Consider the following 144,179-nt stretch of genomic DNA (forward strand, 5'->3'; position numbering starts at 1 on the left):
GGAGGTCAAAGAGGCAAGATGTACCTCAGTCATAAAGAATGTAATTTGTGATTTTGATTAGGATATTGTCAGTGTTAATTGCAGTTCAGATGTGGAGTTGGGGAAAGATGGGCAGGGATTTGAAAGGTGCCAAACTTTTGAGAGGAACAAGGGGTTGAAGATGGGGTGGCAATTTACAAGGACCAAGATGTCAAGGGTGGGATTTTGCAGGGGCGGGGAGGCAAGAAACTATTATAATGCTACCACTCGACTCGCTCCACCGTTCAATAAGTTCATGGCTGAACTGATTACTCCACATTTCCACCTACCCCCGATAACCTTCCACCCCTTGCTAATCGACAATCTATCTACCTCTGCCTTAAGAATATTCAAAGACTCTGCTTCCACTGCCTTTTGAGGAAGAAAATTCCAAAGACTCATGAACCTCAGAGGAAAAAATTTCTTCTCATCTTAAATGGGCGGCCCATTATTTTTAAACAGTGAACTTGAGTTCTAGATTCTCCCACAAAGGGATAACATCCTTTCCACATCCACCCTGTCAAGACCCCTCAGGATCTTATATGTTTCAATCATGTCAGCTGTTACTCTTCTAAATTACAGCGGATACAAGCCTAGCCTGTGCAATCTTTCCTCGTAAGACAGGCCACCCATTCCAGGTTTTAGTCTAGTAAACCTTCTCTGTACTGCCTCCAACGTATTTACAACTTTCCTTAAATAAGGAGACACAGTACTCCAGATGTGGTCTCACCAATGCCCTGTGTGGCTGAAGCATAACCTCCTTACTTTTGTATTCAATTCCCCTCGCAATAAACTATAACATTCTATTAGCTTTCCTAATTACGTGCTGTACCTGCATACTAAACTTTTGCAATTCATGCACTAGGACACCCAGATCCCTCTGCATCTTAGAGCTCCGCAATCACTCACCATTTAGATAATATGCTTTTTTTATTCTTCCTGCCAAAGTGGACAATTTCACACTTTCCCACATTATACTCCATTTGCCAGGTCTTTGCCCACTCACAACCCATCTATATTCCTTTGTAGCCCCCTTATATCCTCTTCACAAGTTACTTTCCTACCTATCTTTGTGTCATCAGCAAATTTAGCAACCATACCTTCAGTCCCTTCATCTCAGTTATTTATGTAAATTGTAAAAAGTTGAGGCCCCAGCAGAGATCCCTGTGGCACACCATTCTTTCTATCTTGCCAATCAGAAAATTACCCATTTATGCCTACTGTTTCCTGTTAGCTAATCAATCTTCTATCCATGCCAATATGTTACCCCCTACACCATGAGCTTTTATTTTCTGCAATAACCTTTGATGTGGTACCTTATCAAATGCCTTCTGAAAATCTAATTACAATACATCCACCAGTTCCCCTTTATCCACAGCACATGTAACTCCCTCAAAGAATTCCAATAAATTTGTTAAACATGATTTCCTTTCACAAAACCATGTTGACTCTGTCTGATTTACCTTGATTTTTTTCTAAATGCCCTGCTATAACATCTTTAATAATAGCTTCTAACATTTTTCCTAAGACAGATGTTAAGCTAACTGGCCTGTAGTTTCCTGCTTTCTGTCTCCCTCCCTCCCTTTTTGAATAAAGGAGTTACATTCGCTATTTTCCAATCTAAAGGAACCTTCCCCGAATCTAGGGAATTTTGGAAAATTAAAACTAACGCATTAACTATCTCACTAGCCACTTCTTTTAATACCCTAGGATGAAGTCCATCAGGGTTTGGGGACTTGTCAGCCCACAGCTCCAACAATTTGTTCTGTCCACTTCCCTGGTGATTGTAATTTTCTTGAGTTCCTCCCTCTCTTCCATTTCTTGACTTACAGCTAACACTAGGATGTTACTTGGATCCTCAGTAGTGACCTAGCATGGGGGCCAGGAAGGAGGTTCAGGGCTCAGCATCAATGAAAATAAGGAAATGGCAGACACACTGAATAATTACTTTGCATAAGTATTTACAGTAGAGGAAGAGGTAAGCATGCCGGAAGGAAACTAATGTTGAATCAGGAATAGGACCTTACCAAAATTAAAGTAAACAAAATTACAGTAATTAAGAAAATAATGGCACTAAAGTGTGACAAATCCCCAGAACCAGATGCTTTCTATCCTCGGGTTTTTGAAGAGGTATGTGAGAACATTGCAGATGTCCAAACACTAATCTACTGAAGTTCTCTCAACTTGGGAACCAGTCCTTCTAGATTCGAAAACTGCACCTGTCACTCCACTATTTAAGAAAGGTGACACAGGGAAAGCAGGGAATTATAGACCAGTTAGCCTAACATCTGTTGTCAGGAAATTGCTGGTCTATAATTAAGGACAGGGTGACTAAACACCTTGAAAATTTTCAGCTGATCAGAGACCAAGCATGAACTTATAAAGAGTAGGTGTTGCCTGACAAATCTGATTACTTTAGTCATCTCATCAAAACATTTAGTGGACAGAGGAATGGCTATCATTGAATTATATGGACTTCCAGAAAGCATTTGATAAAGTCCCTTATAAAGAAACTGTTAGCTGAAGTTGAAGCTAATGGAATTTAAGGCAAATTATTGTCCTGGTTAGGAAATTGGCTGAGGGCAGGAGACAGAGTAGACATTGTAAGTAGTGTAGATGAAAACATAAAATTAGAGATATTGATAGGTTGTGAATAGGCAAAACTGTGGCAAATGGATTTCAAATGTAGGAAAATGTGAAGTCATCCACTTTTGGATCTGTAAAGAACAGGGTACTTTCTAAATGATGAAAAGCTAGAAACATTGGAAGTCCAAAGAGACTTGTGGGGTCCAGATATATAGATCATTAAAATACCATGAACAGGTGCAGAAAATAATCAAAAAGTCTAATAGAATATACTGGCCTTTATATCTAGAGACCTGGCATACTATGGGGTGGAAGTAATGCTTCAGTTATACAAAGCCCTGGTTAAACAGCACCTGGAGTACTGTGAGCAATTCTGGGCATCACACCTTCGGAAGGATATATTGGCCTTAGAGAGAGTCCAGTGTAGGTTTACCAGAATGATACCTGAACTCCAAGGGTTTAAATTACAGGGAGAGATTACATAAACTAGGGTTGTGCTCCATGGAATTTAGAAGGTTAAGGGGTGATTTGATTGAAGTTTAATATAATAAAGGGAACAGATAGTTTCTTCCAATCTAACCTATTACCACTGGTTGGGGAATCTAGAGTGGGTACATGGATTTAAGTCACAGATCAACCATGATTTCAATGAACAGAACAAGCTTGAGGGACTAAATGGCCTATTCCTGTTCCTAGTAGTTTAGTGGGAATGCAGTCAAGGGAGCAAGAGATGGGCCTCATTTACAAGATGAACTCGGGAGGGTATGAAAGGAGCCAGGAAAGACATTAAAGGCTAGGAATGTAGAGAACCTTCAGGGAGGTTTGGTTTAGTGGGGAAGAGAAGGGGGCATGCAGTACAGGCAGCTGAACAAATAGTATCAATGTTAGTGACTGCGAAAGTCCATGAATTCGCACCATGTTGGAGTTGAGGATGGAGGGGGTGGGGAAGAAGGGTTTAAGGAGAGAATTGGTAGTGGACAAAAAAGGCAGGGGTAATCCTTGCTTTCAAAGGTAGTGAGTAGTTTTTGCAGAGTTTGGGTCCAATAGTGTTTGTGATCTAACTAGATCTCCGACAACTAAACCAGTTGTAAACTGGATATGTTCAAGTCTGCGTCCCTTGGACTTGAGAGCGCAATGATGAAACCATACCAGAGGGAATGATTAAGCTAGGAAAAAAGAATGATTCTATGGGGGACAAGGGCTTCAAAGGTGGAAGTAAGTAATGGAGCGGGTAGACAATGGCTGAAGTATTATGGAAAATGGAGGTACAAGGGCTAGATAGTTGGGAGTTGTGGGAGTGCTTATGCTAGGGGGCTGATGTAGAAGCAAATGGGACTGCAAGGAAGGAGCAGGATGTGGGTAGTGAAGAATCTAGGGAAAATGGTCAGAGATGGCCTTGATTGAGAAGATGGGAATAGAGAGGCACGTGAGATGGCAAGATTGAGGGGGCAACTGTGTGTGAGGGAACATCAGTAAAAATGAGAGATGAGTCAAATGATCTCCCATTTTATCTTGTGATCTCATCTTTTTTTTCAGTTTAACCCATATTAATTTATTATAAATTAACTACATTAACATTTTACTCAAACCTACCCAGATGCCACTTAATTATGTTGAAACCATGTTAATCTTAAAGAGCATTGCACTCCTTTTCACCAAGTCTCCATTTTCCATTTCTAGGTAATTTTTATGAAGGACGGATGACTTTTTTTTTTGAATACTCAAATCCTCCCTTGAGCTTTGAAAGTTTTTAATGCACCATAATGAAATCCAGCACATTTGGTAAGTGTTCCTGAGTTTCAGAATGACAGTGCCAGGTAAACAAACATTTTCTACTTTAAATATAGTTAAGCACTCCTGTGCTTTAAAAAATCTTGTATTTATATAACGCTATTATAAATTTTGGATATGTCTTGAATATTCTCTTAGGTTCAGCAGTGTTCACTGAGAATCTTTTGGTCAGGAGTGTCCCTCTATTGTCCAATATCTAAATATTATATTGCAAGGGTCGAATAGTATTCCCTTGTGATCTGAACTGAATACGATCATTCACAAATTCAGTTTGTAAGATTAGAGAAGCACACTTAAGTTGCTTCATTTTATAGACAGATGAATGTACAAAACTGTAATCACAGGAAGTGAAAAGGTTATGTCTCCAACTTATTCCTGTTCAGGGATTTGCCAACAGACCTGTCAACCAAATTCACACCATCTGCCAACAATATATTTCCAGCAAACACCTCGTTAGGCTGACAGGAATAGTCCATTCCTCCCCCAATAGATACGGATTTGTTAAAGCACCTGAGCCAAGTTAACATTGTTTAATGCCCCCTTAGTCTTGGCACCTGTTCAGTGCCTATTTTCGTGTCAAACCTTCCCTGCAAATTTGTTTTAAATAGCAACATTTAACTTAAACATAAATCCTTATCCCAGAATGCTTTATTAGTAATGAATCACTTTTGAAGTATACTTATTATTGTAGACAGATGTGAACAATGATCAAATGTTATTATTGTTTGTGTTGGATAATGGAAGAGTGTTGGCTCTCCTTCAAATGCCATGGAATATCTAGCTCAGGCAGAGCCTCAGTTCATTTACATGGCTATTGTCAAGTCCATGGGAACATTTCCAGACAAACAGGAAATGCTGAAAATACTCAGCAGGTCAGGTAACATCTGTGGAGAAAGAGAGGGCTGAATTTTCCTGGGATGGCAGAAGTCACCCGGCCAGGGACACATTTTGCTGGCAGCAACCCCGCTTTAGCGGTTGGCAGGACAACGGGCCACATTTTGTTGGCAGCAGCCAATTAAGTGGCTGTTACTGGGGCTGGTCGACAGCTCAGCAGTGCCACCACTAGCAGTGGTCATTGCTTAAGCTGCAGGGAGAGGGTGCCTCAATGGCCAAGCACCCTCAGAGCCTAGCATGTTGGTTGGAGGTAGCGGGGACATGGCTGGCAGGCCCTGGTAACCAGGGAAGGAGTTGCTGAGTGCTGCTGCAGGGGCAGCCATTGCTGCCAGGGGTCCTCCATGGGTCATGGAGCACCCCTAAAGGAGGGGCCCCCCCCCACCCTGGAGCCCACTGGGAAACCTAGCAGTCTCCCCACAGCAGCAGGCCCCCCCAACACTGGCAAAATGCCCGCAGAGGAGGGAATTGGCCCTTAATTGACCACCTAGCAGGCAGTCACTCTACTAACTTGCCTGCTGCTGGTAAAATGGAATATCTTCCCACCACTCCCCACCAACTTCCTGTGCCATTTTGCCAGCCTTCCCACTTCTCAACTTGTCCCCAGCGGGCCCAGAATATTCTGACCAGAGTTAATGTTTCAGGTCAATAACCTTTTTGCCGGGTTATTTTCCTGAAACATTAATTCTGTTTCTCTCCACAGATGCTGCCTGACCTGAGTATTTGCAGTATTTTGCTTTTGTACTAGTAGCTGGTAGCTGACGCAATACAGCTTTTACTTCCTTAGGTATCCCATGTTGGATACCATCTGGATCAACAGCCTAATCTCTTAAATACAAAGTCTCAGCAAGGCCTACTTTTGACATTACATCAAGTTCTCAGCTCTGGCAACCCCACCCCCTTCAGTCACGAAAACAGCTGCAGAGTCAAAAGACCTGATCTGGTCTTTGCTATGAGACGTTTTTCTATGTTAAAGGTGCTATATAAATGCAAGTTGTTGCTTTTCTCTGACCCCCCACCTCCCAATTTTTAAAAAATGGCCTCGTTACTGCACACCTATCCAGAATCTATATTTGTTATTTTCCTTGGATCTGGTAAAATACTTCCCTTTTACTTCAATTTGTCTCTGGCTGTCTCCATTAAACTATTTTGGTTTAATTTTGCTATATACAAAGAACAGTACAGCACAGGAACAGGTCATTTGGCCCCCCAAGCCTGCACCGATCTTGATGCCTGCCTAAACTAAAACCTTCTTCCGGGGACCGTATCCCTCTATTCCCATCCTATTCATGTATTTGTCAAGATGCCTCTTAAACGTCTCTATGGTACCTACTTCCACCACCTCCCCCAGCAACAAGTTCCAGGCACTCACCACCCTCTGTGTAAAGAACTTGCCTCGCACATCTCCTCTAAACTTTGCCCCTCTCACCTTAAACTTATGTCCCCTAGTAACTGACTCTTCCACCCTGGGAAAAAGCTTCTGACTATCCACTCTGTCCATGCCGCTCATAACTTTGTAAACCTGTATCATGTCGCCCCTCCACCTCCGTCATTCCAGTGAAAACAATCCGAGTTTATCCAACCTCTCCTCATAGCTAATGCCCTCCAGACCAGGCAACATCCTGGTAAACCTCTTCTGTACCCTCTCCAAAGCCTCCACATCCTTCTGGTAGTGTGGCGACCAGAATAGCACGCAATATTCTAAGTGTGGCCTAACTAAAGTTCTTTACAGCTGCAGCATGACTTGCCAATTTTTATACTCTATGCCCCGACCGATGAAGGCAAGCATGCCTTATGCCTTCTTGACTACCTTATCCACCTGCGTTGCCACTTTCAGTGACCTGTGGACCTGTACGCCCAGATCTCTCTGCCTGTCAATACTCCTAAGGGTTCTGCCATTTACTGTATACTTCCCACCTGCATTAGATCTTCCAAAATTTATTACCTCACATACCCATCTTTATATCTTAGTTACATACTTAATGGACAACAAAACATTCTAAAAGCCCTCCATTTGTCGTCTTTGCTAAAGTTATTATAATGCAGCAGGATTTCTTCCCCCCCCCCCCCCCCCCATGTAACCTGCTAAAGTCCTTGGAAATTTTAGCTCTCCTGAAATTTGGCACCAAATTACCTGCACTGGCAACTTGTCTAATCAACTATCTGATATGATTAATATTGCCTGGATATTCCCCCTGTGGAGGCCCAGTTCCATCTATGAATCACTGCTGAACGATTGTTAGTAAATGATTTTCCATATCTAAAGATTCTGCATTCTAACCCCATAAATCTGTTCACCTATTGCTCCTGCCCTTGCAGAATTCTTATAACTCTCCATCCCTTAACTGTAATTTTGCATTTACATATCACTCCATGACTTGGCCCACCCACCAACCTTCTTCAGCTTTGTATTGTTAACTCTGCCATGGGGGTGGGGGGTGACAAGCAGTAAAGGGTGCTACAATTGGTCTCAAGAGTATGGGGAAAGGGAATCTGCTAGTGTAAGTGTCCCTGAATGCTACCTAGTAACAGCCTGAGAAAAATGCTGAGAGTTAATCAATTGAGGACTGGATCCAGTTTAGTTATAAGATTATTTTTAACTTGGCACACCTGTAGTAAACCACTTTGCCCTGTTACTCCTCTGCTTGCCTTCAAAAGCCTTAATTTACTAATCAGCTGCCTTCCAACATGCTGAGATATTTTAGTTTATTGACTGGGTGTAGCACTGAGTAAATGTCCTAATTCGTATGTTTGTATGTCCTGGCCTAAAGCTATTTTGTTTAAGGTATATAGAGTTTCAATTTGGGGAGAAAATGTCTTGAGTTTTTTTTCAGGCCTCGTCTATTCCTTGGCAGCTGAGATAACAGCATATAGGTACTGCCACTACCTGCTGTAGACAGCCAGAAGGAAGCACCAAGGATTACAAATGCTTTGATATTCCTTCTCTTTTTGTCTTTTCCCTCCCCTGGCTCTCCTTTTCCTAGAGATTAGTTTCCAATTCATGTCTTATCACAAGAAATAAACTTTTCCTCAATAAAAACAAATGGCTACATTTAATGTTTGGGATAAATGTATTCCTGCTCTATGTACTTTATCTGCTACATGATTTCCCATTTTTTCAATTAGTTTAAAACTTAATGTCTAAATCTCCTCCCAATATAATGTAAATGTTTCATGAAGTTATGTAAATACAGTGATTGAAATTTCTAATAAACTTTTACTTTAAAAAAAATCGGAGCAATATTTTGGGAAAAGTTGCAATAAGGTCCTACTTCCAAAAATTCAGAAGCAGTGGGAAGATCAATTTGCTATGGAAAAAATTAGTCTTCAGGAACATTTTGCTTCGTGGAGAATTATCACAGTTTAGAGCCGCACAATAATGAGTGGCAATGGTCCTTTTATATTTTACTGAAGGAATACAAGATGTCTTGGTACAATGCTTTGCTTGGAGTAAGGGTCAGGTTGTTAATCATTGTCATTTCCCCTTTTCTTTCAAGAAATGTGGATTTTTTTTGTATTCAACAGATTAATACCAAAGTTCATTCTTAAACATTAGAAATTATATTATACATGAAATTTACAAAAGCTCAATAAAGAATTTGAGTTTTACATGGGATAGAACAAAACTTTCATAACAATCACATTCCTCAAGTCAGCATTTTTGGTAGTATTTGCTATAGTTTAGGCACATACTGGTAGTTCACATAACATAACCAGCAAGAGAACAGTAAGGCACATTATAGAGTTGTGTATGTAGTGTCAAATATTCATTTCTTTGAAAGCATGCAATTTATTTACTGTAATTACTATACCATACACCACTTCTTGCCTCAAAAGAAAACAAAAAACTAAGAACCTTAATAATAACTTTTATCAAAGGTCATTCTAATAATGCCAATATGGGTTCGACAAGACTTAAGAGTATAAACAGAAGTAGTAGATAATGGCTCCTAACTGATAATTCAACAGAATGCAAGTAAATTCACATTTCAAAAAAGAAACATCAGTTCAGTGTGTCTGTATTTGCACGTCAAACAAGAGATGAGAAATATGTTGTCAATCATTTATGTTAAGGCCTATACAATGACTTCTAAAAGGAATGCCAGAATATTCAAAGTTTAAAATGCAGCTCTGCACCATGATATACTATACATTCATAAATACAAAAAAAAAAATGCATAAGAAATGTTAATAAAACAACAAACTAGTAAAGGTGGAACACCAGTGAAGAAATGTGCTATGGTAATGAAGTGATAGTCGTGGGCTCACACTTGTGATTCTCAAAGGTGAAAATGATCCTGGCCTTACATTGGTGGTTCTACTGTACTTCAGAGTAACAGCAGTGGAGGCTTCAAAGCAGATTATCTACTCACCCTCCATCCCACAATGCCAAGTGGCATGAGCCAAGTAAAATAATTAACCAGTCTCAGATCTGTTTCAGTACCTAGTCAGTCAGGAAAGAAGTGTAGTAGCCTGACAGAGAAATAAAGGTATCAACTTGTTCAGACATACCTTTCATAAATATTCAAAATCTGGAGCATATTACCACTCCATTCCACATTGTGGAAAGTCTGTATATACAGTCAGGATTTACACAGACAAATGGGCACTGCACCAGCTCTCTTCACAATATTGATTGCCATCTACAAAAAGACAACTTTAAAAACAATACAGTAACTACAGTTTGTAAAACTTGTTTTTCAAAGAAGGCGTTCATAACTTCCAGACAGACACTTCGGCATAAAATCCCACCTGTCCAGGCGGAGCCGTACGTAAAAACAATGCTCACATCTGTCCATAATTACGATTAACCCACAGATAGAAAAACTGCATTGTGGGCACACATTCACTGGAGTTGGACTCTATATGCACAAATAAGCAGCTTTACCTGAAACAAAAGCAGTGTTCCATTAGAAATTGGTATCAGACCAACATATTTCAGCATCCTTTTTCATGCATATTTTAATGGTCTGAAGTAATGTTCCATGCTTAACTGCCATGGTGTTGAGTTAGATTGGACTGTGGGTCTGAGGCAAGGACACTATTAAAAATAATTGTATTTCCACCTATGGTTGAATACTTTGCCAAAGTACTGATTCTCAAAGCCAGGCATCTGCAGATCAAATCAGCAAGGGTCCTATGCCTGATCACTACCTATGTGACCCTTGTCCCTGATCAACAGTTGAATACCACACCAACACAGTACCTACATCCATGCATGAAGACCATTCAACTGGTAGAGGTTACCACCAGCCACAGAACTATACAAGTGACCACTTTTGGACAAAGGAAGGAAAATTAATCACCCTCTGCTGCAATTTCAAACAGTAATATCACAACAGGTAGGTTAAATTAATTTAAGTACTCTTATATTAAGATTTGAAAATAGTTTTGTGCAAGGAATAAACATTCTCACCGATTAAAAATGGAGTCACCTGCTCCACTGCTGGTCTGTAATTGCGATTAGAGCATTTCACTATTTCAAAATGTTATATATCTGAAGTATTTCCAGAGTTTACAATCTGTCAAAGTGTGCCTACCTTGGCAGTAGGTGCTTCAGCAAGTCTAATAAATAACTTATTAGTGCCAGGCAGTGGACTGAAGGAATAAATAAAATGACTATCCTGCAAAAACAAAAACAATTGGTCACAAACAAAATTTCAATGTTTCTTCAGAACATTGAGTCTAAAAGAAACTGGTATTATAATCTAAATGCTGAAAAAAAAATCCATTCAAACTCATTTGACTTATTAAATTTAAACAAGCAGAACACTATCACAACCACCAACAGTGGTGAAATATTGCCTTTATAAGTACATCAAGATCCAAAAAGGTGTGTAGGTGAAATGAAACTGAAGAGATCAGTTGGTCCTTTCCACCATGGACATCTAGTTCCTCGATATCTTCAGACACCACCAGTCTGCTCACCTTCCACTTCTTTCTTGAACAGAGGCCCAATCAGTCCCAATTCACCACCATCCTCCTCTGCCTGGCTAAACTCATTCTTACACTGAACAACTTCTCTTTTGACTCTTCTCAATTCCTCCAAATAAAAGACATCAGTATGGAAATCCATACAGGTCCTGCAAAGCCTATCTTTTTGTGAGTTACATGGAAGATTCTTGTTCCAGTTCTACTCGGATCCTGTCCCTCACTTTCTTCCCCCAGGAAATTGATGGCCATCAGTGCTGCTTCCTTCCTTTGCCCCAAATGGAAAATGTTGGCAACTTTGCTTCACATTTTCCATACCTCCTTTGCCTTCACTTTGTCCGTTTCCAACACTTGCCTTCCCTGTCTCTGTCTCCATGTTGGAGATAGGTTGTTAACCAATATCTACTGCAAGCCCAAGAACTCCCACAACTGCTCAATGTTTCCTGTAAACTGCGCAGCATCCCGCAAGTTCCCACGTACAAGTTGGTGCCTTTAAATTACTGCACCTCAAACAGTGTTCTGCTGGTACCTCTTTCAATTTAGTAAACTATATTTGCTGCTCACAATGCAGTTTCCTGTACAGTGGGGAGACCAAACAGAAATTGAGTAACTGCCCACAAGCATGACCCTGAACTTCCAGTCACTTGCCATTTTAAATCACTGCTCCACTCCCACACTGTTGCCTTGGTCTCAGCCTCTGACTGTTCCAATGAAGCTTAAAGAATAGCACCTCATCTTTCAATTAGACACTTAACGGCCTCCGGCCCAAAAATTGATTTCAACAATTTCACATCATAATCACTGCTTTTTTCTCCCCCAGACAGGTGCTGGTAATTATTCTGCTGTTGTCATTTACAGTTCCTCTTGACCAGGGGTCAGCAAACTTAATAATGAAAAGCCTTTTTTTAAAATAATTTAGTCAAAAACACCATATCTTAAGAGCTGAAATGCCAATATGAAAAACAAGGCAGACATACATTTCAATAATATTTAAGGTATTTAGAAAAAAGCTGTTAATTGAATGATAATTTCTCACTAGTACAATGTTGGTATAAAAAGCAAAACAAACTATTTAATTACCATCAACATGGGTTCGATCGATCAATGTCATGAGGAGAACAAGTCTTCAATGAGCCACATGTGGCTGCAGACCCATGTTCTTGACCCTTTTTTTTCCCTCTTTTCTTGTCCCATTACTAACTCATTTTGCCTTGCACGACCATGTCTTGTCAGTTGAAATCACTCCTGCCTTCCACCTGATCACATACCTTCCATTTTGTTCTTGCTTCCCGTCCCCCATCTCTCTGCTTGCTTAAAAGCCGTTAGATCTGTAACATTTTGCAGCTCTAACAAAACATCGACCTGAAATGTTAATTGTTTCTCTCTCTACAGATGCTGCCTTACCTGCTGAATATTTCCAGCATTTTGTTTAGATTTCAGATTTCCAATTGTGTACTGTTTTGTCTTTAGTAATTTTTCAATTTCACAAGGAATACACCAATCAAATCACTAAAGTGCAGAAGCTGTGTGTGAATGTATTTCCACATGTTGTGATATTGACAGTGTTGTGCATTAAAGCACATCACTTCAAATTTATGTATATCAGACAATACCACAAATGTGCTGAGAGATTAAAACTGTGGTTTTGGTGAGAAGGTTGGGAAAGAGGGCACAAAAGTAAGTTAAATAAAATCCACATGAGCATAAACCTGCATCAGTCAGGAAGAATTTGTGAATCCAACTTGGATCTATTAGTTGGGATGTGGAACTCAGACATCTGTGCTGTTAGGGAACATATTTGTAAAGCTGTGGATGCTGAAAATCTTAAACAAAAACAAACAGCTGGAAATACTCAGCAGGTCTGGCAGCATCTGCCAAGACAGAAACAGTTAACGTTTCAGTGTTGCGATGGAGTCTTCATTTGTAGACTGCATTCTATACAGCTACCCTGTTGAATGGAGTGTTAGGTGCTATGACTTCGGATTCAAAGCTTGTGTTTTTCTTCCGAGACAGTCATTTACTGGAAATGAAACCAAACGCACCAGAGTATCCTGGAAAGACAAAACTGGCCCCAACTTGTTTGAAACACAAGTTATGATCAGAGATGTGACTGGAGCTCAGACTGCAGTTTAGAAGAATACTCTGCAGTGGGTGGAAGCAAAAACAACCAGTTGTTGTTTTAGAGCTGTTGGCAGTTGTTTTGAAAAGACAGACTGCAGGCTGAAAAAAATTGGACTCCGCTAACCATTGGCAAATACAACTTACGGTAACTGTCTTCGGTGACAGTGTCATCAGTGGAACCACGGCATCAGGACGGTCGTGGGCAAGGCTGAGGTTGTTCGAGAGGCAATGAGACCAAGACATTAAAAGGAACATTAAAATGTACTCAACTATTAAGCTAAATTCTGCTCAGACAATGGTTTTCCTTGGTCCTTACAACACAGGAAACAAATCACTGTAGAAACTGCTTTAAATGTCTCTCTTCAACAGAACAATTTAAGAGTGGAAACTACATTCCAGGTCTGATTTCTGTACTAACAGGATTGATTCATTATTTTTATGTAAGGCAATTTCTTCTCTTTTTCCTAAGAACAGTTGAGCTTAAATATCAGATCAAATATGACTGAGCTACAAAAAAGGGTTTGCAGTTAACTAACACTGTGACCATAAGCTAATCCTAAAAAAATGTAGCTTTCCACGTGAAACAAATTCATAGATTCAAAGAGAAACTGGAATAGACAATACATCAACTTGTGGCAAGTAAAAGGCCCAACTGGGAAATTAAGATGGACGACTTCTAAACAGTTTGCACAAGGCAGGATACCAGGAAGGAGGTCAGGAAAGAAATAGTTGCAACATAAACTCAAATAACAGAACCAGGTGTTAAATCAACATTGAACAGATACTAGTGTCATGCTCATGAGGAGTATAGCGATGGAAATATAGAAACAAACTGGAATGTTAAAAAACTTCGAACAACTTTAAAAGATTGGGGCATTGGCTGTCAACTAAATGGAGGACACGTCATGACTCATACCATCTCCAGCACTGTAATCCACATCCATGGTCTACTAAGACTGAAAAATCAATCAACTCCATCTGCATGGAAGACAAATAACCACACATGGATGTGAGCTCTACTCAAACAAACTAAGACGAAGGCCTTCCCAGACTTTTCATCATCAACTAACCTTCCTTACAATGGGGTGTGAAATGCCCTCAAAATGGGGCCATCAAAAGGCCACTGTGCAGTCCAGCAAGAACTGAAACCTAAAGTCACATAGGCAGAACTAATACTTGTTCTCATGCAAGGTCACAGACCTGAAACATTAACTCTGTTTCTCGCTACACAGATGCTGCCAGACCAGAGTATTTCCGGTACTTTCTGTTCTCATTTCAGAGTTCCAGCATCCGTATATTTTGCTCTTACGAACACTTGTAAGTTCACCTTAAAAGGTGAACATTTTTAGGAACAAAGAACCACTATAGAAGTACAGCTGGTCCCGCCTCAGCAAGACAGAAAACATCTAAAGCCATCTTGAATTCCAACATGGCTGAAAAAGAGACGGAGTGATCACAACAACATCAGAGAAGGCAGTCGAGCTGGGGGCTGTGGAAAGATCCAGTCTAAACAAGCAGCCCTGCTGCTAACTCCACACTTCAACTTGGTGCAGCAGAGAACTGAAAGTGATCGTCACCTCCAGTCTGAGATCTTAACCAGAAATCTACAACACCTCAACAAGTTCAAGACTACAAATACCAGGCCTGCACCTTTAAAAGACTGTCCTACTTAGAAGATTCAACAGGTTTACCATAAACCACAAACATCTACCACACTTTGAACTCTTACCCTTTACCTTCTCTTTTTTTCTTGAGGGTGCATGTGAGAGAGTGGTGTTGGGAACATTTCAGGGAATGAATATTCAATAAATAGTTAATCTTAGATTTTCTTGTAGGTTTAAAACAGGTCACTGTCTGTTTATTTGGCAAGTTAAACACTCAGGGGTTAACCCATCATTTTAAACAAAACACAATTGCAGTCAATCGGGAGGTGAACAATGGGGACCACCCACACCCCTTACCACATGTCCGTAACACTAGCAATGCTGAAGGGGCATTGTGGAATAAAAAGGACATCACATCAGATGGTACTTATCAATCTCGTAAAATACCACTGCACAAACTATACATTTGTATTATAAGCATTAAATGCATTTGTGGCAAGAACTGAAATACCTAGCACTGGAAACAGGAAATCTGATTTAACAGCTGCCATTCAATAGCCAGGCTGCTGACTGGATACAATACTTCACCACACCAAATTGAGAAAACCCTCCCTGTGAGTTAGAAGTACTTATCTCTGCTCATCGTCTTGATTTCTCAGAACCATGGCCCACACAACCTCTAAAGGTTACCAGTATAACTCACTTTATTTACTCATATCTTTTGAGCCATTCTTGGGATCAGTAGCAGAGGAAACATACAGAAACTTTCACATTCAGGAAAAGAACTGTCAAGCCTCCAGACTGAGGGGGAAGGGTGAAAAGCCAGCAGTCGTGCTACCAACATGGGTAGGAAGAGGAATGTGGTCCTGCGGAAAGAGTTCAGTGAGCTAGGTAAGAAATTAGAAAGCAGAACCTCAAAAGTAGTAAACTCCGGATTACTCCCAGTACTACGCGCAAGTGAGGATAGAAATAGGAGGATAGTGCAGATGAATGCATAGCTGGAAAGATGGTGCAGGAGGGAAAGATTTAGATTCCTGGGGCACCAGTTCTAGAGGTGGCACCCGTACGGACCGGACCTGAACAGAGCTGGGACAAATTTCCTTACGGGGAGATTTGCTAGTGCTAGTGGGGAGGGTTTATACTAACTTGGCAGGGATGTAGGAAAGAGGATATAATACAAGAGAGGAACACCCAGGTGCACAGAGAATTGGAAGAGATAGCACTAGTGTAGGAAATAGCAAAGTATTAGGTGGGGGTCAGAGTGAGAGTGTTAGACAGTCCTAGAGAAGGGAGTAGTTCCGTATTAGATGGGAGTGGACGGAGAAGGACCATGAGGAATGCAAAGATAGGATTACAATGATTGTGTGTAAACACACAAAAATGTCAGTGAGCTACAAGCACAAATTGCAGTATGGGACTAGTGGCAATAACAGAAACATGGCTTAAAAATGACGATGACTGGGCACTTAATATAGAGGGACATAAAGTGTTCAGAAAAAAATGAGAGAAAGAAAAAGGGAGGTGGGGTGGCAGTGCTGATTAGGGAAGACATTGCAGTGTTGGAAAGAGAGAATGTCCTTGAAGGGACAATGACAGAATCCATTTGGTTAGAGCCGAGGAGCAAAAAGGGCACGAGCACGCTACTACGGGTATTCTATAGGCTTCTAAATAGTTGGAGAAGCAAATCTGCAGGAAAATCAGATATGCAAGAACTATAGAGTGGTGATACTGGGGGACTTTAATTACTCAAATATCAAGTGGGGTAACTTTACAGTAAAGGGTAAGGAGGGGGAGGAATTTCTAAAATGTTCAAGAGAACTTCCTTGATCAGTATGTTCTCAGCCCAATTAGAAAAGAGGCATTGCTGGATCTGGTGCTAGGAAATAAGGTGGGCCAAGTGGACCAAATATCTGCCAGAGAGCACTTGGGTTAGAGTGATCATCGTATCATAAGGTTTAGACTAGTAATGCATAATAGCCAGGAACAAAATAAGGTAGAGTGTCTAGATTGAAAGAGGGCTAATTTCAATGTGATGAAGAGGGTAGAATGAAGCCAAAGACTGGCAGGAAGAGCAAGGGCTTGCCATAATCTGTCAATCTTCCCTGGATACGAGAGATACACCAGAGGACTGGTGTGGGGCAAATGTGACACCCTTATTCAAGAAAGGGTGTAAGGACAGTCCTAGAAACTACAGGCCAGTTAGATTAACATTAGTGATGTGCAAAGTTTTTAGAAACAGCAGTCAGGGAAAATATCAGACACTTAGAGAGGTTCGAATTCATTAATAGCAGCATGGATTTGTAAAAGGCACATCATGCTTGACTAATCTAATTGAATTTTTTGATAAAGTAGCAGAGAAGGTTGATAAAGGGAATGCAGCGGATGTTATATGGATTTTAAGAAAGCATTTGATAAGGTACCACATAAAAGGCTGGTTAGCAAAATTGAGGTTCATGGAATAGGAGGGTCAGTGTCCAATTGGATAAAAAAAATTGGCTTAAGGACAGAAAACAGCAAGTCATAGTAAATGGTTACTTTTTAGACTGGAGGATGGTAGATAGTAATGTTCACTAAGGGTCAGTGATGGGATCACTGCTTTTTTTGCTATATATAAATGACTTGGATCTTGGAATAAACAGCAGAATCTCAAATTTGCTGATGACAGCAAACCGTGAGAATGATATGAACTACCTGCAACAGGACATAGATAGGTTAGCAGAATGGGCAGTCAGGTGGCAGATGGAATTTAATACTGACAAGTCTGAGATGATGCATTTTAGCAGAAGGCATAGCGAGAGGCGATATATACTTAATGGCACAGTTCTGAAGTGTGTACAGGAACAGAGGGACCTGGGGGTGCATGTGTATCAATCTTTGAAGGTGGCAGGACCTCAAGAGAGTGGTTAGTAAAGCATATGGCATCTTGGGCTTCATAAATAGAGGCATGGAGTACAAAAGCAGGGAAGTTATGCTGAACCCTTTATAATGCTCTGTTTAGGCCACAACTAGAGTATTGCATCCCGTTCTTGTCACCACACTTCAGGAAGGATGAGCGGGCCCTTCAAAAGGGTGCAGAGGAGATTTACCAGAATGGAGGATTTTAGTCACAATGTGAGGATGCAAAAGCTGGGTTTGTTCTCCTTAGGCTGGTCAGTGGCTGAGTAAGTACAGCTGAAGTGGTCACATAAAACCTACAAAGATCTCATCAGACCCAATGGGATCTAGGACCCTTTGGCAAAAGGGGCTATCAGATCCTCAAGTAGTTAGAAGGCAGGTAAACTTGGTTGGAACAATGTTCCAGAGACTACAGGCTTCTTCTTGGGTTGTAGGTAACACTTCTTATAATTGACCATTAATCCCAGCTTTTGGGACTGTGTTGAACATCTTCCACAATGCTGTGTTGGCAGACCTGAAGTATGCAGGTCCGAAGAGCCAATCGTTTAGGCACAGAAATGCATGCAGATGATATACCTCAGCTGATGTGTAACTCGTGACACATTGTGTAAATCCTGAGTGCAGACGAATGGCCAAAAGCTGACAATTTTGCTACTTAAAATTGAACCTGACAAACTTAGTGACATTTACACAGTGATATGCAAGTACACGTTTACATTTATGGCAGCTAACCAGCCCCCCTGGGAACACTTCCTGGATAATCTGTGGTAGTATCAAAATTGTGATATGATTTTCAACACTGTTTTTAAAAGCTTTCAGCAGATATTGATGCAGACCTTATACTTGTTTCTGCTTCTAATGCAGTTGTTGCATTGCATGAGTCAGTGTTGAAGGATGGAACCTAGAGTGAAGGCATATCTGAGTGAAAAATTTCAATTTGTATCTTAGCCCTGTATGCAAATGCTCATCTGTCTATTGTTGTCCAAGTTATTTACTCCAGAGTTATTGGTGGCAAAAGGAGCCTTTAATCATACAAGTCCTGTGGCTTCATATACCACTTATGTACAACAACATAACATTTGAAATTCATGCTCAGCATAGATTTTCAACTTGCTGCCCAAACATAAAATTGAAATCAATGGAAACGCCGGTTTTATGCTAGGGCGGTAAGTTGAAAACTTTTGCACAGTCCATCAAGTTGGGCTATATATCTATCGTGAGAAAAACACAAAATGAACAAGATAAACAAGTACTTACCAAAAATACAGGAAGTTGAAACTTATCATTTAGAATAACAGCCTGAACACTGCAAGATCCACAGAGTTTAGCCACTATATGGTCATGGCTATAAAAGTTTGCATGAAAGATAAAGAGAAGAATCCCAGTTCCTAGAGAAAAATAATCCTGGATTAGTTGAATCTTTACAATACAAATACAGTCTCCACCTCATAGTGGATGCGCCCTCACAAATACGATTTACCCAATGTACAAGATAGCCAGCATAATGGCTGAAGTGCAGTCAGAACTGCCATCCCAACATCAAAATTAAATTTAACAGCAAGGGTAACATCATCAACATAGGAACAGGAGTGGGCCATTTAGTCCCTTGAGCATGTTCTACCAGAGATCATGGCTAATCTGCGATCCAACTTTGCCCCACATGCCTTTGCACCTTTGATAGATTTTTGTTAACCTATCTCAGATTTAAAATTAACAATTAATCTAGCATCAACTGCCTTGTATGGAAGAGAGTTCCAAACTTCTGCCACCTTTTTTGGGTAGGTGTTTTCTAATTTCACTCCTGAAAAGGTCTAACTAATTTCTAGACTAAAAATAAAAGCAAAATACAGCGGATGCTGGGAATCTGAAATAAAAACAGAAAATGCTAGCAATATACAGTAGGTCTGGCAGCATCTGTGCAGAGAGAAACAGTTAACATTTCAAGTCTGTGACCTTTCATCAGAACTGGCAACGGTTAGAAATCAAATAGGTTTTGAGCAACTGAAAGGGGTGGTGAACAACAAGAAAAGGAAAGGTGTGAGATAGGGTGGAGGGCAGGAGAAATTAAATACAGAGATGTCAAGGAAGATAAGGCAGAGAGTGCTAATAGTTGTAGTAAAAGACCAGAGAATGTGTTACTGTCTTTTACTACAACTATTAACACTCTCTTTGCCTTTTTTTCCCCGTGACATCTGTCATTTAATCTTTCCTGCCCCATCACAGTGTTGTTCAGCCCCCCTCCCCCTTCACTTCCTCAAAGCCTATTACATTTCTAACCTTTGCCAGTTCTGATGAAAGGTCACAGACCTGAAACGTTAACTCGGTTTCTCTCTCTCCACAGATGCTGCCAGACCTCAGTATTTCCAGCACTTTGCTTTTATTTCTAATTTATAGTTTCTAGTCCTAGACACTTCAACCAGCAGAAATAGTTTCTCGCTATCGACCCTATCTGTTCCCCTTTAACACCTTGAAAGCTTCAATCAATTAACCCTTGAACCTACTAAATTCCAGGGAATATAACCAGAGTTTGTGTAATCTCTCCTTGTAATTTAACTCTAAATTCGAGGTATCCTTTAGGTAAATCTATGCTTTACTCCCTCCAAGCCCAAATTATCTTTCCTAAGGTGTGGTGCCCAGAACTACTCGAACTACGCCAGGTGTGGTCTAACCAGGGCTTTGTATAGCTGAAGCAGAACTTCTTTCCGTTTGTATTCCAGTCCTCTAGAATATAAAGGCCAGCATTCCATTAGCCTTTTTGATTATTTTTTGTACCTGTTCATGACATTTTAAATGATCAATATACTTGGACCCCCAAGTCTCTTTGGACTTCCACTGTTTCTAGCTCTTCACCATTGAGAAAGTACTCTGTTCTATCCTCTTTAGGTCCAAAGTGGTTGATCTCACATTTGCCAACATTGAAATTCATTTGCCAGTTTTAATCATTCACTTAAATCCATCAACATTTCTTTGCACTTTCATCTACTCTGCTTACCATGCCACCTATTTTTGTGCAAATTTCAATATGTAGCTTTCTATTCCTTTATCTACGGCATTAATAAATATGAAGAATAGTTGAAGCCTCAACACAGATCCTTGTGGGACACCACAACTCACATCCTGCCAATTAGAGGACCTGCCCATTATCCCTTTTGTCTCCTACGGCTCAGCCAATTTCCTAACTAGGTTGATAATTTTCCTTCAAAACCATTAATTTCAACTTTAGCCAATGGTGTCTTCATAGGACTTTAACAAATACCTTCTGGAAGTTCACATAAATAACATTACTCTGCAGACCAGTCACACCAACCCCATTCTGAATCTGCACCTCTATCTGGGGCGGCGCAGTGGCTAGCACCACAGCCTCACAGCTCCAGCGACCCTGGTTCGGTTCTGGGTGCTGCCTGTACGGAGTTTGCAAGTTCTCCCTGTGACCGTGTGGGTTTCTGCTGGGTGCTCAGGTTTCCTCCCACAGCCAAAGACTTGCAGGTTGATAGATAAATTGGCCATGGTAAATTGCCCCTAGTGTAGTTAGGTGGTAGGAGAATTGAGGGAAGGTGGGGATATGGGATTAATGTAGGATTAGTATAAATGGGTGGTTGATGGTCGGCACAGACTCGGTGGGCCGAAGGGCCTGTTTCAGTGCTGTATCGCTTTATGATTACAAGGTGTGACCATAGTCTGGAGCAAACTATTCAGATATCGCTCCCGTATGCATGGGAGTGCCTCCAACTCGCACTCTAGCTCAATGACTGAACCAGAGATATCAGTAGATGCGTTCCCTCGCAACAGTCCCACTATCCACAAACTCCCACATATTGCAGTCCAGACACACAACCTGCTCTGCCATAGCTTAGCCTAAATTATTTACAATATTTGTATCCACTACTTAGCTTGTTGCATGTTATTTTTCTTTTTATATGCATTAAGTACTAAACACTGGAAATATTCTAAAAGCCTCTATTTATTAGACGACTTTCAAAACTTACCAGAAATAAACTTGAGACTTGTTCCTGATTTGATCTGCAAAAGGAACTCACCGATCAGCTCCTTCCCTTCTACTGATATCACTTTAGAGGATTTTTTTTTTTTTAAAAACTCCTCTCCTTGACATTTGCTCTCCCTTACCTCTGGGCTCTCCGATTGAAGTTCAGAATTTTCAAACATGCCCTCAGTATTCAATATTTAATTTTAAAACAGTAGGAAGGTGTCAGAAACCGACAAGTAGGTGACTTTTAAAAATCATTTCCTCTCGTTAAACTTCAGCTAACAGTGTTTTCATTGCAGGAAAGTTAGTTGAGGAATGCTTAAAACACAAGTCCTGCTCACAAGCAACTAATTGAAATGCATGATATAGGCAGCTGGCTAGGATAAGTGAAGACAGTGCAAGTGGTGGGGACTGTACTTAATATAACTGAAGCAGAAGCAAATTAGCAGTTTATTAATATCAAATGCACAGTTGCACACATGGTTCTTCTGGTTTAAATTGTTTGTGTCCTAAAGGGCTTCAGTTTTTCTAGATGCTTTAAAAAGTTACCCTTTCTTATTGAATTTGTGCAAAGATGTTTCTACAAGAATGAGAAACAGAACAACATACATCTCTGGTGCTTATGATGTGCAAAAATATTTAAGTACTTTACAGCATTGTGCAATGTGTGCGTGTGTTATTGGGGGCAGGAAAGAGATGGAAAGAGGGGATGAGGGGGCGGGGGATTAAACCTGCATTTACACAACCTGCATCTCCTCAGGAGATGTCAACGTGCTTCACAGCCAAATGGCCAATGAACTACTTTAAGTGTTCTGATGAAGGGTCACTGACCCGAAACGTTAACTCTGCTTCTCTCTCCACAGATGCTGCCAGACCTGCTGAGTATTTCCAGCATTTCTTGTTTTTAATATGCTCAATTCCTGGAGTCAGCCTGTGCTAGCTAGCATCTGAGACAACTTATGCCTGAATGATTCAAAATGTAGATCGAGACTGCAACAGCTTGGCAAAGTGGTATCAAGGGTTCAGGCTCCACTATGTAACTTGAACATATAATCTAGATGGATGCTTCATGCAGTACTGAGGGAATGCAACATTGTCAGAGATGTTGGTTTCAGATTATCAAAAAAAATCAAAAAGGAAATTAGGAAGGAGAGGGCATGAAAGAATAATGGCAAGCAAAATCAAGGTGAACCCAAAGATGTTTTATCAATACATTAAGAGTAAGAGGATAACGAAGGAGAGAGTAGGGCCCATAAAAAACCAAAAAGGTAACCTATATGTAGGGGCGGAAGATGTTGGTATGGTTCTTAATGAATACTTTGCATCTGTCTTCACAAAAGAAGGGGACGATGCAAATATTGTAGTTAAGGAGGAGTGTGAAGTATTGGATGTGATAAACATAGGCAGAGAGGATGTTTTAATGGGATTAGCATCCTTGAAAGTTGATAAATCACCAGGGCCAGATAAAATGTACCCCAAGCTGTTAAAAGAAGCAAGAGAGGAAATAGGAGAAGGTCTATTTTCCAGTCCTCTCTGGATACAGGTGTGGTGCCAGAGGATTGTCGAACTCCTAACATTGTACTGCTGTTTAAAAAGGGAGCAAGGGGGAGACCGAATAATTACAGGCCAGTCAGTCTAACCTCAGTAGTGGGCAAATTATTGGAATCTATTCTGAGAGACAGGGCAAACTGTCACTTGGAAAGGCACAGGTTAATCAAGGATAGTCAACATGGATTTGTTAAGGGAAGATCTTGTTTGACCAACTTGATCGAATATTTTGAAGTAGTAACAAGGAAGATAGATGAGGATAGTGCAGTTGATGTGGTCCACATGGATTTTAGCAAGGCTTTTGACAAGGTCCCACATGGCAGACTGGTTAAAAAAATAAAATCCTATGGGATCCAAGGAAATGCAGCAAAGTGGATACAAAATCGGCTCAGTGGCAGGAAACAAAGGGTAATTGTTGACTGCTGTTTTAGCGACTGGAGGGCTGTTTCCAGTGGCGTTGCGCAGGGCTCAGTACTGGGTCCCCTGCTTTTTGTGGTATATATTAACAATTTGGGCGTAAATGTAGGGGGCATGAGCAAGAAGTTTGCAGACGACATAAAGATTGGCCGTGTGGTAGATAGCGAGGAGGATAGCTGTAGACTGCAGGAAGATATTGATGGTCTGGGCAGATGGGCAGAAAAGTGGCAAATGGAATTCAATCTGGAGAAGTGTGAGTTGATGCATTTGGGGAGATCAAACAAGGCAAAGGAATACACGATAAATGGGAAAATACTGAGAAATGTAGAGGAAGTGAGGGACTTTGGAGTGAATGTCCACAGATCCCTGAAAGTAGCAGGACAGGTCAATAAGGTGTTTAAGGCGGCATATGGAATTCTTTCCTTTATTAGCCGAGGTGTAGATTAAAGCAGGGAGGTTATGCTGGAACTGTATAACTCATTGGCTCGGCTACAACTTGAGTACTGTATGCAGTTCTGGTCACCTCATTACAGAAAGGATGTTATTGCACTAGAGAGGGTACAGAAGAGATTTACGAGGATGTTGTCAGGACTGAAAAATGCATCTATGAGGAAAGATTAGATAGGCTGGGATTGTTCTCCTTGGAACAGAGATGGCTGAGGGAAGATCTGATTGAAATGTACAATATTTTGAGGGGCCCAGATAGAGTGGAGGTGAAGAGTCTATTCATCTTGGCAGAGGTCAGTGACGAGGGGGCATAGATTTAAAGTGATTGGTAGAAAAATTAAAGGGGAGATGAGGAAAAACTTTTTCACCCAGAAGGTGGTGGGGGTCTGGAACTCACTGCCTGAAAGGGTAGTTGAGGCAGAGACCCTCAACTCATTCAAAACTGGACATGCACCTCAAGTGCTGTAATATGCAGGGCAACGGACCAAATGCTGGAAGGTAGGATTAGAATAGGTGGTTCGTTTTTCGGCCAGCACAGACACGATGGACCAAGTGGCCTCTTTCTGTGCCTTAAACTTTCTAGGATTCTATGAATAGAATGAATTGGACCTAAAATTTCCCAAGGTGCTATGCAGAGAGGAGGGGAGTTCTTTTGGTCTCCTAGCCAACATACCTCCCTCACCACCAAAAACAGATGACTGATTATTCAAATACTCTTTGTGGGATATCGCCTTGTGCAAATTAGCTGCCGCATTTGCCTACAAAAATAATTAATTTCCTGTGATTGAGATGCTCCAAGGACACAAAATGTGCTACATTAATGCATGTTTGTTCTTACTTTTCTCTAAGTGAACTTACACCCCTAAAGGAATGTTGAATCAATTAAATTTATATTAATTCAAACTGCAGCTGCGACACATACACTGCATATTTTTAGTCCAGTATATGCGCTTCTGACAACCTCGCTGAACAAATTTAACAGACTGGAATCAAAGAGTGCTCCAGTTTAAGGTAACAGAAGGGAGAAAGAAAAAGCTGGAAATTCAGAACGGAGGAGTTAATGTTTTTGAACTTTTTTTTTTAAATTTGATATTCTCCCTTACACTCTGCTTTGATCAGTTGCATCAAAGAGCTCTAAACCAGACCAGACCAGACCAGTTCTGAAGAATCACCACACTCAAGATGTTAACCCATACTGCTAGTTTTGCATTCTCAACATTTTGCATTTTATTTCTGATTTACAACAACCTTTTTCTCAAATAAAAACTGGCTTTCTTAGTATGTGCTTTAGGTCATAGAAAAACAAAAAGCTAGAATCAAAAGTGAAATCTCTTGCTGATAATTTACTCAATCATTCCACAGCCCACAAAAAGATGCCCCCTAATGTTTTGAGAACAGACCAATGAAGCCTGTCCTACCCAGTATTAGATTTTATGTTTATACTGCAATATACTCACGTACCTTCAGCTGAACTGTGCTGAGGTTTGTAGTTGAAGTCCAAAGCAAAGTCTGGTCCTTCACAAAGTCGGTGACAAGCTACAGGAAACACAGGCTCCAGCAATGACAGGCGTGCTTCAAAGTAATCCCTGATTGTCTCATCTGTTACTCTGGATATACTGGTTAGAAAAATAAATTGTACATCTTTTAAGTCCTTAAATCCAAATAGCTTAGAAATTTGCCAGAACAAATCCTGCATTCCTGAGTCTCTTCCAAACGTGTCACAGTGAAAAATACAAGGTCAAATAAGTTAAGAATTACATTTAACTCTGGACAGCATGGTGTGAGTTTGTTCCTGTGGTCTCCAACATAACTAAATTGCTGATCTCAGCCACACTGACAGGCAATTACCCACAGGACAGAAACAGGCAAGAAAAAAAAACTGAAGGAAAACTAAGCACCCGACTGCTGATGGCACCTATCAAAACAATTGTGATAAGAGTCCTGAATGTATGGCGCTGGGGAAAGGAGAGGGAAAGAAAGTACAAGACCAAGGCTGGAAAAGGTCACACTCCTATGAAAATACTTTCTGTTTTAATTTTCTTCCCTCTTAATTGCATTAACTCTTTGGCATGGTATGCATCCACAGGCCCCAGTAACCCTCAGGTCCAGGCACCATATTTTTAGTCAGTGTGTTCTCATTACATGATTTGCCTGCTATATGCGGTGGCTAGTGTATTTGTGTTTAATTTCTAGCAGAGTTTTGACAACTTCAGAAATTAAAAGTTAAATTGTTGATTAAGCACGATCAACTCTGGGATTTTGGTTCAGATCTCCACTTCTTCCCTCTTCTTACTGGAGGTGATCCTCCAAAGTCAGGGTCAAGAAGTGGGTCCTCACAGGCAGTCCCTCCATTTCTCTCCCACTCCCTGACACAATTTACTGTCATTAATCTGAATAGGAATTCTGGGCTTCTCAATTGTTAATATTTCTTTATAATTAAATTGTGGAAAATACTCCTGACTACAGACAAGTTCTGCAAGATGAAATTTTTGTGCCTTCTTAAGCTAAGAAGATCTGAATAAGGCTAAAGTACGCAGCGATTTGGGCAGTTTCACCGCTACAGCAAGTACTACAAATGCAGCTAGAGTTTCAGCAGGTTTTGCCATTTAGGGCTGAGTGGAAGCACTTAACAGCCTAAAAACAACCTTTGTAACTGACGCACCAGATGCCAAAAATAAGTGGCTGTCCAGGGTAAATGGAGTGGCGGGACTGTATTTCTAAGCCCAGCCAATGAGTGTTGGCAGGATATTTGCCTTGTTCACACTCCATTCCAGCAGGGATCTCCAGATAATCATTTGCAAGAACCTTCCCTAAACCAGGGTGCCAAAGCCAAAAGGGACCAGCTGAGTTCAGAAGCTCTGCACAGGCCAAGGGTTGAACCTGGGACCTGCCTATTCCAGATGGTTTAGCTACTCATTAGATGAACTTGGTTATTGGGGAAGTGATTATTAAATATCTAACCAGAGCTGCTAAAAATACAAACCTACATATAATCAAAAGAGCAAGCAGCATAATACCAAATGTATTTTAGGTGGATTAAATAAATAGGACATTATAGACTGTTGAAACTAAATCAATTTTAGTCACCTTAAATAGCAATTGAATGTAATATTCTTGGTGATGGACTTACGTTTCCACATGAGTCTTTAAAAGATCATATACTAATACGTTATTGCTCTGTTTAGCATAGTAGAGAGCACTGTTCTGATGTTTAGAAAGGATGCCACAATCAGCACCATATTCTAGCAGAAGTCTTACAATGTCAGCATTTCCTCTCTTACAAGCCTAGAAAGAAAAGATCAAAAACACAAATGTTCTTAAATGCTATGACTTTTATTCCTTCTTGTTCCAACAGAACTAGCATATCGATAGCTTTTCCTCCCACCCCCACGGTCACAGAATCACAGAATAATACAGTGCAGAAGAGGCCTTTCGGCCCATCGAGTCTGCACCGATGCATTAAGGACACCTGACCTGTCTCCCTCATCCCATTTGCCAGCACTTGGCCCATAGCCTTGAATGTTATGATGTGCCAAGTGCTCATCCAGGTACTTTTTAAAAGATGTGAGGCAACCTGCCTCTACCACCCTCCCAGGCAGGGCATTCCAGACAGTCACCACCCTCTGGGTAAATAAGTTCTTCCTCAAATGCCCCTTAAACCTCCCGCCCCTCACCTTAAACTTGTGACCCCTCGTAACTGACCCTTCAACTAAGGGGAACAGCTGCTCCCTATCCACCCTGTCCATGCCTTTCATAATCTTGTACACCTCGATCAGATCACTCCTCAGTCTTCTCTGCTCAAGCGAAAACAACCCAAGCCTATCCAACCTCTCTTCAGAGCTTAAATGTTCCATCCCAGGCAACATCCTGCTGAATCGCCTCCGCACCCCCTCCAATGCAATCACATCCTTCCTATAATGTGGCGACCAGAATTGCACACAGTACTCCAGCTGTGGCCTTACCAAACTTCTGTACAACTCCAACATGACCTCCCTGCTTTTGTAATCTATGCCTCGATTGATAAAGGCAAGTGTCCCATATGCCTTTTTCACCACCCTATTAAGCTGCCCTTCTGCCTTCAGAGATCTATGGACAAACACGCCATGGTCACTTTGTTCCTCGGAACTTCCCAGTGTCAGGCCATTCATTGAATACTTCCGGTCCCATTACTCCTTCCACCTCATACTTTCCAGCGTTAAATTCCATCTGCCACTTGTCTGCCCATTTGACCATCCCGTCTATATCTTCCTGTAACCTAAGACACTCCACCTCACTGTTAACCACTCGGCCAACCTTTGTGTCATCCGCAAACTTACTGATCCTACCCCCACATAGTCATCTATGTCGTTTATATAAATGACAAACAATAGGGGACCAAGCACAGATCCCTGTGGTACGCCACTGGACACTGGCTTCCAGTCACTAAAACAGCCGTCTGTCATCACTCTCTGTCTCCTACAGCTAAGCCAATTTTGAATCCACCTTATCAAGTTACCTTGTATCCCATGTGCATTTGCTTTCTTGATAAGTCTCCCATGTGGGACCTTGTCAAAGGCTTTGCTGAAATCCATGTAAAGTACATCAACTGCACTACCCTCATCTACACACCTAGTCACATGCTCAAAAAATTCAATCAAATTTGTTAGGCATGATCTCCCTCTGACAAAGCCATGCTGACTATTCCTAATCAAATTTTGCCCCTACAAGTGGAGATAGATTCTCTCCTTCAGAATTTTCTCCAATAGTTTCCCTACCACGGACGTGAGACTCACTGGTCTGTAGTTCCCTGGCTTATCTCTACAACCCTTCTTAAATAGTGGGACCACATTAGCTGTTCTCCAGTCCGCTGGCACCTCCGCCGTGGCCAGAGAGGAATTAAAAATTAGGGTCAGAGCCCCTGCAATCTCCACCCTCACCTCCCACAGCATCCTGGGACACAAATCGTCCAGACCTGCAGATTTGTCCACTTTTAAGCCTGCCAAAACCTCCAATACCTTGTCACTCTCTGACAATTTGCTCAAGAACCTCACAGTCTCTCTCTCTGAGTTCCATATCTACTTCCTCATTCTCTTGGGTGAAGACAGATGTGAAGTATTCGTTCAACACCCTACCAATGTCCTCTGGCTCCACCCACAAATTTCCCCCTTGGTCCCTAATGGGTCCTACTCTTTCCCTGGTTATCCTCTTCCCATTGATATACTTATAGAATATCTTGGGATTTTCCCTACTTTTAGCAGCCAGAGCTTTCTCATATCCCCTCTTTGCTCTCCTAATTGCTTTCTTAAGCACCATCCTACACTTTCTGTACTCCACTAATGCTTCCATTGATTTGCTCTCCTTTCCTTCTCATCGTACCCTGAATGTTTCTGGTCATCCATGGTTCTCTGGGCTTGTTGCTCCTACTTATTACCCTAGAGGGAACATGAGATAAGCCAGGGAACTGTGAGTCTCACGTCAGTGGGAGGGAAACTATTGGAGAAAATTCTGAAGGAAAGAATCTATTTCCACTTGTAGGGGCAAAATTTGATTAGGAATAGTCAGCATGGCTTTGTCAGAGGCAGATCATGCCTAACAAATTTGATTGAATTTTTTGAATGCCCCCCCCACTGCTCTTCTGTAGATTAACCGACAAGTAACTCTTTCCAGTCTACCTTGGCCTGATCCTGCCTTATTTTACTAAAATTCGCTCTCCCCCAATCCAAAACCTTTTTTTGCAACTTGTCTATTTCTTTCCCTATAACAAGCTTAAATTGTACCATGTTGTGGTCGCTATCACCAAAATGCTTCCCCACCAACACATCAACCACCTGTCCAGCTTCATTCCCCAGAATTAGGTCCAGCACTGCACCCTCCCTTGTTGGATCCTCTACATATTGAGCTAAAAAGTTCTCCTGTATACATTTTAAGAACTCCACTCCATCTAAGCCCTTAACACAATGACTATCCCAATTAATGTTGGGAAAGTTGAAATCACCTAATATAATTACCCTATTATTGTTACACACCTCTGCAAATTGCGCACATATTTGCTCCTGAATTTCCCGCTGACTATCTGGGGGTCAATAATAAACACCTAGCAATCTGGCTGTCCCTTTTTTATTCCTAAACTCTACCCATAAAGCTTCATTTGATGCCCCCTCCAAGATATCATCTCTCCTTACTGCAGTAACTGACTCCTTAACGAATATTGCAATGCCCCCTCCTCTTTTACCCCCTCCTCTGTCTCATCTGAAGATTCTATATCCCGGGATATTGAGCTGCCAATCCTGCCCCTCCCTCAACCATGTCTCCGTGATGGCTACCATATCACAATTCCACATGTCAATCCTTGCCCTTAACTCATCTATTTTACCTGTAATACTCTTGGCATTAAAGTAGAGGCCTTCCATCCTGGTCTTACTCCCTTCAAACTTACTTCCGCTGTATTCCCTGACTTCTTCACTTTCCTGTGTTTAGCGGTGTCCCTATTCTGCTAGGAGTCTGCGTCCCCTCCCCCTGCCAAATTAGTTTAAACTCTACCCAACAGCACTAGCAAACCTGCCAGCAAGGATGTTAGTCCCCCTCTAGTTCAGATGTAGACCGTCCCACTTGTACAGGTCCCACCTTCCCCAGAAACGGTCCCAGTGGTCCAGGAATCTAAAACCCTCCCTCCTGCACCAACTCTTAAGCCACGCATTCATCTATGCTATTCTCCTATTTCTATACTCGCTAGCACATGACACTGGGAGTAATCCAGAGATTACAACCCGAGAGGTCCTGCTTTTTAGTCTGCTGCCTAACTCCCTGAATTCTTGATGCAAGACCTCATCCCTCTTTCTACCTATGTCATTGGTATCAACATGTACCATGACCTCTGCATTATCACCCTCCCCCTTCAGGATGCCCTGCAGCCAGTGACATCCCAGATCCTGGCTCCAGGAGGGCAACACACCATCCTAGAGTCACGTTGACAGCCACAGTAGCGCCGATCTGTTCCCCTGACTATAGAATCCCCTATTACTATTGCTCTTCCTCTCTTTCCCCCTTCCTGTACAGACAGGCTGCTTGCGGTGCCAGAAGCTTGGCTCTGTCTGCACTCCCTGGAGGAGCCAGCCTCATCAGCCTCCAAAATAGAATACCGATTTGCAAGCGGGACCCCAGGGGACTCCTGAACTACCTGCCCGTTTCTCTCCGACTGCCTGGTGGTCACCCATTCCCTTCCTTCAAGTCCCTTCAGCTGCGGTGTGACCACCTCTTCAAACGTACTATCCACGATGCTCTCAGACTCGCAGATGCTCCACAGTGTTTCCAGCTGCCGTTCCAGCTCTGAAACCCGAGCTTCCAGGAGCTGTAGCTGGACACACTTCCTGCACACATGCTGGTCCCCGGGACTGGAAATGTTCCCGGATTCCCACATGCAGCAAGAGGAGCAAACCATGGCTTTAAGCTCTCCTGCCATGACGAAACCCTTTAAATTTAAAACTTTAGAAGACTATTACAATTTTAAAAAACAACTAAGTCTTGCTAAAACAATGACTTGCAATTCAATCCAGTTTGAAAAATACCCACCAGGACTTACTCACCAGTCAGCTGTGCTCTGTGGAAACTCTCAGCTCCCCTCACTGAGGACAGGTAGGAAATGAAAGGAGCTCCTCGCTCCGTCCTCACCGAACGTCCTCAGTCACAAAACTTCCACTTTCGCACTCTAATGCAACCCAAGTCAGTACTCTAGTGCAAACAAGGTCAGCACTGTAAGATGGCCCACTTTTATACTGACTCTAGCCCCTGAAAACTGGTTTAAGCCAATTCTCTAATTAACAAGGTGCAGCTGCAAGCAGAGCCTGAGTGAACTGTGTTTAAAGCTGGTCTAAAACTCACCTTCTCCAACCCAAACAGCAACTGTTAAGTTAATCTGCTAAATAAAAGACAGATTAGATTTAACATAAAATTAACCCTTAATTACCCTCAGTCACAAAACCTCCACTTTAGCACTCTAATGCAACCCAAGTCAGCACTCCAGTGCTGATTTACATGTTGCCCCTTGACAACATTTGTAGGTGCAAAGTCAGTCCCCACGAGTATGTGGAAATATCCATCTCTCCACCACCACACTTGATTCTACAACCACCTATAGAATCATAGAATGGTAAAAGTACAGAAGGAGGCTATTCCGTGCCAGCTCTCTGACAGCTACTCAGCTACTACCACTCCCCTGCCTTTTCTCTGTAGCCTTGCAAATTTTTTCTCTTCAGATATTTATCCAATTCCCTTTTTGAACGTCACAATTGAATCTGCCTCCACAACACACTCAGGCAGCGTATTCCAGATCCTAACCACTCGCTGTATAAAAAATGTTTTTCCTCATGTCGCCTCTAGTTCTTTTACCAATCACCTTAAATCAGTCTTCTCTGGCTCTCAATCGTTCTGTCAATGGGAACATTTTCTCCCTATTATATATCACATCACTTATTACTGAACACTGGGAAGAGCAAAGCCATCTTATTTTCCTTCCACCAAAAACCCCATGTTTGCCCTGACAACATTATAATCCCTGGGTGAACCAAACTGTGGACAACCTCACTGTTCTGTTTGAACTGCAGCCAAGTTTCAAATCCCACAAACTATCAGTCACCAAGTTTGTCTACTTCCACCTGCGTACCATCACCCGCATCTATCCTTACATTATTTCTATCATTGTTGAAATGCTTGATGATCCATTTGTTGCCTCCAAACGACTTTGCTGATGACCTCCTTGCTGACCTTCACTATTAAGACAGACTTCAATTTGTCCAAAATTACACTGTCCTCATCCTGCACATTAGGTCCCTTACCAATCACCCCTCAATTAGTTTCCTATCCAATCACACAATCAATTCAAAATATCCGAAATACAAATCCATCTAACCGTCCCTATTTTTAAAGTTCCTCCAGCTCCATGCCCAGCCTGTGTTCTTCAGTCCACCACCTCTGCCTTCATGCATTCCATGCCACTGTCCGTTCTATTATTGATACCAAATCTAGAGATGCCTTAGCCCTATTCTGAACCCTCTTTTTAAACCACTCCGCCATAGTAATTCTCTTTCCACCTTTAAAAGCCTTCTGAAAACTTCTCTTTTCAACCATTAATATAATGAATGTGTCATACAACTCCTCGATAACTATTCAGCATCAGTTTCTCCTTGGTTAAGAATCTTGGGATGTTCCCCGACTGGCTGAGCACAGAAAAGCAATAGAATTAAAATTTCATACGATCATAGAATGGTTAAAGTCCTGGAGGCCATTCGGTCAGTCATGTCTGCTCCGGCTTTGAAGGGAGCAGTTTACCTAGAACCACTCTCCCGCCTTCTCCCCGTAGCCCTGCACATTCTTCCTTTCCAGATAATAATCCAATTCCCTCTTGAATGCCTCAATTGAACCTGCCTCTACCACACTCTCAGGCAGTGCATTTCAGATCCTAACCACTTGCTGCGTCAAAAAGTCTTTCATGGCGCCATTGCTTCTTTTGCCAATTAACTTAAATCTGTGCCCTCTGGTTCTTGATCCTTCCAGAATGGGAACAGTTTCCCCCTATCTACTCTGTCCTGAGCCCTCATGATTTTGAATACCTATCAAATCCCCTCTTAACCTTCTTTTCACCAAGAAAAATAGTCCCAACATCTCCAATCGATCCACATAACTGAAGTTCCTCATCCCTGAAACCATTCCCATGAATCTTTTCTGTACCCTCTTTAATGCCTTCACATCTTTCCCAAAGTATGATGCCCAGAACGGGATGAAATATTCCAGTTGAGGCCCAACTAGCGTTTTATACAAGTTTAACACAACTTCCTTGCTTTTGTACTCTGTGCTCCTGTTGATACAGCCTAGGCTGCTGTATGTTTTATTAGCCACTCTCAACTTGTCCGGCCACATTCAATGATTTATGCACATGTCACACCCAGGTCCCTCTGCTCCTGCATCCCTTTGGAATTGTAGCCTTTATTTTCTACTGCTGCTCAGCTTTCTTCCTACCAAAATGAATCACTTCACACTTCTCTGCATTAGATTGCATCTGCCACTTGTCAATCCATTCCACCAAACTGTCTATGTCCTTTTGAAGTTCTCCACTACTCTTCTCACAGTTCACAAAGTTTCGTATCATTCGCAAATTTTGAAATTGTGCCCTGTATACCGAAGTCATTAATATATATCTGGAACAGCAGGGATCCTAACACCAACCCCTGGGGAACTCCATTATGAACCCAAAATAAAAGCAAAATACTGCAGATGCTGGAAATCTGAAATAAAAACAATAAGTGCTGAAAAGTACTCAGCAGATGACAGCATCGGTGGAGAGAGAAGCAAAGTTAACGTTTCAGGTCAGTGACCTTTCATCAGAACTGGCAAAGGTTAGAAATGTAATAGGTTTTAAGCAAATAAAGTGGGGGTGCGGCAAAAGAGAACAAAAGGGAGTGTTGATAGGTCATACTGTCAGAGAATATAACTGACAAGATGGTCATGGTGCAAAGGCAAAGTGTGTGTTAATAGTGTGCCGAAATACAAAGAGGGTGTTAAATGACAGAATAATGAAAGCCCTAGCCAAAAGCACAAACATGAGAAAAAAAGTGGGTAGGCACATGGTAAAAAAAACTGAATGATGAAACTAACTAAAATAAAATCACAAAAATAAAAAGTAAAACCAATAATAAAAAAAAAGGAGGGGGCCAGTCATACTCTGAAATTATTGAACTCAATGTTCAGTCCGGTAGGTTGTAGCACGCCTAATCGGTAAATGAGGTGCTGTTCCTCAAGCTTGCGTTGATGTTCACTGGAACACTGGAGCAAGCCCAGGACAGAAATGTGGGCGTGACAGCAGGGGTGTGTTGAAAAGGCAAGCGACAGGAAGCATGGGGTCATGTTTTCGGACTGAGTGGAGGTGGTCTGCAAAGCAGTCACCAAATCTGTATTTGGTCTCCCCAGTGTAAAGGAGACCGCATTCTGAGCAGTGAATACAATAAACCCAATTGAAAGATGTACAAGTAAATCGCTGCTACGCCTGAAAGGAGTGTTTGGGGCCTTGGATATTGAGGAGAGAGGTGGTGAAGGGGCAGGTATTACACCTCCTGTGATTGCATGGGAAGGTGCCATGGGAAGGGGACATGGTGTCAGGGGTAATGGAGCATTGGACCAGGATGTCACGGAGGGAACGATCCTTTCGGCATGAGAGCAGGGGGATGTGTTGAAATGGCAAGCAACAGGAAGCTCGGGGTCATGTTTTCAGACTGAGTGCTGAATGATCTGAACTCGACAAAGGACTCCATTTTATCCCCTCACGCCCCCACCTCAATGAATTTCACGCTGGGCATTATGTTGAGCTCTTCTTCTGTCACCTTCGCCTCTGTGCTCACTTCTTTGACCAGGAGCCCTCCCCACAACCAGCAAACCTGTTCACCCGCCTCCAGCATTCTCCCTCCACCCTCATACCCGCTCTTGATCTTTTCATTGAAAGCTGTCGGTGAGACATCAGCTGTCTCAAATTCTCTGCTCTCCTCACTCACTCTAACCTGTTTCCCTCTAAACTTGCTGCACTCCATTCTCTCAGGTCTAACCCCGACATTGTGATCAAACCTACCAATATGAGTGTTGTTCTCTGGCTTACCGACCTCTACCTTGAAGAAGCTGAACGTCAACTCTCAGACACTTCTTCCTACCTCCCCCGGACCATGACCCTACCACGAATATCAAGCTACTGTCCACAGGACTGTCACTGACCTCACCTCCTCTGGAGATCTTCCCTCTGCAGCTTCCAACCTCATAGTCCTGCAACCCCAGACAGCCTGCTACTACCTCCTTCCTAAAATCCTGGCAGACCCATCGTTTCAGCCTGTTGCTGCCCCACTGAACTTATTTCTTCCTATCTAGACGATCGTTTCTCCCCTGGTCCAGTCTCTTCCCACCTACACTGTGACTCTTCTGACACCCTACGTCATTTTGACAACTTCCAGTTTCCTGGCCCTAACCACCTCCTCTTCATTATGGACGTCCAATCTCTCTACACCTCCATCCCCCACCAGGACGGTTTGAGGGCTCTTCGCTTCTTCTTTGAACAGAGACCCAACCAGTCCCCATCCACCCCCACGCTCCTCTGCCTGGCTGAACTTGTTCTCACATTGAACAACTTCTCTTTCAACTCCACTCACTTACTTCAAGTAAAAGGTGTTGCTATGGGTACCCGCACGGGTCCTAATTATGTCTTTTTGTGAGATATGTCGAACATTCCTTGTTCCAGTCCTACTCAGGCCCCCTCCCCCAACTCTTTTTCCGGTACATTGATGACTGTTTAGGTGCCATTTCCTGCTCCCGCCCCAATCTGGAAAATGTTATCAACTTTGCTTCCAATTTCCTCCCTTCGCATGGTCCATCTCCCACACTTCCCTTCCTCGACTTCTCTGTCTCCATCTCTAGGAATAGGATGCCTACTAATATTAATTATAAAGTTCACTGACTCATATGGCTACCTTCGCTACACTTCCTCACACCTTGCCTCCTGTAAGGACTCCATTCCATTCTCCCAGTTTCTCAGCCTCCGACGCATCCGCTCTGATGATGCAACCTTCCACAACAGCGCTTCTGATGTCTTCCTTTTTCCTTAACCGAGGATTCGCCTCCCATTGTGGTTGACAGGGCCCTCAACCATGTCCGGTCCATTTCCCGCACCTCTGCCCTCACCCCTTCCTCCCAGAACCAGGACAGGGTTCCCCTTGTCCTCACATTCCACCCCACCAGCCTCCGCATCCAAAGGATCATCCTCTGCCATTTCCGCCACGTCCAGCGTGATGACACTACCAAACGCATCTTCCCCTCCCCTCAGCATTCCAAAGGGATCGTCCCCTCCATGACACCCTGGTACATTTCTCCATTACCCTAACACCTTGACCCCCTTCTCATGCAATCACAGGAGCTGTAATACCTGCACTTGTACTTCCTCCCTCCTCACTATCCAAGGCCCCAAACACTCCTTTCAGGTGAAGCAGCAATTTATTTGTACTTCTTTCAATTTGGTATATTGTATTCACTACTCACAATGCGGTCTCCTCAACACTGGGGAGACCAAACGCAGATTGGGTGACCACTTTGCGCAACACCTCCGCTCAGTCTGAAAACATGACCCCGAGCTTCCTGTCGCTTTCCATTTCAACACACCTCCCACTCACGCCCACATCTCTGTCCTGGGCTTGCTCCAGTGTTCCAGTGAACATCAACGCAAGCTCAAGGAACAGCACCTCATTTACCAATTAGTCTGATAGGATGTAGCGCGCCTAAACAATCAGTTCAATAATTTCAGAGCATGACTGGCCCCCCCTTTATTTATTTTTTTACTTTTTGTTTTTTTATTTCATTTCATGTTAGTTGGTTTCATCATTCAATTTTTTTTTTAAACCATGTGCCTACCCACTTTTTTTTTCATGTTTGTGCTTTTGGCTAGGGCTTTTATTATTCTGTCATTTAACACCCTCTCTGCACTAATACTTTGTTTTTCAGCACACTATTAACACACTACTCGTCTTTGCCCCATGACCTCCTTGTCAGTTATTCTCTGCGACCCTATGTCCTCATCAACACCTTCCCTTTTGTTCTCTTTTGCCCCACCTCCACTTTATTTGCTTAAAACCTATTGCATTTCTAATTTTTGCCAGTTCTGATGAAAGGTCACTGATCTGAAACATTAACTTTGCTTCTCTCTCCACAGATGCTGCCAGACCTGTTGACTATTTTACGGCACTTTTTGTTCTTATTTCATTATAAACCTTCCTCCTGTCTGAAAAACAACCATTAACCACAATACTGTGCTTCGTGTCATTCAGCCAATTTTGGATCCATGTTGCTATTGTCCCTTTTAGTCCATGGGCACTATCTTTGCCAACAAGCCTGTTATGGGACTTTTTGGAAGTCCAAGTATACCACATCAACCACATTACCCTCTCATCAGCCCTCTGTTACCTCGAGAAAAAAAACTCAAGCAAGTTCGTTAAACACAGTTTGCCCTTCACAAATCCGTGCTGGCTTTCCTTAATTAACCCGCACTGTCCAAGTAACTGTTAATTTTGTCCCGAATTATCATTTCTAGAAGCTTGCCCACCAGAGGGTAAACAGACTGGCCTGCAGTTGCTGGGTTTATCTTTATACTCTTTTTTGAACAAGGGTGTAGCATTTGCTATTCTCCAGTGCTCTGGTACCACCAGAGTCGAAAGATGATTGGAAAATTATGGCCAGTGCCTCCACAATTTCCACTCATTTTCCAGAGTATCCTTGGATGCATCTTATTCAATCCTGGTGCCTTATCAACTTTAAGTTCAACTAGCCTATCAAAGGCTCATCCTCCTCAATTTTAAACGCTTCAAGTGTCTGAAATAGCTCCTCTTTCACCATGACCTGTGCAGCATCATTCCTTGGTAAAGACAGGTGCAAAATATTCATTTAATACCTCAGCCATGACCCCTGCCTCCACTCAAATCCCCTTTTTGATCCGTCATCGGCCCCACTCCTCCTTTTACCACCCTTTTACTACTTATACGCCTAAAGAAGACATGTGGATTCCGTTTTATGTTAGCTGCCAGTCTGTTTTCATACTCACTTTGCTTCTCTTATTTGTTTTTCCCTCTGAACCTTCTATATTCAGTCTGGTTCTCGGTTGTATTACCCACCTGACATCAGTCATAAGTACACTTTTACTTAATCCTTTGTCATCAAGGAGCTCTGAATTTGTTTGCCTAACTTTTCCCATTCATGGAAATATACCTTCACTGTTCTCAAATACTCTGTCTTCTTTAAAGGCAGCTCATTGTTCAGTTAGAGATTTGCCTGCCAACTTTTGATCCTAATTTATCTGGGCCAAATCCATTCTTACCCCAGTGAAGCTGGCTTTCCCCTCAGTTAAATATTCTAATCTGGATTGTTCCTTGTCCTTTTCCATAGCCAACCTAAACCTTATGATACTATAGCCACTGTCCCCTAAATGTTCCCCTACTGACACTTGATCCACTTGGCCCACCTCATTCCCAAGAACCAGGTTTAGCAATGCTTCCTTTCTCATTGGACTGGAAATATACTGTAGAAAATCTCTTGCCCCTCTCTGCCCTTTACACTACTACTATTCCAGTCTATATTCAGATAATTCAAGTCCCCCATTATAACTACTGTATAATTCTTGCACCTCTCTGATTTCCTTGCAAATTTGTTCCTCTACATCTTTCCCACTAGTTGGTAGCCTATAGACTACATCGAGCATTGTAAGTGTACCTTTTTTGTTCCTTAGCTCTAGCCAAATAGATTCTATCCTTGACCCCTCCAGGACATCCTCTCTCTCCCAGCACTGCAATGTTCTCCTTAAAATCAATACTGCCACCTCTCCCCTTTTTCTGAATGTCTTGTATCCAGGAATATTTAATACCCAGTCCCTTCTTTGAGCCAGGTCTCTGTTACAGCTACATCACCAAATTTCCACGTGGCTATCTGCGCCTGCAATGCACCAATCCTATGTACCACACTCCACACATTCACATACATGCACAGTAAACCTAATTTAGACTTCATTACTTTCCTCCTTAATCTAAATCTACTTAATAAATTACTATTTTCTACTCTAATGCTATCTGTCTCTCCCAGTATTCTGTGTGCCTTGGTTTTCCTCTGGGTCCCCACACCCATGCCAAGTTAGTTTAAAACTTCCCCAATTGATTCCGACTGTGTTTAGGTGCAACCCGTCCGGCTTGTACAGGTCCCATCTCCCCCATAGCTGGTCCAAGTGTCCCAGGAATCTAAAGCCCTCCCTCCTGCACCATCACTCCAGCCACGCATTCATCTGCTTTATCCTATTTCTATATTCAACTGTGCGTGGTACCAGGAGTAATTTGGAGATTACTACTTTTGAGGTCCCTGCTTGCTAATTTCCTACTTAGCTCCTTCAATTCTGACTGCAGGGCCACATCCCTCTTTCTACCTATGCCATTGGCACCGACTGCTCGCTGTTCACCTTCCCCGTCTCAGGATTCTCTGCAGCCATTCAGTGACATCTTTGACCTTAGCACCAGGGAGGTAACATACCATCCTGGATTCACGTCTGTGGCTGCAGAAATGCCCGTCTGTTCCCCTAACTATTGAATCTCTATCACTATTGTTCTTCCAGTTTTCTGGAGTTCACACATAGCACAGGATATGGACTCGAGAGATCGGACCTGCCCTGCCATTCCTCTATTAGTTAATAAACCTTACTACTTTTTTTTAAAAAAAGGATTCACCAGCTACTCACTTTCCTTCTGTTGACGTCACTTAAATATAAGGAAATTAACTGAATGTTTTACTTAATACTTTTTTTTAATGTAATTTTTAATTTGCCAGCTCCTTAACTCCCTAACTGTGCAGAAAGGAAAACAAAGCTACAATACACACCAGCTAATCAACACATGGCTTTCCTGTGATGTCACAGTTTGAATTTTTTTTCTCTCCGCTCACTTTTTCAAACTCGTGCACGCACTGTTCCACTCCAGTTACCGAGTCTCTCCTCAGGTTAAGTGATAGACCCGGAGCTTGGACCTCAATTTATCCTCTCCCCGATGCTCCAGACTCCTTCCAGGTCCGCTCCAGCTGATGAGTTTCACCAAGTTTACAGCGGAGTTACCATGTTTTACCTTTATTCCACACCCCCCACCCCAAACCACCAATCTTTCAACACTATAAACTTTTTTCTGATCTGCTCTAAAGCCCCTTCTGTTACTAGACCAGGACAAAGGAAATCCTTAACCCTCTCTCTCTCTCTCCTTTTCCAACAGAGAACATAATCTCTGCTTTTCTAATGCACAATATCCAGATTAGAAACTCTACAAAAAAAACAGCAGCAGTTCTCCTCACAAGCATCCTGGGATGATGCTAATACCTAGAACGGCTACAGATTAGAACTCACCGTTCTGAAATAATGTGCAGCTTCAGACATGCACATAAACACAACATGCCCTACAAATTTTGATCAGGAGATCACTAGAACAATGACAATATACCTTCATTAATGCAGTTTCTCCACTTATCTGTTGAACATTGACTTGGGAACCTGCCTCCAGAAGAATTGCCACTGTTGTAAGATAATTCTAAGGAAAGGGAGGGGGGAGAAAAGGAGAAAATAAAAGGCATTAAGATACTCATATTAACTGGAACTCACTGTGTATATTTAATGAGTATGTGGGAGCGTTTATTTGAAGTTTCCAGTTATAATAGCTAATCATCATGGGCGGAACAGATTTTACGTTATGTTAGAACAATCGGGTAGTATATTAATTTAGGGTCCTCTGGTCTTTACGGCACACTTCCAGTGAAGTTACGGCAGTACAGCAACAGAAAGTCCAAGAAAATTCAAGGCCATGATAGTTAGCAAATACTCATCATTACAATGTGTATTCCATATGTCTTACAAAAGGCAGTACTGCAGTAACTATATAGAGATACTGTACTAAAGGAATAAAAGCAAAATACTGCGGATGCTGGAAATCTGAAACAAAAACAAGAAATGCTGGAACCACTCAGCAGGTCTGGCAGCATCTGTGAAAAGAGAAGCAGAGTTAACGTTTCGGGTCAGTGACCCTTCTTCGGAACTGACCTAAACTGACGGAACTGTACTAAAGGGCTAGTGGGTAAATAGCACAAGTATAGTCCCAGGCCATAAAGATAAGATCCTAGGTCAGATTTCCAGTGTTTACTGAGTTAGCTGTTGGACCACAGTGTCCAGGGTTTGTTTTTCTTAAAAGAAAAGCAGGGCGTGGAAAGGGACCTTCCTCCCCTTCCTGGTCACTATCCTATGATCCCTACAGGACATCCATGTGTTGGCATTGGGTAGTTTGGATTCATCAGCAACACCCTCCATAGGAAAATACTCACCACCAACACCATCTATCTAGATTCACTCATGAAGAATGGTACTTTGGTGCTTTTGCTTATGGAATCATAAAATCAACAATAGATGACTTTAGGATAGAAGGGGGAATTAAAAAAGGATAAGTACAATAAATGGAGAAAATAGTGATATTTACATGTATTTATTCCCTGAAAAGCAAGTATCAGCATCTCCTATAAGCCAACACCGACCAGAAATTCAAATTTTAGCACTGTTATCCTATTGCAAGAAGTGAAACGCTTGAGGAAGGGCAGTAGAAGAGGCAAGTACTATTGTACAATGCTGACCCCTACCTCCTAACTTCAAGCCAATAAAAAAAAAATGCAATATCATGGTGCATCTCACATACTAAAAGTACGGAATGAAAATTCAAAAAAAAAAAACCATTTGGCATACCTCATTCATTTCGTCCATAATCTATTTTAACAAACTCTATAAAAACCCATTTAATCAGAGGAACATAGGAGCAGGAGTAGGCTGGAGAAAGTTTCTACTAATTTCCTTCTGGTCCCTGCAACTCAAACTATTATACCTTACACGATATTTGATTAATTTTACCTTTAATTACATCCACAGATCCTACTCCTAACACGTAATGTGTTGATTAGCACATATCAGTTTTAGCTGGGTGTTTGTTTCACATATCCATACCTCTGTTGAGGGGCACGAGAAATACTAGAGCTGAATTCGGCAGCGAGCTTCAAAAACAGCAGGGCGCAGGTGAGAGATGTACTTCACGAAGCTGCCATGATATTTAGCGCAGCGGCTCATTTACATGGACGGGGCACATGCTGCCCCCACCCCCACGACATGGAGGAGGCTGGCACTCGATCTCCAACAATGGCATCTGCCGCCACTACGCAGGTGCCATTTTTAAAGAGCTTCAAGCCCTTACATTTAATTTCCATTTTTAAGAGAACAGTCATTAAAAATTTAATTAGAAAAATTTAATAAATGATTGAAGCCCCTCTCCTACCCCTCCAATGACAAAACACTTGATTGATTGCCCCCTCTCCCCACCCACAAAAAAAACTTTGCGATCCCAACCTTCCCCCCTACCCGAACTTTAATTTTAATTTTCGCCTTCAACCCTTTCCCACCATCCCCTCCACCAATCACAATAGTTTTCCCCTCTGCCCTGCCCCACCCCACCACCACCTCCCCCCCACCCCATGCTGAAAACTTACCTCCTCCCCCCTCCCCACTAGTGTCCAGCATTGGATCTCTGATCCAAATGCGCGGGAATCCCAGCAACCGGCCAGAATATAGCAGCAGGATGGCCAACAGGAGCAGATAGGTAATTAATTCATTAATTAACATATTTAAATCCTGCTCCCATCACCGAGGGGCCACCACAAGGCATTGCTACTGCTGGTAATATGGAGCGGGGCCTTCCCAACGTTGAGGCCCATGGCGGGCCTCTCCTGGAGGCATTTTCCAGGCCTCCCCGTCACGACCCGAGACGTCGGGGGGCGGGGGGGGGGCTGGTAAAATCCAGCCCCCAATCTCAGGCCTTGCTGGAGACTCGACAATGACATTTATCACCTGGTTCTGAACCAGAATTAGAAACAAACTTTTTTCCTTCTTAAATACACACCATTACTGCGATCATATTCCAGGGTTTTCGTATGACCTCAGCAGAAAGAGCAAAGTATCTAAGAAAACTTACAACTTACAAACATTAATGGTGATTTAACCCAATATGTTTTGCTCAGGAGTAAAAACACACTACATGGTATCGTACTAAACTGTAGAAGCAAGAAGTTCCAGGTCACAAGCCTGGTTTATAGGGCATTAGCCAATATCACCGTGGCTAACTTTAAATGTACAACAATTCCCTCAGACTAGGTAGGAGGGGATGAAAGTATTTATCATTTAGTTTTTACAAAAAAGTAAAAAAAACTACATGCTACTGTTTGTTATTTTCCAGAACCAATTGTTATTGATAATTTATCAGAGCAGATTGAGAATGATCACCAGGAATAAAATCAAAATCAAACGGCAATATTTAACTGGATTACAGTTAAGAAATTAATTGCAGATCAGTTCTATTATCTGTTTGCAGTTATAAGGCAAGAAAATGTGATAACTGATTATAGCAGTATAAATAGTTACTAAATAGGAGTTGTAAGCACAACCTTCTCAGCTGCATGCATCAATGCAGTGGTGCCATTCTTCTGTCTAGAACTGATCTTTGCACCTTTCTTGATGAGCAATCTAAGGATGTCATCCTGTCCCCCAGCAGCTGCAAACATGACTAGATTCATTCCACTAGGGTCCTGTAACAGAGACATCATCCTAAACATGAAATTCTAAATGCAGTCTAGTCAAGAATGTTTACTCTGATATCAGACATGTGGAAAAAAAAATAATTGGCCAGTGGCCCATTTTCTTCAAATGTAAGATTTCATGATTTAGCTCCTTATTTTCTTGAATTGCTTGGATGAAGCTGGCAATGGCTATCACGCTATCAACAGTGATACAAAAGCTTGTGAACAAAGCGTTTTGAAACAATTCATTAAAAGCAAAGAAAGAACTTGGATTTATATCACACCTTTCACAACCTTAGGATGTCCCAAAGTGCTTTACAGTCAGAAAAGTACATTGGAAGTGTAGTCACTGTTGTAAACATGGCAATCAATTCCCACATGGCTGCTTTTGCTAACAATGCAACCACTAGGTGGCGCAGTACTTGCACATGCGCAAATGCAGGCACTTCAACTGGAATGTCAGTGTTTGCGACGTTCAGGCAGCTGCCAGGATTAAAGATGGCGCTGCTCAATTTATCACAGAAAATGCTTATGGTTAGATCATTCTAGCAAACTAACCTTACAATAAAAGTTGAATGGAAGCCCAGTAATATGCTACTATTTAGCTATAGGATACTAACTGTAATCCTCAGCTCCGTTTAATATTCCAGTAATCCTAATAAATACAAAAGGAATTTTATGATTGTATTTCCATTGGAAGATAGCGAACAGTCACCCCGATCAAAAATCAGGCAGAGTATAAAATGCACCGCCAATTTGTTATTGTGATTTGTTGATATGACTGACCAGGACGACTTTCACCCGAATGTAGCTACTAGCTCCCGCCCCACTGGCCGCTCTCCCCCATCAGCAACTCGCTTTCTCCCCCCAACACCCCCGCCTCCCCCACCACCCATCCACTTACTTCGGGCCGTGCTGCTCACCCCCCCCCCCCCCCCAACTTCCCTGTCCTATTGTTCCCTGCTCATGCCACCCCGCTCTCCGGTTGGTCGATTCCCCCACATCCCCACAGCCATTAGCTCCAGGCCGCGCCGCTGCCCTCCTCTCACGTTTGATAGTTCTCCACACACCGCTGAAGCAGCAAGGCAGGCCGCAAGGGGTGACGGGGCGATTTAGGAGCGAGTGGCCGAGAGAAGGGAAGTGGTGAGGCCTAGAGCTAGCAGCTGGGGGGTGGGGGCAGAGAAGTGAGTAGCGAGCAGCCAGAAGAGTGGTGGGGGGGGAAAAAAAAAAAAGAGCAGCGAGGCCTGGAGCAAGCGGCTGAGGGGAGGAAGCATTGAGGCCTGGAGCGAGTTGCCGGGGGAGCTCTAGCCTCAAAATCTCCCATTCAGCCGCTTCCTCCAGCTGAGTGGGGGGGCTGGATACCCGATGACCCTTTATCGCGCCTGCGCCAAGATGGACCAGGCGTGGATAGGCAATCATGTTGACGCTGCATGATGTCATCCCATGCACGTGCCACTTAGTCCTGGCAAGATGTAGCTGCGCATGTGCGCAGCTTGGTGCACTCTGATGATATCAGCGGGCCGCTGCATTGTCAGGAATCACTTTGTTGGACCTTGCTATGTGGGAACAAACAGCAATGTGACCAGATTTTTTCCTTAATTGATGAATACATTTTTAGGGCTAAGTATTAGCCAGGACATGAGGAAGAACTCCCCTGCTCTTCTTTGAAATACTGGCATGGGATCTTTTACGTCCCTCCAAGGGAGCAGGCATGGGCTCATATGAAAGACGGCACCTGTGACAGCGCAACATTCCTTCAGTAGTTCAGAAGTGATAGCCTCTCAACTCTCTGGAGTGGAGCTTGAACCCACGATCTTCTGACTCAAGGCTAAAGTACTACCAGTTTAAACAGCTTCAATTTTACATGAAGCTACAAGCAGAGTCATGCCTTCTTTCCAAAACTGAAACTGATCTTATAACATCCAAAAATGGCTGTTATTAAAACTGACTTCCTGACAAAAACTAAATTTGATCTATAACCATTCAATTGCCACCTTTTAGTTATCATCTCCAACCACCAAAACCTTAGCTGTAGACAAACAAAAAATTGGTCACAAATGAGTATAATCTGAAGTGGCTTTCCGTGGTGCCATTATTTTCTTGGGTGGCACCTTGGACATTTGATCATGGGGACAAAAGTTCATAAACTGACTTGAACTGTTAAACGTTAAACATGTCAATATTTTTCAAAGATGAAAAACAATTCCACAGTTAGAAAATACTATTAATGATAAAAGTATTAAATAACTTTAATTGCATTCATTACAAATAAATATTCAACAATTTTCATTTACTATGTTAAAGGAATTATATAAAAAAAAAGACCCAAAGCACTTCACAGCAGCATAATCAGATAAATATTAACATTAATCCAAAGACAACATTAGGGCAGGAAACTGAACATTTGACCAAAGATTTAGGTTTTAAGCAGCGGCTTAGTGGAGGAGGGATTTGGGGGCGGAATTCCAGAACTTATGGCTCAGATGGCTGAAGGCATGGCCACCAATAGTGGGGCAGAGGAAGTAGGTAATACACAAGAGGTCAGTGTTGGAGGAACACAGAATTATGAGGGCTGTAAGACTGTTACAGATATAGGGAGGGGCAAGGTCAGAGGCACTTGAACATGAGGATAGGAATTTTTAAATTGAGGCATTGGTGAACAGGAGCCAATGCAGACCAGTAAGTACAGGGGTGATGGGTGACAGGACTTGGTGCAAGTTAGGATAAAGGCAGAAAAGTTCTGGATGGAGTTTATGGAAGGCGTAAGATGAGGTCAGCCAGAAGAGTAATGAAATAGAGGAGTTTAGACATAACAAAAGCATTGGTGAGGATTTCAGCAGATGGACTGAGACAGGGCAGAGACAAGTGCAATATTACAAAGGTGGAAGTAGGCAGCTTGACAAAACAGAGGGGTCATGAGAGTCAATAGTGAGGCAGAGCTGAGTATCATAAGCATATATGTGGAACCTCATGTGTCTTTGGGTGAGGTCAGAGTCATACAGCACAGAAACAGGCCCTTCAGCCCATCGCCGAGTAGCAGCATATAGATGAGAACTAGGAGGGGGCCAAGGATAGATCCTGAGGGACACCAGAATTAAGTGTCCAGGCAGGAAGAGAAGCCATTGTAGGAGATTTTATGGCTACAACTGTATAGGCAAGAATGCAACCTGGAAAAAGCAGTCCCAGCTTGCCATTGCAGAAAGGTGTTCTGGAGGGTGGTGCGCAACTGTGTCTAAGGCTGCAGACAGGTCAAGAAAGGATAGCAGTGGAAAAGGATGTATTTGCATGTGAAAAATGCAATCTGAGGATTATAGCAAATGCTACTTCTACATATGGACATACCTCTTGATCCAGATTATATTCTTGACCCGAGTTTAGAGCCAATTTTACTGCCAAATAGTTCCCACTTTTTACTGCATCACGCAATACACCTAGAACATGAATAAGTTCATAAATCAAACAAAACTTTTTTCAATCCATTAGGAGCTTCCCTTATACTCTCATATTTGCATTTTACTAGTTTAATTATGTTAAAATTATCTAAGAACCCTAACAAGGATGATAATAAATTGGTATTTTAGGATAGTGATGCACAGCTTCCAGCACATGGCCGGTGGCCCAAGTCCAATTCAACTTGCCAGTGCTTTAATTTACAATGGGCATGCTCACATTCAAGTTATAATCATTAAACACTATTCACATTCTTCACTTGGTATGAGTGCATCTTAACTATTGTTCATTTTCCCCAATGTGGTGGAGTATACCTTATATAAAGCATATTTTAACTAATCAAATAATTTGTCCAATGCACGGATATCTGATTGGAAATAGAAAATATATTAATGCCCTTAGTATGCTGAAAACAAACTCGAGGCTGAAGTGGCATTGGCCTACTTCAGCAACAGCACACAATTTTATTATTTGAAGTTTGAAGAAAGGTCAAAAAACTTTCAAACTCTTGGAACCTTCCTATACTTAGATTTACAAAACAATATCTCAGCATGGATCTCAACTGGTGATGCTCATCTACATGAATAAATATGAGTCACACGATTAATATTTGTATTGATTCCTGCATCAATTGCAAAGCTGGGCTTGTGTAATAGCAATACACCACCTACATTATTTGACATCATAAATTCAAGGCCAACATTTAATGGCAAGTTCAAGAGTTTGCATAACCTTTTTTTTTAATATACAATCCATTTTAAGCATTTCTACCTCATATCAAAATAAGATGCTGATCTCTGGTCAAGCTCCAAAATTCTTAACTCAAGGACTAATGTAATTCTTTGCAAGATACCATGGCTATATCAAAACATTTTGTAGTAACACAGAATAAACTGATCAACCCTCATGTCATAGTAACCTGTTTTGCATTCTTTTCTCAATTTCAATACATATGCCACCTATCCAGACTATAATTCATACAAGCGTTACCGAATCCCAAAAATTAATTTCAGATAACGTGATGCAGTCCTAGTGTGCAGACTGCGTTCCATACAGCTGACATGTTGAATGGACTGTTAGGTGCTATGACTTTAGATTCAAAGTTTGTGTGCCCCCCGCCCCCGAGATAGTCATGTACTGGAAATTAAACCAAAAGCTTCAGCGAGTTCTGGAAGACAAAATTGGTCCTAACCAGTTTGAAACAAAATCTTATGATCAGAGATGTGACCAGAGATATGTGACTAGAGCTCAAGTTTAAGTTTAGAAGACTATTCTGCAGTAGATGGAAGCAAAAACAGCTATCTTTTGTTTTAAAGAGACAAGCTGGGAGCTGCAGGTTATTGTGCTTCCAGAGAAGCTGCTTGGAATTGAAATAGACTGCAAGCTGTGAGGGCAGACTACAAAGCAGCAGGTTAGTACAGTTGTTTTAACAGAAGCAGAGAAACACAAGCCCACAAGAAATAGGAGCAGGAGTCGATCATATGGCCCATTGAGCCTGCTCCACCATTCAATACAATCATGGCTGATCTTAGACTTCAACTCCACTTTCCCACCCACTCGCCATAGCCCTCGATTCCGAGAGACCAAAACTCTGTCTCAGTCTTAAATGTATTCAAAAATGGAGCATCCACAACCCTCCGGGGTAGAGAATTCCAAACATTCACAACCCTCTGAGTGAAGTAATTTCTCCTCATCTCAGTCCTGAATGACTGACCCCTTATCCTGAGACTGTGTCCCCGTGTTCCAGATTCCCCGACCAGCGGAAACACTCAGTGTCCAACCTAACCAGCCCCTTCAAAATCTTGTATGTTTCAATGAGATAGCCTCTCATTCTTCTAAACTCAAAAGAGTATAGGCCCAAGACCTAAAGTTGCCTGGACTCAGATGATCATTGATAAATATGACTTACGACCACTGTCTTCAGTGACTTAAACAGTTATCAATGGAACCACGCCATCAGGACTGTTGTGGACAAGGCCGAGGTTGTTTGAGAGATGGCAAGACCAAACCTTAAGGAAAAATTACACCACTCGCTATTGACGGGACATTACTTCCGTATCTGCATCCTGGAGAACAGAACTTGGAAAACTAGCTTAGGAAATTCCTAATTTTGATGTACTTTGGGACCGTTCGATGCCCTCTTGCTGACAGGACTGATCAGTGGATTCATAAGGACCATCTTTGTTACATTTAATAATTGTGTAACCTTCAAGATATACATGTTGACTGTGATTTAACGATTAGTTCATGTTTAATTTAAGTTGGTTTTGGTTTGAGTGTTAAAGTAAAATTTCTAAAAGTGAAATCTTGTCTGTTTTCTTTTGTTTCCTAAACTGGAGTCAGTCAGTAAATTAGATCCATTTGGTTTGTTGGTTGGCTGCATGGCGATCATAATAATGTAATCTATAACTCAAATTGAACTTGTAAATACTTAACAGTCAATAGTTAACTTGTAAAGGAGAGCTCAATGAAGTTAATTTATAGTGCAATGATTTTGCAAGTGGCCTCCAAGAATCCTCATTCAAAAAATATAATCTTATCGACACTTACTACTGGATATTGTTTTTGGTACAGAAAGCAAGTCGTCATTCCCATCCAAATGTTTTTGAAAATCATCCAACGTCATCCAATCAAGCTCCAAGTCCACACCCAACTTTAGCATTTCCTGTTTTCCATCTAAATATTAAAGATTAAATTTAAACGATTATGATTAAAATTAACAACTCTAAAGTAACTTAATGATGCAGAAGTACTGAAACTGGAGATCTTGAATTGAATTTGCATTTGCAGGCAATTATACTGTAAGTGCTTCAAGGAAGAAAGGATTTAGGCAATACAATGCACAGATTTCTAAAGGTTCATGACCAATGCAGAGAAGCTATTTCTAAAGCTAACAGGGTATTGGGTTGTATCAATAGAAGGATTCAGCAAACTCAAAAGGACACCACTATCGTTATATAGGTCGTTGGTTAGATCACATCTGGAGTACTTTCTCCAGGTTTTGTATTTGTCCTTCTGACGGAAGAGGATGTTGTTATTCTGAGGCCATGCTGTCAGGAGGAGGACAGTATTTGCATTGGCTTTTCCCATGGTTCCTCTCCAGACATCGGAATCACGGCCAAACCCTGGCATTAAAGTCCCCCAAAGGATGATCTTTTCTTTTGGGATGGCAGTGAGGACTTAATCAAGGTCAGAATAGAACTTTTCCTCAACATCTTCATCAGAGTCAAGGGTCGGGGCATAAGCAAGGATGACTGTGGCATATTGATTATTACGGAGCTGTAGGTGAAGTGTCATAAACCTTCCATTTACAACAACTAGGGAGTTCTGGCAGTGCATCAAAGATACTATTCCAGATGGCAAAACCAACTCCGTGGACACAAGGGACACCGTCAGCCTTTCCTTTCCAGTGGAAGGTGTATCCCCCTACATGTTCCTTCAGTTGCCCTTCCCCAAGAAGGCGGATCTCACTGAGGTGGCGATGTCTATTTGGAGTCTTGATAGCTCATGTGATACGACTGCAGTTCTTCTTTCCAGACAGACAGTCACTCTTGAGACTATCCATGAGTGTTCTAAAATTTCAAGTTGCAAAATTTCAAGTTTTCTTTTTGACCACAAAGATGGTGACCCCACAAGGTGTGGTTCCCCAGCCAGCAGAAAGTGGGACAGCCTATTTTTAGCACACCTTTTCTAGCCCATTCCCCATTTGGGGTGAGCAGAGGGTAACCTGAAGGGGATTGCTGAGTCACAGATGCTGCTGTCCAACGTAAAGGCCTGCTAAGGTCTGCAAAAAAAAAAACTGACCCGAGCCAGACAGAACCACATCTGACCAGAGCCCTTGCCCAACCCGACCATCAGTTAACTTACCTTCCGTTTTTCACTTTGTTGATGATCTACACAAGCATAAAATAACTAACAAAACCACCTTTCTAGTCCAAAAATTAAATTAACATTGGAGCCACTTACCCGTGATAGAGCGTGTCCGACACGGCCGGACCCGAGCCCGAATGCCAGATCCTGAAGTGCAACCCGACCTGACCCGAACCCGACACAGGTCGGGTCCCATCGGGTTCGGGTTGGGTAGCCGCCTTTGGTCCAAGGGCACATTTGTCCCAATACAGGTGTTTAATGACCTTCATGCATGTTGCCTGCGTGCAGATTCTGGACTGGGGACTCCCAGGTTCACAGCCCTGACCCCGTCTCCAATTCTCCACTGCCACAGGACCTGGCAAAAGGACCCTGGTAGAAGCCTGCACGTGACTTTGTTCAACGTGGGGACCTTGGGGTGCCGTCATTGTCCACACGATCTTCATGGGTTGGTCATCAGATTTTGGTGGAGCGTCAAACCATGATGACCTGGACCACCTTGCAGCTGCTGTCTTCTTCCATCTTTACATGCTGGAGACACACAGTTTTCCTTCGCTCGTTCTGCCATTGAGGATTTTGACCTAGTCACCAAGGGTGCCCCTACCAGGAGCAAGGAACAAAATCAACTTCGATGGACTTGGACACTGTGACAGACGGCCGAAACCTGTCTCCCCCGCAAGGTCCTGTTTTCTCACTGTCAAATGGCCAGCATTCTGGGGAGGACAAAGACAATGCTTCAAAGACACAGGGAAGCTCTCTTTGAAGCATAGCAGCTTTGACACTGAAGGAGAGGAGCTTGCCACCAATCATTCAATATGGTGACAGCTTGCCCATCAAGCTGCATCATGCTTAGAGTCCAAACGCCTTAATGATGAGGCAGAGTGGCAGCAGAGAAGGAAAGAAAAGGAAGCAAATCTGCACTCCGGATCCCACTACCTTGTGGGACGTCCTGCCCCATGTGCCCAAAATCTGCGGGTCATGAATCGGCCTGTTCAATCACAAAAACCCATGGCAGAAATTCGTGACTGAGTAGACGTTATCCTTGAATCGAGGGACAGCCAACAAGGATTGTGTCTAGGTTTGGTACTCTCACATGTTGGGCAATATAGTGTCCTTGGGAAAAGTTCAGAGGACGTGAGCTACAAGAATGATTCCAGACTTAGTTACTCATATAGGCTTAAAGAGCTGGATCCAAGTACTCATGAGTAGTCTTGGAGGCAACCCAATAGTGGTTTATAAAATGAAAGGGCTAGATTGCAAACCTGTTGATACATTACTCCAGTTTCAAAGAATGGGGAGGGCCAGGAAACAGGTGTTTAAACTATGCAAAAGTAGCAATACACTGAACATGAGGCAGTTCTTTTCCCCAGAGAGTAGTGAGCCTCTGGAATGCACTACCAGCTGGTATGGTGACTCACTATATGCCTACATCAAGAGGAGCTGGACTGATTCTTGAAAGGGGCAGATACTGCATTACTTAGAAAGTAAATGGATTAGTAGATAAACACATGATCTCCTGGACTAGTTTTGATTGGGGCAGAGAAGAATTTTCCAGAGTTCTGTTCCCTTTTATTGACCCTGGGTTTTTCATCTCGTCCAGAAGATTACATGTCTGTGGGAATTGGTATGAAGTGACAGATCAAGATGTTCTATCCATCTAAACTGAGCAAAGTGTAGTATTAAGCCATACAAACCAGAAGGCACCAGACCCAATCACCAGACTATGCTAAATTAGCCATATTCTTCTGGGCAGCAGGGCTCTACAACTAGTAGAGCACACTTTTACTCTTATTAAATGTAAAAAGGATAGCTCAGTAGTTTGGAATTATGATGCCTAAATTGACCCTGACAATGTTAGAAGACAACACCTTGAAAAATAAGATTTTACAGTACTTTAGGTTTAAAACAAAACATTTGAAGGTTGAGAGGCTGAAAGCTCAATCATTTCATAAAATAACTTTTCTCAAGGTAACAAAATGTAAAATTTACCCCAGTAATTTAAAAAACAAAAATCTAGTTTCTACCTGGATTCTCCCCAGTCTGAGACATAGTATCGAGAACTGCTTGGGTTTCTTCAATAGCATTCTGCACTCTGGAATCATTCTCCTCTTTTGTGCTTTTCTTATCTTTTTGTATCTGCTTCTTCCCTTTAGTTCGGTTCTCCTCAAATTTAGAATCATGGGAAACTGTATCTTGACTCTCCCTACCCTCATCAGTCGCATCAGTGAACGGAATCAGGAACTTGTCAAAAAGACCTTTCATCTCACGACTGTCTATAAAACAAATGGGAAAATGACAGAATAAGTACACAATACTAATAGGCAGCTTGGGGGTCAGCGTCTCCAGATCATTTATTAAACAACTACTATGACGGTCATAATGTCCGTCTGAACCATTTGATTCAGCACTCTTGAAGGAGTCAATACAATTTCTAAAAATCACTTACTTTGTTTTTCTGAAAGCAACTACTGAATGAAGTCAGCAACTAACAGTGTTTGATACATGAAAATGTTCAAAATGCAGGATTAATGTTTAGGGTATCACTGCCGCCAATTTATCAACAATTTGCAGTGTCAAAGCATTTTCTTAATTGCCTTCATTAAGTTGACATCTTTTTCTTGGTTACAATCTGATGTCTGAAAGTATTTATTTCATGCTGGTAATTTAGACATAGCTTTCACCTCCCATTGATGAGTACAAATAATTGTGATAAACACTTAGAGGAAGAGGAGGTTAACTGGTTCAGTACGCTTACTGATATCTGTGGAAAACTGACAGTACAATAGGATCATAGGAAATAGGAGCAAGAGTAGGCCATTCGGCCCATCGAGCCTGCTCCGCCATTCAAACAGATCATGACTGATGATCTATCTCAATGCCATTTTCCCACACTATCCACATATCCCTCGGCGTCGTCAGCATTCAAACATCTATCAATTTCTGTCCTGAACATGCTCAATGATTGAGCTTCCACAGCCATCTGGGGTAGAGAATTCATCAGATTCACCACCCTCCTCATCTCAGTCTTAAATGGCCTGCCCCTTATTCTGAGACTGTGTCCCCGTGTTCTTGACTCACCAACCAGAGGAATCTACCCTGTCACACCCCGTTAGAAATTTGTAAGTTTCACTGAGATCACCTCTCATTCTTTGGAACTCTGGAGAATACAGGCCCTGTTCTGCAATCTCTCCTCAAGACAATCCCGCCATCCCAGGGATTAGTCTGGTGAACCTCCTTTGCACTCCCTCTATGGCAAGCATATCCTTCCTTAGATAAGGAGACCAAAACTGTACACAATACTCCAGGTGCAGTCTCACTAAGGCTTTATACAATTGCAGCAAGACATCTTTATTCCTGTACTCACATCCCCTTGCAATGAAGGCCAACATTCCATTTGCCGCCTTAATTGCTTGCTGCAACTGCATACTAGCTTTTAGTGACTCATGAACAAGGACACCCAGGTCTCTTTGGACATAGACACTTCCCAACCTCTCACCATTTAAGAAATAGTCTATGTTTTTTTCTACCAAAGTGGATCACTTCACACATTCACATTATATTCCATCTGCCATGTTCTTGCCCATTCACTTAGCCTGTCCAAATCTCCTTGAAGCCTCCTTGCATCCTCCTCACAACTTACATTCCCTCCTAGTTTTGCGTCATCAGCAAATCTGGAAATATTACCTTTGGTCCCCATATCTGGATTATTTATGCAGATTGTAAACAGCTGTGGCCCAAGCACTGATCCTTGTGGTACCCCACTAGTAACAGCCTACCATCCTGAGAATGACCTGTTTATCCCTACTCTCTGTCTGTCAGTAACCAATTCACAATCCATTGTAGCATATTACCCCAATCCCATGCGCTCTAATTTTGTTTACTGACCTCCTGTGTGGGACCTTATCAAAAGCCTTCTGAAAATCCAAATACACCACATCCACTGGTTCTCCTTTATCTATGCTACAATTAACATCCTCAAAAAACTCCAACAGGTTTGTCAAACATGATTTCCCTTCAACAAATCGATGTTGACTCTGCCCAATCATATCATTATTTTCCAAGTGTCCAGTTATCCTTTATAATAGATTCTAACGTTTTCTCTACTATTGACATCAAACTAACAGGTCTGTAGTTCAGTTTTCTCTCTCGCTCCCTCTTTAAAATAGTGGGGTTACAAATGTGCAGTACAAATTTTACATACCTATAGTCAGAAAATCTGGAGCCTCATCCCTTATCTGCATGTTACTCAACGTCCACGAGCAAAGACATGATCTTCTGTGTCAGCCAAGACCATTGCCAGTCACTTACTAAAAGCAGCAAGAACTTCTGAAACACGTTCACCCTGGTCATCTGGGTACATCCTCAATTAGTGATTAACCTACAAACGCCCATCTAATGAAAACTGCCAAGCAAGTCAAAACACTAAATAACATTACCAAACTTGCCAATTCTGTCTGGGGAGCAAATACCTCCACTTTAGAGGCCTGCTTTAGGTCGGGAAAAAGAACCCAACCAGAACCCGACCAAACCACAGCGGGCCCAAGCCCGACCTGGCTAGAGTCCCTCTGATTTTGCCCCGAGCCCAACTTGAACCGAACCGAACCCGCCACTCGTCGGCCTGCCCAGAACCCCACCATCCCTTTACTTACGTTCCTGACACCGAACCTGCAAGAAACTGCAGTGCATGCATGAGACGTCATAGTGACGTCACTCGCTCACTGCGCAAACTCAAGTTTCGTCCCGGACTCCCAGCTCAGGTAAGTTTTTTTTATTTTTAATACTTACCAGCAGAGCACTTAACGTGTATATCCGGCCGGACCAAAGCCCAAAAGCTGGTCCCGACCCGATACGTCGTTGGGTCCAGGTTGGGCAGCAGGCCTCTACTCCACTTTACGCTCATCTGCTCTGAACGTTCTGGTACTCATTAGAATAGCACACTCCCTTTTGGACTCACTCACTGCATAAAAGCTAGTGGATACTCAACTGCATACTACCATGGGTCTTCGATCAAGCACAATCAGTCCCTCCACATTTTGTTCAGATGGAGTAGCAAAAGAGCTGAATAGATATTGAGACAAAAATCACATTGCCAATTCGCTCTGATTTGTTCCATCAATCATAGAACATTACAGCGCAGTACAGGTCCTTCAGCCCTCGATGTTGCGCCAACCTGTGAAACCATCTGACCTACACTATTCCATTTTCAGCCATATGTCTATCCAATGACCACTTAAATGCCCTTAAAGTTGGCGAGTCTACTACTGTTGCAGGCCGGGCGTTCCACGCCCCTACTACTCTCTGTGTAAAGAAACTACCTCTGACATCTGTCCTATATCTATCACCCCTCAACTTAAAGCTATGTCCCCTCGTGTTTGCCATCACCATCCGAGGAAAAAGGCTCTCACTATCCACCCTGTCCAACCCTCTGATTATCTTATATGTCTCTATTAAGTCACCTCTTCTCCTCCTTCTCTCTAACGAAAACAACCTCAAGTCCCTCAGCCTTTCCTCGTAAGACCTTCCCTCCATACCAGGCAACATCCCAGTAAATCTCCTCTGCACCTTTTCCAAAGCTACCACATCCTTCCTATAATGCGGTGACCAGAACTGCACGCAATACTCCAGGTGCGGCCGCACCAGAGTTCTGTACAGCTGCAGCATGACCTCGTGGCTCCGAAACTCGATCCCCCTACTAATAAAAGCTACCACACCATATGCCTTCTTAACAGCTCTATTAACCTGGGTGGCAACTTTCAGGGATTTATGTACCTGGACACCAAGATCTCTCTGCTCATCTGCACTACCAAGAATCTTCCCATTAGCCCAGTATTCTGCAATCCTGTTACTCCTTCCGAAGTGAATCACCTCACACTTTTCCACATTAAACTCCATTTGCCAACTCTCAGCCCAGCTCTGCAGCCTATGTCCCTCTGTACCCTACAACATCCTTCGGCACTATCCACAACTCCACCGACCTTCGTGTCATCCGCAAATTTACTAACCCACCCTTCTACACCCTCATCCAGGTCATTTATAAAAATGACAAACAGCAGTGGCCCCAAAACAGATCCTTGCGGTACACCACTAGAAACTATACTCCAGGATGAACATTTACCATCAACCACCACCCTCTGTCTTCTTTCAGCTAGCCAATTTCTGATCCAAAGCACTAATTCACCTTCAATCCCATACTTCCGTATTTTCTGCAATAGCCTACCGTGGGGAACTTTATCAAACGCCTTACTGAAATCCATATAGACCACATCCACGGCTTTACCCTCATCCACCTGTTTGGTCACCTTGTCAAAAAACTCAATAAGGTTTGTGAGGCACGACCTACCCTTCACAAAACCGTGCTGACTATCTCTAATGAACTTATTCTTTTCAAGATGATTATAAATCCTATCTCTTATAACCTTTTCCAACATTTTACCCACAACCGAAGTAAGGCTCACAGGTCTATAATTACCAGGGCTGTCTCTACTCCCCTTCTTGAACAAGGGGACAACATTTGCTATCCTCCAGTCCTCCGGCACTATTCCTGTCGACAATGACGACATAAAAATCAAGGACAAAGGCTCTGCAATCTCCTCCCTGGCTTCCCAGAGAATCCTAGGATAAATCCCATCTGGCCCAGGGGACATATCTATTTTCACACTTTCCAAAATTGCTAACACCTCCTCCTTGTGAACCTCAATCCCATCTAGCCTAGTAGTCTGTATCTCAGTATTCTCCTCGACAACATTTTCTTTCTCCACTCTAAATACTGACGAAAAATATTCATTTAACACTTCCCCATCTCCTCCGATTCCACACACAACTTCCCACTACTATCCTTGATTGGCCCTAACCTATCTCTAGTCATTCTTTTATTCCTGATATACCTATAGAAAGTCTTAGGGTTTTCTTTGATCCTATCCGCCAATGACTTCTCGTGTCCTCTCCTTGCTCTTCTTATCTCTCCCTTTAGATCCTTCCTGGCTAGCTTGTAACTCTCAAGCGCCCTAACTGAGCCTTCACGTCTCATCCTAACATGAGCCTTCTTCTTCCTCTTGACAAGCTCTTCAACTTCTTTAGTAAACCACGGCTCCCTCGCTCGACAACTTCCTCCCTGCCTGACAGGTACATACTTATCAAGGACACGCAGTAGCTGCTCCTTGAATAAGCTCCACATTTCGATTGTGCCCATCCCCTGCAGTTTCCTTCCCCATCCTACACATCCTAAATCTTGCCTAATCGCATCATAATTTCCTTTCCCCCAGCTATAATTCTTGCCCTGCTGTATATGCCTGTCCCTGCCCATCGCTAAGGTAAACCTAACCGAATTGTGATCACTATCACCAAAGTGCTCACCAACTTCTAAATCTAACACCTGGCCGGGTTCATTACCCAGTACCAAATCCAATGTGGCATCGCCCCTGGTTGGCCTGTCTACATACTGTGTCAGAAAACCCTCCTGCACACACTGGACAAAAACAGACCCATCTAAAGTACTCGAACTATAGTATTACCAGTCAATATTTGGAAAGTTAAAGTCCCCCATAATCACTACCCTGTTACTCTCGCTCCTGTCAAGAATCATCTTTGCTATCCTTTCCTCTACATCTCTGGAACTATTTGGAGGTCTATAGAAAACTCCCAACAGGGTGACCTCTCCTCTCCTGTTTCTAACCTCGGTCTAGACTACCTCAGTAGACGAGTCCTCAAACGTCCTTTCTGCCGCTGTAATACTTTCCTTGATTAACAATGCCACACCCCACCCCTCTTTTACCCTCTTCTCTGTTCTAAGTGAAACATCTAAATCCCGGAACCCGCAACATCCATTCCTGTCCCTGCTCTACCCATGTCTCTGAAATGGCCACAACATCGAGATCCCAGGTACCAACGCATGCTGCAAGCTCACCCACCTTATTCCGGATGCTCCTGGCGTTGAAGTAGACACATTTTAAACCAAGCTCTTGCTTGCCAGTGCCCTCTTGTGTCCTTATAACCTTATCCCTGACCTCACTACTCTCAACATCCTGCACACTGGAACTACAATTTAGGTTCCCATCCCCCTGCATCTTCAAGACATCCAATATGGATAATTTTTTTTAACATGTTACATAGAACCTACAGCACAAAACAAACCATTTGGCCCAAGTAGTTTACAGTAGCGTTTGTTCTCCATAATAATTAACTCCCATTCTAACTAAAAGCAAAATACTGCAGATTCTGGAAACTTGAAATAAAAACAAGAAATGCTGGAAATACTCAGCAGGTCTGGCAGCATCTGTGGAGAGAGAAGCAGAGTTAACGTTTCAGGTCAGTGACCCTACTTCAGAACTGACAAATATTAAAAATGCAAAAGGTTTTAAGCAAGTAAAGCAGGGGTGGGGCAAGAGATAACAAAAGAGAAGGCGTTGATACGACAAGATCACAGAGAATAACTGACCAGAAGGTCATGGAACAAAGGCAAACGGTATGTTAATGGTGTCGTGAAAGACAAAACATTAGTACAGAGAGGGTGTCAATTGAATGTAAACTGAACAGCCCTGGCTCCGAGCACAAACATAAAAAAAAAAAGTGGGTAGGCACAGTAGAAACAAACTAAACTAAAACAAAGAAAAAATTAATAAATAAAATAAAAAGGGGACCAGTCATGCTCTGAAATTACTGAACTCAATATTCAGTCCGGCAGGCTGTAGTGTGCCTAATCAGTAAATGAGATGCTGTTCCTTGAGCTTGCATTGATGTTCGCTGGAACACTGCAGCAATCCAAGGACAGAGATGTGAGCATGGGAACGGGGTGGGGGGCGGGTTGAAATGGCAAGTAGCCGGAAGCGCAGGGTCATGCTTGCAGACTGAGCGGAGGTGTTCCGCAAAACGGTCACCCAATCGGCGTTTGTTCTTCCCAATGCAGAGGAGACTACATTGTGAGCAGCCAATGCAGTATACTTAATTGAAAGTACAAGTAAATCGCTGTTTCACCTGGAAGGAGTGTTTGGGGCCTTGCATAGTCAGGAGAGGGGAGGTAAATGGGGAAGGTGCTGTGGGAAGGGGACAAGGTGGTGGGGGTAATGGAGTGTTCCTTGTTCTCACTTTCCACCCCACCAGCTTCCACATCCAAAGGATCATCCTCTGTCATTTCCGCCACATCCAGCGTGATGCCACTACCAAACGCATCTTCTCCTCCCTTCCTGTCAGCATTCCAAGAACAAAGAACAAAGATAATTACAGCACAGGAACAGGCCCTTCGGCCCTCCAAGCCTGCGCCGATCCAGATCCTCTCTCTAAACATGTCGCCTATTTTCTAAGGTTCTGTATCTCTTTTCTTCCTGCCCATTCATGTATCTGTCTAGATACATCTTAAAAGACTCCATCGTGCCCGCATCTACCACCTCCGCTGGCAATGCGTTCCAGGTGCCCACCACCCTCTGCGTAAAGAACTTTCCACGCATATCCCCCCTAAACTTTTCCCCTTTCACTTTGAACTCGTGTCCTCTAGTAATTGAAACCCCCACTCTGGGAAAAAGCCTCTTGCTATCCACCCTGTCTATACCTCTCATGATTTTGTACACCTCAATCAGGTCCCCCCTCAACCTCCGTCTTTCTAATGAAAATAATCCTAATCTGCTCAACCTCTCTTCATAGCTAGCGCCCTCCATACCAGGCAACATCCTGGTGAACCTCCTCTGCACCCTCTCCAAAGCATCCACATCCTTTTGATAATGTGGCGACCAGAACTGTACGCAGTATTCCAAATGTGGCCGAACCAAAGTCCTATACAACTGTAACATGACCTGCCAACTCTTGTACTCAATGCCCCAATTCCGAAGGGATCATTCCCACCGCGACACCCTCGTCCACTCCTCCATTACCCCCACCACCTCGTTCCCTTCCCACGGCGTTTATACAGTTCCAACATTACATCCCTGCTTTTGTATTCTTTACCTCGGCCAATAAAGGAAAGCATTCCATATGTCTTCTTCACCACTCTATATACCTGTCCTCTACCTTCAGGGACCTGTGGACATGAACTCCAAGGTCTCACTTCCTCTACCCCTCAATATCCTCCCGTTTATTGTGTATTCCCTAGCTTTGTTTGCCCTCCCCAAATGCATTACCTCACGCTTCTCCGGATTGAATTCCATTTGCCACTTTTCCACCCACTCAACCAAACTATTGATCTCGTTCAGGAGTCTACAGCTATCCTCTTCACTATCAACTACATGGACAATTTTTTCATCATCCACAAATTTCCCAATCATGCCTACCACATTTAAGTCCAAATCAATATATACAACAAACAGCAAGGGGCCCAACATTGAACCCTGCGGAACGCCAATGGAAATCACTTTCCATTTGCAAAAACATCCGTCAACCATTACCCTTTGTTTCCTGTCACTGAGCCAATTTTGGATCCAATTCCCCAAAATCCCCTAGCCTTTTACTTTTCTGACCAGTCTGCCATGTGGGACCTTATCAAATGCCTTACTAAAATCCATGTAAACATCCACTGCATTACCCTCATCAATCCTCCTAGTCACTTCCTCAAAATATTCAATTAAATTAATAAGATACGACCTTCCTTGAACAAATCCATGCTGACTATCCCTGATTAATCCGTGCCTTTCTAGGTGACAGGTTAACCTATCTCTCAGAACTGATTCTAAAAAAATTTCCACCACCAAGGTCAGACTGACCGGCCTATAATTATTTGATTTATCCCTCGCACTCTTTAAACAATGGTTCAATGTTTGCAGATTTCCAATGCTCTGGTACCTCGCCTGTATCTAGTGAGGATTTGAAAATGATCCTCCCTGGCTTCCTTTAACAGCTAGGGTACTATCCATCTGGCCCTTGTGATTTATCCACTTTCAAGGATGTCAGACCCTCTAGTACTTCCTCTCTCGTTATGCTGATCATATCTCATATTTCACACTCCTCCTCTTTAACTACAATGTCTGCATCATCCGTCTCCTTTGTGAAGACGGAGACAAATTACTCATCAAGAACCCTGCCCACATCTTCTGCATCCACGCATAAGTTACCTTGTCCATCGATAGGTCCTACTCTTTCCTTAGCTATCCTCTTACTCTTAATGTACCAATAAAACATCTGAGTTTTCCTTGATTTTACCTGCCAATATTTTTTCATGTCCTCTCTCTGCTTTCCCAATTTCCTTTCTTACTTCACCCCTGCATTTTCTATACCTCAAGGCTTTCTAAAGTATTAAGTTTTTTGCGACTATCATAGCTTTCTTTTTCTGCTTTATCTTACCCTCTATACTTCCAGATAACCAGGGGTCTCTAGACTTGGCAGTACCACCCTTTTTCTTTGCGGGGACATGCCTACACTGTGCCTGTAGAATCTCGGTTTTGAATGCCTCCCATTGGTTTTTTTTTTTGGTTTTTTTTTTAAACAGAGTTTCCTTCAAGTAACTGTATCCAGTCCACTTTCGCCAGATCACCCCTCAGCTTCGTAAAATTTGCCTTCCCCCAATTTAGAACTTTTACTCCTGTTTTGTCATTGTCCTTTTCCACAATAATGCTAAATATAACTGTATAATGGTCGGCTAACTTTGTGGTGCATGCGGAAACCATTGGCAAAAGGCACATCCCTTTACTTACTGCGGTCCACACTTTGTTCTTTTCGCCCTTTGTCCATATCCAACTTATCAGACATTTCTTTGGTTGCTTCACCTTTCTTCCCCAATTTCTCTCGGGAAAAGGGCTGGAAAAATAAAGTTATCTGGCTATAAATGTTAATTATGTTTAGGATGAAAATGCATAAAGCTGAAACCAAAAACAAAACTAGAAATGCTCCATACATTGAGAGATTGGATATTCACTTCTAGACTTCAGAAAACTGGAAAGTTCCATAATATTTATAAAAGGGCTGGTAAATTCAGTAAAATTCTTAAACTTGATTCAAAAGAGAATACAATTTTTTTTAAACTCATTCTATGAGCAGCTGTTCAGAATCACCAAAAATCAGGAGGCAGTTCATGCAGAAATGTAAGCAACAGGATAATTTACCATATTAAACGTATATTTAGAAGTTGAACACTTGTATTTCAAATCAAGTTTTATGTTCCTTTTCCACTTTCAGTACAATCTTCACTTTCAATGTATTTCCATCCTCCAGTGGTTTCAAATTTAGACTGAAGTCATGAGATCACAGCCATGCATCATAAATGCAAGAGGTTAACAAGATATTTGCTTTGAATACTAATTCCCTCCTACCGTTCATAATGGCTGCTCCAGATGTGCCTAGAAAATTATTTCCATTAGTTTCAACTTATGCTTAGAAACCTTTAAAGGAACAGAAGTAGGCCATTCAGTCTATTAAGCCTGTTCTGCCAATGTATACAAGCTCTCTGGGCAATAGATAATAACGAAACACACTGCCCTCCTTAATACAGATGGGTGCACAATCCTTTACATCCCAAGTTTCTGTCTCAGGAAAGATATCAGTCCAAAGTCAAATGCTTCCCCCAATGGGAGGAAAGATAGATTGGTGGCATAGTGGTAATGTCACTGGAGCAGTAATCCAGAGGCCCAGGCTAATGCCCTTGAGACACGTTCAAATCTCACCATGACAGCTGGTGGAATTTAAATTAATAAAAATCTGCAATTGAAAGCTAGTCTCAAGTTGACTCATGGTGCCATGAAACTTGCAATTGCCATATAAAACCCATCTAGTTCACTAATTTTTATTTAGGGAAGGAAATGTGCCGCCCTTACCTGGTCTGGCCTATATGTGACTCCAGACCCACAGAAATGTGGTCGACTGTTAACTGCCCTCTGAAATGGCCTAGCAAGCCACTCAGTTCAAGGGCAATTAGGGATGGGCAACAAATGCTGACTTTGCCAGCAACACCCAGATCCCAAGAAAGAATCCACTGCAGTCTGACCATCAATAGAGAGGTATTTAGAGGTGTAAACTAATCTTCATTTAATAATCTAAGCAATATTTTTTAGTTAAGTAAACTTTTGGAAAGCTACTGGATGGTAGCGACATAATGCAATATCACGACAGAACACACATCCTGCTTAATTTGAAATTAGTTTGTAGTGTCACAGACTTGTATTATTTTTTCTCCTCGGATTAAAAAAAGTGCGTGTGCCTTTAAGAATGTTCAGAAAAAAAGTGCACCTTTAAGGGAGAAATGATTCTAGAAATTCTGGAAACACAGTGCACCACAGCTGCATTTTTGGTTATTCTGAGCAACAGTAGTAGAGAGAGGTCACATGGTATGATGTGTCCATTTAACTGTGTGTGGAGCTGGCAGGGACCAGTCTGAACCAATTAGTTCTGAGACTTTTCCAGCGAGGCGATCTGAAGAAAGGAACTGTTTTATTCTCGCTCAAGAAAATTCCACAAAGCTACAAGCCAAGTTAATTCCCTGTGCAAGGAAGAAAGGTTTTTCTTTTTCAACAAATTTTATTTTTATTGCTGTGTTCATCATTGAAAGAACAGTTTAATGCTACTGCAGCCGAACTGTTTGAATGCCTATCAAGAACAGAGTATTTTCATCAAATCCGGATGAAGACTGAGTAAACTTGGATTATCTACACATCAGAAGACCTCATTCACCGGGAATGTAAAACGCGAAGAAAATACTTAAGGTAAAAACTCTACCTTTAAAACCAGACCACTGTTACTTTTGAATGTATGTGCATGAATGTGGGAGTTAGATTAAATCAAGAAGTTACAAGATCTTTAGACATAAGTTGTATCTTAATATTGTTTAAGATTTAGTTTTTTTAAATAGTTAATTTGTTTTTGTCTAATGATATCTGGTTTAGTCAGCTTCATTCTGGGGATACTAGAGTGTTTAATTTGGCTGTTTTTTCCAATTTGGTGAAAGCTTAATAATATGCTGCGACCTGTGCAGTGACGGGACTGAATTAACAGTGCATTGCTCCCGCCACAGTCGTAACAGAAGAGGTGGGAAATAGGAGACGATATTGAAGAAATCGTCCTTTGGGTGATGAAGGTATGCATTATAAATCCAACACTGGAGATTGAGGTAAAGGCAAAGGTAGATGAAGTTTCGGAGCAATGTTAGTCACAAATCTGGGGATGAAAGCACACTTCAGGGTTGATTAGGTGGATGGGGTCAAGCTGGTGTAGGTGCTGGTAGAAGCGGAGGAAGATTGGTTAACTTTACCAACTGAGTAGAAGAAAATTTTAACTCGTCCAAACCTGAATGCTGAACAGACAGTAGCAACAGTGGACATGGAGATACAGATATGGATTATGTTGCCTAGGGCTACCACAAATGTGGAAGGAGAGACCAACAGTAGAGCCATTGCATAAATGGGGACTATGTAAACACAGAAGGAAAAAAACCATTGAAGATGAAATGTCTTCATTGTGACAGGTATAAGAACCATGAGATTACAAGTCCACTGGAGGTAGATTGGAGAAAGATGATTTACACCTGCCCATTTTTCACTTAAAAAAAAGGTGACCAATTACAGAAAAATTAGCTGGACACCCTCAGACACTCTTAACACCTAATCTTACATTCCATACAGGAAAAGATAATGTTACATAATGGTTTAATACTCTCAAAACTATTGTAAATGAGTACAGTAATTAAGGAGCAGTAGTATCGTTACTGTCCTAATGCATAACTTCCCCAACATATAACCAACATGTGCTTTTCTATGGAGAAATATTAGAAGTATCAATTTAATCAAGTGATAATTTTCATTAGTCAATTACTCACCACATTATGTTGCAATCCCATTTTCCAATTCTTTTGTTTAACTTATTTAACATATACCAGATTCACAAAGTCAGGCCTTACATATCTTTAAGATTGGTGATTTAAGTAAACACATTATAGCATGCACAACATCCTATCTTAATTATCCATCTTAATTACGGACTCAAAATTCAAAACTGTATCTCCAGCACATGCATAAGTAACATTTTGTTAAAAATGGAATATGGGGAATAAAATGCTTACAGGAGTGCATTTTACACTAATTAGCAATAACTAGTCGACTACCCATGGTGTTACATACGTGGAATCAAGACGAAATGTGAAAGAGATTCGAAGTCAGCAGATAATTGGACCTGCATGCAGACATAACCCAGTCCCAATTTTAAAATCATACATTCTGCTCGTACATATATAATATAAATTCCTCATCCCCATTTATAATGCAAACAGTCTATAGATACCAGTCACTGTAATTATGTCATCCCACTAGTGGTGACATTGTCTTGCCTTCACCAAGCAGGTGGGGGGTGAGGGGGAGAAGATAGGATGCAATTATGAAGCAACAAGTTTATACAACTAATTTCATTCATAAATGCTGGCATAGAAATTCATATGGGAAAGTTAACAGGAAGTGTGCAGGGCTATGTTTTTGCATACATACAACAGATTGTATTGGGACCACCACCATCGGCATGTCCCCCTCCAAGTAACAGATCATCATGACTCAGAACTATATCAATGTTCCTTCACTGTTGTTGGGGCAAAATCCTGGAACACCATCCCTAGCAGCATTGTGGATGTACTTAAACCACATGGACTGCAGCAGTTCAAGAAGGCAGCTCACCACCACCTTCTCAAGGGCAATTAGGGATGGGCAATAAATGCTGGCCTTGCCAGCAACGCTCACATCCCATGAACGAAAAAAAAAGGTTTCTTCAGAATTTTACTGTAATTCCTTCAGTTTGATAATCTCACCCTCTGCTGACTAACTTGCATTATTGTGTATACACTAGAAAGATAATAGATTCACGTCCAACTTGAATAAGATTTTCTTGCCTAGCTTATGAAATTACCATACAAACAAATATTCAACGTCTGATCCAGGTTGTTTTATCATTTAGAAGTATACCTGAAATTGACATGTCCTCACCAGATATCCTTTCAGTCACACTTCCACTAGGAATCACGGGAAAACTGAGCTGCAGGAACCCTTCTATTCTGCATTCCTTAGCATCTCAATTTTGCTGTCCTACTGCTGCAAGACCAGAGAATGGCCGACAACATAAAGTCATAATTGAATCTGGGACGATCCTGGTCTGTATTACTCACTTTCAAGTTATACTGTGCATTTAACCACAAAGCCATTAAGGCTGTGTATTTTTTTTTTTAAAACATAAATTGAGTCTTAATCTCTCTGCTGCTTTAGGATATCCAACTGATGAAACCATTACATTAGAAAATGAGTAAGTGTAACTTTGGTTTATTTCTACTCATTAAATTTACTCAGTTCATTGACAGCATTCAAAACTCTATGCTTACTTGGGTTGGGGTTTTAACTGCTTCCAGTTTCTCCTCTGTATTTGTTGCAGTGTCGTTTGGTTTGTCTGCCTTTGCATTTTCTCCAACTTCAGAATCCATTCGTAACTTGTCAAAGAGACTAGGCTCAGTGAATTGGGGTGGCTGTCCTGAAGTTGTTACACTAGATTCAGAACCTTGAATCACTTTCTCAGTTCCAAGCCAAGGGGACATCTCAGTCACATTATGTATTTTGTTCAATTTTATCATTAAGTTTTTCACAGAATCAGATTTAGGAGTGGTACTGTTTTCACCATCTACTGACTTTCTGCCTTTGGCCTCTATCTGAAATTTTGGAACCTTGATTTCAGTTCCATCAGATTTTACAGATGATATATACTCTTTACGCTTCTCACGACTTTTGTGTTTCTTGGTATGACTGCTATTCTCTTTGTTTATATTTTTCTTCCCAGAATAATCATCTTTTGGATTCTTTTTCTGTTTCTGTAACTTCATCTCTAGCTTGGAATTATCCACTTTGTCCTTCTTCTTTTTCTTTCTCTTCACCTTAAGTTCAAGGTCCTCTTCATCTGAGCTATCCAGAGATCTTTTTGGTGTTGCAATCATGTCTTGTCTGGCTAGTCCTTTAGTTGTTTTCTCAAATGTTAGATCATTAGAATCCAAATTTTTATGTTCTTTGCTTTCATCGGGAGTTAGAGGTTCAGACAGCAAGTCAACTTGTGTGACTGGTTCCAATAAAGACCTTTGTGTATCAACATGTTTTTTCTTCAGTTTCTTAGATTCATTTGAACTCCTTTTCTTCATTTTCTCATCTTCAGCAGTTTCTCTCGCATTTTCTGAGAAGTTATGTCTCAGTTCTTCGCTATTTGACCTGCTGGATTTCACTTTTTTTTCTATTTTAGGACTATCATGTTTCATGTCCAGCTCAGTTTTAGATTTTTTCTTCTTTTTAGTCTTCTGTGGGGAGGTTTCATTTGCTCCTCCATAATCATCAGCAGACTCATCTTCAAAAATATCTTTGTCTAAGGTAAGCTTCTGAAAAAAAACAGACGTTGAGATGAGATAGCAAAAGCATCCAATATAAAAAGTGAACTGATCTTGCAAGAAATAAGTGGTTTCAAGAATTTATTGTGACATTCTAGCTAAAGAGCTTTTAACTACTTACATTCATTCCAGTGTCCTTGACACTTTACATTATTTTTCTACTGTTATTGTTCTTCCCTATCCTACCTGCTTTTAATTTCAGTATTTATTGGACATTGTCCATTTGGAGCTGGCAATCCAGCCAAAGACGTTTCATTGTATTTCTCGAACTAGCTTGATTCTTTTGAATAGAAATTCTGGTCAACTTTTTAAATAAGTTGTTCAGGTGAATTATGGATTACAGTGTAAACTGAGGCAATATGAAAAATATACAGTACATATCATTTCAACAAACTGTTATTAGGCCACAAAGCAACAGCATACAATGTTCCGACCTCAGGCACGCAATTAGAGTCAAGATATTCTGCATGTCAGAGACCATTCCTTAATTGAGACTGAATGGGGGCAGGGGGAGAAAAAAAAATTGAAATGAGATACTTATCATACAAGTCTGTCACTGCTTCCCTACATGCAGTATTGCAAACGGTTCAATGTGCAGTCAGCTTAAGTCAGCTGAGAGCACGCCCATCTCAGTTAGAAGATTGCCAGTTCAAACTTCTCCAGTCACAAACATGCAATCTAGGCCAATACCTCAGTGCATTACTGATGGAGTTATATTGCTAGAGCATGGTCTTTTGGATGATATGTTAAATTGTCTGTTTAGATGGACATAAGAAAAGCTTATACATCATCTGAACAGCAGAGTTCTTTACTGCCATAGTCAATACACCATTAAAAAATAGATAATCTGGTCATTCATTTGCTGATTATGGCACATTGCTGCGCATAAATCGCGGTGACATTTGCCTATAAATCAGTAACTACACTTCAAAAGTAAACTATAAGTTACAACATGGAAAGGTTCAATAAATGCAAATTCTTTCTAAATCAATGAATTCTGAGAGACCTTTTCTAGCAATGAAAATATTATTTGAATAGAAAAAAATTACAACGATGTAGTTGTTTAATAAAGCTGTTAAGATAATGAATACAGCAACTAAAATGAAAAATGACTACTACTGTTCGTGTCTTAAACTACAATTCTCCCACATATAGCCAATATGCATTTTCCATAGAGAAATAATTTTCATTCGACAAATCACCACACCATACTATACTGCAATCTCATTCATTAAAATATCTATAGCTACAGGAAAATACAAAGCAGAAGGAGCAGGAGCTGAGTGAGAGCAGAGCAGAATAAAAAGCACGGTGCAGAGGAGGTCAGAGTCCAGGAGGAGTGGGAGCTGAATGCGACCAAATCAAGCATAGGTAGAAATTGAACAAGTAACGTCAGAATCAAACTGGAGAGGAAGGAGCGGCAGAAACCGAGGGAACTAAGATCCTTACCAACAGTACGTATTGAGTTAAGATAAAGAATCAGAATAATTGAACCAAGATTAAAAAGTGAGGCTTTAAGTTTTAAATCCTAAACTTTTAAATCTCAAGTTTTATCTCTGGTAAGTTTGAGTTTTCACTTGGAGAGCTGGGAGGTAAGGGAGCACAGTGTTTGGTGAGCAGCTAGTGAGCTTTTTTTTTTGGCTAGAACAAGGACAAGCCACAAGTTTATTTCTGGTAAGCTTAGCTAATCATCTAATAGAGGCATAGCAGGACACCTTAGTTCTGTAGATTGCACATTCTGTGCCATGTGGGAACTCCAGATCTTCTGATCTGGGGGTGGAGGGAGGAAGGTCAGAATAGCAATAGTAATAGGAGATTCAATAGTCAGGGGTGCCAGAATCAGAGATATCATGGAGTGGCTGCAGAGCAACCTGAGGGGTGGGGGGGAAAGAGTGAACTGCCAGAAGTCATGGTCCATATTTGTACCAATGACATAGGTAGGATAAAGAGGGATGAGGTCTTGCAGGCAGATTTGAGAGCTTGGAAAGGAATTTAAAAAGCAGGACCTCAAAAAGGTAATAAATTGCTGGATTACTCCCAGTGCCATGCACAAGTGAGTACAGAAATAGGGGGATACTGAAGATCAATGCGCGGTTGGAGAGATGGTGAAGGTAAGAGGGTTTTAAATTCCGGGGGAGATGGGAACTGTACAAGTGGATAGGTTGAACCTCAACAGGGTTGGGAGTACATTCAGAAGGGAGGAGCAAAGCTTGAAATCGAAAGCAGGAAATTAATAAGTGAGTATGGAGGGCAGAAAAAAAATGGCTAGGAAAATAGAGAACAAAGGAGTCAGCGATTAGTGGTACATACTTCAATGCAAGGAGTCTAGTACAGAAGGCAGATAGGCACAGTAGATACTTGGAAGTAGATCACAGATCTTACTGAAACGTGGCTTAAAGGAGGGCAAGAATGGCAGCTCAACATTCCTACTAACAAGGTTTTCAGACATGATAGAGAAGGGGATCAAAAAGGAGGGGGAAGGAAGGTTTGCAATATTTGTTAAAGAAACAAGCACATTTGTGACAAGGGATGAAATGCTAGAAGGATCATCAAATGAAGCCATATGGGTTAAACGGAGGAACAAAAAAGGGGCAATCACATTGCTGGGAGTATACTAGTGACCCACAGTCACAGGGAGATAGAGCAAACAGCCAAGAAGTGCAGAAATAGGGCAGTAATAGTAGTGGATTTCAACTACCCCCAATATTAATTGGGATAAAATCAATATAAAAGGTAATAGAGGGTGCAGAATTCTCAAAATGTGAACTTTTTTTGCCAGTACATAGCAAGCTCAAGAAAAAGGGGCAGCTTTGAATTTGGTTTTAGGAAATGAAGCTGAGTAGGTTGAAGGGGTACAAGTGGCAATGTTCTATGTAACCTACCCGAAACTCCCTGCACAGGCTGCACACAAGTCAGCCCCTTTAGGTTACTGCACGTGCGGAGCTGCTCAAAAATAAATTTAAAAGGGGCTGCACACTTAAATTACCCGCAAACACGGGGGGGGGGGGGGGGGGGGGGAAAGAGGGAACGCTGATCAGTGGGAAAGCATTTTGGTGATAGTTCAGTTAAATTTGGTGTAGTTATGGAAAAGGACAAAGATAAACCAAGAGTAAAAGTTTTAAATTGGGGAATAGGTCAATTTTACTAAGCGGAGATGTGATTTGGCAAAAGTGCACCGGAAACAAATACTTGAAGATAAAATCAAAATCAAACAGTGGGAGGTATTCAAGGATGAGATGGAAAGGTTTCAGAACCAATATGTTCCCAGAAAAAGGGTGTGACTCCAAAATCTAGACCTCCCTACACGTCAATAAACATATAGAATAGAATAAGACAAAAAAGGAAGCTTATATCATATACCAAGAGCTCAATACTCCAGAAAGCTTAAGTGTATGGGGCGGCACAGTGGCTAGCACCGCAGCCTCACAGCTCCAGCGACCCGGGTTCGGTTCTGGGTGCTGCCTGTGCGGAGTTTGCACTTTCTCTCTGTGACCGTGTGGGTTTCTGCCGGGTGCTCCGGTTTCCTCCCACAGCCAAAGACTTGCAGGTTGATAGGTAAATTGGCCATTGTAAATTGCCCATAGTGTAGGTAGGTGGTAGGAGAATGGTGGGGATGTGGTAGGGAATATGGGATTAATGTAGGATTAGTATAAATGGGTGGTTGTTGGTCAGCACAGACTCGGTAGGCCAAAGGGCCTGTTTCAATGCTGTATCTCTCTATGTATAGAAAATGCAAGGGTGAAATTAAAAATGGAAATTAGGAAAGCAAAGTGAAGGCATGAAAAAAAAAAATTGGCAAATAAAATCAAGGAAAACCCAAAGGGGTTTTACAAATACATAAAGAGCAAGAGGATAACCAGGGAAAAAGTAGGGCCTATTAGAGACCAAAAGGCTAAATTGTTTATGCAGGTGGAAGACATGGGCATGGTTCTTAATGAACACTCTGTCTGCCTTAACAAAAGATGTGAACAATGCATACATTGCAGTTAAGGAGGAGGAATGTGAAATATTGGATGGTATAAACAAAAGGGAGAGGAAACATGAAAGGAAAATTTTTGAAAGTGGATAAATCACCAGGTCTGATGAAATGCATCACAGGCTGCTGAGAGAAGCAAGGGATAAAATAGCAAAGGCTCTGACCATCATTTTTCAGTTTGCTCTGGCTTACAGGCATGTTGCCGGAAGACTGCTAACATTTACCATTGTTTAAAAAGGAAGGAATAGGCGGAGTAATAACAGGCCACAGTGGTGGGCAAATTATTGGAAAAAGTTCTGAAGTGCAGTATAAATTGCCATTTATAATGGCATGGATTAACCAAGAACAGTCAGCATAGATTTGTTAAGGGAAGATAATATCTCATGATACCTCCTCAAAACATTCAATCGTAACAAGGAGGGTCCATAAGGCAGCATGTTTAATGTAGTCTACATGGATTTAAGCAATGTTTTGGCAAGGTCTCAGATGGAAAACTGCTAAGAAAAATTAAAGCCCATGGGATCCAAAGCAAGTTGGATCCAAATTGGCTCAATGACAGGAAGCAAAGGGTAATGGTTACAAGTTTTTGCGACTGGAAGGCGGCTTCCAGTGGGGTACACAGGGTACAATCATGGGTCCTTTTATTTTCGTGGTATACATCAATGATTTGGACTTAGATGTCAGGGACATGATGAAGTAGTCTGCAGATGATACAAATATTGGACTTTGATTGACAATGAGGATGAAAAGCGTAAACTACAGGAAATATGGACTGAAGAATGAACTGGAGCAGAAAAGTGGCAACAGGAATTCAATCCAGAGAAGTGTGTGGTAATGCATTTGGGGAGAGCAAACAAGGCAAGGGAAAACATAATAAATGGTACGATACTGAGAAGTGTAGAGGAGCAGTGGGAACTTGGAATGCCTGGCCACAGATGCCTGAAGGTAATACGACAGGAGTGGTTAAGAATACTCTCTTTTATTAGCCGTGGAGTAGAGTATAAGAGTAGGGAGATCATCAAAAAATAGAACGATTTATGGCGTAGTAGGCCGGCATTTGGCCCACCGTATCCATGCCAATTCTGCGAGAAATGTAGAAAATCCTAGTTTGGCCACAGTTCGAGTATTGCGTACTGCATCACAGTAAGGATATAATCGCATTAGAGAGGGTACAGAAGAGATTTAGGAGAATGTTGCCAGGAGTGGAAAATGTTAGATACAAGCAAAGATTAGATAGGATGCTGTTTGAGACAGAGGGGAGAGTTAATTGAGGTGTACAAAATTAAAAAGGGGGCCAGATAGAGTGCATAGAAGGACCTATCTCCCTTAGCAGAGGGGCCAATAATCAGGGAGGGGTGGGGAGAGGGCAAGGAGACACAGATCTTAAACTGAGTAGCAGACAGATCAGAGGGGAGTCAAGGATACATTTTTCCACCCAGAAGGTGGCGAGAGTCTGGAACCTACTGCTTTTTAAAAATTCATTCGTGGAATGTGGACACCGCTGGCTCGGTCAGCATTTAATACCCATCCCTAATTGCCCTTGAAAAGGGGGGTGGTGAGCTGCCTTCTCGAACTGCTGCAGTCCTTGGGGTGTAGATACACCCACAGTGCTGTTAGGAAGGGAGCTCCAGGACTTTGACCCAGCGACAGTGAAAGAACAGTGATATTGTTCCAAGTCAGGATGGTGTGCGGTTTGGAAGGGAACTTGCAAGTGGTGGTGTTCCCATGTATCTGCTGCCCTTCTCCTTCTAGGTGGTAGAAGGTGCTGTCAAAGGAGCCTTGGTGAGTTGCTGTAGTGTATCTTGTAGATGGTACACACTGCTGCCACTGCACGTTGGCGTTGGAAGGAGTGTTGAGGGTGCTGGATGGGGTGCCAATCAAGTGGACTACTTTGTCCTGGATGGTGTAGAGCTTCTGGAGTGTTGTTGCAGCTGCAACCATCCAGGCAAGTGGACAGTATTCTATCACACTCCTAACTTGTGCCTTGTAGATGGTGGACAGGCACTGGGGAGACAAGTGGTGAGTTACTCGTTGCAGATTTCCTAGCCTCTGACCCACTTCTGAAGCCAAGATATTTATGTGACTGGTCCAGTTCAGCTTTTGGTCAATGGTGACCCCCCAGGATGTTGATAGTGAGGGATTCAGTGATGGTATTGCCATTGAACGTCAAGGAGAGATGGTTAGATTCCCTCTTGTTTGAGATGGTCATTGCCTAGCACTTATGTGGCGCAAATGATACTTACCACCTATCAGCCCAAACCTGGATATTGTCCAGGTCTTGCTGCATATGGGCATGGGCTGCTTCAGCATGAGGAGTCACGAATCGTGAACATAGTGCAATCATCAGCGAACATCCCCACTTCTGACCTTATGATGGAGGGAAGGTCATTGATGAAGCAGCTGAAGATGGTTGGGCCTAGGACACTACCCTGAGGAACTCCTGCAGCCATGTCTTGGGACTGAAATTACTTACCGCCAACAACCACAACCATCTTCCTTTGTGCTAGGTATGACTCCAACGAGCGGAGAGTTTCCCCCAATTCCCACTGACTCCAGTTTTGCTAAGGCTCCTTGATGCCATACTCAGTCAAATGCTGCCTTGATGTCAAGGGCAGTCACTCTCGCCTCACCTCTGGAGTTCAGCTCTTTTGTCCATGTTTGGACTAAAGCTGTAATGAGGTCAGAAGCTGAGTGGCCCTGGCAGAACCCAAAGTGAGCAGGTTATTGTTGAGCAAGTGCCACTTGATAGCACTGTCGATGACCCCTACCATCACTTTGCTGTGGATTGAGAGTAGACTGATAGGGCAGTAATTACACGGGTTGCATTTGGCCTGCTTTTTGTGGACAGGACATACCTGAGCAATTTTCCACATTGCAGGGTAGATGTCAGTATTGTAGCTGTACTGAAACAGCTTGGCTAGGGGCACAACCAGTTCTGCAGCACAAGTCTTTAGTACTATTGCCGGAATGTTGTCAGGGCCCATAGCCTATGCAGTATCCAGTGCCTTCAGCCGTTTCTTGATATCACGTGCAGTGAATCGGATTCGCTGAAGACTGGCATCTGTGATGCTGAGGATCTCAGGAGGAGGCAGAGATGGATCATCCACTTGGCACTTCTGGCTGCATTTAAAAAAAACTTGGATATGACCTTGAAGTGCCGTAACCTACAGGGCTACGGACCAAGAGCTGGAAAATAGGATTAGGCTGGATGGCTTTTTATCTAGCATGGATACGATGGGATGAATGTCCTCATTCAGTGCCATAAATTTTCTATTTCTAAGGGTAAGGAAATTGAGGGATTGATGGACAAAGACTAGGATTTTGAATTCAATGGCTACCATAGGAACTCAAAATAATTATGGCTGGGAAAGACTCATTGTCCTATCTCAGTCAACCATCTAGAAGGGGAAAACACGCGTCAGTAACTACTAATGAAGCAATCTAATAATTTCAGAAATGATTTCTGGATTATTACATCCAGTACTTGATTCAGGAATCCATTCCATACACGGATTCCTCTTTGTGTGAACAATGTCTTAATAACAGCCCTAAATTTGCCTTTTACTAGTTTGAATGCACGTTCCTTTGCCTAACATTCAACTTAGTTTCAACTAATTTTCAAGATTTGCCTTTTCCATATCATTGGCTATCTCTAACATCAGCTCTATAAGAGCAGCCCTCAGACAACTCTATTTATAGTTGAAACCCCCAAACTCCTCTAGTCTTTTCCTCAAACCTCAGATCTTTGAAACTGGCGAATTGCCTTCTGCCTTTTCTCCGCACTGTCTCTAATTGTGAATACCTCCCTTGCATCTCGGTGGCCAGAACTGGACACAGTGTTCCAAGATATGGTCTGACAAGGTAACATCTTGGGAACACTGAACATAATATGATTGAATTTGATATTTGATTTGATAGAGAAGGGACAGTCATAAACCAGGATTTTAAATTAAAGTAAAGCAAACATCGAAGTGATGAGAAATAAATTGACAGCAGTAAACTGTTACTGGCAGGATAGACCTGTAAACAGTGACAAGTACATACCTCAAAAGCAACAGCTCCACTTTGACTGTTAAGCAACTATTGTTAAAAAAACAAGGTAAGAGACAATTTCAAGCTAACAGAAAAAGCTTGCATAAATAAAAAGTATATTCCAGTGGATTAGGAGAACTATAAGAAGCTACAAACAATTGAATAAAAGGTGTAAAAGGGAATATGAAAAAAAACTTGCAAGGGATATCAAAGCTAACAGCAAAAATTATAAATTTATTCAAGAATAGCAAAGGTGAATAAGGGCCCCATTAATGACAGATGCAGATGAGACTATAATGGACAAAAAGAAAATGGCAGACTTCAGTACATGACATCCGTTTCTGTACCTATAAATATGCCAAAAGGAGGAACTTAGTGGATTTAATACAAGTGCACTTAAAAAAATAGTAATGGAGAAAATACAACTTAAGGTAGACAAGTCTCTAGCACCAGATGGGGTTCCCAATCCAGGGCATGAAAAACAAAAATAGGTGAGGAAAGTTCAGATGCATTAATCATAATTTTCCAAAGCTCTCAAGATTCAGAATTGTACCTTTGGATTGCAAAACTGATTTCAGTATTTAAGGAGGAAAAGATGAAATGAAGAAGAAAACAAGTAATTATTGTGGGGACGTTATTTGAATCCATTATCAGGGACAGAGTGACTGAGCACTTGGATAAGGACGAGCTGATCAGAGTCAGCATGCATTTGTAATGGTAGATCACTAATGACTAATGCCCGGTTGCCAGGCTCATTCTCCAGGGATCTGTACTGGAGCCTCAGCTTTCTGCCACATATTAATGACTTGGATGAAGGAATAGAAAGCTGTAAATGGGCAAAGACACATTAAGTACGTGTGCAAACTATGACAGACAGAGTTCAAAGTAGAGAAGTATGAGATCATCCACTTTGGATCCCAGAATTCATTTCCCGGCAGTAAAACTCAACAATATAAACAAAATAATGTGATTCTATCCAGCAATATAAAATTTAAAATTAGGACCTCAAGCTCACCCAGATTTTCCCCTAGAGGCAAATTTCAAATCTCAGCCAGGTAGTGTAAGGGAGGGAAATTAAACTAGTGTTCCAAAAAGCCTCAGCCGGAATTACAATGTCAAGTCTCCATTTCAATCCAATCCCCATTGAGGATTGAATAGGCCAAAAGCACAAAAAAAGGGAAGAAAGAAAATCTATTTAGCACATTAGCACATACATTCACTGACAATTAGTCCATCCGACGAGCAATTCATTGTCTTATGAAACTTGCAGGATTTTGTAGCTTTAAACTGAATTAATAACAAGAATATCAGTTTTAAAACATTTACTGTAGCTATGAAGTTAAAATGATTGCACTATAAATAGCTGCTAAACTATTAAATAAATGGAGTATTTGATGCAAATTGCATGCATGCATTTAATGGGAAGCCAGATAATGACTTGAGGCAGAACAGACTAGAAGGGTATGAAGTAGAGTGGGAGGAGGCTGACTGGCTGGTTTCTGCATAGTAAACTCTATGCAACATGTAATGCCAAACTACGCAAACAAAGTCTCACCCGATTGTCTCTTGCAGGTGATTTTTCCGTCAGTTTTCGTTTGAACACTTGCAACACCTCTGTGCAGTCTTCCAGATGAGCCTCTGGCTCCCAGGTATCATCTTCAGAAGAATAGCCTTTCCAGTGAACTCTATACAAAACTTGACCCTGTTAATATAAAATCAAAAATATTTGCACAGGAACTGCCAAACCTCACAAACAATATTGCCAGATACTGAATGTGGGTAAACACCCAGCAGTACCAAATTAAACCAAACCAACTGTCTCATAATTCTAGGATTAAAATTGACCTCCAATGGAAGTATTTTAAGAGTGGCTTTACTAATTTTAGAAAATGACAGCAGAGATGATAAAATAAAAATATTAGATATATATTCACCCCGAGAAGTACTGTGTGGAACAGGAGTGCAAGTTATCTTTTTCCACACAGTCCTTCCTGTCTCAGGAAGCTGTTATGTCCAGTTTCAATTCAAGTACAGTGAACCCTGAAAATGAGGGACAGCTAAGGGATGTGCATCAGGTATCCTTTATTTGCAAGTGCCTCGCTTTTAAAATGATCATGGTAGGTACAATAATCCGGATAAGCCAAATATCCCAGGATTGGCTATTATAGCATCATAGTCATAGAGTTATACAGCACAGAAACAGGCCCTTCAGCCCATCGTGTCTGTGCTGGCCATCAAGCACCGAACTATTCTAATCCCATTTTCTAGCACTTGGCCGATAGCCTTGTATGCTATGCCGTTTCAAGTGCACATCTAAATACTTCTTAAATGTTGTGAGGGTTCCTGCCTCTACCACCTCTTCAGGCAGTGCGTTCCAGATCCCAACCACCATCTGGGTGAATTTTCTTTTTCCTCAAATCCCCTCTAAACCTCCCGCCCCTTGCCTTAATCTATGCACCCTGGTTATTAAACCCTCTGCTAAGGGAAAAAGTTTTGTTCTATCTAGCCTATCAATGCCCCTCAAAATTTGTATACCTCAATCAGGTCCCCCTTCAGTCTTCACTGCTCCAAGAAAAACAACCCTAGCTTTTTCAGTCTCTCTTCATTGCTGAAATGCTCCAGCCCAGGCAACATCCTGGTGAACCTCCTCTGCACCCTCTCCAGTGCAATCACATCCTTCCTATAGCATGGTGCCCAGAACTGCTCACAGTACTCCAGCTATGGCCTAACTAGCATTTTTATACAGCACCATCATAACTGTCCTCCTCTTAGATTCTATGCCTTGGCTAATAAAGGCAAGTATCCCATATGCCTTCCTAACCACCCTCATATACCTGTGCTGCTGCCTTCAGTGATCTATGGACAAGTACACCAAGGTCCCTCTGACCCTCTGTACTTCCTAGGGTCCTACCATCCATTGTATATTCCCTTGCCTTGTTAGTCCTCCCAAAATGCATCACCTCATACTTCAGGATTAAATTCCATTTGCCACTGCTCTGCCCATCTTAGCAGCCCATCTATACTGTCCTGTAACCTAAGGCCTTCTTCCTCACTATTTACGATACCAATTTTCATGTCATGTGCGAACTTACTGATCATACCTCCTATATTCACATCTATAATCATTAATGTACACTACAAACAGTAAGGGACCCAGCACCGATCCCTGCGGTACACCACTGGTCACAGGCTTCCAATCGCAAAAACAACCCTCAACCTCTGCCTCCTGCCACTAAGCTGATTTTGGATCCAATTTGCCAAATTGCCCTGGATCCCATGCGCTGTTACCTTCTCGGGGCGGCACAGTGGCGCAGTGGTTAGCACCGCAGCCTCACAGCTCCAGCGACCCGGGTTCAATTCAGAGTACTGCCTGTGTGGAGTTTGCAAATTCTCCGTGACCGTGTGGGTTTTCGCCGGGTGCTCCGGTTTCCTCCCACAGCCAAAGACTTGCAGGTTGATAGGTAAATTGGCCATTATAAATTGCCCCTAGTATAGGTAGGTAGTAGGGGAATATAGGGAAGGTGGGGATGTGGTAGGAATATGGGATTAGTATAAATGGGTGGTTGATGGTCGGCACAGACTCGGTGGGCCGAAGAGCCTGTTTCACTGCTGTATCTCTAAATAAATAAATAAATAAACCAACCTCCCATGCAGGACCTTATCAAAAGCCTTAATGAAGTCCATGACTTCATCAACTGCTTTACCCTCATCTACACAGCTAGTCACCTCCTTGAAAAATTCAATTTTGTTTGTTAGATATGATCTCCCCCTGACAGAGCCATGCTGACTATCCCTGATTAATCCCTGCCTCTCCAAGTGAAGATTAATCCTGTCTCTCAGTACTTTTTCCCAATAGTTTCCCAACCACTGATGTTAGACTCACTGGACTGTAATCACTTGGTTTATCCCTGCTACCCTTCTTGAATAACGGTACCACATTCGCTGTCCTCCAATCCTCTGGTACTTCTCCTGTGGCCAGAGAGGATTTGAAAATTTGTGTCAGAGCCATGCAATCTCCTCCCTTGCCTCACATAACAGCCTGGGATACATCTCATCTGGGCCTGGGGATTTATCCACTTTTAAGCCCGCTAAAAGCACTAATACTTCCTCCCTTTCAATGCTAATATGTTCGAGTATATCACGATCCCCCTCCCTGAGCTGTACACCTACATCGTCCTTCTCTATAACGAACACTGATGAAAAGTAATCATTTAAAACCTCACCTATGTCCTCTAGCTCCACACACAGATTGCCACTTTGGTCTATATGGGCCCTACACTTTTTCTGGTTATCCTCTTGCCTTTAATATACTTATAAAACACCTTGAAAATTTCCTTTATCTTGCCCACCAGCGTTTTTTCACATCCCCTCTTCACTCTGCTAATTACTTTTTAAAGTACCCCCCTACACTTTCTATACCCCTCTCGGCCTCCGCTGTTTTCAGCACTCTGAATCTGCCTTTTTTTTTCTTTATCCAATCCTCTATATCCCTGAACATCCAGGGTTCCCTGAACTTGTTGGTCCTACCCTTCACCTTAACAGGAGCATGTTGGCTCTGAACTCTCGTTATTTCCTTTCTGAATAATTCCCACTGGTCTGATGTAGACTTTCTTACAAGAAGCTGCTCCCAGTTTGGCCAGATCGTGTTTTATCACATTGAAATTGGCTTTCCCCCAATTCAGTACCTTTATTTCTGGTCCATCTTTGTCCCTTTCCATCACCACTTTAAATCTTAGGGTTATGGTCAATATCCCCGAAATGCTCCCCCACTGACATTTCTACCACTTGTCCAGCTTCATTCCCTAGGATTAGGTCCAGTACTGCCCCTTCTCTTGTAGGACTTTCTATGTGCTGGCTCAAAAAGCTCTCCAGAATGCATTTTAAGAATTCCGCCCCCTTTAAGCCTTTTGCACTAAGACTATCCCAGTTGACATTGGGGAAGTTGAGATTCCCGTTACCTTATTATTTTTACACCTCTGAGATTTGCCTACATATCTGCTCCTCTATCTCTCCTTGACTGTTTGGAGGCCTGTAGTACACTCTCAACAAAGTGATTGCCCCCCACTTTTGTTTTTAAGTTCTACCCATATGGTCTCATTTGAGGAACCTTCTAAGATATCATCCCTCCTTACTGGAGTATTTGACTCCTTGATCGATAGTGCAATGCCACCTCCTCTTTTACCCCCTCCCCTCTCACATCTGAAGATTCAATACCCTGGAATATTGAGCTGCCAGTCCTGCCCTTCCCTCAACCATGTCTCTGTGATAGCAATATCATATTCCCATGTGCTAATCTGCCTTACTAGTAAGACTCCTTGCGTTAAAATAGATGCAATCCAGCCTTGCATTTTTTTTTTTTACTTGCGCCTTAACAGGTCTATATTTGCTCTGCCTTCCAGACTGACTCAATTCCTCGTCTATATTTGACTGTGCATCACCCCCTACTGTATCTCCACTCTGTATCCCACCCCCCTGCCAAATTAGTTTAGAAACACCTATCTGTACCACTTATGATAGAATCCCCCATCACTATAGCTCTCCCAGTCCTTTTTCTCCCCTCCTGTGCAGCTGAGCCACCCGTGATGCCACAGACTTAGCTCTTGCTGCATTCCCCCGAGAAGCTATCTCCCCCAACAGTATGGCCTGCAGCATTCCTTCTTCTCCCCTGCGCTCGCTTGGGATCACGTCTAATTCCAGATGAAATTTCAGTTCTATTTTCTTTCTTTGAATTTCCCAGTTCATTGCCATTCTGGGGTCCTTTTCTATTGAGGGATGTCGCAATTTTGGGATCTGCTGCTTTGGCAGCCTACACTGCAGTGCAAGAAACTTTAAGAACCATGAAGCCAACCACGAGCAAGCAAAGAATGGAAACTGAAAAAGCACAGGAGGAGGAGGCCTTGAACCCTCAGTTCTGTTATTGTCTCCGGTTACCCCCAGATTCTTTTATATTCTGCCTTTTCTCTACCTCAGTAGCTAAATGTGGTATAGAATCCCAATAAGCCCTCAGTTTAGGAACCTGCCTCCTCCCTTCCCACTTAGTTCTTGAACTTTACTGGGTGCTCCTCTCAGTGCTGCTCCAGAATCAGCAGAGAATGATGGTCCCCGCCCCACCCACCCGGAGCACCAATCTCCCGATTTCTAGTTCTCTTTCCCCAGACCCACTTCTCTTCTCTTCTCTTTCTCCTTCACTCCGAGACCCCATTCCTCAGACTCCAGGCAAGACCAATCTAGTTCAGAACACCTCCTGAAAATTGACACTCACGGCTTCTCGCTCTCCAGTCCCCACCTGACTGACTCCACACTATTGCAGCTCTGTAAGGCGGTGAGCAGGTGACGTCACAGTGCAGGGAATGCACTGCAGCAGAAAATCTTGTATGATCATTACCATGTAAACAATGTTCCCTTTAGAATTTTGTTGTGTGCGGCCAGTTTGTTCAGTGCTCAGCCCCTTTAAATTCTTTTTTGCACGACCAAAGCATGCACATTAGTTACCACAGAATAAGGCCTGCATGTTACCTTCCAGGCTGCTGCACAGCCACACACCCTCACAGCTTAGTGGGAACAGTGCTCACAAATAATCCAATAGCAGCGCTCTGGAAACTATTTCATGAGTACCAGTCATTCCAGTACAGTTTCCAGTTTTTGTGGGGGGAAAAAAGTTCTTTACATGACATCCATAGCAGCAAAGAAATATATCTGAGATAGTGCTGGGCAAGTATTCAATCGCAGAAATAAAGCAGCTGCTCTGCTGCTATGGAAGCTGAGTAAGGAAACCTCCATTACACAAAAGATGTTTCTCTCACCCGTTGCCACCTCGCACTTACCTGTGTCTCTTATGTTTTCAGTTGCAAATAGACTTGGTGCATTGAAGGCTATCTGTAGTTCGTAATTTGCGAGCGGCAGTGCTTTCATGGATTCAGCTTGTACTCCTTCTAATGCAAGTTATGTGGGACTGTCAATAACTGTCCATTTTTACAGGTGTTACTGTATATTTCAATCACTTTATTGATCTCCAATAAGTTGATGCCTAACTTCAACCTTTCTTGCATGCTCTCAGTTTATATAATCACCTCAGCCTGGAGCCCTGAGAGCTGGTTACGAGGAAACGGAAATAAAAGACAGAATGAATAAGATAATAAAGATAACAAAATAAGGTAAATAAAATGCATGAAAGGGAATATGCCAGCAAGAAAAAAAAAGTGTAAAGTTTAAAATGAAGAAATTGCAAAAACAAAAATAAATTAAGTGTAGAAGTTACCCTTTGTGTGTGGAAAATGAAGAAGCTCAGATATCTGTCCTAGAAATAACGTCATTCTGAATTATTTATACCTCTGTAATCTGAATTGACTAGAAAAGGCAGAAGAGTTTTGATGTTTGCAACTGGTCATTAAGTTAACAGTTACGGTCAGGACAGTTAAAACATTCACACAAACAGAACGAAACCTTTCAACATCCTTTTGTTTCATTAGAAAGAATTATATATGGTCTTTTGAACTGACACCAAAACAGAGTTCCAAAGCAATCTACTGCAATCCAGTCACTACAGCTACATATCACTATTGCTAAGTTTGTTATTCCTGCCAAATTGGAGGATAAAAGAGAAAAAGGCTTTGCATTTATATAGTGCGTTTCAGGACCTTGACATGTCCCAGAGCACTGTATGTCCAATCAGGCACTTCTGAAGTATCGTGACTGTTGTGATGTAGGAAACATGGCAGCCATCTTTCACACAGCAAGGTCCCACAAACAGCTATGAGATAATGACCAAAAAAATAATCTGTTTTTAGTATACTGGTCAAGGGATAAATATCGAAAAGGACACTGGGGAGAGCTCCCTTGCTCATCTTCAAAATATTGCCATAGACCTTTGTGAAGTCAATCCAAGAGGGCAAACAGAGTTTTGGGCTCTAATAGTACTGCACTTGAGTGTCACCATAAATTTTGTGCTCAAGTCTATGGAGTGGGACTTGAACCTGCAACCTACTGACTCAGAGGCAAGAGTGCTACCAGAATTATGACCGACAGTAAAACACAATATTAATACTGGTTGGCCACAATTCCCAACCATTGCTGATAATCAGGTATCACAAGTGACACTAAAATAAAAGTAAAATACTGCGGATGCTGGAAGTCTGAAATAAAAACAAAGTGCTGGAAATACTCAGCAGGTCTGGCAGTATCTGTGCAGTGAGAAACAGAGTTAATGTTGCAGGTCTGTGACCTTTCATAAGATCATTAGTTCTGAAAGGTTAACTCTGTTTCTCACTCCATAGATACTGCTAGACCTGCTGAGTATTTTCTGCACTTTCTGTTTTTATCACAAGTGACACGTTCTTACTGCCACTACATAAAGTTCAACTCCTACCTACTGTACATAATTCTGAATGTGATGGCTTTATAAAGCTATCTTGAGGGTTCCAAGTTGTACTTGAAATGCACTAGATTTAAAACTGCAATTCCCTCAAATTTGTGTTTCCACAAGATTATTCTATTGTTGGCACGTACAACCCAACAATGTTTTCACACCATTTTGTGCATCGGCTCAAAATGTGCAACAGATCCAACACACAGAAACAATGCTACCTCACGCCTGCTACACTAATAGTAGCGCAGCGTACTATTATCTGCTTCTGTCCTGCTATAATAAATTGAAACACATTCACACCAAGGGCTTACCCATGATGCACAGCAAAACCAAAACTCATTTGCAACATAGTTATACAGCAATCACTCAAGAATAAGGCTAACTCCAAACCTAATTCCAAAACAATATATTTTTATTGTATTTACCTGCAAGTATCAAGTAATGTGATCTGCTAAATTCATAGTCATAGAGTCAGTCATACAGCACAAAAACAGGCCCTTCAGCGTATCGTGTCCGTGCCGGCCATCAAGCACCCATCTATTTTAGGGTTGTAATCTCTAGAGTTGTAATCTCAGCATTACTCCGTGCCACGTGCTAGTGAGGGTAGGAATAGGAGGATAAGGCAAACGAATGCATGGCTGAAGTGCTGGTGTAGGCGGGAGGGCTTCAGCTATTTGGATCATTGGGATCTCTTCTGGTGCAGAGGTAACCTGTACATGAGGGATGGGTTGCATCTGAACTGGAAGAGGACCAATATCCTTGCGGGAAGGTTTGCTAGTACTACTCGGGAGGGTTTAAACTAGTCTGGCAGGGGGTGGGACCCAAAGTAGTAGTCTCTCCGTTGAGATAGTTGAGGTAAATGAGGTTAAAGCAAGCAAGTCCAGTAGGCAGACCGGGCAGGGGCAGGACATGGAGCTTGGAAAGTCTGGCTAGGCTAAACTGCATTTTCTTTAATGCAAGAAGCCTTACAGGTAAGGTAGATGAACTCAGAGCATGGATCGGTACATGGGATTGTGATATTATAGCTATTACGGAAACGTGGTTGAGGGATGGGCAGGACTGGCAGCTCAATGTTCCAGGGTACCGATCCTTCCAGCGTGACAATGGTGGAGGCAAGAGAGGAGGGGGAGTTGCACTATTGATTAGGGAGGACATCACGGCAGTACTTAGAGAGGATATCCCAGGGGGGAAACGTCCAGCGAGGCCATACGGGTAGAACTTAGAAATGAGAAAGGGGTGATCACTTTGATGGGATTATACTATTGGCCCCCCAATAGTCAGAGGGAATAGGAGGATCACATATGTAGGGAAATCACAGATAGGTGTAGGAATTATAGGGTTGTAATAGTAGATGATTTTAACTTCCCTAGTGCTAAGGATCAGATGGGCAAGAATTTGTTAAGTGTGTCCAGGATAGTTTTCTAAAGCAGTATGTGGATGGCCCGACTAGAGAAGGGGCTACACTCGACCTCCTCTTAGGCTGGGCAGGTGGTTGATGCGTGGGGGAGCACTTTGGGACCAGCGACCATAACTCTATTAGCCTCAAGATAGTTATGGAAAAGGATAGGACTGGTCCTCAAGTTGAAGTCCTAAATTGGGGGAAGGCTAATTTCAATGGCATCAGACAGGAACTCTCAAAAGTTGAATGGGAGAGGCTGTTTACAGGTAAAGGGACGTCTGGCAAGTGGGAGGCTTTTAAAAGTGAGATAGGAAGAGTTCAGGGCCGGCATGTTCCTGTTAGATTGAAGGGCAAGGCTGGCAAGTTTAGGGAACATTGGTTGACGAGGGATATTGAGGGTCTGGTCAGGACAGAGAAGGAGGCATATGTCAGGTATAGGCAGCTGGGATCAAGCGAGTCCCTTGAAGAGTATAAGGGATGTAGCAGTAAATTTAAGAAGGAGGGCGAAAAGGGGCCATGAGATTTCCCTGGCAGATAAGATAAAGTAGAATCTAAAAGATTCTAAGTATATTAAGAGTAAAAGGGTAGCTAGGGAGAGAGGAGGTCCCCTTAAGGATCAGTGTGGTAATCTATGTGTGGAGCCACGGGAAATGGGCGAGGTCTTAAATGAATACTTCTCATCTGTATTTACTGTGGAGGTGGTCATGGAAGCTAGCGAGTTCAAGGGTGGGAACAGTGATATCCTGGAGCATATCAACATTACAAAGGAGGAGGTTTTGAAGCGCATTAAGGTGGATAAATCCCCAGGGCCTGACCAGGTGTATCCTAGTATGCTATGGGAAACAAGGGAGGAGATTGCTGGGGCCCTGGCAGAGATCTTTGCATCATCGTCAGCCACGGGTGAGGTACCGGAAGACTGGAGGATAGCTAATGTTGTGCCTTTATTTAAGAAGGACAGCAGGGATAAGCCAGGGAACTACATGCCAGTGAGCCTTACATCAGTGGTGGGAAGGTTATTGGAAGGGATTCAGAGAGACAGGATTTATATGCATTTGGAAAGGCAAGGTCTGATTAGGGATAGCCAGCATGGCTTTGTGCGTGGGAAATCACGTCTCACGAATTTGATTGAGTTTTTTGAGGAGGTGACCAAGAGGACTGACGAGGACAGGGCGGTGGACACGGTCTACATGGACTTTAACAAGGCCTTTGACAAGGTCCCACATGGTAGGCTGGTCCTGAAGAACAAAGAACAGTACAGCACAGGAACAGGCCATTCGGCCCTCCAAGCCTGCGCTGATCTTGATGCCTGCCTAAACTAAAACCTTCTGCACTTCCGGGGTCCGTATCCCTCTATTCCCATCCTATTCATTTATTGGTCAAGATGCCTCTTTAACGTCTCCATGGTACCTGCATCCACCACCTCCCCCGGCAACAAGTTCCAGGCACTCACCACCCTTTGTGTAAAGAACTTGCCTCGCACATCCCCTCTAAACTTTGCCCCTCGCACCTTAAACCTGTGTCCCCTAGTAACTGACTCTTCCACCCTGGGAAAAAGCTTCTGACTAGCCACTCTGTCCATGCCGCTTATAACTTTGTAAACCTCGATCATGTTGCCCCTCCACCTCTGTCGTTCCAGTGAAAACAATCAGAGTTTATCCAACCTCTCCTCATAGCTAACACCCTCTAGATCAGGCAACATCCTGGTAAGTCTCTTCTGTACCCTCTCCAAAGCCTCCACGTCCTTCTGGTAGTGTGGCGACCAGAACTGCACACAATATTCTAAGTGTGGCCTAACTGACGTTCTGTACAGCTGCAGCATGACTTGCCAATTTTTATACTCTATGCTCCGACCGATGAAGGAAAGCATGCCGAATGCCTTCTTGACTACCTTATCGACCTGCGTTGCCACTTTCAGTGACCTGTGGACCTGTACGCCCAGATCTCTCTGCCTGTCAATACTCCAAAGGGTTCTGCCATTTACTGTATACTTCCCACCTGCATTAGACCTTCCAAAATGCATTACCTCACATTTGTCCGGATTAAACTCCATCTGCCATTTCTCCGCCCAAGTCTCCAACCGATCTATATCCTGCTGTATCCTCATCACTATCCTCATCATTGTCTGCAACTCCACCAACCTTTGTGTCGTCCGCAAACTTATTAATCAGACCAGCTACATTTTCCTCCAAATCATTTATATATACTACAAACAGCAAAGGTCCCAGCACTGATCCCTGCGGAACACCACTAGTCACATCCCTCCATTCATAAAAGCACCCTTCCACTGCTACCCTCTGACTTCTATGACAGAGCCAGTTCTGTATCCATCTTGCCAGCTCCCCTCTGATTCTGTGTGACTTCACCTTTTGTACCAGTATGCCATGAGGGACCTTGTCAAAGGCTTTACTGAAGTCCATATAGATAACATCCACCGCCCTTCCCTCATCAATCATCTTCGTCACTTCCTCAAAAAACTCGATCAAATTAGTGAGACACGACCTCCCCTTCACAAAACCATGCTGCCTCTTGCTAATAAGTCCATTTGTTTCCAAAGGGGAGTAAATCCTGTCCCAAAGAATCCTCTCTAATAATTTCCCTACCACTGACGTAAGGCTCACCGGCCTATAATTTCCTGGATTACCCTTGCTACCCTTCTTAAACAAAGGAACAACATTGGCTATTCTCCAGTCCTCTGGGATCTCACCTGTAGCCAATGAGGATGCAAAGATTTCTGTCAAGGCCCCAGCAATTTCTTCCCTGGCCTCCCTCAGTATTCTGGGGTAGATCCCATCAGGTTCTGGGGACTTATCTACCTTAATACTTTGCAAGACACCCACCACCTCCTCCTTTTTGATAATGAGATGACTGAGACTAACTACACTCCCTTCCCTAGGCTCATCATCCACCAAGTCCTTCTCCTTGGTGAATACTGATGCAAAGTACTCATTTAGTACCTCGCCCATTTCCTCTGGCTCCACACATAGATTCCCTTCTCTGTCCTTGAGTGGGCCAACCCTTTCCCTGGTTACCCTCTTGCTCTTTATATACGTATAAAAAGCCTTGGGATTTTCCTTAATTCTGTTTGCCAATGACTTCTCATGACCCCTTTTAGCCCTCCTGACTCCTTGCTTAAGTTCCTTCCTACTGTCTTTATATTCCTCAAGTGCTTCGTCTGTTCCTAGCCTTCCAGCCCTTACGAATGCTTCCTTTTTCTTTTTGACGAGGCTCACAATATCCAGTGTTATCCAAGGTTCCCGAAACTTGCCAAACTTATCCTTCTTCCTCACAGGAACATGCCGGTCCTGGATTCTAATCAACTGACGTTTGAAAGACTCCCACATGTCAGATGTTGATTTACCCTCAAACTGCCGCCCCCAATCTAAATTCTTCAGGTCCTGCCTAATATTGCTATAATTAACCTTCCCCCAATTTAGCACCTTCACCCGAGGACTACTCTTATCGAAGGTTCGAATACATGGGATCCAGGGTGAGCTAGCCAACTGGATAGAAAATTGGCTTGGTGATAGGAGGCACAGAGTGGTAGTGGAGGGTTGTTTTTCAGATTGGAAGCCGGTGACCAGTGGTGTGTCGCAGGGATCAGTGCTGGGCCCTCTGTTGCTTGTCATATATATTAATGACTTGGATGTGAATATAGGGGACATGATTACTAAGTTTGCAGATGGCACCAAAATTGGTGGTATAGTGGACAGTGAAGAAGGTTGTCTAAGGTTACAACAGGATATAGATCAACTGGGAAAGTGGGCAAGGGAGTGGCAAATGGAATTTAACGCAGACAAGTGCGAAGTGATGCACTTTGGGAAGTTAAAACAGGGCAGGACATATACAGTGAATGGCAGGGCCCTGGGGCAGAGAGACCTTGGGGTGCAAGTACATAGTTCCCTAAAAGTGGCAACACAGGTAGACAGGGTGATGAAGAAGGCGTATGGCATGCTTGCTTTCATCCGCCGAGGCACTGAGTACAAGAGTTGGGACATCATGTTCCAGTTGTACATAACATTGGTTAGGCCGCATTTGGAGTACTGTGTGCAGTTCTGGTCGCCGCACTACAGGAAAGATGTGATTAAGCTAGAGAGGGTGCAGAAAAGATTCACAAGGATGTTACCTGGTTTGGAGGGCTTGAGTTATAAAGAGAGATTGGATAGGCTGGGTCTGTTTTCCCTGGAGTGAAGGAGGCTGAGAGGGGACATGACAGAGGTATATAAAATTATGAGAGTCATCGATAGGGTAGATAGCCAGAGTCTGTTTCCCATGGTAGGGGTGACTAAAACTAGAGGGCACAGATTTCAGGTGAGAGGGAGGAGGTTTAAAGGCAATCAAAGAGGTAAATTTTTCACACAAAGAATAGTGGGTATCTGGAATGAGCTGTCAGAGGAGGTGGTGGAGACAGGAACAGTAGCAACATTTAAGAGGCATCTGGACAGGCACTTGAATGCACAAGGCATAGAGGGATATGGAATTAATGCAGGCAGGTGGGATTAATATAGATAGGCATTATGGTTGGCATGGTGGGCCGAAGGGCCTGTTTCTATGCTGTACGACTCTATGACTATGACTGTATTTTAATCCTATTTTCCAGAACTTGGCCTGTAGCCTTGTATGCTATGCCGTTTCAAGGGCACATCTAAATACTTCTTAAATGTTGTGAAGGTTCCTGCCTCTACCACCCCTTCAGGTAGTGTGTTCCAGATTCCAACCACCCTCTGGGTGAAAACATTTTCCCTCAATTCCCCGCTAAACCTTCCGCCCCTTACCTTAAATCTATGACCCCTGGTTATTGACAACTCCGCTAAGGGGATAAGTTTCTTCCCATCTATGCCCCTCATAATTTTGTATACCTCAATCAGGTCCCCCCTCAGCCTTCTCTGATACAAGGAAAGCAACCCTAGCCTGTCCAGTCTCTCTTTATAGCTGAAATGCTTCAGCTCAGGGGCAACATCCTGGTGAATCTCCTCTACACCCTCTCCAGTGTAATTACATCCTTCCTACATTGTGGCAACCAGAACTATACACAGTACTCCAGCTGTGGCCTAACTAACGTTTTATACAGCTCCATCATAACCTCCCTGCTCTTAGATTCTATGCCTCGGCTAACAGAGGCAAGTGTCCCATATGCCTTCCTAATCACCTTATATACCTGTGCTGCTACCTTCAGTGATCTATGGACAAGTACACTAAGGTCCCTCTGACCCTCTAGTTCCTAGGGTCCTACCATCCATTGTATATTCCCTTGCCTTGTTAGTCCTCCCAAAATGCATCACCTCACACTTCTCAGGATTAAATTCCATTTGCCACTTTTAGGGAACTATGTACTTGCACCTCACTATTAACGACACCATCAACTTTCGTGTCATCTGCGAACTTACTGATCATATCTCCTATATTCACTTCTAAATCATTGATATACATTATAAACAGCAAGGGTCCCAGCACCAATCCCAGCAGTACACCACTGATCACCAGGCTTCCAATCGCAAAAACAACCCTCGACCATCACCTTCTGGCTCCTGCCAATTTTGGATCCAATTTGCCAAATTGCCCTGGATCCCATACGGGACCTTATCAAAAGCCTTACTGAAGTCCACGTAGCTTTACCTTCATCTACACACCTAGTCACCTCCTCAAAAAATTCAATCAAATTTGTTAAGACATGACCTCCCCCGACAAAGCCATGCTGACTATCCCAGATTAATCCCTGCCTCTCCAAGTGGAGATTAATCCTGTCCCTGAGAATATTTTCCAATAGTTTCCCTACCACTAATGTTAGACTCACTGACCTGTAATTACCTGGTTTATCCCTACTACCCTTCTTGAATAATGGTACCACATTCACTGTCCTCCAGTCCTCTGGCACCTCTCCTGTGGCCAGACAGGATTTGAAAATTTGTGTCAGAGCTCCTGCAATCTCCTCCGTTGCCTCACATAACAGCCTGGGATACATCTCATCTGGGCCTGGGGATTTATCCACTTTTAAGCCCACTAAAACCACTAACACCTCCTCCCTTTCAATGCTAATTTGTTCAAGTATACCACAATTCCCCTCTCTGATCTCTGCACCTACATCATCCTGCTCCATAGTGAACATAGATGAAACAATCATTTAAAACCTTATCTACGCCCTCCGGCTCCACACACAGATTGCCACTTTAGTCCCAAATGGGCCCTTCTCCATCCCTGGTTATCCTCTTGCCCCTAATTTACATATAAAATGCCTTGGGATTTTCCTTCATCTTGCCCGCCAGTGTTTTTTCATGCCCCCTCTTCGCTCTCCTAATTACTTTTTAAAGTACCCCCCTACACTTTCTATACTCCTCTAGGGCCTCCGTTCACCTTTATAGGAACATGTTGGCCCTGAACTCTCGCTATTTCCTTTTTGAATGACTCCCACTGGTCTGATGTGGACTTTCCTACAAGTAGCTGCTCACAGTCCACTTTGGCCATATCCTGTTTTATCATATTGAAAATCGGCCTTCCCCTAATTCAGTACTTTTATTTCCGGTCCATCTTTGCCCTTTTCCATAACTACCTTAAATCTTAGAGTTATGGGCATTATCCCCAAAATTCTCCCCCCCACTGACACTTCTACCACTTGTCCAGCTTCATTCCCGAAGATTAGGTCCAGAACCGCCCCTTTTCTTGTAGGACTTTCTACGTGCTGGCTCAAAAAGCTCTCCTGTATGCACTTTAAGAAATCCGCCCCCTTTAAGTTAATATTGGGGAAGTTGAAATCCCCTATTATTTTTACAGCTCTCAGATTTACCTACATATCTGCTCCTCTATTTCTCTGACTGTTTGGAGGCCTGTAGTACACTCCCAGCCAAGTGATTGCCCCCTTTTTGTTTTTAAGTTCTACCCATATGGCCTCATTTGAGGAACCATCTAAGATGTCATCCCTCTTTACTGCAATAATTGACTCCTTGATCAATAGTGCAATGCCACCTCCTCTTTTACACCCACCCTCCCCCTCCTCAAAGATCCTATACCCTGGAATATTGAGCTGCTAGTCCTGCCCTTCCCTCAACCTTGTCTCTGTGATAGCAATATCATTTTCCCATGTGCTAATCAACGCTCTCAATTCATCTACCTTACTAGCAAGACTCCTTGTGTCAAAATAGATGCAATCCAGCCTTTCACTATTCGCTTGTGACTTAACAGGACTATATTTGCTCTGCCTTCCAGACTGACTCAGTTCCTCTTCTATATATGGCTGTGCATCACCCCCTACTATACCTCCACTTTGTATCCCACCCCCCTGCCAAATTAGTTTAAACCCACCCCCAACAGCACTAGCAAACCTCCCAGTAAGAATGTTGCTCCCATTCCGGTTCAGGTGCAACCTGTCCAACTTGTACAGGTCCCACCTTCGCCAGAAACAGATCCAGTGATCCAAGAAAGTAAAGCCCTCCCTCCTGCACCATCTCTTCAGTCACGCATTCATCTGCGCTATCCTCCTATCCCGATACTCACTAGCACGTGGCACCGGGAGTAATTCAGAGATTAAAACCTTTGAGGTCCAGTGTTTTAATCTGCTAGTTCGCTCCCTAAATTCATGTTGCAAGGCCTCACCTCACCCCTCTTTCTACCCATGTCGTTGGTACCATGACTGTTCACCCTCCCCCTTCAGAAGGTCCTGCAGCCGCTCTGCGACATCTTTGACCTGAGCACCAGGGAGGCAACATACCATCGTCGAGTCACATTTGCCGCCACAGAAACGCTCATCTGTACCCCTTACGATAGAATCCCCTATCGCTATAGCTCTCCCACTCCTTTTCCTTCCCTCCTGTGCAGCTGAGCCACCCGTGGTGCCACAGACTTGGCTCTTACTGCATTCCCGAGAAGCTATCTCCCTCAGTATCCAAAGCGGAAAATCTGTTAGAGAAGCAGATGGACACAGGGGACTCCTGCACTACCTGCCTAGTTCTCCTACTCTGCCTGGCGGTCACCCATTCCCTTTCCGCCTGAGCAATCTTTACATGCGGCGTGACCACCTACCTGTATGCGCTATCCACGATAATCTCAGCCTCGTAGCTGCTCCACAGTGTCCCCAGCTGCTGCTCCAGATCCAAAACGTGAATTTCAGGTAGCTGAAGCTGCACTTCCTGCACACATGTTCACCCTGGACATTGGAAGTGTCCCTGACTTCCCACATTGCCGAGCTGCCCTGCCCTGATTTACCTATAATTTACTCCCTTAATTACACAAAAATTAGAGATCATTTACACTAGGGACCTTGATTCCCTAAAAAAAAAACTACTTACGATATAAAACACACTGTTGACCTTACCTTTCTCTTCACTTGAGTTACTAAACCACTTTACTTACTTTAGTCACTTACCAGATACTCACCAAACAGGTAGCTTCTTCCCAAATCAAACAATTACCTGCTTGCCTGACGTTTGATGCTATGTTTGATTTAAATTAAATTAAAAGCTTACTTGTATACTCCCCCCGGCGGCTCTCTATTTCCCTGTTCGCACTGTTGATTGTGACACTTGTTTTTGTTAAAAACGACTTTGAACAGAGAAAAGATCAACAGAAAATGATGGTTTACAAAATAAGTAATACCAAGGTGAACACATCACAGAATCACAAAATTGTTTCAGTACAGAAGGCAGCCATTCAGCCAGTTGCGTCTGTGCCAGCTCTTCGAAGGAGCAATTTATCTCATGCCACTCCCCCGCCTTCTCCCCGTAGCCCTGCACGTTCTTCCGCTTCAGATCACAATCCGATTTCCTCTTGAATGCCTTGATTGAATCTGCCTCCACCACACTCTCAGGCAGCGCATTCCGGATTCTAGCCACTCGCTGCGTGAAAACTTTTTCAAGTCGCCATTGCTTCTTTTGCCAATTACCTTGAAACTATGCCCTCTTGTTCTCGATCCTTCCACCAATGGCAACAGTTTTTCCCCATCTACTCTGTTCAGACCCCTCATGATTCTGAACACCTCTATCAAATCTCCTCTTACCTTCTCTTCTAAAAGAAAAACAGTCCCAACTTCAATCTATCCACGTAACTGAAATTCCTCAGCCCTGGAACAATTCTCATGAATCTTTCCTGCACTCACTCTAATGCCTTCACATCTTTCCTAAAGTGTGGCACTGGACACAATATTCCAGTTGAGACTGAAACAGTGTTCTATACAAGTATAACATAACGTCCTTACTTTTGTACTCTATTCCCCTATTAATGAAGGCTAGGTTGCTGTATGTATGCTCTATTAACTGCGCTCTCAACCGGTCCTGCCACCTTCAATGAATTATGCACATATACACCCATGTCCCTTCAGAATTGCATCCTTTATTTTCTTTTGTCTCTCTGCATTCTTGCTACAAGAATGAATCACTTCACACTTCTCTGCATTACATTTCATCTGCCACTTGTCCACCCATTCCACCAATCTATATCCTTTTGAAGTTCTGCACTATTCTCCTCACAGTTCACAATGCTTCCAAGTTTCATATAGTCTGCAAATTTTGAATTTATACTCTGTGCACCAAGGTCTAGGTCATTAATATATGTTGGAAAGGGCACAGGTCTTAACACTGACCCTTGGGGAACTCCACCTTCCTCCAGTCCAAAATACATCCATTAACCACCACTTTCTGTTTCCCATCACTCAGCCAATTTTACATCCAGGTTGCTACTGTCCCTTTTATTCCATGAGCTACAACTTTGCTCACAAGTCTGTTGCACGACACTTCATCAAATGATTTTTGGAAGTCCACGTACAGCACATCAACAGCATTACCCTAATCAACCTTCTCTGTTACTTCATCAAAAAAGCTCCAGCAAATTAGTTAAACACAATTTTCCCTTCACAAATACATGCTTGCTTTCCCAAATTAGCCCGCATTTGCCCGTGACTATCAATTTTGTCCCAAATTATAGTTTCCAGAAGCTTCCCCAGCATTGAGGTTAAACTGACTGGCCTGTAGTTGCTGGGCTTTATCCCCCATACCCTTTTTTGAACAAGGGTCTAAAATTTGCAATTTTCCAGTCCTCCGGCACCCAACCCCACTTTAAACCCAATTTATCTGAGCCAGATCCCTCTTACCCCATTGAAGCTGGCTTTTCCCCCATTAATTATTCTTAATCTGGATTGTTCCTTGTCCTTTTCCACAGCCAACCTAAACCTTATGATACAATGATCACTGTCCCCCAATTGTTCCCCTACTGACACTTGATCCACTTGGGCCACCTCATTTCCAAGAGCCAGGTCTAGCAGTGCCTCCTTTCTTGTTGGACCAGAAACATACTACTGTAGAAAATTCTCCTGAACACACTCCAGGAACTCTTGCCCTTCTCTGCCCTTTACACCACTTTTATCCCAGTCTATATTTGGATAATTAAAGTCCCCCATTGTAACCAATCTATAATTTCTGCACCCCCTCTAATTTCCTTGCAAATTTCTTCTTCTACATCTTTCCCACTAGTTGGTGGCCTGAAGACTACACCGAGCATGTAACTGCTCTAGCCAAATAGATTCTGTCCTTGACCCCTCTAAGACATCCTCTCTCTCCAGCATTTGAAAGATGTAAAAAAAAAAGTTTTTATCTGTTTAATTGTTTTTCTGACCAGATACACACACACAAAAAGTAGGCCAATTTCCCCTCTCCCTTTTAAAACAATAATTCTCCAAAAGAAGGAGCAAAGCTTTAAATGACGAATATTACAAACTTACACATTGGATTTCCATATGACCATTTACTGCTGCTGCTTAGAAAAAGCACAGATCTGGTCTTCCCCCCAAAATATTTCATGATCCTCATTTTATTCCTTGATTCTTTTTTCCCCCCTCAATTGCTTTGTCCAACCTTTTCCTCTCACATTTTGGGTTGATGAAGCAATTTTTAAAAAACATTTAGTTTTTCTTAGTTTGGGTCAAACATCAGTCTGGCAAAGTGTCAGACAACTTGTTACCAGCTACAGTTGACAAGAGAGAAGGAGACTGAGAAATACCAGACTCTAGCCTAAATTGTACAACCTAAATAAAGGTCACATGCATCTATAGTACAATATGTTCCTTGTTGATACCCAAGAGTCATTTTTTAAAAAAAAAGGGACGAATTCCAGCAGGTTTCAAAGTTTAAATGAAACATTAATTTTCATTCCAAAGATTGGGTCCCCACCCTTGTTCAGTTTGTACATTAACCGCTCATTGAAAAACTTTTCCAGATTACTGTTCAACATTTTATGTTCAAAATAATGTAAAAGTTTTGTTAAAAAGTAATCGAACTCTATAATTAGTCAAGATTGGATAAGTCTGGTACATTTAAAAGAGCTAATTGGGCAGCAGTGGCGCAGTGGTTAGCACCGCAGCCTCACAGCTCCAGCGACCCAGGTTCAATTCTGGGAACTGCCTGTGCGGAGTTTGCAAGTTCTCCCTGTGACTCGCGTGGGTTTCCGCCGGGTGCTCCGGTTTCCTCCCACAGCCAAAGACTTGCAGGTTGATAGGTAAATTGGCCATTATAAATTGCCCCTAGTATAGGTAGGTGGTAGGGGAAGGTGGGGATGTGGTAGGAATATGGGATTAGTGTAGGGTTAGTATAAATGGGTGGTTGATGGTCGGCACAGACTTGGTGGGCCGAAGGTCCTGTTTCAGTGCTGTATCTCTAATAAAAAAATTTTAAAAACAGGAAGGAAATTATTTCTGAACAAAAATTTGTGGGAACAGTAGACTCTTGTACCTACGCCTCGTCTATTTTTCCTATATAAAACCTTTTTCATGTCTCCATCTGGATCTCTGCTTCCTTATCCTCTCCAATAAAAATTAATACTTTCCTCTCATTTGTAGTGTCTTCATTTTCACAAAAGCAGCATGGCTATCTGGAAAGCTGATAATGGTCAGAAAAGGCCACTTCATAGCCATTATTCTTCTCAATTATTCTCCTCCCAAAATAAAATTGCAACTGCACCTAAAAGCAACACTGAGTACTCTACTAGTGACAGCAATAATCCAGCAGATGGAGTAATAGACCAGGTAAACAAAATAGTTACTAAATATTGAAGGTTCTATTAGTAAATCCAGAATAGTTTACCAACTCTACCAATTAATCCATGACTCAATTATTGGTAACACATCTTAATGATTATAGCGTACCACACATCTAATATTTTAAAGTTATTTTTGCAGTTAAAAATTATCTGAATTTGAATTGTGATATAAACTCAGTGGCAATTGAACACATCTAATTTTTAATTCCGAGACAATGCAAATTAAGCAACTTTGAATCACAAAGAAATTGGGTAATTTTCCAGACTTCATATTTCCAACAAGGAGTCTTGCCCGTCTGAACTTCTACTATGGGCTAACAATCTAAGCTCCTACTGGAAGCACATTGTTGTGAAAATATTGCCCATTTCCCACACTGTTGCTTATCACCAACTGTTTTACAGTATTGCAATACTGTTTCAATTCTCAGTTAAGATACTAAATCTTAAATAGCATGTTTTCATATTATCTCTAGTAAAAATGTAGTTAATGCTCAAATGATTTAAAGAAATTGGTTCAAAGCAAATGGCAGCGAAGTCAGTGTGTAGAATCACAAAGTACCAGGCGAAAATACTCTTCCCACAATTCCCTATACATCAACCCCTCCCCCCCACCCCCCTCAACACCCACCCAGCCCCCAACCCCCTCCCAGCAGTGTCAAGGTCAAACATTTCCACAAACAGAAGAGGGTTGGGGGTGGAAATAAAACAGAAAACAAGTACTCAAGGACACTATAGTTTATCTCAGCATTTATTTAATGAACAACACTAGCAGAGCTGTGAGGACCTATTTTCTCAGTGGATCACCCTGCGTCTCCCTCCCCAAACAGATAAACTGTAGTCAACACTCAAAATCACTACCTACAAGCATAACAGTTCAAATATAGATACATTAGGGGTTAATAAATAGTAAAATATAACCATGTACTTGAAACTGCTCTAGACAAAGAACACAAATAGTATCTCCCAACTTTCCCACCACTGTACCTCCAATCCCCTGCCACAATGCAGTTTTGTTCCCCCACCCTCTCCAAGCACATATTTTCTGAAACCAAGGTCCGTTTACTTGATCCTCTCTTGTTCCCGAAAAACCCACCATTACACATCCCCTAACTTTCCCACTATAACTCAGCAGCCATTCCTTTACCTCTAACATCATTACATTTTAACTGAGCAACCAGCGGTCTACGAATACAAAAAAAAGAATCTCCCAAATAAAGTTTAAAATCCAAATGATATTTGGAGACTAATTGGAAATTACAAATTCACAGGACTATGAGCCGGAGCAACACCTGTGCATAGGAACTAAAAGCAATTAATCTGTAATTTATCCCCAATCAGGTAACATTTTGTACTGCTTCTATTCAATATTGTATGAAAGTGCCTTTATTAAACAATTAAATAGATATTGATTAAGGAACAATATATGCATAGTGCATCACATCAAAAAGCACAACAAATAGCACTGAAGATATGTTTGTAGAAAGTTAACCAGCTTATTTTGACATTAGATTTTTCAGTTTAGAGACATCTAATATTTATAACACATTATATGCAAGACTGTTTATTTTATTTCACCAGCATCATAGCAAAAATATTGCCCAATATAGTCAGTGATGCATAAATATCCCATAAGACTTAATTCGGCACAAAAAACATTGTGCACCAGCCAGAAAGATGCAATGCATTTTCAAAATATGACAAGGCTACCAAATAAAACTAGAAACAAATGGCAAGGTATTTACATGGTAAAAAGTGTGCCCAATGATAAAGAACAATATTATCAAAGCCTTTAAACTGTAGGTCGGAATTAAATATTGTTTGGTGTTCTTTCTTGCCGTGTCTATTGAGTGGGCAGTATCCACTATGCCGTATTTGTGATGTTATTTTGAATGGAATACAGAATTGTTCAAAACCAGCAATACCAATTACTTATGGCAACAATACAGTATGTAAGATTACCAACATGCGGCAAAAAATAAATTCCCCCCAAAAGGCCCAACGGGATGGCAGGGAAAAAAATGGAATAATTGGCTGTTCTTTTATATGCAGGCTGTCAACCATGAGTCATAACATCAGTGGTGATATCCACAAGAGGGAGGAAGAGGAGAGAGGGAAAGGGTACTCAGAAAACTAAAGAAATTCAGAGGGAAGGCCAGTGGAGAACCAACAAGGGGTTTAGAGTGGGAGATGGGGGTAGGGAGATGACCCCAGAGGGGGGGGGGGAAATGAGGGGGGGCAGGTGAGGACAGGTCCCCCAAGGGATTAGGGGGGCCTAGCAAGGATACCCAAGGAATGGGGTGGGGTGAAGACCCTCAAGGAATGGAAGGGGGATTGGGGGGCCAGACAGACCACCAAGGGGTTGGGGGGAGAAAGGGGAGGAAAGACCCTAAGATTTTGGGGGGGGGGGGGGAGAAAAAGAGAGAAGACCACCAAAGGGTAGGGGGTACAGAGGAGGGAAGATCCCCAAGGGGGATGGAGGGATGTGGGGTGGGCAGGGGAGGAAGGACTGCCAAGGCGTTGGGGGCACAGAGGAGGGAGGAACCCCAAGAGGTATAAAGCATTGGGGGGGGGGGGGGGGGGAGAGAAGGGGAAGAAGAGAGGGCAGGGAAGGACCTCCAAGGAGTTGAAAGGGGGTAGTGGGCAGGAGGGAGGGGATCGCCAAGGGGTAAGGGTGAGGGAGAACCGCCAAAGGGTGGGAATGGGAGCGTGGTTAGGGAGGCAGAACCTCCAAGGTGTGAGGTGATGCATTTTGGGAGGACTAATAAGGCAAGGGAATATACAATGGATGGTGGGACCCTAGGAAGTACAGAGGGTCAGAAGGACCTTGGTGTACTTGTCCATAGATCACTGAAGGCAGCAGCAAAGGTAGATAAGGTGGTTAGGAAGGCATATGGGATACTTGCCTTTTATTAGCCAAGGAATAGAATATAAGAGTAGGAAGGTTATGATGGAGCTGTATAAAACACTAGTTAGGCCACAGCTGGAGTAATGTGTACAGTTCTGGTCGCCACACTATAGGAAGGATGTGATTGCACTGGAGAAGGTGCAGAGGAGATTCACCAGGATGTTGCCTGGGCTGGAGTATTTCAGTTATGAAGAGAGACTGGATAGGTTAGGGTCATTTTCCTTGGAGCAGAGAAGGCTGAGGGAAGACCTGATCAAGGTATACAAAATTATGAAGGGCATAGACAGGAAGAAACTTTTTCCCTTAGTAGAGGTGTCAATAACCAGAGGGCATAGGTTTAAGGTAAGGGCCAGGAGATTTAGAGGGGATTTGGAGGAAAAAAGATTTCACCCAGAGGGTGGTTGTAATCTGGAACACACTACCTGAACAAGTGGGAGAGGCAGGAACCCTCACAACATTTTAGTAGTATTTAGATGTGCACTTGAAATGCCATAACATACTACGGGCCAAGTGCAGGAAAATGGGATTAGGATAGGTGCTTGATGGCCGGCACAGACACGATGGGCTGAAGGGCCTATTTCTGCTGTATAACTCTATGACTCTATAGTTTCCGATCTTGAGTCTGTTTCTACAATACATAGTTTAAAACGGCAATTCAGTAGAACCCAATCTTTCGTTTACAAAAGTCAATGCAACTCTGTCTATAAAACTGTGTCTCTGAAACGTACAAATAAATGTTTACTTCATGAAACAGGCCTGGTTATTTATTCTTTAATTTGTGACTACAATAGATCTTAACTTCACATTTTGGTAATGGCACTAATTCAGACATGACCTTTTTCTACTGTCATCAATCTCGTTAGGAACTTTTAGTTACAAGGATCTAACATTTAAGAAATATATGACAGCAAGTGCAGGTGTAGTTTTCCCATAATGTTACCTGCAGATGTAAAATTGAGCATACAGCGGATCGATAAGTAGGGAAAGGGACCGCGTACCAGAGTAAAGGGGCATTCTGGTGCCAAGCTCTGGGCAAGTGGAGAGAGCCGAACCACAGGCCTCACTTCACCAACACTCCGCCTGACTCCATGTTCAATAAAACACAGCTTGAGCGCCCGACATCAAACACTCCCCGTCCTCTCACCTCGGAAACCTTCATGTCCACTATCCTCTCCACCTCGTACACATCTTCCTCCGCTTCGCTTTCTTGTTCCGATTTGTCCGCCGCCGCCATGATTGTTCACGTTAGCCACCAACACCGAGACCAACCACCGCCACCGAGTTTGAAAAAAAACTCCAGAAGAAACGAAAACTGGGGGGCGGAGTGCTCCAAATGATAATGACGTTAACTTAAACCAATCAAAAGCAAGCCTCATCATGATTGACAGTGCAAGTTAACCAATGGGAAATCATGACAGTCAATGGTTATTGCTGTCTCCGTCCATCAATGAGAATCCGGCTCTCATTCCCCCGCCGAGCACCAGCGGGAGATACCGAAGGCAGAGTTGTCGAGCGGCAGTGAAAATGGAGTCAAATAAATTATTCGCACAACTTAATCACAAAGCCATAGCCAACGTCTTTTGAATGACACTTAGTTCAACCAATTAAAGCCCCATCAAGAACAACTTGCATTTATGCGGCGCTTTTATTGCAGTAAAACGTCAATTCGGTTGGTTTGTTCGTTCCTGGGGTAGAGTGGGATGAAAATTTTACGGTGTTATCTACATTTGAATTTAGTGGAAATGGTTTTGTGAGTGGGAGAGAAAAAGTAATTAATATTGTGAGATAAGAGTAGTGAATGCAAATGGCTGAAGTTACGAGGGCGCCTAGTGAATTTGATTCTTTGGTCTGTGAGGAGCGGCAGCGCCATTATCGGTGCCTGTTCCTCAATAACTGTCGCATCGTGCGGTGGTATTGGGGGAGTAGATTATCGTCAGTTTGTGGTGAAGAGGTCCTCTGTGTTCATGTTGGTTTTTCCTCAGTATATTTTAGTCATATTTCTAAAATAAAGTAGTTGTGATCCATCAATGAGCTTGATGTTTTATGTCGGGCAGTGGTTACACCTTGAATAAAAACAAGAAATGCTGGAAATATTCAACAGGTCTGGCAGCATCAGTAGAGAGAGAGAAGCAGAGTTAACGTTTCAGGTCAGTGACCCTTCATCAGTGGTTACAACTAGTCCCGAAACAAATACTGTTACATATTGGTTGGGAGCAAGAAGGTTTGTTAGTATGCCATATATCTCCGGGTAAATTTCAATTAGCAAAATTGATGTGTTGCACTCAAGAGTTACTTTATTCTGAGTCTTGACCTCTTTCACTTCAAGTTCCAAAATGTTATGAGCCCTGAAAAACATGTCCATTAACAAAAGCAAAATACTGCAGATGCTGGAAATACTACATCCGGCAGCATCGGTGGTGAGAGAAGCAGAGTTAACGTTTCATGTGCTTGACCTTTCCTCAGAACTGACAAAGGTTAGAAATGTAACAGGTTTTAAGCAAATAAAGTGGGGGGAAAGAGAACAAAAGGAAATAGGACAGAGGGTCAGAGAGATTAACTGACAAGGAGGTCATGGAGCACAGGCAGAGTGTGCTAATGGTGTGATTGCAGACAGGGTGTTAAATAACACAATAATGAACAGCCCTAGCCAAAAGCACAAACATGAAAAAATCAGTGGGCAGACACATGGTTAAAAAAAATGAATGATGAAACAAACTAATGTAAAATAAAAAGGGCCAGTCATGCTCTGAAATGATTGAACTCAATGTTCAGTCCGGTAGGCTGTAGCGTGCCTAATCAGTAAATGAGGTGCTGTTCCTCGAGCTTGCAATTATGTTCACTGGAACACAGGACAGAGATTTGGGCGTGTTGAAATGGCAAGCGACAGGAAGCTCGGGGTCATGTTTTCCAATTGAGCGGAGGTGTTCCGCAAAGCGGTCACCCAATCTGCGTTTGGTCTCCCCAATGTAGAGGAGATCGCATTGTGAGCAGCGAATACAATATACTAAATTGAAAGAAGTACGGGTGAAGCAGCAAAGCTTTTTTTTTGTTCAACTCAATCTGCTGAAGGGTTTTGTTGGTGTTTTTGGAACTTCTGTCTGCTCTGATCCGGGCCAGGTGTTACCGCAGTCTCCAGAGCGCGAGGGCAAAAGTCTCAACTTCAGCTCCAGCAGGGTGCTGATCGTTCCCTCTCTACTTTTGCAAACACAAACATTTTCAAGCCATGACATGTGCAAAAACCTACCCACGCCTAATCAAACTTTCCAGGCTGCCGGATTGATCAAAGATACAGCAGCTTCATAACATCCCATCCTCATCAGCAATTTCGTTACATATTGGGTGACACAAATAAAGAAGACCAACACAAAGAATGGCCAGTTCCCATGTGTACTTATTGCGTTATTGCATACTGTGCATGCTCTGACGTCTTCTCTCATTCTCCAGAGTAAGGGGTTTGGCCTAAATTACCTTCCAAAAGTGTATACCTGAGATAAATAGCTTGAAGGTTATCAAACAAATTGAAGAATATAATTAGGCAACTGAGCAACCCAACTGCACCTGAGGAACACAGGTAGTTGATTAGCAAATGAAACAGTAAGTATGTTAATAATATGAGTCTTTTGATTATATCTGTTAAGTGATTTAATCAATAAATATAGGCATGACAAGGCAGCTCAGACCTGGTGGAGTACACATCATGTGCTTCTTGTGTCCTGGATAAACACGTGCAGGAAGAGTCATCAATTGTAGCAGCTCAAGCTCTGGGTTTCGAGCTTGAGCAGCAGCTGGCGTAACTGCAGATAGGCAGTTTATAGATGTGGTCACCTCACAGCTTAAGGGTATGCAGGCAGAGAGGGAATGGGTGACTGCCAGGCAGCCAAGAAGGACCCAGCAGGTTGTGCAGGAATCCCTGAGTGCATCTCACTTGCCAACCAGTATTCTGTTTTGGTGAGCGTGATGGTTGCTCTGGGGAGTGCAGGCAGACCCAAGTCTAGAGCATCATGGCTGGCTGAGCTGTACAGGGGGACAAGAGGAAGATTGGAAAAGCAATAGTGATAGGGGATTCGATACTTAGCAGAACAGATAGGTGATTCTGCGGCTGCAGATGTAAATCTAGGATAGTATGTTGCCTCCCTGGTGCCAGGGACAAGGATGTCACTGCGCACTCTGACGGGGGAGGGTGAACATCCAGTGGTCGTGGTCCTATCAATATCAACAACATAGGAAGAAAGAGGGATAAGGTCCTGAAGGCAGAGATTGGGAGCTAGGAATGAAACTAGCAAGCAGGACCTCAAAGGTAGTAATCTCCATATTACTGCCCGTACCAGGCGCAAATGAGTATAGTAGTAGGAGGATAGAGCAGATGAATGCATGGTTGGAGATGGTGCAGGAGGGAGGGCTTCCGATTCCTGGAATATTGGGACCAGTTCTTGGGGAGATGGGAGCTATACAGGCCAGACAGGTTGCACCTGGACAGAGCCAGGACCGATGCCCTTGTGGGGCAATTTGCTAATGCTATTGGGGAGGGTTCAAACTAACTTGGCAGGGGTGTGGGAGCCAAGAGGTAATATTAGAGAGGAAAACCAAGGTGCACAGAGAATTGGGAGAGACAGATGGCACTAAAGTAGGAAATACTGAGGGAGTAGGTGGGGTCAGAGTAAGAAGGAATGTAATAAGGTCTAAATTAGGTTTACTATGCATGTATGTGAATGCGCAGATTGTGGTAAATAAGGTTGGTGTGCTGCAGGTACAGATAACCACGTGAAAATATGATGTTGTGGCGATAATGGAGACCTGGCTCAGGAAACAGCAGGCCTGTATACTAAGTATTACGAACATGTGAATTAGGAGCAGAAGGCGGCCATTCGGACCCTCAGGCCTGCTCCTCCATTCAATAAGATCATGGCTGATCTGTTTGTGTTTCGAATTCCACACTCCCATTTAACCCCAATAACCATTGCCTAACAAGAATCTATCTACCTCCACCTTAAAAATATTCAATGACTCTGCCTCCACCACCTTCTGAGGCTGAGAGTTGCAAAGTCGCACAACCCTCTAAGAGAAAAAAATTCTCCTCATCTCTGTCCTAAAAGGGCGGCCCTTGATTTTAAAACAGTGCCCTCTAGTTCTGGACTCACCCACAAGAGGAAGCATCCTCTCCACATACACCTTGTCAAGACCGTTCCGGATCTTATAAACGTCAATCGAGTCTCCCCCACTCTTCTATTCCTGTTTACAAGATATTCAGAAAAAATAGGGAAGGAAAGAAAGGAGGACTGGTGGCAGTATTGATTCAGGAGAACATTACAGTGCTGGAGAGAGAGGATGTCCTCGAAGGGTCAAGGACAGAATCTATTTGGGCGGCACAGTGGCGCAGTGGTTAGCACCGCAGCCTCACAGCTCCAGCGACCCAGGTTCAATTCTGGGTACTGCCTGTGTGGAGTTTGCAAGTTCTCCCTGTGTCTGCGTGGGTTTTCTCCAGGTGCTCCGGTTTCCTCCCACAGCCAAAAGACTTGCAGGTTGGTAGGTAAATTGGCCATTATAAATTGTCCCTAGTATAGGTAGGTGGTAGGGAAATATGGGGATGTGGTAGGAATATGGGATTAGTGTAGGATTCGTATATATGGGTGGTTGATGGTCGGCACAGACTCGGTGGGCCGAAGGGCCTGTTTCAGTGCTGTATCTCTAAACATAAACAAGTAAGAAATAATAGAAGTACCATTACATTGCTGGATGTTTTCTGTAGGCTACTAACTAGTGGGATAGATATAGAGGAACAAATTTGCGAGGAAATTACAGAGAGTTGAAAGAATTATAGAATAGTTATAATGGGGGGCTTTTGTTATCCTACTATAAACTGGGATAGTAATAGTGTATAGGGCAGAGAGGGGCAAGATTTTCTAGTATATGTTCAGGAGAATTTAAGACATCAGAATGTTTCCAATCCAATGAGGAAGGAAGCATTGCTGGATCTGATTCTGGGGAATGAGATGGTCAAGTGAATCAAGTGTCAGTATAGGAATATTTAGGGGACAGTGATAATAATATCAAAAGGTTTAGGTTGGCTGTGGAAAAGGACAATGAGCAATCCAGAATAACAATAATTAATTGGGGGAGGGCCAACTTCAATGGGATGAGAACAAATCTGGCCCAGGTAAATTGGAATCAAAGATTGGCAGGCAAAACTGTAATGGAGCAATGGTCTGCCTTTAAAGAGGAGATAGTTCAGGTACAGTCAAGCTACATTCCCTCAAGGGGAAAGGTGGAGGAAACAGATCCAGAGCTCCTGGGATGACAAAAGAAATAGAGAGTAACATGAAGCAGAAAAGGGTTTTATGACAGATGTCAGGTGGATAATACAATTGAGAACCAAACTGAATATAGAATGTTCAGAGGGGAAGTGAAAAAGCAAATAAGAGAAGCCAAGAGAGAGTATTAGAAACTCGCAGTCAACATAAAAGGGAATCCAAAAGTCTTCTATAGGCATATAAATAGTAAAAGGGTGGTAAAATGAGGAGTGGGTCAGTTAGAGACCTAAAAGAGAAGTTACACATGGAGGCAAGGGGCATGGCTGAGGTACTAAATGAGTACTTTGCACCTGTCATTGCCAAGGAAGAAGATCCTGCTACAGTCATAGTGAAAGAGGAGGTAGTTGAGACACTGAATCGGCTAAAAATTGAAAAAGAGGAGGTATTAGAGAGTCTGGTTGTACTTAAAGTTGATAATTCAATAGGACCAGATGAGATGCATCCAAGGATACTGAGGGCAGTAAGGGTGAAAATTGTGGCGACACCAGTCATAATTTTCCAATCCTCCTTATATACAGGGGTGGTGCCAGAGGACTGGAGAATTGCAAATGCTACACTCTTATTCAAGAAAGAGTGTTAGGACATTCCGAGTAACTACAGGCCATGCAGTTTAACATCTATGGTGGGTAAGGTTTTAGAAACAATAATCGGGGAAAAAAATCAACAGGCACTTGGACAGGTTTGAATTATTTCGGGAGCGCCAGCACAGATTTGTAAAAGCCAGATTGTGCTTGATTAATCTAATTGATTTTTTTTGTTGAAGTAACAGAGAAGGTTGATGAAGGGAAAGCAATGGCTGTTGGCTATATGGATTTTACACAAGGACACAAGAAATAGGAGCAGGAGTAGGCCATTTGACCCCTCAAGCTTGCCCCGCCATTCAATAAGATCATGGCTGATCTGCCCCAGACCTCAACTCCCCTTTCGTGCCAGCTCCTCATAGCCCTGAACTTCCCGATATTTCAAAAATCTATCTACCTCCTCTTTAAATCATTTCAGTGATCTAGCCTCCACAACTCTCTGGGGTAGAGAATTCCAGGCATACACTACCCTCTGAGAGAAGAAATTCCTTCGCATCTCAGTTTTAAATGAGTGTACCCTTCCTTATTCTGTAACTATGTCCCCTAGTTCGAGGTTCCCACACTAGTGGAAACATCTTCTCAACATCTACCCTGTCAAGCCCCCTCAGAATCTTGTACGTTTCATTAAGATCACCCCTCATTCTACTAAACTCTAATGAATAAAGGCCTAACCTGTTTAGCCATTCTTGATAAGTCAACCCCTTCATCCCAGGAATCAGCCTAGTGAATCTCTTTTGAACTGCATCCAATGCCTTTCTTAAATACGGGAACCAAAACTGTACACAGTCCTCCAGGTGTGGCCTCACCAACACCCTGTACAGTTGTAACAAGACTTCCCTATTTTTAAGCTCCAACCCCCTAGCAATAAAGGACAACATTCCATTTGCCTTCTTAATTACTTGTTGCACCTGCATACTAATATTTTATGTTTAATGCACAAGAACACCCAGATCTCTCTGTGCTGCACCTTTTGGAGTCTCTCTGCATTTAAATAATAGTCTGCCTTTTGATTCTTCCTACCAAAGTGCATGACCTCACACTTTCCTACATTAAACTCCATCTGCCAAGTTTTTGTCCACTCACTCAATCTATCTATATCCCCTTGCAGATTCATTATGTCCTCATCACAACATGCTCTCCCACCTATTTTTGTATCGTCAGCAAATTTGGATATATTACACTCTGCCCCCTCCTCCAAGACATTAATATAGATAGTTAATAGTTGAGGCCCTAGGACTGATCCTTGTGGCACTCCACTAGTTATGCCTTTCCAACCTGAAAAAGACCCATTAATCCCGACTCTCTGTCTTCTGTGAGTTAACCAATCTTCAATCCATGCTAATATATTACCCCCAATACCATGAGCTCGTATTTTGTGCAATAATCTTTTATGTGGCACCTTATTGAATGCCTTCTGGAAATCCAAATATACTATATCTACCAGTTCCCCTTTATCAAGAAAGCCTTTGAGAAAGTACCATATAAAAAGTGGGTTACCAGGATTAAGGCTAATGGAATAGCAGGGTCAGTGTCAGCTTGGATAACAAAATTTATTTCAGGACAGAACACAGCGAGTTGTGGTAAATGGTTGTCTTTCAGTCTGGAGGATGGTAGACAGTGGTAGTCTCCAAGGGTCAGTGCTCAGACCACTGCTTTTTTTGCTATACATAAATGACTTGGGTATTGGAATACAGAGTAAAATTTCACAATTTGCCAAGGATACCAAACTTGGAGGTGTGGCAGACAGTGAGAATGATGACAATCAGTTGCAACAGGACATAGATAGGCTAGCAGAATGGGCAGAGAAATGTGAGGTGATGCATTTTGGCAAAAGGGATAGGGAGAGGCATTATAGACTAAATGGCACAGTACAGGGACAGAGGGACCTGGCTATTCATGTGCATAGATCTTTAAAGGTGGCAGGACATATTGAGAGAGTAGTTCGCAAAGCATATGGGATCTTGGGCTTCATAAATAGAGGTATTGAGTAAAAAAGCAGGAAAGTTATGCTGAAACTTTATAAAGCTCTGTTAGGCCACAACTAGAGTACTGAGACCAGTGCTGGTCACCGCACTTTAGGAAGGATGTGAGGATCTTTGAGAGGGTGCAGAGGAGATTTATCACCATGTTTCCAAGGAGGAGGGATTTTAAAAACAAGGTTAGGTTGGAGAAGCTGGGGTTGTTCTCCTTGGAGCAAAGGAAATTGAGGGGAGATTTGATAGAGGTGTACAAGATTCTGACAGATTTGGATAGGGCAGACAAAGAAAAGCTATTCCCATTAGTTGATGGCACAAGGACTCGGGGACTCAGATTTAAGGTTTTGGGCAAGGGATACAGGGGGGATATGAAGAAGAACTTCTGAAAGCAGCAAGTAGTAATGACCTGGAACTCGTTGCTTACAAGGGAGGTGGAAGCAGAGATGATGAATGATCTTGAAAGGAAATTGGATGGTCACTTGAGGGAAATAAACCTACAGGGCTCCGGGGATGGAGGCGGATTGGATTGCTCTACAGAGAGCTAGCATGGACTCAATGGACCAAATGGCATCCTTCTTTGTTGTTATGACTCTATTACTGTATGACCTGAGTCAAAGATGGCCACACTCTGTACCCTTATCACCCTTGTTCAAAAAGGTGTGTAACGATAAGCCCAGGAACTACAGGCCAGTCAGTTTAACCTCAAAAGCTTTTAGAAACGATAATATAGGACAAAATTAACAGTCACTTGGACAAATGTGGATTAATTAAGGAAAGCCAGCAAGGATTTGTTAAGGGCAAATCATGTTTAACTAACTTGATTGAGTTTTTTGATGAGGTAACAGAGAGGGTTGATGAGGGCAATGAGGTTCATGTGGCGTACATGAACTTCCAAAGGCATTTGATAAAGTGCCACATAACAGGCTTGTCAGCAAATGGGTGGACAAGTGGCAGATGAAATTTAATGCAGAGAAGTGTGAGGTGATCCATTTTGGTAAGAAGAATGAGAAGAGGCAATATAAATTAAAGGGTACAATTTTAAACAGGGTGCAGGAGCTGAGGGACCTGGGTGTACATGTGCACAAATCATTGAAGATGGCATGGCAGGTTGAGAAAGCAGTTAATAAAGCATATGGAATCCTGGGCTTTATAAATAGAGACATGGAGTAAAATAGCAAGGAAGTTATGACAAACCTGTATAAAACACTGGTTTAGCCTCAACTGGATTATTGCATTCAGTTCTGGGCACCATACTTCAGGAAGGATGTGAAGACATTACAGAGAGTGCAGAAAAGATTTACAAGAATGGTTCCAGGGATGAGGAACTTCAGTTACGTGGACAGATTAAAGAAGCTGGGACAGCTCTCCTTGGAGAAGGGAACATTACGAGGAGATTTGATAGAGGTGTTCACAAAATAATGAGGGCTCTGGACAGACTATATAGGGAAAAACTATTCACGTTGATGGAAGGATCAAGAACCAGAGGACATCCATTTAAGGTGATTGGGAAGAAAAGAAACAGAGAAATTAGGAAAAACATTTTTACATTGCGAGTGATTAGGATCTGGAATGCACTGCCTGAGAGTGTGGTGGAGGCAATTTCAATCAAGGCCTTCAAAAGACAACTGGATAATTATATGAAGAGAAAAAGCTTGTGAGGCAATTGTCATAGAAGTGTAATTTTTTTTCTCTGTTTAAAACAGTGTACCTTTAAGACTCTGTTTAAAAACAGTGTGCCAGCTGCACCTATTTCCTAGGCCACAGCAGGAGAGAGAAGGTCACATGGTGTACTGTAATGTTTAACTGTGTGCAAAAAATGGCTAAAACCAGTCTGAACTTGAGAAAAATGAAGCATGCTGTACACTGAATGAAGAAGCTGTCTATTTCTCAGCAGAAAAATCTACATTGAGCTCAAACTGTATTTGCCTAAGGAGGAAAAGACCCCTGAAAAAGAACAATTTGCATTGCTGGAGGTAGTAAATTACGTTTTACTTTGAAACTCTAGGAAGTCTGCTACAGAAGTAACTCTCTCTATTGCCGATTTGTGTTGTTGAAATTCTCAGTAAAGTTTTACCCAAACGACTGCCAATTTTAAAATCCAAGTAAATCTATTGCTGTTCTTCTCGTTGAAAGAACTGTATGATGCCTGCTGCAGCTGAAATACTTTGAATGCCTATCTATTAAAGATTGTTTTGCCGAATTCGCCTGGAGATTTCGAGTGGCATCTGATGACTCTACTCTGGGACATCTCATCAACCAGGAATGTAACTTACCAGGACTTACACCCCAGCTACTTATTTTATTTCTAAGAAACACCATTTTTAAAAGCGGTTAACCATTCTTAGATTTTGAATGTATTTGTGTGTGCATGGGGCAGGGCTTAGGATAAATAAGAAGTTATAAGGTCTTTAGACATAAGTTTATCTCAGTAGTGTTAAGATTTAGTTTATTAATAAATTGTTAATCTGTTGTTGTCTAAAGATACCTGGTTTGGAGTATTTTATTCTGGGGGTTAATAAAGTGTTTAATTGGTTGTTTTCCGGTTAGGTGGGAAAACTTTAATAATATGCTGTGACCTGTGGAGTATTGGGACTAAATTGACAGTACATTGCACCCGCCTTGGTCGTAACACTATGGGGAGAAAGCGGGGCTGCAGGACTAGGTGAGTTGGTCTGGCAGAGAATCATCATGGACATGACGGCTGTAACCGTTCTATGATTCTATGATTAAGATAATATATAAATAAAAATACGAACACCATCCAGGACAAAGCAGCCTACTTGATTGACACCCCATCCATCATTCAACATTCAATTCCTCCACTACCGATGCACAGCGGCAGCAGCTCTATAGCAACTTGCCAAGACTTCTTCGACAGCACTTTCCAAACCCCTGACCCACTACCACCTAGAAGAACAAGGACAGCAGGCGCCTGGAACACAACCACCTGAAAGTTCACCTCCAACTCACTCACCATTTTGCCTTGGAAATATATCGCTGTTCTTTCACTGTCAATAGGTGAAAATCCTGGATTTCCCTCTCTAACAGCACTCTGGATGTAGCTACACAACAAGGACTGCAGAGGTTCAAGAAGGTGGCTCTCCACCACCTTCTCAAGTGTAATTAGGGATGGGCAATAAATGCTAGCCTTGCCAGCAATGTCCACATCCCACAAACAAATAAAAAAGGATTTTTTTCTTGCAGATACCTTTGGATAAGTATTCACGTTTTGTTGACCAGTTGTTCACGTCTGTGCTTAAGTGTCTTCAGAATTAGCTGCTGAGAAATCAAGAACACAAGACACAAAAACACAAGAATTAGGAGCAGGAGTAGGCCATTCACCCATCGAGCCTCCTCCATCTTTCGATAAGATCATGGTTAATCTGATTGTGGCTTCAACTCCACTTTCCTGTCTGCCCCCCATAACCCATGACTCCCTGTCAATCAAAAATCTATCTTGAATGTATCCAATGACCCAGCCTCCACTACGCTCTGGGGAAGAGAATTCCATAGGCTAAGACTCTCTGAGTGAAAACATTTTTCAGAATCACAGAATTGCTACAGCACAGAAGGAGGCTATTTAGCCCATTGTGTCTGCACCAGCTCTCCGAATGAGCAATTCACCTATTACCATTTCACCGCCTTCTCCCCATAACCCAGCACATTCTTTCTTTTCAGATAACAGTCTAATTCCCTTCTGAATGCCTTTATTGAACCTGCCTGCAGCACTCTCAGGCAGTGCTTTCCAGACCTTAACTACTCACTGCGTGAAAAAGTTTTTCCTCATGTCGCTTTTGCTTCTATTGCCAATTACCTTTAAAATCCCCTCAACCTTCTCCTGCGTTGGGTGGATACCATCACCATCTATTTGGTGACCCAGGTATGCTACACATCATGAAGCAACATTTATGCTTTTTAGTTTTGATGCCATATTCTTGAAGTCGATCTAGGATTTTTGTTTAACTTTACAATGTGCTCTTTCTCAGTCTTACTGCTAATTAAAATGTCATCCAAGAAACAGCACACTCCTTCCATCCCACTTAGTATCTGATCCATGATGCTCTGAAACACTGCGGGTGCAGTAACCACCCCAAATGGTAACCATTTGTACTGGTACAATCCTTTGTGTGTATGAATGGTAAACAATTCCTTGCTCTTGTCAGTTAATTCTAACTGCAAATATGCATTTGAAAAATCTATTTTACTGAACACCTTTCCATTTACTAAATTAGAAAACAAATCATCACTAGTAGGTAATGGGTAAGTATCATTTTCAATCACCTTATTCACCATTTGTTTATAATCCCAACAAATTCGAATGGACCCATCTGCTTTTTGAACTACCACAATGGGTACAGCCCATTCATTGCTCTTCACCTTTTTAATTGCTCCCATTCTTTCTAATCTATCAGCTCTTTACTTACTGCTTCTAGGTGTGCATAAGGCACTGGCCTAGCTTTGAAAAATGTCGACTGTACATTATCCTTTACTTGACTTCGGCCTTGTGATGCCTAATTTTATCATTTGGTCCTCCTTGTTCAAAGATCATTTTGTGCACTCTTTGCACTTCCTCAATGTCAGACGTACTCTCACTGATCCCTACTGTAAATAACTCAGCCCAGTTTAAACATATGTTCTTAAGCCAATTTCTTCCCATCACGGAGACTTTGTTCCCTCCTACTACTACTAATGGCAAATAATAGAATGCATCATTGTATTCCACCTTAACACTCACTTCACCTAATACTGGAATACTGTTATTGGAATAGCTAGTTAGTTTCACACCAGTTTTTCATAAGGGAATGTGACTTAGGGACTTCTTGTACTCTCCTTTTGAGATAAGATACTACTGCGGCTGTATTGACAATGAAGGTAAGTTGTGATCTCCAACTTTCATTTTTACTGTAGGCATTGGTGTTATCTCTTCAGCCCATTTTCTCTCAACTTCTATATTCTGTTTTTCCTGCTCAGTGACTGAGTACAATTCTTGATCTTCCTGCTTGATGGCATCAATTTCTGTTTGCATATTCATCATATGCACATTTGAGGACGTACAGGAGCCTGATCTAATTTTAGGTCTTCCATGACCTTGACCTGGTGCATTGCTGAGACCTGGAGCATTACAGTTTCCTCTACTCCTGCATGCCATCTGGATATGACTGACTTTCCCACAGGCATAGCACTTTGACTGGAAATGGGAGCATTTGGATGTCTGGTGGCTACCATGACAATGACAGCATTTAAATTTCTGACTCTGAGTCTGTGAACTTGGCTGCCTTAGCCTGGTTCCTGCTGAAATCTGGTGGACATCCCCTGCTGGCTCAGGAAAAGAACTTCCTTGCAATCTGCCACTATCTCTTCCTGCCATTTCCATAGCTGTGGCCTCATCGCAGACCTCCTTCCATGTCAGCTTATTGCCTTTACTCAAAAGCTTAGCCTGGATTTTTACTGTTCTTTAGACTTCCAACAAATGGACCTCTAAGGTTGACTTCTAAGTTGGCACCATAACCACTGTGACAAGAGAGCTTCTTTAATTCAAGAATATAGACTGTAATAGACTTACTTGGCAACTGCTTCTTTCCACGAAATGCAACTCGCAGTGCAATTTCATTCTTAGTCATAACATTATATGAGTCCAGAACCTCATTTATTTCAGAACAGTCCAAAGTACTGGAGTCTCGTGGACAACATTGGTTAAGCACCAACTTAAAAGCATCTGGCCCCATAATGGTGTGGAAAACATTCACTTTATCCTATTCTCCAATTTTGTTAGCTTTAAGCCAAATGTGTAACCTTTGTTTATAATTACACTAGTCCTCTTTGTTCGGATTGAATTCGCCCATTGTTCCAAAATATGTCTTCAGTGCCATATTTTCAAAATTATGTACTCACTCAGTTATAGCTGAACATTAATTGCAGACAACAGAGACATTTTATCGAAGCTTTTTGTCCTGCACTCATCGGGACAATTTGCAAGAGCGCCAATGTAAGGGAAGGCAACAAATTTATACTGTATGAGAAGAGAGTGCTGATTGGTTGGCAAGTGAACTCTGATTGGTAGAGTTGTTGCCACGGAGAATGCACCGGTTTATCGTGATTGACAGTTAACTGCCAAGCTTTGTTTGAAATTGAAACCAGGCAGCTTGACTCTGATTGGTCAAGGCATTGCCCTGAGGAATGAACCAACGGATGGCTGTCATTATTTTCTTTAGCTGAAATAGGCACAATGTGAGTACATGGTCTTTCTGTCTGCAAAGAACAGGGCCTATGTATTATTATATGATAATAATTTCTCATAATAATTATTTCCAGCAAAGATCAGATGTCCACCAAAGCTACTAAGTATCATCACCTCTTTCCATGACAATATGAAAGGCACAATTCAGCATAGCAGCGCCTCATCAGACCCCTTTCCTATCCTGAGTGGCGTGAAACAGGGCTGTGTTCTCGCACTTACACTGTTTGGGATCTTCTTCTCATGGCTGCTCTCACATGTGTTCAAGTCTTCAGAAGAAGGAATTCTCCTCCACACAAGATCAGGTGGCAGGTTGTTCAACCTTTCCCGTCTAAGAGCGAAGACCAAAGTACAGAAAGTCATCATCAGGGAACTCCTCTTTGCTGACGATGCTGCATTAACATCTCACACTGAAGAGTGTCTGCAGAGACTCATTGACAGGATTGCGGCTGCCTACAACGAATTTGGCCTAACCATCAGCCTCAAGAAAACGAACATCATGGGACAGGATGTCAGAAATGCTCCATCCATCAATATCGGCGACCACGCTCTGGAAGTGGTTCAAGAGTTCACCTAGCTAGGCTCAACTATCACCAGTAACCTGTCTCTCGATGCAGAAATCAACAAGCACATGGGAAAGGCTTCCACTGCTATGTCCAGACTGGCCAAGAGAGTGTGGGAAAATGGCGCACTGACACAGAACACAAAAGTCCGAATGTATCAAGCCTGTGTCCTCAGTACCTTGCTCTACAGCAGCGACGCCTGGACAACGTATGTCAGCCAAGAGCGACGTCTCAATTCATTCCATCTTCGCTGCCTCTGGAGAATTCTTGGCATCAGGTGGCAGGACCGTATCTCCAATGCAGAAGCCCTCGAGGCGGCCAACATCCCCAGCATATACACCCTACTGAGCCAGCAGCGTTTGAGATGGCTTGGCCATGTGAGCCGCATGGAAGATAGCAGGATCCCCAAGGACATATTGTACAGCGAACTCGTCACTGGTATCAGACCCACCGGCCGTTCATGTCTCCGCTTTAAAGACGTCTGCAAACGTGACATGAAGTCCTGTGACATTGATCACAAGTCGTGGGAGCCAGTTGCCAGTGATTGCCAGAGCTGGCGGACAGCCATAAAGGCAGGGCTAAAGTGTGGCGAGTCGAAGAGACTTAGCAGTTGGCAGGAAAAAAGACAGAAGCGCAAGGGGAGAGCCAACTGTGTAACAGCCCCGACAACCAATTTTATCTGCAGCACCTGTGGAAGAGTCTGTCACTCTAGAATTGGCCTTTATAGCCACTCCAGGCGCTGCTTCACAAACCACTGACCACCTCCAGGCGCTTACCCATTGTCGCTCGAGACAAGGAGGCCAAAGAAGAAGAAGATGTAGCTTCCTGTATGCACAAATGCATATCAAACAACATGTCCCTTCCACTGTTCACAACGGGCAAGGTACAGGTCGTACCCAACCAGCCCATGCTTGCAAAACTCAAAACACTCCAACATTAGGAGTGATTCCACGATTGGACAACATTTGCTGAATAATCCTCAGTGTGCTAAGAATTATACTGACAAACAATTTAAGGTTGTCAGTCAGGCTCGCAGTGTGATGCATTTGCGTGTACTCGAAGTTACATATATTAATACACAGGGTCCTGTTCTTTGCAGAGAACATTGCACCTATTTCAGCTAAACAAAATAAGTGACAGCCATTTGCTGGTTCATTCCTCAGAGCAACGCCTTGACCAATCAGAGTCAAGCTGCCTGGTTTATTTCAAACAAAGCTTGGCAGTTAACTGTCAGTCACCATAAACTGGTGCATTCTCCATGGCAAAGACGCTATTAATCTGAATTCACTTGCCAACCAATCAGCACTCTCTTCTCATTCAGTCTAAATTTATTGTTTTCCCTTACATTGGTATTCTTGCGAATTGTCCTGATGAGTGTAAGACAAAAAGCTTCAACAGAATGTCTCTGTTGTCAGCAATACTCAAGTTCTGTACTACCAAACGACTAATTGCAGACACAAAAAGCAATCTCTGAAATTGCTCAAACCTCCTCAAAATCAACTTTGGGAGTTCCAAAAGTTGTGTCAGAATGTTTTTCAAACTGTAATCTCTCGAATGAAATGTAAAAAAGAATCAATCCCATCCTTTCATTGTCATGTTTCTGTTGTGTATTCACAGAGTAAAATGACATGAGGTCTTTACTGGGAGCAACCATATTGAATCTTTTTATTTACACCGCCCAACAGAGAGGGCAACAGGGGCAGTATACAAAATATTCAATATTACAACACTATCAGCCAGTTCAATACACTATACTACACAAATTTTAAACATAACACAAGTCAGTATATTACATAGCATTTACAAGACAGAAGCAGGCCAATCTCCTCATCTCAGTCTTAAATGGGAGACCTCTAATTTTTAAACGGTGTCCCCTTGGTCTAGATACCCCCACTAGGGGAAACATCTTCTCAACATCCACCCTGTCAAGTCTCCTCAGGATCCTTTTTGTTTCAATAAGATCACCTCTCATTCTTCTAAACTCCATTGGGTATAGGCCCAACCTTCTCACCCTTTCCTCATAAGATAACCCCTTCATCCCAGGAATCAGTCGAGTGAACCTTCTCTGAACTGCTTCTTTTGCAATAATATCCTTTCTTAAGTAAGGAGACCAAAACTGTACACAGTACTCCAGATGTAACCTAAGGCCCTGTACAGCTGTCGCAACACTTCCTTACTTTTATACTCGATTCCCCTTGTAATAAACGGCAACATTCCATTTGCTTTTCTAATTACTTGCTGTACCTGCATGCCAACGTTTTGTGATTCATGTACCAGGACACGCAGATCACTCTGCACCATAGCGTTCTGCAGTCTCTCTCCATTCAAATACTATTCTGCCTTTCTATTCTTGCTGCCAAAGTGGACAAATTCACATTTTCCCACATTATACTCCATCTGCCAAATTTTTGTCCACTCACTTAACCTATCTAAATCCTTTTGTAGACTCTTTATGTCCTCTTGACAGCTTACTTTCCAACCTATCTTTGTGTCATCAGCAAATTTAGCTATATACATTCGGTCCCTTCATCCAAGTCGTTGATATAGATTGTAAATCATTAAGGCCTCAACACTTCTCCCTGTGGCACTCCACTCGAAACATCTTGCCAACCAAAAAATGACCCATTTATCCCTACTCTCTCCTTCCTGTTAGCTAATCAATCCTCTATCCATGCTAATATGTTACTCCCTGCACCGTGAGCTCTTATTTTGTGTCGTAATCTTTGATGCAGCACCTTATCAAATGCCTTTTGAAAATCCAAGTACACCCCATCTAGAGGTTCCCCTTTATCCACCTTGCTTGTTACTTCCTCAAAGAATTCTAATAAATTAAGCAAACACGACTTCCCCTTCACAAAACCATGTTGGCTTTGCCTGATGGTATTAAGATTTTCTAAATGTCCTGCCATTACCTCCTTAATAATGGATTCTAGCATTTTCCCTATGACAGATGTTAGGCTAACTGGCCTATAGTTTCCATGTTAGTAGCCAACTGTGTAACAGCCCCGACAACCAATTTTTTCTGCAACACCTGTGGAAGAGTCTGTCACTCTAGTATTGGCCTTTATAGCCACTCCAGGCGCTGCTCCACAAACCACTGACCACCTCCAGGTGCTTACCCATTGTCTCCTGAGACAAGGAGGCCAAAGAAGAAAGAAGTTTCTATTTGCCTGCTTGTGAAGTGTATACACTTTGTAGAAAGAGAGAATATAATTTATATAGCACCTTTCACGATTACAGGACATCTGAAAGCATTTTATAGCCAATGAAATGCTTTTGAAGTGTAGTCACTGTTGCAATGCGGGAAAACTGGAAGCCAATTTGCGCACAGCAAGCTCACACAAACAGCAATGTGTTAATGACCAGATAATTTGTTTTTGTGATGCTGTTTGAGGGATTGTAAGGATGTGGCCTTAATTTTCCAGCTAACATCCTTCTTTGAGGTCAAAATTCAACAAGGGAAAAAAATCTAAAAGTGTTTTAACAGAACCTTATGTATCTTTTCATGAAATGTACAAAACATTAATTGTTGATCTAGAAGAGTGACCTTTCTGACCATTTATTATGGTTGCTGTTAACTACCATTGCATTTATTTATGTGCAAAAATTTCCCATTACAATGCTCCACTCGTACAATTGAAACCAAATACAACATGTTAACTCTTGTATAATGATTTTGGTACAAAATGTGCACTTTTAGCAGGTGTTCAAGTGTGCCATTGTAGTACAGTCTACACAATACACCTGGTTGGCACATAAACCAAGCTCAGTTCTGTTCTTAAATAAAAACAGGAAGTGCTGGAAATACACAGCAGGTCTGGCAGCATCTGTATACAGAAACAGAGTCCGGAATTTTCCACCCTGCAAAGAACAGGATAGTGATTTGGCGGGGGGGGGAGGGGCGGGAGGCTTAAAATAGAGTGGGAAGCTCTGGGGGCCCTTTCCGATCCACTCCTGCCTCCGCTGCCATTTTACACGGGGCGGCAGCAGTGAATAATGACCCTGCCCACCCAGGCCAATCAAGGACCTTGAGTGGCCAGTTAACGGCCACTTAAGGGCCTCTGCCCACCGCCATGGAGATTTTACCATTGGCAAGCTGGCGGCCCAGGCCCAAAAAAAGCCACCTGTTCAAAGTAGGCAGCTTTTTGATGGCCTGCGAGGGGTGGAGGGCCTCCTGATCAGGCACCGTGTGCCTGACAGAGGGCGGCCCCTGATACCCCAACCACCCCCAACACCCAACATGGCCCCCCATCCCCCCAATCAACCACCCTTGCCTCACCGGGGCCTGACCGATCACCCCCGGTTTCCTAGGGCCTTTCTTCCTCTTCTTCTCGAAGCTGGGTTGCAGTCCCAGCAGTGGCCACCGCTCCCAGTGGTGCTGCTGGGACTAAGAGCTGCTGGCCCGCTGACTGGCCAGCAGCTCTATTAGGTGAGAATTCCTGCCTCAATGCAGTCTTGATCGCCAGGCCAGGCAGAGGTGGGATTAGCACTGACTTTTCGGTCAGTGGATGGCTCCCGTCCAACGAGAGTAAAATTCCGTCCCAAGTTAACATTTCAGGTCCGTGATCTTTCATCAGAACTGATGAACAGACATGTGTCACGGACTTATATTATTTTTCATCTCGGATTAAAACAGTGTGCCTATAAGTCTCTGTTTGAAAACAGTGCACCTTTAAGACAGGGAGAGAAGTTTTGGATTTCTGGGACAGTATGCCACAGTTGCATTTTGTTACCTAGGCAACAGCAGAAGAGAGAGATCACATGGTATAATGTTTCCACTGAACTGTATGTAAAACTGGCAAAAACTAGTCAGAACCAGACTCACCAGCAAAGCATACTGAAGAGAAAAGAACTGTTCATTCTCTCTCAGCAGTAATTCTAGAGGCCAAATTAATTGCCCCAAAAAAGAAAAAAGCCTTCTTTCTTTCAAGAGACCATTTGTATTGCTGAAGGTAGTAAAAACTCATTTTCTTTACTTCCAAGCCAGGAAGTATTTGCTTCAAGATTGAATCTCACTTGCCTGATTGTATTTTCTGGAATTCGCCAGTGTTTAATGCCTGCTACAGCTGAACAGTTTGGATGCCTATCAAAAAACAGACTGCTTCATCAAATCCAAGTGAAGACTTCTAGTAGCATTTGATTATTTCCACATTAGAATACCTCATCCATCAGGAACGTAACCCATAAAGACTTACTTATTTATTTATTCTTAAGAAACAGCTAATTTTTAAAAACACCATTTTCAAAACTGGTGAACTACTGTTATTTTTGAGTGTATATGTGTGAATGAGGAAGTTAGATTAAAGTAAGAAGTTATAAGGTCTTTAGACATAAGTTTATCTTAATAGTGTTTAAAGTTTAGTTTTAATAAATCGTTAATTAGTTGTTGTCTAAAGTTACCTGGTTTGGTCTGTTTTGTTCCGGGCTTTACTAGCGTGTTTAATTTGGCTGTTTTCCTGTTGGGTGGGGAAACTTTAATAATATGTTGCGACCTGTGGAGTAACGGGACTGAATTGACATTGCATTGCTCCTGCCGTGGTCGTAACACATGAAACGTTAACTCTGTTTTTCTCTGTCCACAGATGCTGCCAGACCTGCTGTGTATTTCCAGCACTTTCTGTTTTTATTTCATATTTCCAGTATCTGCAGTATTTTGCTTTAAATTCAGTCCTGTTCTTTATGGATTTCTGCATGCGTACACTTTCCAACTTTTGCTCACTGAACAACTATCAGGACTCTGATGATATTACCTCCTGAGCCCAAGGCTATTGAAGCCAATTGTAGCAATCAAATTGATGTCCCAACTGAGATAAGCTTACTCGACACAGACAGATTATCCAGACACTTTCAAAAGTTTCACTCTACACTACTTTGCACAGGAATGTCAAGTGCAAACCAAACAATTCCATTAGAAAGCAATAAAAACAAGAAATACTGGAAATACTCAGCAGGTCTGGCAGCATCTGTGGAGAGAGAAGCAGAGTTAACGTTTCAGGTCAGTGACCCTTCTTCAGAACTGCAGCATCTGCAATATTTTGCTTTTATTATACCATTAGAAAGCAACATTGCTTCAGTTGCAAAAATTTACATTTTTTTTGTTTTTTTTTTACTCGTTTATGGGATGTCAGCATCGCTGGCAAGGCCAGCATTTGTTGTCGATCCTTAATTGCCCTTGAGAAAATACTGAAAGCACTCAAATCAGTCAACATCTGTAGAGAACAGACAAGTTTTAGTTGGCCAAATCTTGCATCTCACAGCATTTGCCATTGTTAGATTTTTTTCCTGCATCCTTCAGCACAATTTTATGCACGTAGCTTGCTGGGAGTGCAAGCTAATAAAGGTGTGGCTAGGGTAGTGGAGCATCTGGGACCTTAACGAATGACTGGACCAGTGGCCTGTCTCCTTAACCAATGAGATTTAAGGATTGAGACAAAAACAGGAACAATGCGGAGGGTGAATTAGACTCAAATCAGATACAGAAAGAGAAATAAAGAAGGGAAAGAAAGATTGGATTGAGAGAGGAAAAACAAAGGAAAAGTAAGAATTTTAAAAAAAAATCTTAGTCAGGAATGAAAAGGAATAGTTTAAATTTGACCCTTTTTGGGCTGGAAATATTGATTAGCATTATTAACAATCATGTTGCTATTAAAAGGGTAATTGCACTTTTAATTAGCAAGCCCAAGTTTCGGTGGTGAGTTTAATGAGCAACTAATGTGCAAATCCAGTAACTTCTTAAAAATAACGAGGGGCTAAGGGCTGTTTGTGGAAAGCAATCAGCAAAGCAGCGTAAATCAACCAACAAGCTCTGGAGATTCACAATTCACACTGTATCTCTTAAAGCATTGAAACTGCTGGCAGATTTGCATATTAATAAGGATGTACATTGTTAACACACTGTTATTTTCCAGCAAAATTTAGCCCAGTGTTTTAGGTATGGACCCTTCCCTATTCCTGAAATGTTAATCTGTCTGTTATCTCCATAGATGATGAAGGACCTGTCATATGTTTCAGCCTTTTTTTTGTTTCAGGGTTCTAGCATTTGCAGTTTTTTTTTGCTTTTTGCTTGTGTTGTGTCTGTGGCACCTTATTGACTTCTTACTGATTCTGATTGCTTAAGTAGTTTTGAATTACATTATGTGATTTCCATGATACTTTTAACCTCAAAGGTTAAACAATGGAAAGATGTCACCATTTAACTTATTCAAGCTTGATATAATGATGAGTGTTTCTGCCAAACTATTGTCTTGCTCTTTATTACTGTATGGAAGAATGGTCAACAACTTACATTTATACAACACTTTTAATGCAGGAAAACATTCCAAAGTGTTTCACAAGAACACAAGAAATAGGAGCAGGAGTAGATCATATGGCCCATCGAGCCTGCTCCACCATTCAAAACGATCATGGCTGATCTTAGGATTCAACTCCAATCACCCGCCCCATTGCCATATCCCTTGAGGCATAACCAGACAAAAAAATGACACTGAGTTAAAGAAGGGGAGGTGACTTTTTTAAAATTAGAATTATATGTAGAGCCTTGGATAAAAATATGTTTTATTTACCACACATGATTATATAAGTAATGAATTGCTGAGTACAATACATTTTTGCAATACCAAAGTGATTTTTAAATGTAATATATTGGCTCTCTGAATAGTTCAATGGATAAATATAATGTGGTACTGAGGGATAAACACTACAATGGTCCCAGGTCCAATTTCTGGTCTGTTCTGAGTTACCTGATGTCACTGGGACAACTGTAGGTATTACAATTTGTCTTAAATGCTCTTAGGTTAAGGAGGAGAAAGAATATCCAGTGTTCTTGCTTTTAATTGCTATTCTGCTACAAAGTGCATGTGTGGACCTTGGATCTGAACAGGATCAGGGTGGGCTCTGATGCCCTCCAAAAATGAATAGCCTATCTTAGGTCATGAGTGAAGAATGGTTCCTTGTATGATAATTCTTGTGGGTTGCTGCACCTGTGAAACTCAAATTCAGTATGAATTTGTCCATCAGGAAAAGATTGGATTATGGAAACTGCCTAATTTTCTCTTTGGCATTCAAGTTTCTCTGGAACATGTGCCAAACCATCTCTTGCCTGTTTGGCAGGAGAGCAATGCCACTTAGTTAACCAGTCAACAGAAAGGTGGGTGTAGTTCATAACAATTGAAATGCACCTTCTGTTTTTCAATCCCTTCTTCCCAGTATGTTTTCTCTGGTTTTAGTTTCTAATGGGAAAATATCAGTGCTTCACTGTGCAATGCATTTCATTAAGATCGTAAACTTGGAAAATTGCAAATATAATGATTCAGCATGTTGGAGCTTCACCATACTGCAGCACCAAGCTGCTTTAAAGTTTGCTTAATTTCATTATAAATGCAATTAGGTTTCAATACGTGACTGGATAACTCCTGACGACAAACAGAACATAGCAATGATTGTGAGGCACATTTGCTTTCATACAATTTTGCAGGAAATATGGTAACAGATTAGATTGAGTCAAGGAGCCACACCAAAAAAATAGCTGGAAAGCTATTAGTTAACCAGGAGCAATAAAATTAAGCGTTGTGTTTATCATTACAGTCATACCTTATTTGAAAGCCAACTAGATTGTTAGAACAAAAGCAAGATACTGTAGATGCTGGAAATCTAATTTAAAAAATGCTGAAAAAATGCAGCAGGTCTGGCAGCATCTGTGAAGAGAGAAACTATTAATGTTTCAAGCTGACAACTGTTTATCAGAACTGGGAAAAGTTAGAAATGTAATAAGTTTTAAGCAAGTACAGAGGCAGGGAAACGGTGGGAGTGTGATGGCTGAGAGAACATCTATGATAGGGTGCAAGGCAAGAGAGATTAAATGACAAAAGGGATGATGGTGCAGGGCAAAGAAGATGGTAATGGGACAAGCAAAGAAATAAAAGATGGGTCTAGAGGAGATGTAAATGGGAAAGCAGAATCACACCAACAGCAGGTGCCCAAAAACAAGAAAGAAATGGGGGCAGAGATTATGATTTGAAATTGTTGAACTCAATGTTGAGTCTGGAAAGCTGTAAAGTGCTGAACTGAAAGATGAGGTGCTATTCCTCGAGCTTACTTTGAGATCAGAGTGGGAATGGGACTGAGAATTAAGTACTTGCGCACTGAACGGAGGTGTTCCGCAAAGCGATCACCCAATCTGTGTTTGGTCTTGACAATGTAGAGGAGACCGCATCACAAGCAGTGAATACAGTATACTAAACTGAGAGAAGTACAAGTAAATCGCTCTTTAACCTGGAAGGAGTGTTATTTAGTTTATTTAGAGATACAGCAGTGAAACAGGCCCTTCGGTCCACCGAGTCTGTGCCAACCAACAACCATCCATTTATACTAACCCTACAATAATCCCATATTCCCTATCACCTCCCTACACTAGGGGCAATTTACAACGGCCAATTTACCTATCACCTGCAAGTCTTTGGATTTGGGAGGAAACCGGAGCACCCGGCGAAAACCCACGCAGACACAGGGAGAATTTGCAAACTCCGCACAGGCAGTACCCAGAATCGAACCCAGGTCCCTGGAGCTGTGAGGCCGCGGTGCTAACCACTGCGCCACTGTGCCACCCGTTGAGGCCTTAGATGTCATGGAGGGAACGGTCCTTTTGGAATGCTGAAAAGGGAGGGTAAGGGAAGATGTGTTTGGTGGGGGTATCATGCTGGAGATGGTGGAGGTGATCTGTTGAATGTGTGTGAGGACAAGGGGATTGTGATTCTGGGAGGGAGGGGAAGGGGTGAGAGCAGAGGTATGGGAAATGGAATGAACACCTGTCAATCATGGGGGGAATACTTGGTTGAGGAAAAAGGAAGAAAGGGAAAGGAAAAAGAAAAAGGAAGCACTGGGTTGGAATGTGGCATTGTCAGAACAGATATGCCAGTGGCTGAGAATCTGGGAGAATAGAATAGAGTCCTTACAGAAAGCAGGGTATGTCATGGTAGCTTGGCAGATAGTGGGCTTATATTAGATATTGATCAATAGCCTATCCCCAAAAGGGCAACAGAGGAGTCGAGGAAGGGAAGAGTTGGAGATGAAAGCCATGTGAAAGTAAGGGGAGGGTAAAAATTGGAAGCAAAATTGATGAAATTTTCCAGTTTGGTGCGACGGTTGGGAACAGCATTGATACAGTCATCAATGTACTGGAAAAACAGGTGAGGGAGGGGACCTGAGCAGGACTGGAACAAAAAACATTCCACATATCCCATAGAAAAGCTGGCTTAGCTAGGACCCATATGGGTTTCCATAGCAATGCCTTTTATTTGGATGAAGTGAGTGGAGTTAAAGGAGAAGTTGTTCAAATGGGAGAACAAGTTCAGCAAAGCGGAGTAGGGTGGTGTTGATGTGGATTGGTTGGTCCTCTGTTCAAGGATGAAACAGAGAGCCCACAGACTGTCCTGGTGGGGAATGAAGGTGTAGAGCGATTGGATGTCCATAATGAAAAGGAGATGACTAAGGTCAAGTGGCAGAAGGCATCGGAAGCGACACGGATGTAGGTAGGAAGAGACTTATGGGGAGGAAGAATAGAAAGAAATCAGTTTCATGGGGCAAGAACAAGCTGAAATGATGCGTCTACCTGGGGCAAGAACAGGCTGAAATGATGGGTATACCTGGGCAGCCTTGTTTTTGGATGTTGATGCAGCTGTGCACAGTTCCGGGACTGAGGTTGGAGACCATGGAGGGAAGATCTCCAGAGGAGTTGAGGTCACTGACAGTCTAGAAAATGATGGCTTGCAGTTCAGTGGTATGAGGTTGGGTGGGGTCATAGGAGGAGATGCGAGAAAGTTGGTGTTCAGCTCTGCTAGGTTGAGGTTAGTTTGCCAAACAACAACAGCACCAACCTTGTCAGCAGGTTTGATGGTAATATTAGGGTTGGACCCGAAAGAACAGAGTGCTGCAAGTTTAGAGGGAGATAGGTTTGAGCGAGTGAGGGGAGCAGAAAACTGAGATGGTTGATGTCACAATGGCACTTCACAGTTTTCCAGACTCAATATTGAGTTCAACAACGTCAGATCACAACCTGTGCCCCATTATTTTTTATTTTTCTGTTTTTGGATGGCAGCTGTTGGTTGCTTTCCATTTACACTTCCTATAGACATATCTTTTGTTTCTTTACTTGTCACATTTCCATCTCCTTTGCCTTGCACAATTATCCCTTTTTGTCATTCAATCTCTCCTGCCTTTACCTTATGTTTTCTTTTTTCCCCACCCTCTTCTTTGCCTTTGTACTTGTTTAAAACCTATTACACCTCTAACAATTTTCAGATCTGATGAAAGGACATTGATCTGAAACATTGGGCCAGATTTTCAAATTCCAGCAGGGTCGACAATGGATTTGATTTGAAAATTGCAGTCCCGTAGGTCGTCTCCTGCACTCAACACCTCTGGGACAGTCTGCAATTTCCAATGTGAGGGTTGGGGGAGGGAACGGGGAACCAGTTAAAGGCCCATTAAGTTCATGTAGAAGTTCATTAACAGGCCAGGGCATTCACATTGTAATTTGCAATTTGGATTTTGGTCAGCCCTACCAGTTTGGTGCACAGCTGTTGGGCTTGCAGCGGGCAAACTTTATTGTTGGAAGATGAAATATTTTGTGTCCATGGGGATCTTATACCGGACCAAGTGCAGGACTTTTGAAATAAATTTTGGAAGCACTGCTTCACCTCTTTATTCTGCTGGCCCTCCAAGGAGCTGCCTGCTCCCTTCAGCAAGGCAGCTCTGCCTCCTGCAGATGCTCGGTGCCACTAATTGGGCACCGAGCTTGCTTTCTGCCCAATTAGGGCATTAACATTTAAAGATTGCATCGCATTTGTGACACAGCTGAGGCACAGGGTTGGACCTGGAAATCAGCTGGGTATCGGGCTCCTCACCCTGTTTTGAAATTTCCACCCATTAACTCTGTTTCTCTCTCCATAGATGCTGCCAGATCTGCTGTGCTTTTCCAGCACTCTGTTTCTATTTCAGATTTCCAGCATCAGTAGTATTTTGTTTTTGTTCGAACACTATCTAAGTGGCTTCCAAATGAGATATCTATAATAATGTCAGTTTTAGTTTGTCCGGACTATTTTGATTGGTCAGTTAAAGGGGCGTGTCAGTTGGTGGGTTTATTTAGTAAATGGAAACTGGCACACACGGAGGCACATGGAGTGAGCAGAGGACTGCAGCCATCACGCACGTGTGACTGCCAATGGTGGTGAAATTGGCGGTAGGGTGGGGGGTGGATGGTAGAGAACATAAACAGCGGAAGGCAAGGGGAGCTCAACAACAAAGTTACACTGGCTGGAGAGACTCTTTCTGGGAGGAATAGGAAGGCATGGGAGGGATGGAAGGAATGGGATGTGGATGGCAAGGGTAAGATTGAATAGCATGGGATGGCGATGGCATGGGAGGATATGGCACAGGAGGAGTGGCATGGGAGGGGTGGATGAGATGATGGAATTGGTTAAGTGTGGCAAAATGGTGGGGATAATTATTTGATAAACTTAAGATTGCATGCTATGTCTATATGTAGATTAAAAGTTTTTTGGTCATAAAGTGGACAGTATTCTGTACAGAGGCCCAAATGACACCATGGGTGAAACTGATAATGCTTTGGACTCTAGGAAAGCTGGCAGTGCTGTTGATATCTGTTGCTTTTTCATGTTGCTCTTCTTGGACACTGGCAAAAGAGAAGTTGTTCACCCTACTGAATAATGCATCTATGATCTGCTTAAGTCAGCAGTGGAAAGAAAACTGGCTGAGACTACAGCTGCCCCCACTGTTAGTCTGAAAGGAGACATGTATAAAAATGGAAAGCCAAGCTGATTTTGATCCCCACCACCACAAGCTCTATTCCAACTGTCCCTTTCTATTTCAGGTATGCCATATAACTGGATTGTATTTATCACGGTAAAAACGTCAATCATGTTCTTTCTTACTCAGCATTTTCCATCATAAATAACTGGCACTTATCCTTATAGCTAAGAGCTCTAAGATTTGGTATCATCAACAAAGCTTCTATCCTTCACCATGTGTAGGCCACAACTAGACACAATACTCCAAATACAGATTTATGGGCGCTTAAGTTTAAGGCTTTGTTTGTTACGCAAAGGTCCTAGCAATACAAACTAAAATTCTATTTGTTTTCCCTATAGCACATCTTATACTATTTATGCACCTTTTAATGAGTGATCATCTAGTACCCTCAGGCCTCCATTTTCATCTGATAGGAGAGTGTAGCCTGATGGTACTTGATGTCATCCAGCCTGGGTTCCCAAATATGATCATGAATGAAACCCAAAAGAAGTCTGCATGTGTGAGCATTAGATGAGGACAGAATTGGGCATAGCGCTGATATCCATGGTCAAGTAATCTACCAGGGCACACAGATATCGAATTGCCACTTAGACAGTGTTCTGGAGTGTGATTGACATATGGAAGTGAAACTCTGAAAAGAAATAACACCTTAGGGAGAAAATAAACTAAGCAATAGTGAAAAGATGTCAGCAGCAGAAAAAGCAGCCGGCCTTGTACGGCAAACTGATAATATTTTGGCATTGATTTTCCTCTCAGTCTCCCTAACAGATACACTGTGCCTGCTGAACCATGAGTGCTCCCAAATTTCCTCGCGTGTCATTTGCATGGCCCCAGTGTAGGCCTGTGCCTACGTAGGCCATTTTTTTCAGAATAGGAGCACCAGCACTGGAGTCACCTTGAATGCTGAGTTACTCAAGAGTAAAGTTAGGCAGGAGGACTGGGAATACCCTTCCCAACTTGTCTGTATCCCAAGTTTGGGCCATACCTACAGCAGGTTCAGCCCAGAACTACCCATTGAGAACCCACACAAATCTTGGGGCTGCCTGGTGGAGTGCAAATCTGCTGTAACAGGCCACTGCATCCATTTCCTCCTCAGAACACTGAACACTCCCCAGGTGCAACAAAGAGGAAAACCTGAATTGTAAATTCTTGGGTTAATACATTTGTGCCAAGCTTGCAGAAATTAGGGGCCAGATTTTCAAAACAGGGTCGTGAATCTTGACACCCGGATAATTTCTGGGTCCAGCTACCAGTCTTCAACTGCAATGTTCAAGCAACGCTATTTTGAAATGTAAATGCCCTCATTGGCCAGGAGGTGAGCTCAATGCCTCATCAAGTGCGCTGAGCAGTTCCAGGAGGCAGAAGCTGCCTGCAGAGCACGAGCAGCAAAGGCAGATGGCAGCCATGATGGGGCCTGCCACTGCCTCGCTGAATAGAGCAGGCAGCTCCTTAGAGGGCCAGCAGCATAAAACAAGACAGTGTGCAAACATCCAAATCTAAGGTAATGCGTATGATCCAGCGAAAGATTCCCCAAGGGTCCCATAATTTTAAACTAAAAAAAAAGTTTCCCTACGACCCACTGTGAACCCAACAGCTGTGCACTAATGTGCACCAGACTGTTCAGGTTCGCCAGAATCCAAATTGAAAATTCGAGTCCCAACCTCCCTGGCCCCTTAACAAGCTCCCCTAGGAGCTTATTGGGTCGTTAATTAGAAGTAAGCAGGTCCCACTGCCCTCACGTTAAAAATTGGAGTTTGTCAAGGAGGCATTGGATCCAGAGATGCCCTCTGGGACTGAGATGTTTAAATCATATCCGCACCTAATCCTGACACCGCTGGCATTTGAAAATCCGGCCCTAAAAGTTAATTAAGTCCATTGTGATGCTCCTGCAGCAAAAAATTAGAGTTCGTGAACACATAATCATCTAACTCAGAGGGAGGCCATTCAGTCCATCGTGCCTATGTTGGCTTGCTGAAAGAACTAATGATTAATTCCACTCGCTTTTTCTCCACAGCCCTGCAATTTTTCCTTTTTAAGTATATGTTCAATTTCCTTTTGAAAATTACTACAGAATTTGCTTCCACTCCCTTTCAGGAAATGCATTCAGATCATAACTCACTGAGTGAAAACAATTCTCCTAATTTCCCCAGCTTTTTAGCTTTTTTGCGAATTATCTTATATCTGTGTCCTCTGGTTATTGAGCCTCTTGCCAGTGGAAACAATTTCTCCCTATCTACCATATCAAAATCCCTCATAATTTTGAGCATCAATTAAATCTCCCCTTAATTTTCTTTGCTTTTGGGAGAAGAATGCCAGCTTGTCTAGTCTCTCTACATAACTGAATTCCCTCAACACATTACCATTCTGGTAAATCTCCTCTGCACCGTTTTCAAGGCCTTGACATTTTTGCTAAAGTGTGGTGCCCAGAATTGGACACAATACTCTGGCTGAGGTCTAACAAGTAGTTTATAAAGGTTAACCATAACTTGGGAGGGCGGATTCAGAAAAGTGTAAATTCAAAAGTAACAAAGGAAATGTCAAGGCTCCAGAGCAGAGCAGCACTTGGGGCAAAAATAAACAGTGGGCCAGAAAGGGACAGTGAGAATAACAAAGGTAATAGGGCATTAGTGACTAAGGGTGATGTCGGGGAAAATTTGAAAAAAGACAACATGAAAGTCACTATATCTGAATGTGCGAAGCATTCGGGAAAAACTTTGATGAATTCATAGCACAAATAGAAATTAATAGGTTTGATCTAATAGCCATTATGGAGACATGGTTGAAAAGTAATCAAGGTTGGGAACTAAATATTCCAGGACACTTGACTTCTAGAACAGATGGAAAAAAAAGGAATGGGGGTAGCCCTGATAATTAAGGATGGGATAAAAACAGTAGAGAGAAAGGATCTTAGCTCAGAAAATCAAGAGAAATAGGATCAGTTTGATGGAGCTAAGAACCAGCAAGGGGCAGAAAACATTGGTGGGAGTTGTTTGTAGGCCCCCGAACAGTAGTTGTAGTGTAGTGCAGAGTGAAAAACAGAGTATCTAAATGTTAAACCATGCATCTGTTATGCCATTTAATAAGGGATTAATATATTGGTGGTACATCTCTTTCCAGTTCTTGCTGCCCTTTGGGACTTCAGTCACACCCTGGCACACTCAAAGGGCTGGATGCAAGGGACCACATAGTGTGCAGTTGAAGCTTCATCCTTGCCATTGTGCGATGTGCACCTGGACACTGGACAATGGACTGCGAAATGAAGGCGGCGACAGGAGGCCTGCATAAAGGTAAGGCTTTATTGGTATGGTTCCAAAAGGTAGTAAGGGTCATAGGAAACGTCTATACATAAGCAGGTCCCAGGACTCCCTTGGGTGTATTATCATTGCACCTTGCTTGTTGTCCCTGGGGTGCTTCATCTTGTATCGGCTGATCAGCAGCCTTCTCCATATCCTCATCGGCGGACCAGTTGTATGTTGAGCTAGTGGAAGCCCTTCCTGTTGAAGGCTGGTCTGTGGGAGCATTGATGGCCACATGTGTGCAGTCGATGACATCCTGCACCTGGGGAAATCCATCAATGGTCCCGAAGCCAATGGCTGTCTCAGCTTGACTTTCTGGATCAGTGCTACAGCACACATATTTGCCAGCCCTCTTGCTAAAGGCATTGGTCGCCACTTTGATGAATCGATGTGCATATACTGCGAGATTCCTCACATATTTCCAGTGGATCCCTGGAAAGAATCTGAGGAATGGAAGTTCAGTGCCATGGTGACCTTCAGTGCCACTGGCATTGGCTGTCCATCACCCTCCATGGGGCTGAGCTTGTCCTCCAGCATGGCACACAGATCAGTGACAGCCTCCCTGGAGATGTGCAGTCTTCAAAGACACTGCCTCTCAGATATCTGTAAGTAGTTGAGCATCAGAAGGTGGACCCTCTGGGGAGGGCAGCCTCTTCAGCGTGAAGAAGGCTGTTCACCTGCCCCTCTGCGCCCTTCCCCACGGTAGGCCCTCCTGTTGGCCTTGAGGTTGCTGATCTCCCACTGCCTGTGCTGGACCTCTTTCTCTCTCTGGTGCTCCTCCTCATTGGGGGAGGCCCTAAAGCCTCGGTGATTGAGGCCCATGGCAGGTAGCCTAAGCGTACAGTGCCTTTAATACAAACTTCCCCCACCGCTTTCTTCTGCTCAAGTGTCACTGCCCTGATGGCACCCTGGCAGCACACCCCCACAGTGTTGGCACCTAATCACCCCCTCCTGGCTTCATTTGTTGCTGTGTTGGAAAAAAAGGACATCCTTGAGGGGGCAAGGACAAAATCCATTTGGTTAGAATTGAGAAGCAAAAAGAGTATGATCATACTACTGGGAGTATTCTATAGGCCTCCAAATAGGGAGATAGATGAGCAAATCTATAGGGAAATCACAGATTTGTGCAAGAACTATAGAGTGGTGATAGTGGGGAACTTTACCCAAATATTGATCGGGATAATGTTAGAGTAAAGGAAAAGGAGGAGAAGGAATTTCTGAAATGTGTTCAGGAGAACCTCCTTGACCAGTATGTTCTAGGTCCAACTAGGAAGGAGGCATTGCGAGATTTGGCGCTGGGAAATAAGGTGGGCCACATGTCTGTGCGGGAACACTTGGGTAAGAGTGATCATTGTATCATAAGGTTTAAACAAGCAATGAAGAGCAAGGCACAATCTAAAGTAGATCTTCTAAACTGGAAGAGGGCTAACTTCAATGGGATGAGAGGGGGAATCCAACCAGTGTAAAATTAAAGCAAAAATTGACAGTAAAAACTGTAACAGAACAATGGGTGATAGAGAATGATGCGAGATAGAGAATATGATGATACAAAGAGAGGGTGTATGATGCGTATCAGGAGGGGAAGAGAAAATGAGACTGCCAAAGAGAATGAGAATAGAATGGCAGTTAACATTAAAGGGAACCCAAAAATCGTCTACCAGCATGTAAATACTAAGCAAATATTAAGATACTGGGTAGGTCCTATTAGGGACAAAGAGGGTGATATATGCTTAGAGGCCCAGGGCAAAACTAGAATACTTAATTACTTTGTATTGGTGTTTAAGAAGGAAGAGGATGCTGACAAAATATTGGTAGAAGTGGAGATGGTAGATGTAATGGATAGGATGAAAATTGAGAAGTGGAATGTACTGGAAGGGCTGGCTATGCTTAGAATGGATAAATCGCCTGGTCTGGATGGCTTGCATCCAGGTTGCTAAGGGAAGTGAATTGGAAGGGCTTGCCATAATCTTCCAATCTTCCCTAGATGTTGGGGGACAAAGTACCACATAAAAGGCTGGTTAACAAAATTGAGGCTCTTGGAATAGGAGGGTTAGTGTCAGCTTGTAAAAAAAAAACTGGCTTAAGGATAGAGAACAGTGAGTTGTGGTAAATGGTTGTTTTTCAGACTGGAGGATTGTAGACAGTGGTGTTCCCCAAGGGTCAGTGCTAGGACCACTGCTTTTTTGATATATATTTAAATGACTTGGATATTGGAACACAGAGAAAATTTCAAAATTTGTTGATTGTACCAAACCTGGAGGTGTAGCAAATAATGAATATGATAACCATCAACTGCAACATAGATTGGCTAGCAGAATGGGCAGACAAGTGGCAGATGGAATTTAATACAGAGATATGTGAGGCGATGCATTTTGGCAAAAGAGGTATGGAGAGGCAGTGGGATAGTAAATCTTTGGAATCTTCTACCCCAGAGAACCATGGATGCTCTGTCGTTGAGTATATTCAAGACAAAAGTTTGTTAGGTTTTTGGGTATGAAGGAAAATAGGGATATGGGGAGAGTACAGGAAGATGGAGTTGAGGTAGAAGATGAGCCACGATCTTGTTGAATGGTGGATTAGATTTGAAGGGCCAAACGGAATGTTCGTGCTCCTATATATTATATGACCGCAATTGTTGACAACGCGATCGGTAGGTGGCGCTGTTTTGGCACATGCGCAGATACAGCATGTGCCACGAAAACGTCACAGCCTGCGACTGTAGCAGCTGCCAGGACTAAAGATGGCGCTGCTCAAAAAATCACAGAGATGGAACCTGACAAACACGTGGCAGAATACAATGGCCGGAGTGAGAGAGTGGAGCGGGCCGGGGTGAGCAGCGCGGGGGCCGGGGAGAGCAGCGCGGGGGCCGGGGAGAGCAGTGCGGGGAGCCCAGCGGTAACGGTGCCGGGGAGGGGGGGGGAGAAAGAGGGAGAGAAAGAGGGAGGAGAGGGGGAGAGAAAGAGGGAGGGGAGGGGGAGAGAAAGAGGGAGGGGAGGGGGGGAGAGAAAGAGGGAGGGGAGGGAGGGGAGGGGGGGAGAGAAAGAGGGAGGGGAGGGAGGGGAGGGGGGGAGAGAAAGAGGGAGGGGAGGGGGGGAGAGAAAGAGGGAGAGGTAAGGAAGGGGGAGAAAGAGGGAGAGGGAGGGGTAAGGAAGTGGGGAGGAGGAGAGCTGGGGGGAGAGGGAGGAAGGGGAGAGAGTGGGGAGGGGGAGAGCTGGGGGGAGAGGGAGGAAGGGGAGAGAGTAGGGGGGGGGAGCAGCAGAACGGAAGGGGAGTGCCTTTTTCTGTGCATGCGCCATAAGCACAACAGCAAAAGACTTACTGGCCATTCCCTGGACCCGGTGACACCAAGGTCTTCGCACACTCGCTCCCCGCGGCTCTCTACGGCCTCTCGTTTCCGGCCCTCTCCATTCAGCCGTTCCCTCCAGCTGCGGATGCCCAATCCAGTTGCTTTCTCCCCTACCCAGTTGCTTTCTCTACTTCTCCTCAGTACTTCAGGCATTGCAACTGTTTGGTCCCTGCATTTTGCATGCTCCCTCTCCCCACCCCTCCCCGCACTCCCCACCCCTCCCCCTCTTCACCCACCCCTCCCTCTACCCCCCTACCATAGTTGAATATCTGAAGTGCAGTTGCAAAGTCGGGGAAATAGCATGCAAAACAAAACCTCAACAATTCTGGGTTTAATTATTGAAAAGTTTTATTAAGTTCATTAAGTATCCGAGGAACTGCTGTGCATGGATACATGAGTGTTGTGTCCAGCATTCCCATTTGACAGACAGGCCGAGTCTCTGCTATGCACAGCTAAAGAGATTGTTCCTGGAGAGCCTTGTGGTGAATAAACGCTTGGCTCTCTATTCCACTACTGTATTGTCCATGTGAAGAAGGCAAAGTCACAAGAGTCTGAGCTCAGTCTATTCTTGGTGAATGTTCCCCAAGCGCATCCCAATGTGCATTCCCAATTCATCCATAAATGCAATGTTCCTTTCCACATCGTGATGAGCTCCGCAGCATGATCTAGTTGCCTTCGTTGCTTGAATGCTGACCTTAAGTCTCAAGGATTGTTTTCTCGACGGCATGTTTTACATGAAAAGAAATAAAGCAAATCAGAGTCAGAGCTAGCCTCCCTCCATCCACTGAAATTACTGTTGTGCACACCTTTTTAAGTTCTGCAGTGAAGGCACCAATTGATAACGTCGCCAATGAAGCACTTATTACCCACCTCAGATGCAGGAATCAGCACATCCTTGCGTCATCTCCTGCACTGCCTCCTTTGCTTGAATGCTGTCCTTAAGTGTCAAGGATTGTTTTCTCAAGGGCACGTTTTACATGAAAGAAAATAAGGAAAGAACATCAGTGTCAGAGCTTCTCTCCCTCCAATGAAATTACTGTTGAGCATGCTTTGTGTTCTGCGGTAAAGGCATGTACTGATAACACCGCCAATGAATCACTTAGTACCCACCTCAGCTGTAGGAGTCAGGATGATGTAACTGCCCCTATCTCGTGATGGTTCAATGCTGCTCTCAGGGAAAACATGAATGATGTGAGGGTGCTGGAAAAGAAGCACATTTCTTTTGGGCTATGAACATAAAGCTGGCCATTTAGCCCAGCAATTCCCTGCCAGTGGTTATGTTACTCGTGCGTCTTTCCATCCATTCCCATTTAATCCTGCCTACTACTATCACCAGTTGTGTTCACAGCAAGAGCATTCACATTTCTGCTACCACTGGACACGGCATGCTTGTTTCTTTTAGTGCTCAGTCTCTTCTTGCTGAATGTTCCCCAAGTGCTTGACCCCTTTGGACGCCCTCTCTGCTTGACAGGCAGCAACTGGCAATTGCGGAGTCTCACAAGGCTCTGCATGGTTGTTTCAACGTCAGATGGGGAAACAGGTGGCTGTGTGTCCATGAGCACTGCCCTGATGGGTGTAGGAGCAGGTAACTGTGTGTCCATGAGCACTGCCCTGATGGGTGTAGGAGCAGGTAACTGTGTGTCCATGTGCACTGCCCTGATGGGTGTAGGAGCAGGTAACTGTGTGTCCATGTGCACTGCCCTGATGGGTGTAGGAGCAGGTGACTGTGTAACTGAGCAGCAAGGAGAGGGTACCGCAGGTAGGGGAAGTGGAGATTTGAACAGGCAGGCATATGTATGGTCCATCAGATCATTAGGCCAGGGGGTGAGACGCTCAGGATCCAGGGTTTGTGACACGTGACTGATGTCCAGCGCGCGGCCACCTCCATCCGAAGGTGCTTCCGGGCAATTGTTGGGCATAGTAAATGGCTCCATCTCATCAGCCAGTCCTTGCTGCCAGCGTAGAGTCTGTTGCCGCAGCCAGTCCAGTCTCCTCATGAATGCTGCCGTTCCACTCTGCAGAACGGCCTGTTGTAGCTGGTACAATTGATCTGAAAGCAAGCGGTATTTTTCATTGTGGCTGAGGGGCCTTGGCTGTTCCTCTGTAATCACTATGGCAGCAGCCATGCCTGTCGTCGTTGGTGTCTGAGATGCACGCCAGCGACAATTGGGGGCGAGCCTGTCCAAAGGCAGACCCAGATGCCTCTGCACAACAACAGCATATTTGCAGGGCAACAAAGTCTGAATGGAGAAGATGCAGCTGCAGGTAGCCTGGCCATCATGTATCTGCAGTGTGCACTGTTTGGCGCCAGAAATCACAGTCACTGTGCCTTCATCCTGCTACATGCGGTGGCCCAGCCAATGGAAATGTTTTCAGAGCAACTCACAACAGGGGCTGGAGAACATGCGGTGGCCCAGACAATGGAAATGTTTTCAGAGCAACTCACAACAGGGCCTGGAGAACATGCGGTGGCCCAGAGAATGGAAATGTTTTCAGAGCAACTCACAACAGGGACTGGAGAACATGCGGTGGCCCAGACAATGGAAATGTTTTCAGAGCAACTTACAACAGGGGCTGGAGAACATGTGGTGGCCCAGACAATGGAAATGTTTTCAGAGCAACTTACAGAGGCAGAGCAGCTTACCTTGGAACAATTTCCTGTGTCAAATAAAAATGAAGCAAGTCTCCAAAACGAATAAATAATTCAGATAGAATGTGAGAAAATGCCCGACGAAACCTCTCCTCCTTCCACTTTCAAAAAGTCACGCCGAAGCTTTGACGCATGCGCAGAGGCCAAACTGGCGCGTCGGCGAGGAAGACAAAATAACGCGATGACGTCATCTGCGCATGCGCGCAATGGTCATGGCAGGTCGGACCGCAGCGCATGCGCAGAGATGAGGAGACTGTGTGCGCATGCGCGTACTGCGCGTCTGCGCATGCGCAAAGCGGTCCTGGTAAGTCGGACCGCAGCGCATGCGCAGGGGGCATGAGGCCGTCTGCGCATGTGCGCACCGCGGAACATCCTGATGACGTATCCGATGAAGTAGCGTTGTCATGAATTACTTTGATATTATATTCTGTTCTGCTCTTATGTTATTTGCTTTTTTACTCCACGCCTCTATTAATAAACCCAAATATCCCATAGGCTTTTAACAGCCTTAGTGACCTGTCCTGCCACCTTCAAAAATTTGTGTAAGTGAACCCCAGGTATGTCTGTTCCTACACTTAATTTCATCATTTAGAGTCAAAGAGTTATACAGCACAGAAACAGGCCCTTTGGCCCATCATGTCCATGCCAGCCATCAAGCACCTATCTATTCTAATCCCATTTCCAGCACTTGGCCCATAGCCTTGTACGCTATGGCGTTTCAAGTGCTCATCTAAATACTTCTTAAATGTTGTGAGGGTTCCTGCCTCTACCGCCCCTTAAGGCAGTGTGTTCCAGATTCCAACCACCCTGTGGATGAAATTTTTTTTCCTCAAATCCCCTCTAAACCTCCTGCCTCTTACCTTAAATCTATGCCCCCTGGTTATTGACCCCTCCGCTACGGAAAAAAGTTTCTATCTATCCTATCAATGCCCCTCATAATTTTGTATACCTCAATCAGGTCCCCCTTCAGTCTTCTCTGCTCCAAGGAAAACAACCCTAGTCTATCCAGTCTCTCTTCATAGCTGAAATGCTCCAACCCAGACAACAGCCTGGTGAATCTCCTCTGCACCCTCTCCAGTACAATCACATCCTTCCTACAGTCTGGCGACCAGAACGACACACAGTACTCTAACTGTGGCTTAACTAGTGTTTTATACGGCTCCATCGTAACCTCCCTGCTCTTATATTCTATGTCTCGGCTAATAAAGGCAAGTATCCCATATGCCTTCCTAATCACCTTATATACCTGTACTGCTGCCTTCAGTGATCTATGGACAAGTACACCCAGTTCCCTCTGACCCTCTGTACTCCCTAGGGTCCTACCATCCATTATATATTCCCTTGCCTTGTTGGTCCTCCAAAAATGCATCACCTCACACTTCTCAGGATTAAATTCCATTTGCCACTGCTCCGCCCATCTTACCAGCCCATTTATATCGTCCTGTAATCTAAGGCTGTCTTCCTCACTATTTATGACACCACCAATTTTCGTGTCATCTGCGAACTTAATGATCATACCTTCTACATTCACGTCTAAATCATTAATGTACACTACAAACAGCAAGGGTCCCAGCAACGATCCCTTCGGTACACCACTGGTCACAGGCTTCCAATCGCAAAAACAACACCTTCTGCCTCCTGCCACTAAGCCAATTTTGGATCCAATTTCAAAATTGCCCTGGATCCCATGGGCTCTGACCTTCTGCACCAATCTCCTATGCGGGACCTTATCAAAAGCGTTACTTGAAGTCCATGTAGACTACATCAACTGCTTTACCCTCATCTACACACCTAGTCACCTCCTCGAAAAATTCAATCAAGTTTGTCAGACACGATCTGGCCTGTATTTAGCTATGCTGACTATCCCCGATTAATCCCTGCCTCTCCAAGTGGAGATTAATCCTGTCCCTCAGAATTTTTTCCAATAGTTTCCCTACCACTGATGTTAGACTCACTGGCCTGTATTTACCTGGTTTATCCCTGCTACCCTTCTTGAATAATGGTACCACATTCGCTGTCCTGCAGTCCTCTGGCCACAGGAGATGTGCCAGAGAGGATTTGAAAATTTGAATCAGAGCCCCTGCAATCTCCTCCCTTGCCTCACATAGCTTCCTGGGATACATTTCATCTGGGTCTGGGGATTTATGCACTTTTAAGCCCGCTAAAAGTGCTAATACATCCTCCCTTTCAATGCTAATTTCTTTAAGTATATCATAATCCCCCTCTCTGATCTCTACACCTACATCGTTCACAGATGAAAAGAAATTATTCAAAACTTCACCTACGTCCTCCAGCTCCACACACACATTGCCACTTTGGTCCCGAATGGGCCCTACTCTTGCCCTTAATATACTAATAAAACACCTTGGAATTTTCCTTTAGCTTGTCGCCAGTGTTTTTTCATGCCCCCTCTTCACTCTCCCAATTACTTTTTTAAGTACTCCCTACATTTTCTTTTTTTTTTATTCATTCATGGGATGTGGGCATTTATTGCCCATCCCTAATTGCCCTTGAGAAGACGGTGGTGAGCTGCCTTCTTGAACCGCTGCAGTCCATTTGGGGTAGGTATACCCACAGTGCTGTTAGGAAGGGAGTTCCAGGATTTTGACCCAGTGACAGCGAAGGAACGGCGATATAGTTCCATGTCAGGATGGTGTGTGACTTGCAGGGGAACTTGCAGGTGGTGGTGTTCCCATGTATTTGCTGCCCTTGTCCTTCTAGTCGGTAGAGGTAGCGGGTTTGGAAGGTGCTGTCTAAGGAGCCTTGGTGCACTGCTGCAGTGCATCTTGTAGATGGTACACACTGCTGCCACTGCGTTGGTGGTGAAGGGAGTGAATGTTTGTAGATGGTGTGCCATCAGGAGATGTTACTCGCCGCAGGATTCCTAGCCTCTGACCTGCTCTTGTAGCCACGGTATTTATATGGCTACTCCTGTTCAGTTTCTGGTCAATGGTAGCCCCTAGGATGTTGATAGTGGTAGATTCAGCAATGGTAATGCCGTTGAATGTCAAGGGGAGATTCTTAGATTCTCTCTTGTTGGAGATGGTCATTGCCTGGCACTTGTGTGGCGTGAATGTTACTTGCCACTTAGCAGCCCAAGCCTGGATATTGTCCAGGTCTTGCTGAATTTGTACACGGACTGCTTCAGTATCTGAGGAGTCGCAAATGGTGCTGAACATTGTGCAATCATCAGCGAACATCCCCACTTCTGACCTTATGATTGAAGAAAGGTCATTGATGAAGCAACTGAAGATGGTTGGGCCCAGGACACTACCCTGAGGAACTCCTGCAGTGATGTCCTGGAGCTCAGATGATTGACCTTCAACAGGCACAACCATCTTCCTTTGTGCTAGGTATGACTCCAGCCCGCAGAGGGTTTTCCCCGATTCCCATTGACCTCAGTTTTTCTCGGGCTCCTTGCTGCCATATTCGGTCAAATGCTGCCTTGATGTCAAGGGCAGTCACTCTCACCTCACCTCTTGAGTTCAGCTCTTTTGTCCATGTTTGAAGCAAGGCTGTAATGAGGTCTGGAGCTGAGTGGCCCTGGCGGAACCCAAACTGAGCATCACTGAGCAGGTTATTGCTCAGCAAATGCTGCTTGATGGCACTGTTGATGACATCTTCCATCACTTTACTGATGATTGAGAGTAGGCTGATGGGGCGGTAATTGGCTGGGTTGGACTTGTCCTTTTTGTGTACAGGACATACCTGGGCAATTTTCCACAAATGCCAGTGTTGTAGCTGTACTGGAACAGCTTGGCTAGGGGCTTGGCAACTTCTGGAGCACAGGTCTTCAGTACTATTGCCGGAATATTGTCAGGACCCATAGCTTTTGCAGTATCCAGTGCCTTCAGTCATTTCTTGATATCACGCGGAGTGAATCGAATTGGCTGAAGTCTGGCATCTGTGAGGAGGAGGCCGAGATGGATCATCAACTCGGCACTTCTGGCTGAAGATTGTTGCAAATGCTTCAGCCTTATCTTTCGCACTGATGTGCTGGGCTCCCCCATCATTGAGGATGGGGATATTTGTGGAGCCACCTCCTCCAGTTAGTTGTTTAATTGTCCACCTGCATTGACGGCTGGATGTGGCAGGATTGCAGAGCTAAGATCTGATCCGTTGGTTATGGGATCGCTTAGCTCTGTTTTTTGCATGCTGCTTACGAGGTTTGGCATGCAGATAGCCCTGTGTTGTAGCTTCACCAGGTTGACACCTCATTTTGAGGTATACCTGGTGCTGCTCCTGGCATGCCCTCCTGCACTCTTCATTGAACCAGGGTTGGTCTCCTGGCTTGATGGTAATGCTAGAGTGGGGGATATGCCAGGCCATGAGGTTACTGATTGTGGTTGAGTACAATTCCACTGCTGCTGATGGCCTACAGCGCCTCATGGATGCCCAGTTTTGCATTGCTAGATCTGTTCGAAATCTATCCCATTTAGCAAGGTGATAGTGCCACACAACACGATGGACGGTATCCTCAGTGTGAAGGCGGGACTTCGTCTCCACAAGGACTGTGCGGTGGTCACTCCTACCAGTACAGTCATGGACAGAAGCATCTGTGGCAGGCAGATTGGTGAGGATGAGGTCAAGTATGTTTTTCCCTCGTGTTGGTTCCCCCACCACCTGCCGCAGACCCTATACTCCTCTAGGGCCTCTGCTGTTCTCAGCCCTCTGAATCTGCCACAAGC

The 144,179-nt window shown here is 42.9% G+C and overlaps 1 protein-coding gene across 3 annotated transcripts; it reads right to left on the bottom strand.

The window, feature by feature from the left end:
- Nucleotides 1-8,678: 8,678 nt before the first annotated feature.
- On the bottom strand, nucleotides 8,679-103,040 carry mphosph8 (M-phase phosphoprotein 8). Of its 3 annotated transcripts, none has more exons than XM_068033689.1 (14): nucleotides 102,856-103,040; nucleotides 78,586-78,732; nucleotides 67,982-69,010; nucleotides 63,333-63,435; nucleotides 53,745-53,993; nucleotides 50,404-50,529; nucleotides 47,746-47,834; nucleotides 44,272-44,412; nucleotides 41,247-41,333; nucleotides 27,365-27,519; nucleotides 25,696-25,850; nucleotides 19,095-19,225; nucleotides 10,827-10,910; nucleotides 8,679-10,174 (listed from the first exon to the last, which is right to left on the bottom strand). In XM_068033689.1, the coding sequence occupies exons 1-14, from the start codon at nucleotides 102,943-102,945 to the stop codon at nucleotides 10,133-10,135; spliced, it is 2,628 nt and encodes an 875-aa protein (XP_067889790.1). In that variant the 5' UTR covers nucleotides 102,946-103,040; the 3' UTR covers nucleotides 8,679-10,132. The 3 variants fall into 3 exon arrangements, with proteins under 3 accessions (XP_067889790.1, XP_067889789.1, XP_067889791.1); XM_068033688.1 differs by having other exon boundaries at nucleotides 67,982-69,013; nucleotides 102,856-103,039; XM_068033690.1 differs by lacking the exons at nucleotides 8,679-10,174; nucleotides 10,827-10,910 and adding an exon at nucleotides 10,962-13,546 and having other exon boundaries at nucleotides 67,982-69,013; nucleotides 102,856-103,039.
- Between the last annotated feature and the right edge of the window lie 41,139 nt (nucleotides 103,041-144,179).

This window comes from Heterodontus francisci, chromosome 6 (genome assembly GCF_036365525.1).
Source record: "Heterodontus francisci isolate sHetFra1 chromosome 6, sHetFra1.hap1, whole genome shotgun sequence".
In the NCBI taxonomy this organism is placed as follows: domain Eukaryota; kingdom Metazoa; phylum Chordata; class Chondrichthyes; order Heterodontiformes; family Heterodontidae; genus Heterodontus; species Heterodontus francisci.

What these genes read in the sequence shown, in the direction of transcription:
- mphosph8 (XM_068033688.1), bottom strand. Translation starts at nt 102,945, where the DNA reads ATGGCGGCGGCGGACAAATCGGAACAAGAAAGCGAAGCGGAGGAAGAT. An exon ending in CAGTTAAAACCCCAACCCAA is followed by an intron (nt 63,436 to 67,981) that starts GTAAGCATAGAG and finishes TTATTTTTCCAG; the next exon opens with CCCTTTTCCCGAGAGAAATT. An exon ending in CTGAAGCACCTACTGCCAAG is followed by an intron (nt 10,175 to 10,826) that starts GTAGGCACACTT and finishes CTTTTGTTTCAG; the next exon opens with GTAAAGCTGCTTATTTGTGC.